This window comes from Balaenoptera ricei, chromosome 16 (assembly GCF_028023285.1).
Source record: "Balaenoptera ricei isolate mBalRic1 chromosome 16, mBalRic1.hap2, whole genome shotgun sequence".
Taxonomy (NCBI): Eukaryota; Metazoa; Chordata; class Mammalia; order Artiodactyla; family Balaenopteridae; genus Balaenoptera; species Balaenoptera ricei.
In genome coordinates, this window is record NC_082654.1 from 36333662 (window position 1) to 36477840 (window position 144179).

Sequence of the window (144179 nt, forward strand, 5' to 3'; positions counted from 1 at the left end):
GAAGAAGAGAATGGAGGGCTGGAGGAAGAGGAAAGAGGGAGTAGGGAGGGAGAGAGGTGGAAAGGATGGAGTTGGAAGAGGGGAGGAGGAATGGGAAGAGGGAAAAGGGACGATGGCATAGGGGAGAGGAGCAGGGAAAAGGGGTCAGAAGTTGGCCTGGGGAGGGTGGGCTCCTAGAGCAGAAAGGATCTGGAGTTAGAAGACCTTGGAAATTTCTGACTGGAAGATAATAGTACTGTATAATTACTCTACATACTTCCTATCTACTGTCTGATTTAATCCTCACAACCAACCAGTATTGTTATTGTTATTCCTGTTACATCAAATAGGAGTCCTGGGCTCAAAGAGGATGACTCTTCAGTTATTTCCTCTTCCTTAGGGAGCTCAGAAAGAGAAAATGGGCTTTAGCATCCAAAGCAATGTTCCAGCCCTTTTGGGTCTCCCTGAGGACCTCTCTTTCTTGGGCTGGCCCCTCAGTGTCAGTGCATGCTCGGTTGGTCTGTGCCCTTATCCTCTTCTGACTTGGCTCACCCTTCCTGAGTGAGCTGAGAAACACTCCTCTGGGCTCCCTGTCCTCTGTCAGCTTAAGGCTGAGGTGGGGCAAGGCAAGAAAGCAATATTATAACATGACTTGCACAGGTGTGTCAAAAACATCTGGCAGGGTCTTGTCTTCCAGATTGAGGGAGAAGTCTGGGAGATTTGGTGAGGATATGGGACAGTTTCCTGGAGAAGGTGATGCTTGAATCAAATTTTGACGCATGAAATCGAGGAGCAACAAGATGCAGAGGTCTGGCATGTATCCAGAACTGGCATAAATTAAGTGGTACTCAGTAAAAAGTTGCAGATTTAATAAATGAACCCATGACCTCTTGTTTACCTTCATACCCATGTCAACCCAGTTGTAGCACTGTTGGATGTATTCAATTACCTAAACACACGGCCAGAAATTCACTGAACTATGCATGTGGTAGAGTGACATGATACACCAGCAACCCAAATAGAACACCCCCTCTTGTTCCCAATGATGGAGCACTTACTGGAGCTCCTGTGCCGATCAGAAAAAGATGCCCTTCCTCCGACCAGACTCGCATTTGCCCCTATTCATCACATGGCTGGTAAGTCTGTACAGTGAATCACCTGCCCAGCTTTTCCCAGGGGCCCTGGTAAAGCATACTAGAGGAGTTAATTGCTAAGTCTAGAACTCAAATGGGACTCCACAGGACATCACCAATTCAAGGAGCCTCTCTCAATAATTCCTCCCTCAGAAACTCCCCTTACTGACCTGATAGCATAAGAATTTGTCCATCTTCTAGGCTGTGAGTATCCCTGCTTGCAATGGTAGGGTTTTTTTTTTAAAAGTGCGATTAAGATGAAAGTGAATTTTTTTTATATCTATGTTTCTATCAAAAGTTTGAAAACGAAACACAGGTGAAGAAGTCTGGTGTATTATAAAAATTATCATTGTAAAAATAAGGAGTATTCCTACCTTTTTAAGATGCAAAGTATGCCTGTGACAAAAAAATACAACTTCAGACGTTATTACGAAAGAAATCAAAAGAAGAACTATGATTGGTACCTGGAAAAGATGTGTGATGGAAACGAATGGAAAGAAAAGGGCTAAAATTTCAATACAGTTGTTTTTTTAATGCAAGTAAAATAAGTGATTGTATTAGTGTCAGGGTCCTCCAGAGAAACAGAACCAAGAGTGTATATGTGTGTATGTGTGTGCGTGTGTGTGTGTGTACATATATACATATAGTGAGAGAGAGAGAAAGAGAGAGAGGGATTTTTTTTTTTTTTTTTTTTTATGGCTGTGTTGGGTCTTCGTTTCTGTGAGAGGGCTTTCTCTAGTTGTGGCAAGCGGGGGCCACTCTTCATCGCAGTGCGTGGGCCTCTCACTCTCGCGGCCTCTGTTATTGCGGAGCACAGGCTCCAGACGCGCAGGCTCAGTAATTGTGGCTCACGGGCCCAGTTGCTCCGCGGCATGTGGGATCTTCCCAGACCAGGGCTCGAACCCGTGTCCCCTGCATCGGCAGGCAGATTCTCAACCACTGCGCCACCAGGGAAGCCCCAAGAGAGGGATTTTTAAAAAGAAGTTGACTTGTGTGATTTTGGAGGCTGACAAGTCCCAAGATCTGCAGTTGGCAGGCAGGAGACCCAGGAGAGCTGATGGTATAGTTCCAGTCTGAAGGCAGGCAGGCTCAAGATTCAGGAAGAGGTGATATTTCAGTTTGAGTCCAGTGAAAGGGGAACACCCCTGACTCAGCTTGAAGGCAGTCAGGCAGGAGGAATCCTCCCCTATTAGAAGGGTCAGTCCTCTTGTTCTATTCAGGTCTTCAACTGATTGGATGAAGCCCACCTACATTATGGAGGTTAATCTGCTTTACTCAATCTACTGGTTCAAATGCTAATCTCATTCAGAAAAAAACCTCAAACACACAGCCAGAATGTTTGACACTTATCTGGGCATCCAGTGGCCCAGTCAAGTTGATAGAACCACTGCATTGATGCTGCCTTGAATTGTTGTGTATTTTTTTGGTGGGGGGGGGAGGGTATAGCTGTTTCACAATGTTGTGTTAGTTTCTACTGTACAGCGAAGTGGAGTTCCCTGTGCTATACAGCAAGTTCTCATCGGTTATCTGTTTTATACATATTAGTGTGTATATGTTAATCCCAATCTCCCAGTTCATCTCACCTCCCCTTTCCCCACTTGGTGTTCGTACGTTTGTTCTCTACATCTGTGTCTCTATTTCTGCCTTCCAAACCGGTTCATCTGTACCATTTTTTAGATTCCATAAATATGCATTAATATTTGATATTTGTTTTTCTCTTTCTGACTTCACTCTGTATGACAGTCTCTAGGTCCATCCACGTCTCTACAAATGACCCAATTTTGTTCCTTTTTATGGCTGAGTAATATTCCATTATATATATGTACCACATCCTCTTCATTCATTTGTCTGTCGATGGACATTTAGGTTGCTTCCATGACCTGGCTATTGTAAATACTGCTGCAGTGAACATTGGGGTGCATGTGTCTTTTTGAGTTATGGTTTTCTCTGGGTATATGCCCCGTAGTGGGAAATTGTTGTGTATTAAGTGAAGAAAAGAACTGCTCAGGCAACTAAAACTTTCTTTTTTTACTGAAGACTAGTTTGCAAAGAATATTTATTGAAGGCAAAAGAAAGAACAGGTCCTAAACAGAAACTAGCATTTGCAAACTCTATTCTCAGTATGTTGGAAATATAGCTTAGGACTTGCAGGGTAAATTGCATGAAAAAACTAGGTTATTTCTGGCATTTTCTATTACAGCTGATAAGTAAGTAGATATATAAAAGTTATGTGTGTTGAGAATTTTGATATGACTAAATATCTTTTGGAAATGGTGCTCAAACAAGGCACATCATTAGGAAGTGGCTTATTTTTGTGTATGGAGAAAAATTTTGAGCATTTTAAAGTAGACGTGTTAGAATTGGTAACCATGACTACAGATGGGACTCCTGCAGCGGTCAGTGTTAACATCAGACTCATGAAACATAAGCACAATGCGACATTTTGTCAAGACACAGAATTTTAGCCTATTTATTATACTATAGGCCAGAACCACTTTGAGCTTTAAACTTAGATACTATACAAATAATAGCCATCATAATTGACCATGACCCACACAGTCGGTGCTCCAAATAGCTGTAGTACATATAGTGGATGCTGAGAAAATTTTGAAGTGCTGAAAGAAATTTACTTACTGATGCTATCAAGGAAAAAAATCTCCACCTCGGCTCACCACAGAGGCTGGACCAGATTTGCCTCTTTTGTCGATGCTATAACCCCTTTAAATACTCTCTCTCCCCACCTTTTGAAAAAGCATATAAACTGATTTGTTCATATATAGCAAAATTGTGTCTTTGGGAAACTGATCTGGCTAGGAATAATCTAGCTCATTTTTGGCATAGAAACTGGTTTCCAGATGTGAAAATGGTCTAACCTCATAGTGCAGCACCAATGTGGAGTTGAAGACTATGATCCAAAAAAAGATACTATGATTTAAACCTTGAAACTTTATGACAATCTGCTTAATTTGCCCTTTTCAATTAATATCACTGATGTGATTAAAAATTACAAAAGGAAGTTTTTCTATTTAAGCACCTACATAATAGCCTCAATTTTGCATCTTGGCCCACAAAACCTAAAATATCTACTATCTGTTGTAAATTACAGAAAACGTTTACTGAACCCTTCGTTATTTTTTAAAAAATTATTTTATTCAAGTATAGTTGATTTACAGCTGTAAAATTACAGCTGTGTTAATTTCTGCTGTACAGCAAAGTGATTCAGTTATACATATACATACATTCTTTTTCATATTCTTTTCCATTATGGTTTATCACAGGATATTGAATGTAGTTCCCTGTGCTGTACAGTAAGACCTTGTTTTTATCTGCTCAACCCTTTTTAAATCAGAGGTCCACAACAGTGTTCAGACCCTCTATTCTACCTCTCAGCTAACCCTAGGGGGGTATTTGAAAATTTGTGTGGGTATGTTTTTTTTTTTCACTTGTCATAGTAATTTGTTGTTTTAATCTTATCATTGTCACTATAATTGAGAAGTGAGGTGGTTGACACTAGCTTTTAGTAGGAAGGGGCCAGAAGTGTTAACTATGCTGCAGTGAATGAGAAAGTCTCATACAATGAACACTTGTCCCTCATCTTGTATGACTTTTGAATATCAAGCCAGACATTCACATGGGGTAGAGCTTGCTTATCACTACCTGAGCCTAGAACCTAAATAGGTTTTACATATAGAAGCACAGCAATTTTTTCACAATTTTTATAGGCACAGAACTTTCTAGGAGTATAACTATTGAGTAAATAGAGGGAAGATTGTACTTTGCTTTGCTTGGAACGATGAGAGTTGGTTGGAACTACATATATAAGAGAACTATAAGAGTTGTTCCCCATTTCAAAAAATTATGTCATTGCAGCAACACTACTTCTGTTATTCGAGCTGACAATGCAGCACACCTGTATCACTCTGCATTTACAGCAGTCACATTCATGGTGATTCATATATGTACATATTACCAGACATACCCACACATACATACATACGTCATCTTATATACTATCTGATATATGTTAAATAAGTAAATATATATACGTATTTAGCCCTTACTTCAAAATATTATGCGTAAGTTAGAACTATTGACAATATTCAGTTAGTTATCTTAAATCTATATTTAAACATATTAAAATTGTGGTGGCCCCCAAGCTGTAAGCTTATTCAGCTTTCTGCTTTGCGGAGAACTGCTTGTCTCTTTCTTGGTGTGCACTCCTGACGCTGCGGTATTGAGCGTAAAAAAGGAAAATGGCTTGCGGCCAGTTTTGTTCCAGGTGCCTGCTCTGGATCTAAGAGCCCCTGGTTGTTCCCCAGAAGAAGGACGTGCTGCCCTGAGGGGGAAGTCTGTATCTCCAAAGAACGGCCCATAAGGCATGCTGACGCATAGATAGTGGTGCATAGATAGTGGTGCATAGATAGTGGTGCATAGATAGTGATGCATAGATAGTGGCGCATAGATAATGGCGCATAGATAGTGGCGCATAGATAGTGGCGACAGAATTATGTGGAAATACAAGGTTTGCTGATTTGTTGTCTGGTATTCGTTCCGTACTAAACCTATATATACATTCATGCTCTTTGAATAAACTAGCCTTGCAACCATCAGTTGTCTTGGCCCTTCTGACCCCATACTGGTGCTTTTCAGTTCCTTACCCCTCACCGCCAGGAACTTCTAGCTTTCTGCAGCCGGTCTGCGGCATAAAATATAAACATATTTGTTATAAGTAGATATAGGCCTCTGCTATATTTTTGATACAGTGGTGCCCAAGCATTCATATACTTAAATACATATTTATTTATTCTCTCCTCTATTACTACAAAATATATTTTATTTAAAAAGCAGGTGCTATGGACTGAATGTTTGTGTACCCCCAAATTCATCTGCTGAAATTCTAACCCCAAATGTAATGGTATTTAGAGATGGGGCCTTTGGGAGATAGTTAGGTCATGAGGGTGGAACCCTCATGATGGGATCAGTGCCCTTATAAGAAGAGACATGAGAAAGCTTGCTTCTTCTCTCTTTGATCTCTGCCATATGAGCACATAGCAAGAAGATGGACATCTGCAAACCAGGAAGAGGGTCCTCACCAGAACCTGACTTCCCAGCTCCAGAACTGTGAGAAATAAATTTCTGTTGTTTAAGACACCCAGTCTTTGGTAATGTGTCATAGCAGTCTGAACTGACTAAAACAGGGTTCTGAATCTCATAAGTTGAGAATTATTGCCTCGAATATAAAATCCATTGTGCAAAGAATTTATCTATGTTCAGAAGTATTTTTATTTCTGTACAATAGTCTTTGGTTATAAAAATGAATACAACTAAATATTGCTTCCAGTTGGAGGAATCAAGGTTGGATTCTGTACTGTAGACAACGATGCAAAATAATAATAATACCTGAAACTAACTCTGTACTTTATTTTGGTTCAGGAAAAAAAAATTCATCAAGTTTCCAGTCTAAATCAAAGGAATAAGGACTTCCCTGGTGGCACAGTGGTTAAGAATCCACCTGCCAATGCAGGGGACACAGGTTCAATCCCTGGTCCAGGAAGATCCCACATGTCGTGGAGCAACTAAGCCCATGTGCCACAACTACTGAGCCTGCACTCTAGACCCCACAAGCCACAACTGCTGAGCCCATGCACCACAACTACTGAAGCCCGCGCACCTAGAGCCCCCGTGCTCCGCAGCAGGAGAGGCCACCGTGATGAGAAGCCTGAGCACTGCAAAGAGGAGTGGCCCCCACTCGCCGCAACTAGAGAAAGCCCGTGCACAGCAATGAAGACCCAACGCAGTGCAAAATAAATAAATAAAAGTATTTTTAAAAATTTATAAATCAAAGGAATACTGATTTTTAAAAATCAATTAAATATTTTTATTTCTCAAGTTGTGCATTTGCAGTTTAAAATGTAGTCAATAACATAGTTTCCCAACCTTAGCACTGTTGCCATTTTGGGCCAGACAATCCTTTGTTGTGGGAGGTTGTCCTGTGCCTCTAACTACTGATGCCAGTAGCATCTGTCCGGTTGTGATAACAGTAGGTGTCTCCACACATTGCCAAATGTACCCCGAAGGGCAAAATCCCAGGCCAGTAACATTTAAGCGTTCATGCCAGGTAATTGTAGGGTCAGTGTCTGTTTTTGTGGTAGGGTGGTTTTAGAAAGTGAAAGGAATACATTTCCTGACTATAGGGAAGATGCGGTTTGCTTTTCCTCACGTAGTAGGGACCCTCAGGGAGGCGGACAGACCTATTGCGGGATGGGTGCTCCGTTCACCGAGGGCCGTGGACCCTTAGACTCTGGGTGTACAGCCTCAGCCAAGGCTCCCATGCTCCTGAAGGACACAGGAGCAGCAGTGCTGCTTCGTGGGATTGTGTGGGCTTGGACAACAGGGAGAAACAGAGCAGCCTTGTGGAATGGTCTGCTTTGGGTACAAGACTCCAGGTCCATCAGTGGAACCTCAGGGTAGGGCAGGGGAAGAGGGAGCCACAATAATGACTAGAGCTGAATTGCCCATCAGATAAATAGGGTGGGGGCTCAGAGTCACATTTAATTTTAGAAAAATATGACCCTTCTTGCAGAGTAAAGTTCATATGTACCTTGCATGGCACACGTGATTCTTTATGATTGGCCCCCAAGAAGTCTACCCTCGCCATTCCCACTGCATTTTATACGATGCAGTTATGGCAAGTGTTCCACATATTAATGGACCCCTGTTGGCATTGCACTCCCCTTTCCTCCAGTCTACTGATGAAACTTCTGCCTGAGAGGAAGTGTTAGCTCTGTGAATTCTTTGGTCTCCCCAGGAAGAGCCAATGCTCCTTTCCTCTGGACTCCCACATCTTTGTTTCATACTTATATTATGAGGCTTTTCATATTGCACTGTATCTAGTCTGTCTCTTTCACCAGGTAATGAACACCTGCAGAGTGGAGAATTTTGCCTTATTTGTTCATCCCTAGCACTTAGCAGAGTGCCTATTCATATATAGCTGGTACATGTTTATTGAATGACTGGATCAGGGATAGTTTTGCCTGGAAATGCGGACATGAAAATAATGGCAATTTTCATATCACATATTATTTTGACAACTGTAGAAGGATTCCTAAAATTCTACAGGGGATTAGAAAATGTAGTATAAGATGCAGCCTATCAATTCTTCAATGAGACTTTCTTCTTTCTAGTCTACTTATCTTTAAATACCACATGTCCCTCTAGCTTCTGCCCAATTCTCTGCTACTCTTTTGAATAAAACTACTCCAAAAGTTGTCTGCCCTCCCAGTTGCCATTTTCTCTCTCCTCATGATCTCTTGAACCCATTCTAGTCTACTTTTATTCCTGCCACTTCACTGGAATAGTTCTTTCCTTACTTGGCATTTGGCCGAGTTCATCAATTTCTTCTCCTTGAAACATCTTCCTCCCTTGCCTTTGAGCATCCAATCTCTCTTGGTTTTCCTCCTAACTCAATGGTCTCTCCTCCGGCTTTGTTGGTCTCTCTTCCTCTCCCCAACCTCAGGATGTTGGAGCATCCTAGGGTTAATTCCTCAGGCTTCTTCTCTATCTGCTCTTCTTCCTGAGAGATCTCCTCCTGAACTTGTATCTGACTATATGACATCTCCACTTGGATGTCCAATAGGATCTCCAACTTAACGTATTGTTTTTAAAAAGAACTCCTAAGGAAAAAAAAAAAGGTCATGAAGAACCTAGTGGCAAGACGGGAATAAAGACACAGACCTACTAGAGAATGGACTTGAGGATATGGGGAGGGGGAGGGGTAAGATGTGACAAAGAGAGAGAGTGGCATGGACATATATACACTACCAAACGTAAAATAGATAGCTAGTGGGAAGCAACCGCATAGCACAGGGAGATCAGCTCTGTGCTTTGTGACCACCTACAGGTGTGGGATAGGGAGGGCGGGAGGGAGGGAGATGCAAGAGGGAAGAGATATGGGAACATATGTATATGTATAACTGATTCACTTTGTTATAAAGCAGAAACTAACACACCATTGTAAAGCAATTATACTCCAATAAAGATGTTAAAAAAATTAAATAATAAAAAAATAAAAAAGAAAAGCTGAAAGCCACAATTCAAGCAAATGTGTTTCATGGTTAAATAAGTGAATGATAAATTATAGAGATCCTCATTCATGGAATCACACATGGAAAATTATGTCTCAAATTTGGACACAATAAGTAATATTCTTTCGGATGTGTCATTACTGTATACAGAATATTTTATTTTACATACTGATTACCACAAATAAATGTTCAAATAGCTCAAAAATAAAAAACCTCCTAAAACAATACCTGATATGTATTAGACGCTCAATAAATGTTGACTCAATCAATGAGTGAATGCTCATATTATCTGTTTTTCTTTAAGGTGAGGGACTTAATTTTTCTTTCAATTAGTCCTTCAGGTTTGGACCATGGAAGCTTGACATTGTCCAATTTGTTCCCTGAAAAGAGCTTTCCATGGAAGTTCTCTCTGTGTGGAATTTGTATGAGGAATAGATTCACCACTAGAGGGTGATCATGTACCACTTATATTTCGAGATGGTCACGGTAAGAAAAAATGGAGTAATTAGAAAAATAAGTTAAGTGCTCTTGGATCTATCCATTCTCTGATTTTCTGTTCATATTTTCTTATTGTTGTTGAGAAAAAATTTTAAAGGATACATTTACTTTGTAAAGAGAAAGAACATTTTCTAAATGGAACCAAAGGGGAAAAAAAATACATTTTTTCTAGTTAGCATTAAGGGAAAATGCAAGTGAAAGTATCACAATTAAAGGACATATATATCTGAATCAAAACAAAACTCACCATTCACTTTTAAGCTGAGAAATTATTTTAAATCATGAACGACTCTTGGTTATAGGCATTTTTCTACACTTTGACAAACATTTATTGAGCACCTAGTATGTAGCGGGAATAAGAAAATATCCTTGCCTTTGGGGAGTTCACAGTCTACTGGAAAAGACAGTCATGTAAACATAAAGTGTAACGCACCAGTAAGTGCTATAATAAAGATGTGAAAAAAGTGCTTTAAGAGCCTTCAGAGCCTAGAAAGGATGAGACTAGCCATGGTGAGGGGGATTGTCACAGAGATGGGGACATTCTTGTGTCCCAGACTACCTTTTATCCCAACTGGGCCTCCCAATATCTGTGTTGACAGTTGCTAGGATGTGTGTTCTGGCTCTGTGCTACTGCTCTACAACCCGACTGGTACACAGGGTAGGATTTGGATATTTATATGCACTAATCTTAGCACTATACCTATCTAAGCATCGTTTTCCTAGTCTTTTCTCATCCAATTCTGGGGTCAACACCCAGACAATTAGTTTAGTTGAGTGAGCCAATGGGGTGTACAAGTAAGTAGCTGAAAAACTTTGGAGAAGTGCAAGAGTAGTCCTGTAGAAAGTCAGCCTCATTGGGCACTGGAAATTACTAGAGCCCCAGTCAGCATGACGTTAGTATGCTTAACTGACCAGTGTGTTGCCAATGAATCCTATGGCATAGAAAGCTTTATTTTACTTGTGTTTCTTAAAGTAAATCTAGACTGTCAGAGTATGCTGGTTTATGGGAAAATAAACCCTCCTAAGCTTATGTCATCCGGATGGGTATGTGTGGGCCTGCAGAGATATGATTAAGCACATGCATTTAGATGAGCCAGATGTGTACCTACAGGAAGAAGAGCTTATAAAAAGACGAGGGAGCTTCCCTAGTGGCGCAGTGGTTAGGAATCCGCCTGCCAATGCAGGGGACACGGGTTCGTGCCCCGGTCCGGGAGGATCCCACATGCCGCGGAGCAGCTAGGCCCGTGAGCCACAACTACTGAGCCTGCGCGTTTGGAGCCTGTGCTCCGCAACGGGAGAGGCTGCGACAGTGAGGCCCGCGCACCGCGATGAAGAGTGGCCCCCGCTCTCCGCAACTGGAGAAAGCCCTCGCACAGAAACGAAGACCCAACACAGCCAAAAGTAAATAAATAGATAAATAAATTTAAAACAGAAAAACAAAAATAAAACCCTGCCGTATATGCGCATGTCCTCTCTATAAAACTTAACTCCTTAGATGGCATTCAAGGCCTTCCACTTGTGTGGTTTCAGACCCGTGCCTCTTAAATATTCTGTTTAAAAAAAAAAAAAAAGACGATAATTCTTATTGTAGGATGCGGTTACTCTTCTGTACTCCCCCAGAGCAGTTTTGAGTGCAGGAGATTGCCAGTTGGAAACCTCAGAAAGCTGTCATTTCAGGTACCCTCATTGACAATTTTAGGAAAATGCTGTTATAGGAAATGAGAGTCTACACAAGGTTTGGTACTTTTTAAAGTAGCAGAGTTATTTTTTCAATGAAAGAAATCAAAGGGATTAAAAACTGAAGACGTGATTTGATTTAGATGCCAACCCCTCTCTTATTATCTCCAATATAAGAGCCAGAGTAGGCTGGCAGGGGGAGGAGAAAGGCAGCAACACCTTGATATGGATTTTAAAACCCCAGGAAACCAAGGGCAAAACAACACATTTAGGTGAATGTTTAGGTATTTTTATGAATATTTTGTGAAGCTGTATCTTTAGCTTTTTTTGTGTGAGAAAATTATGGAAAAGGATAAATGAGATTTTAATATTTTTATTAAGATATGATTATTTGTTATTCAAGGTTAGAGGGAGACAGAAAGAATTCCAAATTGTTCTGTCTGGATTTTGGAATGATACAATGATAGATGAAATTTAAACTCAACATAAGCAAGGTAATGCTGCAGAAGCTGAGATTTTCGATAACTGTGTTTATGCACTGTGATAACTTATAAATTAAAAACCTAGCAACTCTCAGGAAATACACTCAGCCATCACCAGGGATAATATAAGTGACTTCTGTATAAAAAGGGGAGTTTGGACCTGATGCTATATTGAAAATGGAAGAGGAAGTAAATTTGAAAGTAGTATTTTACTGATTATTTGGTGCATTTATATGTCTACAATGAAAAAACAAAAGCAGAAAACATCAGAAGCAGCTATGAAACATAAGTGGGCTGGGTAAGGGCTGACCAGAGTGTAGGTGGCAAATTATATTGACTGTAAACTCAAATAAAAAATATTGCTTTTCAAATTCTTTGTATAATTAATTAATGTGGAATATTATTTAAAAGAGCCAAGACATAAAGTAAGCTGACCCTGATTAGAGTACTCAAGGTAGATAAAAAAAATGAGAAAAGTCAAAGTGAGTTAAAATAAGTTAAAATGAGAAAAGTCCCAAGTAGCTTGTGAAATTTACTAACTTAAGGAATTTTTAAGAGTCCTTGAGACAATTCTAAACCTCAAAAACCAAAAACCTGAGACATTTCAATGTAGTCATGAGTGATCTTGGACAAGTCATTAAACTTGTCCCAGCCTCTATTTCCCTCTCTGTATTGCAGGGTGAACAAATGGTTTCTCAGATGCCTTCCAGCTACAAACTAGTTTTCTTTTGTCTGAAATTATGTTTAATACTAACTTAAGTAAGGTTGAAGAAATTTCCTCACCCATCCTCTTAACCATGAAGTAGTATTGTTTTGTGGTCTACATGTTACGCTCCACTCTTCCTCTGAATGTGTTGATCCGCTTACCCCAGACAGAAGAGAGCCTCTGACATGTTCACAGTAGTGAAAGAGCTGTCAGCATTGGCCCATGATTTAGGGATTTATTTTTTCTACTTAAAAAAATTTTTTTGAACGTGTAGAGGGAAGAATATGAATATAGTAATCAGATAAACCTGGGTTTGAAACCTCTTACTTACCAGCTGATTGCAATAGCAACTGTGTTTCCTGATCTGGAAAAACAGGGCTAATACCCACCCTGAAGAATGAAGAGTGTTACCCAGCACTCACATCAGTACATTTTGAGGTTTCTGTTCCTTTTCTTATTTATGATCCGCTAGGGTCTAACTAGAAAAGAAAACAGATTTGATTATTCTTAGTCTTTAAAGAAATCACTGCTGGCTTCCGATAAAATCTTTAAACAAAATGGAGTGAAATAAGTCTCACAAATAATAAAAATCAGCCACTCTGACAGGGTTTCCATACCAAGGCGATTTTAGGCAATAGGCATTAATTAAATCAACATACACATCCAGGATTCTGCAGAACATTTATAACCGGTCATTTCTTCTCTTATGTGCAAGATTTCCAGAATGCCATGGGAGAATTAACCCTCATTTTAATATATTAGGCACTGAAGTCTGAATGTAAAAGCAGCCAAGGTCTATTTTCAGAGCTGAGAGGCCTGTTTCTAGACGCCTGGAGGGTTGGTCACAATGGGTTTAAGCCCTCTGGAGGTCCCTTCCCCGGAGCCCCCGTCTCCTCCTAGGTGTCAGGACCCGGGAGTCCCTCCCTCTCCCTTTTCTCCTTCTTCTGAGCTCCCACCCCCACCCCCATTCAGCCGCTTCTCTTTTTCCATCTTCGCTTTCTCCCATCAGTGGTCAAAATAGGAAACGGAAGTATGTTTGTTGCTTGGTGGAGTGCTAAGAAAGGTTTATTTTAAATTAAGATTAAAAAAAAAAAATCCCTCCCCGGGTTCTTCATTTTGCAATGAGTCCGAGCGTCCGCGGGCTCCCTAGTCCTCCCCCCGACCAAACTGTCGTTCACTAGTGAGGAGGTTCGGGTCTGTCGGAGGGAGTGTGAGCCTCCTGCGGAAAGATCCCCGGGCAAAGCGGCTTGGGATCCCGGGAGGCACGTGGAGCACCGCTCCCCGCCCAGTGCCGGGGGGCGCCGGAGAGACGGCGGCCCCTGCGCAGCCGGGAAAACCCGTCCGGGAGCCCGGGGCGCGCGGGCAGCGGCCGGACGCAGCGGCGGCGCTGGCGGCGGGGACGCGGCGCGGTTGCCGCAGGGGAGCGGCGGCGGCGGCGGCGGCGGCGGGCGCGAGGGGCGGGGCGCTCTCTGCAACTTCTGCCGCTGCCTCCCGGGCGCTCTCGGCCGAGCCACTCGGCGGCTGAAGGCTGCGAGCGGTGCGGTGCGGCCAGCCGAGCCCGGCCCGCCGGCCCGCGATCCCGCGCGTCCCGGGGTTCCGTCGGGTGCTGGAGGCGCCTCCCGCAGGGAGTCCCCGGGTGGCCGCGCTCCCGCGTCGTCCGCTTCTGTTGGGGGACTGGGACGTGCGGGGCCGCAAGGCCGAGCCGGGGCGCCCCCCAGCGGACTGCGCGGGCCCCATGGCTGGGCCGAGCGGAGCGGAACCGACGAGGTGAAGCCCCCGGGCCGGCAGCCGGAGCGCGTGGCGGGGGCGCCGGCTCCATGGGCAGCGACGCACAGCGGCACGATGATGGACGTTAACAGCAGCGGCCGCCCGGACCTCTACGGGCACCTCCGCTCTTTCCTCCTGCCAGAGGTGGGACGCGGGCTGCCCGACCTGAGCCCCGACGGCGCCGGCCCGGTCGCGGGCTCCTGGGCGCCGCACCTGCTGCACGGGGTCCCTGAGGTGACGGCCACCCCCGTGCCCACCTGGGACACACTCCCGGACAATGCCTCCGGCTGCGGGGAGCAGATCAACTACGGCAGAGCCGAGAAAGTTGTGATCGGCTCCATCCTGACGCTCATCACGCTGCTGACAATCGCCGGCAACTGCCTGGTGGTGATCTCGGTGTGCTTCGTCAAGAAGCTTCGCCAGCCCTCCAACTACCTGATCGTGTCCCTGGCGCTGGCCGACCTCTCGGTGGCCGTGGCGGTCATGCCCTTCGTCAGCGTCACCGACCTTATCGGGGGCAAGTGGATCTTTGGCCACTTCTTCTGCAACGTCTTTATCGCCATGGACGTCATGTGCTGCACGGCCTCGATCATGACCCTGTGCGTGATCAGCATCGACAGGTAAGGGCCGGGCCGCCCCGTCCCGGGGTCCGCCTGGGGATGTGCTGGCAGCTCAGCCCCGCACACTTGCCTTTCCTGGTCGGATAAACCAGACTCCCCTGCGGGAGGAAGGGCTGCGCTTAAAACACCCCCCCACACACACACATCAACCCGACACCAACCAAACAACTTCAGTTACAGCGTAGCCTATATACACCTTTAAAAGAAGGGCTCGAAATGTTCTGGTTTACAGTAGTGAGAATTTTAAGACCAAAGTTAAGAGTATTTTAAGCGTTAGCAGTTCCACCAGGGGGTCCCTTGGCTTGGTTTTCAGAAGGGAGGGATTTGATCCTCTCTGAGCCTGACAAACCCTTGCTGTGAGCCTGAAAGAATCAGTTCTTACTTTAAGAAATCAGTAGGAGAAAAGCCACCTTGCTTTCCTGATTGTACGAGCTACTTCTCAGGCCAATAAAAAGACCTAGAGTGGTCCCAAAATTGGGGGGTCTACATGTTTTAACGTTGCACCTCTATGATTGCTGATTCTGAGTCACATTCTTTTGGAAGTCTGGTTTTACTGTCTGGCAAGGCTGTCTGTATCCTACAGGCTTACTGGAGCCTTATTCCCTGTCTGAATGGTTGGTTCTAGCATTTCATCATATCCCTTGGGAATCTTCTCTTGAGAACTCCCCCACTGGAGTAATTGAAACAGAGGCTGACCGTCTGTCAGGGATGCTGGGGGGAAAAAATTCCTGTCTTGGATGTCAGATTGGAATAGGAGACCTGCAAGGTTTCTTCAGATTCTAGGATTACAAGATTCTGCAGTGGAGCTAGTCGTTGGTCCTAGAAATATTGTGTAGTTGACAACTTGAAGTATGGTCCTAATGCTCTGGCAACAGAACAACTCTTTGCTTCTCTGGAGACTGAAATAGTAAACCTTAATATTCACAGTTGGAATTTTGCTACTGTTTTAAAACCAGCACAGGCTGGTATCCTGTTGTGTTTAATGATACAGAGAAACAGTTGCTTATTTTCTTAGTGGACCTACAGAACCTTTAAATGTGTAGACCTTCCAGCAAAGGAGAGATAATTGATGCCTCCACACTTAAAATGAGAGTGTCTCAAAGGATGGTGTAGCACAAAACTGAGGTTTTCCTCCTTTCCTTCCTGTAAACAGTGCTATATTGTGTGTGTGGGTTTTTTTGTTTTGTTTTTTTAATATTTAACATGTTGTGCTGTTTTACTGCTTGGCCAGGGTTTATAGTTACTGAAGGAAGGGGATATTTTCAGGGAAGAAAAATATATTGTATTTGCATTTAGTTAAAGATCTATATTATTTTAAAAAATTGATCCTGCCATTTTGTATATTATGTTAGGAGCTTCTAATAGCAAACAAGGAATTATTTTTAAGAGTAGAGCATGAACTGCATATGTGAGAATATTAGCTCCAAACTTGACAGCTGAAGTTCTGAATGACTGTAGTTAAGCATGACCACAGATATGCATTTACAGTCTGGCTGTGGCAACAGGAACTGGGAGAGTGCACTCAATATACATAGTAAGTATATGCTTGAATTATAAGCGTAAAAATCCGACTGTTCATCCAACAAAAACGGTGCTTCTTGCATGAATGGAGTCCTTTTAAACGGAACTTAGTGTAATAAAGCGAATAACAATTTCTGCTGCAAGTAATGCATTTATAAGCTTTTTTCATTTCATAATTGATAAATGATAAACAAACAGCACAGTGTGCTCATTTGTCTCCTAGGATGACCAGGTTTGGGTGGGACCGTGCTGAGATTCCTGTACATGAGCTAAAGGTTTTCTCTGCTCGTGATGCACGTGTGACTTAGCAGCAGCAGGAACGTCTCCAATACAGAGATGAGGTTAATCCTTTCTTTTTTTTAAACATCTTTATTGGAGTATAATTGCTTTACAATGGTGTGTTAGTTTCTGCTGTATCACAGAGTGAAACAGCTATACATATACATATGTCCCCATATCCCCTCCCTCTTGCATCTCCCTCCCACCCTCCCTATCCCACCCCTCTAGGTGGTCACAAAACACCGAGCTGATGTCCCTGTGCTATGCAGCTGCTTCCCACTAGCTATCTGTTTTACATTTGGTAGTGTATATATGTCAATGCCACTCTCTCACTTCATTCCAGTCCCAGCTTACCCTTCCCCTTCCCCGTGTCCTCAAGTCCATTCTCTACGTCTGCGTCTTTATTCCTATCCCGCTCCTAGGTTCTTCAGAACCTTTTTTTTTCTTTAGATTCCATATATGTGTGTTAGCATATGGTATTTATTTTTCTCTTTCTGACTTACTTCACTCTGTATGACAGACTCTAGGTCCATCCACCTTGACAAGAGCTTCTAATTTCTTTGCCAACTATATCCTTATGATTGTCACAAATTGTGTTAACATAAGGATAAAGATTCTGTCTCTTAGTTTTTTATGAGAATTGCCCCATTGGTGAATTCTGCTTAACAGTTATTTTAGAAGATGAACATGTCATTTATTTAGATAAAATGAAGAATTTATAGCATCGGAAGACACAGATTGCCTTTCTTCCAAGAACACACAGAACTAAAAATGAGAAAAAGGAAAATGCATTTGTTATTGGTTGATTGATAAGGTGCATTATTTCTATTTTTTCTTCAGTTCCATTGTGGAATATGGCCAACGATATAAAAATGTGCTAAGAAAATATGAAAAAGATTTAATCTTCATTCATTCATTTATCCATTCTCTCTCGGGTACCTAATATGTGTTATGCCATGCTTCGTGCAGCATAAGCAAAGATGAATAATAATGTTCTGAGCCCATGCTATGTTACAAGAAGTTGGTTACCTGTTGGGCATTTAACCTGTCTAAAATGGAACCTTTGATTTTTCTTAACCCCTCCCCACCATGCTGGGATGCTTTTCCAGCCTTTTCCAATGGAATTTCGTGCCCTTCTTCTTCACAGGCTTCAACACTCTGATCCCCACCCTTTATAGATAATGACCCATGATCACTGAAAAAGTAGCAGCCATTGGATGGAAACTACTTTGTCTTTCCACTACCAAACGAGTTTTCCTGCTTCTCTACCCTTTTTATTTCCTTCCAGTTAAAAAACAAGAAGACATGGTGTCCCAGCAAAGACCAAACCACCTGCACTTCACATCCTGTTCCCTCTCACATTCTGGAGGACTTGGTTTTTCCCTTGGGTCCTCATCTCTTCTTTGTCTTCAGTGTTGACTCTCAACAGGGTCAAGCTTGATGTTCCATTTTTAAGAACTCCTTCTTTGGCTTCACTCGTCCCTCCAGTTACTGCTCCACTTCACAGTTAAGCTGCTCAAAGAACTGTGACCACAGCCTGACTTTATTTCCTTACTCCTCAGATAGGTGAGTTTGACCCTCACCAGGTCTGCTGTAATACTTTAACTGGCCTTCCTGATTCCACTTCTGTCCAGTCCTCGTCCATTGCCTATGAAGAAGCTAGAATGATCTATTTTATTTTTTAAATGGTTTTAAGTGAGATAACATTTCCCTATAGTGAAATGCACAGATATTAAATGTACATTTTGATGAGTTTTGACAAATGTATGTACCCATGTAACCAACACTCCAATAAGATATAGAATATTCTGTCATCCCGGAAAGTTTCCTTGTGCCCTTTTCAGAGTGATCTTTAAAAAATAGAAATCAAATTATCTTTTATATACAGTTTAAAAACATGCAAAACAGTTGTATATATTGTTTAGGTGAACTTATATAAGGAGTCAAAGTATAAAATAGTGCAGAGGAATGGTGAGCACCAAATTCATGAGAGTAGTTATCTCTGGTGGGGTGGGTGGAGGTGTAATCAGGGAGTAACATACATATCAATGATATCGGTCATGCTTTGTTTCTTAATCTTGATGCTTGATACAGTCTTGTTATCCTGCATATAACTTTCTGTACTTATGAAATATATTTTTAGAACGTTTTTTGGAAATACATGTAGAAAAGTGAGCAATCCTAAATGTAGAGCTTGATGCATTTCCACGAAGTGAACCCATGGAGGTAATCTGCAGCTAGATCAAGAAATTGAACATCACCTACCTCCCAGAGGTCCCCTCTTGCTCTTCTCCAGTTTCTAATGCTCCCAAAGATAACCATTGTCCTGACTGTTAGCATCATAGATTAGTTTTTCTTGGACAAAACCTCATAAAATGGCATCATATAGTGTGTACTCTTAAATCTGGCATCTTTTGCTCAATGATAATGTCTGCTGTGCGATTCGTCCATAGTTTTTAGCCTGTCAGTGTTTTATTCATTTTTTTTGCTGAGTAATATTCCATTTAATTTGCTTATCAGTTCACCTGTAGATGGACATTTGCATTGTTTCCATTTTCTATATATCACTAACAGTGCTTCTATAAATATTTATTTATAAGTCATCCTGTGTACATATTGTCATTCCTTTTGGGTAAATATAACACTGGATAATAAGGTACCTTATTGTATTTTAATTCTATATACCCCTCTCACATCTTTTGTGTTACTGTCATGCATTTTAATCTACCTATTTTAAAAACCTATTAGATATTATCTTTATTGTTATTTTAAGCAGTCAGTATTCATTTTTATTTACCCACATGTTTACCTTTTCCATTGCTCTTTATTTTTTCCTATATTATCATGCCTTCATCTGGGATCATTTTCTTATGCCCGTTAGACTTTCATCAGCATTTTTTAAAGTGAGGGTTTGCTGGTGAACGATCCTCTCAGTTTTTACTTATCTAAAAATGTCTTAATTTTACTATCATTTTGAATGATATTTTCTCTAAGTATGGAATTCTATGTTTGAGTTTTTGTTCAGCACTTTAAAACATTATTCCATTGTCTTCAGGCTTCCATCATTTCTGTTAAAACATTAGTCATTTACCAACAGTGTTATTACTTCTTTGAAGATAATGTGTCTTTTTTCCTCTGGCTGCTTTCAGGATTTTCTTTTTGTCTTTAGTTTTTATGCATTTTTCTGTGATGTCCCTAGGTTTGGCATTATTGGTTATTTTCTGTTGTTTATTTGCTGTCAACCCTACTGAGGTTCTTAGTAACTTTTGTATTTGTGTATTGATATCTCTAATCAGTTTGCTAGTATCTCTTTAAATACTTTTACTGTCCTATTCTTCCTCTCTTCTATGTCTTCAAAGTTACAATAATAATGTCTTCAAAGTTATAATAATTTAGATTGTTTTACTTTATCACACATGTATCTTACACTCTTTTCTTTCTTTTCCATTTTATATTTTTCTCTGTTCTTCAGCTTTGAAGAATTTTGACCTACCTTCCAATTTATTAATCATCTCTTCCACTCTGCTTAATATGTTGTTTGGTCTTATCTACTGAGTTCTTAATTTTAGAGTACTAGAAATTATATTTGATCTTTATTTTTTATTTTTTTGCATTTGATCCTTTTTATTGATTCTAACTCTCTGGTGAAATTCTTTGCCTTTTCACTGAATTTCTCCAACTTGTTGTTATACTTCTGAGCATAATAATCATAGTTAGACTCTTTTTCTACCAACTCTAATATCTGAATCACTTGTGGTGTCTTTGTGTGTGGTCTCTCCCCCCCGACCCAACGCCCAGCTCTGGGTTTTGGCTTTGTGTCTTGGCATGCTTAATAAACATTAATTGTATACTCAACATTTTGTATGAAAAACTGTGGATGTTGTATATGATGTTATTCTACTCCAGAGAAAATAGCTTCTAGGCAGGCATATTGGAGAACTGATTATTGTAATGCAGTTAGGGACTTAGCTGACTGTAGGCTTTGTTTTAGTTTTGATAAAGCTGTGTCTGCCACTGGCCAATGCCTCTTTCTAGGGTGTAGCTTTCTTGGAACTTCAGCTAAGAGCATAGGGGGTTCTCAATGACTTCTCCCCCTGGCTAGTTCAGAACTCTGTTTTTTTTCTCTCCTTAGCAGTGTGAGACTATCACAACTCTCACTGAAAGTTTTTTTGGGAGCTTTCTCCTTGGCTTCTTAGCCTCCTGCCCTGCACAGCTTCAGAATTCAGCAAATGTCTTGAGAGGAATACCGGCCAAGTGTTGGGCATAGTTTTCTGTTCCTTCCTTCTTATTTGGATCTTGGCATCTCAGGTCTCTAATTTTTGTTTTTCTTTCCTCAAGAGACTACCAAAATTTCTTCTGGTATTTTTGCCTCTTAATAGCATTTCTGTTGAGGCTCTTTGCCTGGATCCTCAGCTCCTTACCCCTCACCTAGTTTAGGCAAATGTCCCAAGGGAAAGAGTGGCTGCAGAATTTTGGCTCATCTCTTTGTGGTTCTCTCATTTCTAGGATTTTGTCCCCTCAACTCCTGGTTTTCTCAAAAACTCTGTTATGCCTTTAAGCAGGTGTGTGTGTGTGTGTGTGTGTGTGTGTGTGTGTGTGTGTATGTGTATGTATTTGTGCTTTATCCAGCTTTTCTAGTTGTTTTCAGCAGAAGCATTAGTCTGAAGCATTAAGCAACCCCATCATAGGTAGAAGTGGATGTGTGCCTGAAAGATTTTAAATGTATGCAGATATAGAAATATAATGATGTAAATTTTGTGCTTAAAACCCTTCATTGGCTTTTCATTTCACTAGGAATACAATTCAAAGTCTTTGGCACACCTACAAGGTCCCTGATTTGTTCCTCCCTTACTTCCCAACAACATTTTGTACTGTGTTTCACCTTGCTCTCCATAGTATAGTCATACTGACCTTTTTCAGTTTCTCCAGCATGCCAAATTCTTCCTACATCAGGCCTATTCCATGCGAACCCACCAACTAATATATTTGCAATACTATGATTTCATGTCTGGAGTTCTGTTCCCTAATACATGTTTTTTGATCCCAACTTGGATAGCTTAAAAGTGTTTAACCCTCTAAGATGGCAACAGTTAAAATGTCTGAAAAATACCAAATATTGGCAAGGATGTAGAGCAGAGGGAACTTTCGTATGTTACTAGTGGGACTGTGAACTGGTGAACTACTTTGAAAATAATTTGCCGTTATCATGGAGTGTTGATGATACATACACCCTATGATTCTGGGATTCTGTTATGTTACCACTAGGTATATGTCAGAGAGACTCTTGTCACCAAAAGTCTTGTACAAGAATATTTATAATATCCACAAATTTGAAACTCCCAAACTTGAAATAATATATAAGTGTATCCTTAGTAGAATGGATAAATCAGTTGTGGAACATTCACAGAATAGAATACTGTTGAGTAGTGGTTATCAAACTTGAGCATGCATCAGAACTATCTGGAGGACTTATTAAAACACAGATTACTGGGCCCCATTCCAAGAGTTTCTGGTTCAGTAAGTCTGGGGTGGAGCCCAATTATTTGCATTTAAACAAATTCCCCAATCATTCTGATGCTCCTGGTTTTGGGACCTTACTTAGAAAACTGTTGCTATACAGCAGTGAAAATTGTTGTAGTAAAATGAATCTCACAAAGTAATTTAAACAATTTTTTATTATAAAAATTTTGAAACTTATTTAAGAGTCAAGAGTATAGTATAAAGAGCCTAATCCATCCATCGCCTAGCTTCAACAGTGATGAATTTATGACCACCGTATTCAAAGTATACTTTGCAACTCCTCCATCCTCACAGTATTTTAACTCAGATGTCAGACATCATGTAGTTTCACCCATAAATTCTTTGGGGCCACAAACATAATGCTGAGCAGAAGAAGTGGAGTCCAGAAGAACACATGATTCCATTCATATAAAAATGAAAGAAACAGCATTGTTTAGAGGCATACATAAGTGTAACTATCGTAAAGAAAAGGAAGGAAGTATACATCACGAGAACAAGGATAGTAGCTAGTTACTTCTAGGTGGGAAGGAGGGGTGTTGTGATCAGAGAGGTGTGCTTTTGAGGTGGTGTAATGTTTTATCTCTTGCCTGTAGAGGTAGTTACATGAGGGTTCACTTTAAAAATTACTATTAAAATATTCATGTATATTTTAGGCACTTTCCTACATATGTATTTTGTTTTACATTAAAGGGACAGAAGTACTTACTTGATGACATCTTGTGAGGTGTATATGGATTTACATCAAATGTATGGTTAATCTGAGCAGATACAGTTATTGTTTTAATGCTATTAGCATCCATTAGTTTTTAGCCTCATGTTTGCGGGCAGGGGTCGTTTTTGGGTTGTCCACAGTTACAGGAACTCCTCTGGCTAATTTGCAAGAGCCATAATCTTTAGTTCTGGCTGGTGTCTGGCTGAAGCCTTGCTTCCTCGCCAGGTACTATGACTCATTTGCTTCGATGATCTGAGTTCTGCTCTTGGCTTTAATTCTGCTGTGATCAGCAGTGCAGGGTGCATTCTGGTTTCCCTGGATCCCCTTTCTCTTTGAAGGAAGTCATTCTTGCTCATCTCTGAAATTAATTTTCAGCTTGTATATACACTTTAAGAGTTGATAGAATCCTCTTCTTTTTGTCTTTTTCTCCATCTTGTCACCTGGCCTTCATCTTGGTCAAGACAGACAACCAGAGCCACACTTGGGAAGGAGGAGCAGTGCCCTGGGAGGGTAGCCAGGATTCTGGAGGATTGCGGACTCCACAGGATTGCGGGACTCTGACTTCTTACTGACAGATGAACAGATGCCATCATGTTGTCTGTCATAACTGCTAAACCTAAGTGCCAGTTTCTTATCTTATGTGCTTATCCTTCACACCATTGTCCATATACACTTCCTAAAACATCATTGTGAGGTGTCACTGTGTCATTCTCCTTTAGGAATAACAACTACCATTTTTGAGGGTCTTTTGTGCTACATAAGTTTCTAGAGATTCACATAATATCTCATTTAATCTTCACAACACCTTTGTAAGGGTATTTATTGAGGCCTGTGCTGTCATTGAGGTCGGCTGGCCAAAGGTATAGGAGACAGAGTGTGAACATTTTAAATCCCATTCTGTAGATGAGGAAGCTGAGGAAGCACACACACTGCATGTGGCAGGAACACCATCTGAATCAAAAGCCCATATGTGTTCCTCTACATCATTGTAGCCATTGTCTGCTATATAAAGAGAACATTGTTAAGATAGCATTCAAGGCCTCTTGTGACTTGACCCCAGCCTCCTTTATAGCCTCAGTCTGACTAATCCCATCATAGGCGTCCTCCCTTTTAACAAGATGTCAGAACAGAACTCATGTTCTTACCCCCCCAAACTTGTTCCTCTTCCAAGGTTCCCATCCCAATAAATTGGCATCAGGCCGCACCCATTTGCTTTGCTAGACATTTAGGTATCGCTTTTGAAACTTTCCACCCAGCCCCCCACTGTCACCAGTGCCTCACCAAGCCCAGCTCACTGTCCCTTCACTTTTCTTCTCCCCGGTCCCAGCGCCAGAAACTCAAGCCAAGCCTCTGCCATCTTTCATTTGGGCCATGCGAAGTAGCCTCCCAGGGCTTTCCGTGTATCTACCCTTGCTGCACATTAATGCAGAGTGCGTAACCTGAGCTGCACATTAGAATCACCTGGGCAATGCTCGGAGCCCATCTCTAGAGATCCTGATGTAATTGGTCTGGGTGGGCCTTGGCATCAGTATCTTTGAAAATATCCCCCAGGTGATTCCAATGTGTATTCAGCCGGAGGGAGAAGCCCTGAGTGAGCGTGATCTTGTAAAAATGCAAATGCGATTTTATCCGTGGTTCCCAAAGTTACTTGCACATTAGCATCACCTAGGAATCTTCAAAAAATTCCAAAGCCCATACCCAGGCCGTACACAAACCCAACTGATGCACAGTCTCCAGGGGTGAGACTCATGCATTATATTCTGGAAGCTCCCTAGGTTAACCCAATGTGCAGACCGGTCTGGGCACTGCTGAATTATGCTGTTCTCCTCTTCAGACTCTTTAATGGGTTAATGAGTTCCCCTGCTCTTGGGATAAGGTCCTAAAATTTTAATATGATTTAAAAGATTTTATAATCTGACTTCTGCCTATCTCACTAGATCAGGGGTTGGCAATTTTTTTCCATAAAGAGCTAGATAGTAAATATTTTAGGCTTGTGTGCCATATAGTCTCTGTCGCAGCTACCCAACTCTGCCACTGTAGTGTGAAAGCAGCTATAGACAATATGTAAATGTACGGGCATGGCTGTGTTCCAGTAAAACTTTATTTATGGCTACTGTAATTTGAATTTCATAAGATTTTCACAATGTTATTAAATATTAGTCTTTTTTATTTTTTTCAACTATTTAAAAATATGAAAACATTCTTAGCTGGTGTGTGTGGGGAGGCTATACAAAACCAGGAAGGGACCAGATTTAACCCTGCTGGAGTTTGCCGACTTCTGCCAAAGATTCCGTTCAAGTCAATTCAGTTCTCTAACTATCGTGTAGATCATCTCTCTTCCTCCCCTGCCCCTCTTCCCACCCCCCCACCCCCATATTCTGGCAACTCTGAGCTTCTTTCCATTCCTTGACATTTTGCAATTCAGGGACTTTACAAGTCTTTTTATTGCCTACTCCCAACCCCACCCCCCTGACACACTTATGTGCCTCTTGGGCTGGTTAATTCTTATCACTCTTCAGACAGGTCCTTGACTAGATGTTACTGCCTCATGGAAGCATTCCGAGAATCCCCAGACTATCTTAGACAGTCGTATAACTCCCTGCATTTTTTCTTTCTTGCGCTCACCTCAATTTGTAATTACCGGTTTGTGAAATTAACTGTAATGGGTTCATGATTTGTGGGGTCATCCATACAGCAAGCATGGTAGGACCAGGGTCTCTCTTGTTCGAGACTGAATCCCCAGTCCCCAGCCTAGTACTTGGCACATAGTAGGTGTTCAGTTAATCCGTGTGGATTGACTGAGGAAGGAAGAGAGGGAAGGTGGGTGCCTGTGATTCCCAAATGTCTGGCCTTGCCTTCTTATTCTCCACTTTCTTATGAAATACTCTTCTTGGTGAAGTTTTTTTGGGAAGCCAAATTAGAGTCAGGAGATTGTATAATGAAACAGAAGCAGCGTGGAGGCAGTGGGACAGTCCCAAGGGGTCATCCCATCAAGGCATAGTAGGCTGGTGAGCCACTTTCTGCTCTCCACGTGTGTGCAGAACACTGACATAAACAAGGCCCTAGTGATGCAAAAGATTTAGCAGCTTAGAACCAGGAGTCAGCTCTTTATTATAATCATTGCTGTGCCATGAAGCAGGGTGAAAAGGCAGGCAAAATTAAGCAAAAATCCCAGATCCTTTTCGTTTCAATGAACAAAACATATTTCGACCAAGCTCATGCATCCCAGAAGGAAAGCCATAGGTGTCAGGCATGAAGGAGATACCCAAATAGGGAAGCACAGTAACTGACAGTCGCAATATCATTTATTGAGCACGTACTATGTGCCGGGCCCAGTGCCACGGGATTTATGTGATGCATCTCATTTCATCCCCATGACCACTCTGTGGTTACTCTCATCCCTGCTACCCCTGCAGGATGAGGAAAGGGAGGCTGAGAGAGGTTAAGTAATTTGCCTAAGAGCACACAGGAGGAAAGCAGTGAATCTTGCTTGGCTGAGGGAAGGTCTGACTCCAGCTCAGAGGGGTGTTGGCTTTGTGAACATCATCTTTGAACCATGTCAAGTGATAAGTGTTTTCTCCTGCTGTTCAGACAGGACAGTGATGATGTTAATAGCAATTATTATTATATTCGTATCAGTCCGAAGTCTCTTATCTAATATCCTTGGGGCCAGATGTGTTTTGGCACATTTTCCTCTAGTGTTGATCCACGGTATCTCCCACTCCAGTCCATCTGTTAGCTTTGGGGTTATGGTTAAGGTGAGGTCACTATGGACTATTAAGATCCACATCTTCATAGTTTTATGTTAGATGAGCAGGAGGCCCTAACAAAGAGGCCAAGTGTGTATACGTGTGTGTGTGTGTGTGTGTGTGTGTGTGTGTGAGAGAGAGAGAGAGAGAGAGAAGAGGGATGGAGAGAGGGTTAGGTAGGTTGTGGGGATATGGATGGAGAGAGAGAGAAAGAGAGGGAGGGGAGGTGAGAGGGAGAGAGAGGATACATGGGTGAGCAATCTAGAGGAGATGGTGGGGGTGAGATTTATTTACTAAGCAAACCCTTGTTGTTTGCCTACTGGGTATTGAAGTACTGTGGGGATACAAAGCTGAATAAAGACACAGCCTCGTCCTCAAGAGGTTATCTAGTTGAGCATAAATTAAGATTATTTTATTCACGTACCAGAAAATTTGGACCTTTAAAAAGTTAGGTTGTACATATTGCTTTGCAGTCAATCCCTGTGCGATATGACCTTTCTTGAAAGAGTTTATGAGTCATTTAGCTTCTGGTTGCAAACAATCGGCTAGTTTGAGCACTTCCATCAATAAAACCCCCAGTACTCTATGGCCTGTTTTTGAACAGCCTTTCTGTGCCTGGAGAATTCTTGTTAAGGATTGCTGCAAAATGAGGACTGCTAGGTCAGAACTAAGCACTCATGCTTCTGATGTTGCCTGTTGAAGTACAGGATGCCAGCCTCTGGGGGCTGAGCAGCTGTGGGCCTTTGGGGAAACATCTCCAGTGAACCTATTTGGGAGCTTTATTTTTGCCCATTTAGCCGGTTTGTATTCTCACTTTCATCCTGGCCTCTGTTCTGATTCAAATTCTGTATTTCTGGGCATCCTGATAATATTTCCGAATCTTTCAAAAAGAGGCAGCTGGATAGCTTTCTTCCTTCCAAATGGTTCTTTCATCTGGAACATCAGGCAGAACCGTCCACCTAAAGGGGGCTATCAATATTTATAGTCTATCATGGGGAGACTTAAATGACATGCTTCAATCCATCTATAATCAATCCAGCCCAGCTGCCTGAATATTTCAGAATTTTATTTTGGGAGATGTATGTTCTATACGTTTGGTTTGAAAAAGTCTCTGATATTCACAAGAGAAGTCTTTGCAGATTCTCCTGTTTAATAAATAGATTGCCTCACGGTTTTATACTTGATAGTTTTCTGAATACTGCCAGGCTCCTACCACTCTGGCTTCCTTTCTGGGTCACAAAGGTGATAGTCCTTTGTTAGCAATTTCTTCTTCTTTTTTTTTTTTTTTTGTATTTTATTGTATTTATTTTTTTATACAGCAGGTTCTTATTAGTTATCCATTTTACACATATTAGTGTATATATGTCAATCCCAATCTCCCAGTTCATCACAACACCCTTCCCCTGCTGCTTGCCCCGCTTGGTGTCCATACGTTTGTTCTCTACATCTGTGTCTCTATTTCTGCCCTGCAAACAAGTTCATCTGTACCATCTTTCTAAGTTCCACATATATGCGTTAATATATGATATTTGTTTTTCTCTTTCTGACTCACTTCACTCTGTATGACAGTCTGTAGATTCATCCACATCTCTACAAATAACCCAATTTCGTTCCTTTTTATGGCTGAGTAATATTCCATTGTATATATGTACCACTTCTTCTTTATCCATTCGTCTGTTGATGGGCATTTAGGTTGCTTCCATGACCTGGCTATTGTAAATAGTGCTGCAATGAACATTGGAGTGCATGTGTCTTTTTGAATTATGGTTTTCTTTGGGTATATGCCCAGTAGGGGGATTGCTGGGTCATAAGGTAATTCTCTTTTTAGTTTTTTAAGGAACCTCCATACTGTTCTCCATAGTGGCTGTATCAATTTACATTCCCACCAACAGTGCAAGAGGGTTCCCTTTTCTCCACACCCTCACCAACATTTGTTGTTTGTAGATTTTCTGATGATGCCCATTCTAACAGGTGTGAGGTGATACCTCATTGTAGTTTTGATTTGCATTTCTCTAATAATTAGTGATGTTGAGCAGCTTTTCATGTGCTTCTTGGCCATCTGTATGTCTTCTTTGGAGAAATGTCTATTTAGGTCTTCTGCCCAGTTTTGGATTGGGTTGTTTGTTTTTTTAATATTGAGCTGCATGAGCTGTTTATATATTTTGGAGATTAATCCTTTGTCCGTTGGTTCGTTTGCAAATATTTTCTCCCATTCTGAGGGTTGTCTTTTCGTCTTGTTTGTAGTTTCCTTTGCTTTGCAAAAGCTTTAGGTTTCATTAGATCCCATTTGTTTATTTTTGTTTTTATTTCCATTACTCTAGGAGGTGGATCAAAAAGATCTTGCTGTGATTTATGTCAAAGAGTGTTCTTCCTATATTTTCCTCTAAGAATTTATAGTGTCCGGTCTTACATTTAGGTCTCTAATCCATTTTGAGTTTATTTTTGTGTATGGTGTTAGGGAGTGTTCTAATTTCATTCTTTTACATGTAGCTGTCCAGTTTTCCCAGCACCACTTATTGAAGAGACTGTCTTTTCCCCATTGTATATCCTTGCCTCCTTTGTCATAGATTAGTTGACCATAAGTGCGTGGGTTTATCTCTGGGCTTTCTATCCTCTTCCATTGATCTATATTTCTGTTTTTGTGCCAGTACCATATTGTTTTGATTACTGTAGCTTTGTAGTATAGTCTGAAGTCAGGGAGTCTGATTACTCCAGCTCCATTTTTTTTCCTCAAGACTGCTTTCGCTATTCAGGGTCTTCTGTGTCTCCATACAAATTTTAAGATTTTTTTCTTCTAGTTCCATAAAAAATGCCATTGGTAATTTGATAGGGATTGCATTGAATCTGTAGATTGCTTTGGGTAGTATAGTCATTTTCACAATATTGATTCTTCCAATCCAAGAACATGGTATATCTCGCCATCTGTTTGTATCATCTTTAATTTCTTTCATTAGTGTCTTATAGTTTTCTGCATACAGGTCTTTTGTCTCCATAGGTAGGTTTATTCCTAGGTATTTTATTCTTTTTGTTGCAATGGTGAATGGGACTATTTCCTTCATTTCTCTTTCTGATCTTTCATTGTTAGTGTATAGGAATGCAAGATATTTCTGTGCATTAATTTTGTATCCTGCAACTTTACCAAATTCATTGATTCGCTCTAGTAGTTTTCTGGTGGCATCTTTAGGATTCTCTATGTATAGTATCATGTCATCTGCAAACAGTGACAGTTTTACTTCTTCTTTTCCAATCTGGATTCCTTTTATTTCTTTTTCTTCTCTGATTGCCATGGCTAGGACTTCCAAAACTATGTTGAATAACAGTGGTGAGAGTGGACATCCTTGTCTTGTTCCTGATCTTAGAGGAAATGCTTTAGGTTTTTCACTATTGAGTATGATGTTTGCTTTGGGTTTCTTGTATATGGCCTTTATTATGTTGAGATAAGTTCCCTCTATGCCCACTTTCTGGAGAGTTTTTATCATAAATTGGTGTTGAATTTTGTCAAAAGCTTTTTCTGCATCTATTGAGATGATCATATGGTTTTTATTCTTCAATCTGTTAATATGGTGTATCACATTGATTGATTTGCGTATATTGAAGAATCCTTGCATCCCTGGGATAAATCCCACCTGATCATGGTGTATGATCCTTTTAATGTGTTGTTGGATTCTGTTTGCTAGTATTTTGTTGAGGATTTTTGCATCTATATTCATCAGTGATATTGGTCTGTAATTTTCTTTTTTTGGAGTATCTTTATCTGGTTTTGGTATTAGGGTGATGGTGGCCTCATAGAATGAGTTTGGGAGTGTTCCTTCCTCTGCCTTTTTTTGGAAGAGTTTGAGAAGGATGGGTGTTAGCTCTTCTCTAACTGTTTGATAGAATTCACCTGTGAAGCCATCTGGTCCTGGACTTTTGTTTGTTGGAAGATTTTTAATCACAGTTTCAATTTCAGTGCTTGTGATTGGTCTGTTCATATTTTCTGTTTCTTCCTGGTTCAGTCTTGGAAGGTTATACCTTTCTAAAAATTTGTCCATTTTTTCCAGGTTGTCCATCTTATTGCCATAGAGTTGCTTGTAGTAGTCTCTTAGGATGCTTTGTATTTCTGTGGTATCTGTTGTAACTTCCCCTTTTTCATTTCTGATTTTATTGGTTTGAGTCTTCTCCCTCTTTTCTTGATGAGTCTGGCTAATGGTTTATCCATTTTGTTTATCTTCTCAAAGAACCAGCTTTTAGTTTTATTGATCTTTGCTATTGCTTTCTTTGTTTCTATTCATTTATTTCTGCTCTGATCTTTATGATTTCTTTCCTTCTGCTAACTTTGGGTTTTGTTTGTTCTTCTTTCTCTAGTTCCCTTAGGTATAAGTTTAGATTGTTTATTTGAGATTTTTCTTGTTTCTTGAGGTAGGCTTGTATTGCTGTAAAATTCCCTCTTAGAACTGCTTTTGCTGCATCCCATACGTTTTGGATCATTGTGTTTTCATTGTCATTTGTTTCTAGGTATTTTTTGATTTCCTCTTTGATTTCTACAGTGATCTCTTGGTTATTTAGTAACATATTGTTTAGCCTCCATGTGTTTGTGTTTTTTTTACATTTTTTTCCCTGTAATTGATTTCTAATCTCATAGCTTTGGGGTTAGAAAATATAGTTGATATGATTTCAATTTTCTTAAATTTACTGAGGCTTTATTTGTGACCCAAGATGTCATCTATCCTGGAGAACATTCTGTGCGCACTTGAGAAGAAAGTGTAATCTGTTGTTTTTGGATGGAATGCCCTATAAATATCAATTAAATCTGTCTGGTCTGTTGTGTCATTTAAAGCTTGTGTTTCCTCATTAATTTTCTGTTTGGATGATCTGTCCATTGGTGTAAGTGAGGTGTTAAAGTCCCCCACTATTATTGTGTTACTGTTGATTTCCTCTTTCATAGCTGTTAGCAGTTGCCTTATGTATTGAGGTGCTCCTATGTTGGGTGCATATATATTTATAATGTTTATGTCTTCTTCTTGGATCAATCCCTTGATCATTATGTAGTGTCCTTCCTTGTCTCTTGTAACATTCTTTATTTTAAAGTGTATTTTATCTGATATGAGTATAGCTACTCCAGCTTTCTTTTGATTTCCATTTGCATGGAATGTCTTTTTCCATCCCCTCACTTTCAGTCTGTATGTGTCCCTAGGTCTGAAGTGGGTCTCTTGTAGACAGCATATACATGGGTCTTGTTTTTGTATCCATTCAGCGAGCCTGTGTCTTTTGCTTGGAGCATTTAATCCAATCATGTTTAAGGTAATTATTGATATGTATGCTCCTATTACCATTTTCTTAATTGTTTTGGGTTTGTTTTTGTAGGTCCTTTTCTTCTCTTGTGTTTCCCACTTAGAGAAGTTCCTTTAGCATTTGTTGTAGAGCTGGTTTGGTGGTGCTGAATTCTCTTAGCTTCTACTTGTCTGTAAAGCTTTTGAGTTCTCCATCGAATCTGAATGAGATCTTTGCCAGGTAGAGTAATCTTGGTTGTAGGTTCTTCCCTTTCATCACTTTAAATATGTCATGCCACTCCCTGCTGGCTTGTAGAATTTCTGCTGAGAAATCAGCTGTTAACCTTATGGGAGTTCCCTTGTATGTTATTTGTCATTTTTCCTTTGCTGCTTTCAGTAATTTTTCTTTGTCTTTAATTTTTGCCAATGTGATTACTGTGTGTCTCTGCGTGTTTCTCCTTGGGTTTATCCTGTATGGGACTCTCTGCACTTCCTGGACTTGGGTGGCTGCTTCCTTTCCCATGTTAGGGAAGTTTTTGACTATAATCTCTTCAAATATTTTCTCGGGTCCTTTCTCTCTCTCTTCTCCTCCTGGGACCCCTATAATGCGAATGTTGGTGCATTTAATGTTGTCCCAGAGGTCTCTTAGGCTGTCTTCATTTCTTTTCATTCTTTTTTTCTTTATTCTGTTCCACAGCAGTGAATTCCACCATTCTGTCCTCCAGGTCACTTATGCATTCTTCTGCCTCAGTTATTCTGCTGTTGCTTCCTTCTAGTGTATTTTTCATTTAGGTTATTGTATTGTTCATCTCTGTTTGTTTGTTCTTTAATTCTTCTAGGTCTTTCATTTCTTGCATCTGCTCGATCTTTGCCTCCATTCTTTTTCCGAGGTCCTGGATCTTCTTTACTATCATTATTCTGAATTCTTTTTCTGGAAGGTTGCGTATCTCCACTTCATTTAGTTGTTTTTCTGGGGTTTTACCTTGCTCCTTCATCTGGTACATAGCCCTCTGCCTTTTCATCTAGTCTATCTTCCTGTGAATGTTAGCAATTTCTTGACATAGAAAATTTGCCTTTTCTTTTTATGGGAGTCCTAGGGGGTTCATCTATTCACATCTTCAGTATTTATTGATTACTTAATCTTCATTGGTTACTCTTTTATATCCTCAACAAAAGCAAATAAGGCCTCTGCTGTCTTGAATCTTACATTCTAGTAAGAATAAATAGGCAAGAAACAGATAAACTAAACACACACACACACACACACACACACACACACACACTGATTCATTAGTAATAAGTGCCACATGGAGAATTAAAACAGAGTGATATGTTAGAGTGGTTGGTCATGGAAGGCCTGTCTGAGGAGGTGACATATACATTGTGATGTAAATAACATGATGGAGCTGGCTATGTGAAGATCAGGAGGAAGAACATTCCAGGCAAAGGCAGCAGCTGGTGCAAAGGCCCTGGGCCAGTGTGATTGGGGTAGAGAGATCAAAGGGAAGCCCAGAAGGAGATGAGAGTAGAGCAGTGGTCACAACTCATATTGGAATTTGGGACAGGTAAAGAGATTGGATTTTATTCTAAATGCAGTGGAGGCCTTGGAGAGTTTGAAGTCTCGGGTGACATGATCTGATTTGTACTCTTAATAGTTCCTGTGGTTACTTTGTAGAGAATGAAATGGAGAGGAGTGTGAATGAAAGCTGGGAGACCAATGGGAAGGCTTCTGTCGTTGTTAAGATAAAAGATGATTGAGAGGAGTGAAGATGGAGAAAAGTGGAGGGGTTCAAGATACGTCTGGGAGGCACATTGGCAGGACTAACTGATGGATTGGATGTGGTGGGCGAGGGACAGAGAAGAAAAAAGGATGACTATGTGCTTTGGGCTCAAGCAACTCAGTTGATGGTTATGCTGTTGATCAAATAAGAGAGTAGCAGAACTGGTGGTGAAAATCAAGAGTTCTATCCTGGTTTTTTTTTTTTTTTTTTTTTTTTATCCTGGTTTTTAAAAAAATTTTATTTTATTGATATATAGTTGATTTACAATGTCATATTAATTTCTGCTGTACAGCAAAATAATTCACTTATACATATATAATACATACATACACACACACACACACACACACACACACACATTCTTTTCCATATTCTTTTCCATTATGGTTTATCACAGGATATTGAATATAGTTCCCTGTGCTATGCAGTGGAACTTTGTCATTTATCCATTCTATATATAATAGTTTGTATCTGCTAACCCCAAACTCTCAATCCTTCCCTCCCCCCACCCTTGGCAACCACAGGTCTGTTCTCTATGTCTGTTTTGTAGATAAGTTCATTTGTGTCATATTTTAGATTCCACCTATAAGTGATATCATTTGGTATTTGTCTTTCTCTTTCTGACTTCACTTAGTATGCTAATCTCTAGGTCCAACCATGTTGCTGCATATGGCATTATTTCATTCTTTTTTATGGCTGAGCACTGCATTCCATTGTATATATGTACCACATCTTCTTTATCCATTCATCTGTTGGTGGACATTTAGGTTGCTTCCATGTCTTGGCTATTGTGAATAGTGCTGCTGTGAACATAGGGGTGCATGTATCTTTTTGAATTATAATTTTGTCTGGATATATGCCCAGGAGTGGGATTGCTGGATCATGTGGCAACTCTATTTTTAGTTTTTTTTTGAGGAACCTCCATACTGTTCTCCATAATGGCTGCACCAATTTACATTCCTACCAACAGTGTAAGAGGGTTCCCTTTTCTCCACATCCTCTCCAGCATTTGTTATTTGTAGACTTTTTAATGATGGCCATTCTGCTTTCTGCCCGTGGACACCACCGAGTAAGCATCGTTGACGTCTCCCCCCCGCCTCTCCACTGCCGTCATGTCTAAGTCAGAGTCACCCAAAGAGCCCGAACAGCTGCGGAAGCTCTTCTTCAGAGGTTTGAGTTTTGAAACAACCAATGAGAGTCTGAGGATCCATTTTGAGCAGTGGGGAATGCTCACAGATTGTGTGGTAATGAGGGATCCAAACACCAGGCGCTCCAGAGGCTTCGCGTTTGTCACATATGCCACTGTGGAGGAGGTGGATGCGGCCATAAAGGGAAGGCCACACGAGGTGGATGGAAGAGTTGGGGAACCAAAGAGGGCCGTCTCAAGAGAAGATTCTCAAAGACCTGGTGCCCACTTAACTGTGAAAAAGAGTTTTGTTGGTGGCATTAAAGAAGACAGTGAAGAACATCACCTAAGAGATTATTTTGAGCAGTATGGGAAAATTGAAGTGATTGAAATCACGACTGATGGAGGCAGTGGCAAAAAGAGAGGCTTTGCTTTCGTAACCTTTGATAACCATGAATCTGTAGACAAGATTGTCATTCAAAAATACCACACTGTGAATGGCCACAACTGTGAAGTAAGGAAAGCCCTATATCAGCAAGAGATGGCTAGTGCTTCATCCAGCCAAAGAGGTCGAAGTGGTTCTGGAAACTTTGGTGGTGGTCGTGGAGGTGGTTTTGGTGGGAATGACAGCTTTGGTCATGGAGGAAACTTCAGTGGTCGAGCTGGCTTTGGTGGCAGCCGCGGTGGTGATGGCTATGGTGGCAGTGAGGATGGCTATAATGGATTTGGTAATGATGGTGGTTATGGAGGAGGCGGCCCTGGTTACTCTGGAGGAAGCAGAGGCTATGGAAGTGGTCGACATTATGGAAACCAGGGCAGTGGCTATGGCGGGAGTGACAGCTATAACAACGGAGGAGGCGGAGGCGACTTTGGCGGTGGTAGTGGAAGCAATTTTGGAGGTGGCGGAGGCTACAATGATTTTGGCAGTTACAACAATCAATCTTCAAATTTTGGACCCATGAAAGGAGGAAACTTTGGAGGCAGAAGTTCTGGCCCCTATGGTGGTGGAGGCCAATACTTTGCCAAACCCCGAAACCAAAGTGGCTATGGTGGTTCCAGCAGCAGCAGGAGCTATGGCAGTGGCAGAGGTTTTGATTACTGCCAGGAAACAAAGCTTAGTAGGAGAGGAGAGCCAGGGAAGTGATAGGGAAGCTACAGGGTCAAAAGATTTGTGAACTCAGCCAAACACAGTGGTGGCAGGGCCTAGCTGCTACAAAGAAGACATGTTTTAGACAATACTCATGTGTATGGGCAAAAAAACTCAAGGACTGTATTTGTGACTAATTGTATAACAGGTTATTTTAGTTTCTGTTCTGTGGAAAGTGTAAAGCATTCCAACAAAGGGTTTTAACATAGATTTTTTTTTTTTTGCACTCATGCTGTTGATTGCTAAATGTAATAGTCTGGTCATGACGCTGAATAAATGTGTCTTTAAAAAAAAAAAAATGATGGCCATTCTGACTGGTGTGAGGTGATACCTCATTGTTGTTTTGATTTGCATTTCCAAGAGTTCTATTTTGAATGCTAAGTTTGATATCATTAGACATTTGTATATAAGAGTCTAGGATTCCAGAGAGAAGTCAGGACTGGAGATACAAATTTGGGCGTCATTGGAAATGATATTTAAAGCCATAGGGTGGGTCCAGCTACCCATCCTTAGCAAGATAAAATATTTAGAGGTCAAGAGAACAGGAAGAGCCAGCAAAGTTTAAAAAGGGATGGGCAGTGAAATAGGAACACCTGGAGAGTGCTATCACGGAAATTAAGGGAAATGTTTTGACAAGCATAGAATATCAACTGTGTCAAACGCTGTTGTAAGATAAAGCTAGAAAAATGGCCAATCAGTTGGGTGACCTTGAAGTCACTGGTGATCTGGAGAAGAGGTTTCAGTGAAACAGTGGCATGGAAGCCCGGTGGAGCGAGGTGAGGAGAGATTGGGAGGAAGGAAGGAGAGGCATTGACTAGAAACAGCTCTTTCAAGAAGCTTAGCTACTCACCTGGGAGTCGGGAAACCTGCATTCCAACCCTGTATCTGCTGCGTGTACCTTCGTGATAATTATTTATATGCCTGTCTTAAATTCCATTAGAATGGGCAAGAACTTTGACTTCGATTTTCCTAGCATTTGCAGAGCTCCTGGCACCCAGTAGGCGCTGAATCATATTTGTTGAATGAATGGATCAATGGATTAAGGAATATCCTACTAGAATAGAAACACTTTAGGCTCAAGACTGTGTCTGATTCATCTTCTTCAGGCTCATGTACACTAGTGAGGATGCAAAAATATCCCTGAATGAATAAATGAGTCTGGTAAACTTGGGAGTAGAGTAGGGGAGCTTGGTGTGGAAAGGTCAGGGATCGGGGCTGTTTAGACCAGGATTCCCATAGGATTGGGGAAGGGCACAGAAAGCTCTGTTAAGACAGAAGCCAGGGGACAGCATACAGATTCTGTTTCTGTGACTCCTAACTGTGACCTTGTGTAAGTCACTGTACCTTATTTCTAAACCTCGTTCCTCATGCATGATAAAAATATCTCCATGAAGTTAATATGAGGAATAAATGAGATTATATACATGAGGAGTTTAGCCAAGGGCCTGACTCATATAAAACAACCACTGATTCAGAGCATTGTTATTATTACTAATATTAATATTAATAATAGCTGTGCCAGGGAATTGAGTTCTACCAGCTAGTCAGGGCAGCTCTCTGGGACTGGAGAGTTGTTTGAACGGGAAGGTTCACTGATGCCCTTTCTGAGTCTTTTCTTCTTTCATCCTAAAAGGAAAAAGTATCAATAAATCAAGTTTGCCTTTAGGAAAAGTCTATATGGGGTCTTGATGAGGCTTCAGGGAATGCCAGCCTGCCTGCACACCACCCTACCTGTCCAATGATGCCAGAAATAGGGGCCAAGGTCAGTTCCATGATTTACTTCAGATGCTGCTTGAGGCACGTCAGGGACTTGAGTTCATTCATGCTGAGGTGCGCTCAGTGGGTCAGTCGGGAAGGATAAATGATTGGTACCTCGTATAATGTTGTAGAGAATGGGGAGGGGAGGGTTTGTGGTACACCATCACTCCTCAGATAACATCCTGGCTGTCTCCTGCTCTTGCCCTTTCCTCTGTGTACTTCCTATGTGTCACAGGAAGTATAGGGGCTGCTTCTGTTTTCCTGCATATACCATGTCCTCCTTTGCTTCCATGTCCCAGTACATTCTGTTTTCTCTGCCTAGAATGCCCTCCTCTTTTCAGCCTATTTCCCAAGCATTCTTCATGACGCAGCAAAAGTGTCGTGGTCTCCAGGAGGCTGTCCCTGACACCTTGGTCTGGCTTAGGTGCTCCTCCCAGGCTCTCCCTGACCACTCTGAGCTTCCTTCTCTATTACCATCAGGCTGAAATGTAGTTGATTATATTTCTCTGTCCCCCACACACCAAGTGCTGAGGTTTGTGGGGACAGAGACATCTTATTCATCTCTGTTTGCTCCCAGCTTCTGTTGGTATGTGGAAAGTCTCAATAAATATTGGCTGGAGAAGTGAACGAGTGAATGAATGAATGAATGAAACCGGCAACAATTGACTATTTACTTGTGTCTTGAGTATGAAACAGGAAGGGAAAATGAAAGAGGGACATAGAAGCCACACCATTTATGACACAGTTCTGCTTCGGTGGGTCTTGTTTCCTTACTCCCTTGAGTGGGTACCTCATCATAGCTGCCAGAGCCTTTTTTCTGTATCTTTGAAGGCACAGTTCTGCTTCTCATGGCTTATGAAGATGCTGTGGATTTCATTTCCAGGATGTCCTGTCATCAAGGTCTCCCTGTAAGGATGGTCAGTATAATAGGGTTTTTACCTGCAGAGCATATTATATGAGCGTCCCCAGCAGCCTTATTGGGTTAGCTTCCAAGCCCCAGGGGCAAGACTAGACACTGGAGACTGTATGATGGGATGCACTACAGCCACGGATATTTCAAATATACTTGTACAAAAAGAAATCATGTGATGAAATCTAACCTTGCTTCCAGAACCTCTCATTGCTCCATCTTTGGTGAGTCCGAGGCATTTTTCCATTTACATGCTGGTTCCTGTCTTGATTCTTCTTCCAGGGAATAGCTCCTACCCTGGTAAATTCCTAGGAGACTGTTACATTCCCCTCAGATATCATTTGTGTGTAGCCTTGTGATAGATTATAGAAATGGCTCCCAATTCTTCCCATGTCTGTTATGCCTTTCAAGTGTGACTTTACAGCCCTTCCCATATTGACTCTTGGCGTGGCCTTCTAACTTGCTTTGGCTGATGGGACTTTAGCAAACATGATGTAGGCAGAGACTTGGAATTTGCCTTCTTTTGCTGCTTTTGGGAACCCTGTGACTGCTATCATGTGAGGAACCCCAGGCTGGACGACGAGAGACCCAGGGCTTAGTCCTCCAATTTCCCTGGCTGCCAGTTACCAGTCAGGTGAATGAAGCCATCCTAAACTACTCAGGCACCAGCAGGTCTACCACCTGACCACAGACATAAGAAAACCCACTCGAGATGGACTGAAGTTGCCTGGCCCAGAACGGCCCCCCTAACCCGCCAAATAGGGAGCTGAATAAATGGCTGGTGTTTAAACCACATGGTTTTAGATTAGTTTTTACACAGCACAGCAAAGGCTAACCGACAGCAAGCCTTTGGTGTTTTGACCCTCCTTTCCCCTGAATTTATGTTCCCATGTTGATTTGTTTGTGTTATAGCACAATGTCCGTAATGTTCTCTGGATGGCTGTTTATAAGTCTACCTTCCCAGTAGACCTTGGATACTCCAAAAGCAGCAGTGGTGTCTGGAGGACTAATAGGATTTGCTCACCTAAGGCCTATCCCAGTGCCTGGACCAAGAACACACTCTGGAAATGTGGACGGGCCAGATGAGAATGTGCAGCTCAGTTGTGAGGTCTTTGGATCTTGGCTTCTGTGTCACCAACAGTCTCTTCACTTATTTCTTCCCCTCTACCCAACTAGGTATCCAAAACCTGATGTTTGCTATACTCGTGACATTTTGTATTTTCACATTCTCTTTTATAGTTATGGTGGTCTTTTACCCATCCTTATCCTATCTTTGGGTATCTATAGATAATAAAGTCCCCCAAGTTTTTTAAAAATAGGATTATATAGTCATAAAAGACACTGCCGGAATAAATCCTTTTGGTGGAATCCAAGTTTCCTTTTTCTAAATTATAGTTTTCAAATGGCATTACGTGATGATTGATTTATATTTTCTTTGGATTTGATTTTATTTTCAATGTGGAAGATTTATATTTTAAAAATGAACAATTTTTCCACTGAAAGCTATTAATTTCATCTTGTCTAAGGTGATAACTCTTCAAACAAATTCGTTCAATGTGTAGCTTCGGTAAAAATCTGTGACTGATTGTTGGCATTTTGGGAACCCTAGAAAGTCAGTCATAGGAAGGAGTCCTTCAGAGTCAGAATGAAGGAAGAGGAAGGTAACTCAGGTAATAGTCATTAACAGCTCCCCAAGAAATTTTTGTTGGATAAATGCCCAGTGAAGGATTAAATGTTGCCTTGTATCAGTCAGACTCTGGGCTACATGCTGACCGTTTCTTTGAATCTTCCCAACAGCCCCACGCGGTAGGTTCTATTATCTCCATTTTACAAACAAGGAGAGGCTTAGAGAGTTTAATCAGGTTATCCAGAGTCAGAACCTGGAATCAAACTTGGGTGTGTCTGATTTCAGCGCTGGCATCTTAACTCTTATGCTTCACAGAAAAGTGGATAGAAAATATGGTCTATTCCTTTTAGGTCATGTATCCTCTTTTAAAGATGAAAATCAGATAACATATCTAGACCTTGGAGGTTCACCTAGGAGCATGATATCAGCACCTTGAAATATTCTGTACAGTGATCGCATAGGGGCCGACCTTGGTGTGTATGTTGCCCCATACGCATTCCTAACTGCCCAGAAGTTCCAGGTTTGGCATGTCAGTGGTCAAATTAACAGACAAACAGAATCAGTGAGTGTTAAAACTGGAAGGGACCTGTGCTAGTTCCCATCTCCAGGTCTTACCCTCTACCCTTCTCCACTGTGTTCTCTTCCCTGGGAAACTGATATGTTCTTTGGCTTCTGGTTGAGTTCAGCCAATGGCAAGTCCAGGGAAGGATATCAAAGGGAGATCGAGCCCTTCCTGCAAGGTGATCACCTTGCCCTGACTGGGCCCCTTGATGGGAAGTTGCTGCTCCTCTCAAGGTGGCCCTTGCTACATGACTCCTTCCTTTTGGATCCTGTAACTGCCTCCTTCCCTCCTCCCTTTGGACCTTGGATGGTGATTATTCTTCTGTGGCTGCCCTGTCCTTTGTAGTTTCCCTACCTCCTGCCCATACCTCCGTGAATAGTCTCCTTGAATTATCCTAATTTGAGTCTATTTCTTGCTGAGACCCTGATTGATAGAGAATTCTAGAGATTATGTAGTCCAACCTTTACATTCTATAAAGAGAAAACTGAAGCACAGAGAAAGTAAGTACCTGTTGAAGCAACTGACTAAGTGGCAGAACCAGAACTTGGAAGGCACACTGGACTGACTTGTCCAGTGACTCCAGTGACGAAAAACAGTGACTGGCACAACATAAGTTGAGGAAGTTGTTCATTTATTTCCCTTTTTTGTAGAGCAACTTTTCTGGGTCACATCTTCCTGTGATGACTTTGGCCCATGTCATTGCTCAACTGTACTTGGGCAACTTCTCAGCTATGACTTTTGCCTTACCTTGGGTGCTCTAGAATAAAAAAATTCATGAATAAGCTTCTGTGTTTATCTGGTTACAGATTTAAAAGCAATGTAGGCAGATGGTTTGTGTGTGAGTGTTATTAATGTCTTTCAGGGTAAATGCTTTTTGTTCTTTAGGAAAGGCAGGATTTTCATCAGCTTAATAACATCCACAAACCAATATGGCAGTGAATCAGGTTCTTACCATCAAGGGAAGAATATCATTACACTGTTTATTGATAACAATTATTGAACGGTATTCAATTGTAATGACTGAAACTTGGCTTTTGTCAATGCACTAGCACAAGATAAACAGTCAATAAATAAAAGTCTGTTGAATTATTGAATGAATGAATATTCATATTGTTGAGTGGGAAATGGTTTAAAGTCAGCAGTAGCACCTAATCTGTCTAGAGCAGTGCTTCATTCTTTGACCTCTCAGGTGTTCTCTGTTGGCTATTGAAATCTGATAAAATTAATTAAAATTGTATTGATGCCCTTTTTTTTCTTGTTCCTTTTCCATACCTGTGTTGATGTAGAAAGAGCACTGCTTTCAGAATGGAAAGGCCCTGCTTTTAGTTCTCATTCTGTGACTTCCTTATTAACTGTAAGGTATCATTTCACTCTCTTTGAGCCTCAGTTTCCCCATTGTGAAGTTGGGTTGGTAATACCTTTCTCCTAGGGTATTTTGGTGGTAAAAATAAAAATGTATATGCAAGAGTGCTTTTTTTGTAAGTTGTGGAGATTGTTGCTTTTACTGTAGTATTAGGGTGTTACAACTGTCCTTTGAAACAACAGACTTGGCAGGACTGTGGGGTCTGTGTTGATGTTTTAATCCTTGTATGTACTAGTTCAGATGCTTGGGATCTTCTCCCGGTATCTGTAAAAGTCACTTGTAGTTCTTATGATTCTAAAGAAATAACTCAAGAAAATGATCAGAAACCACATTTCCTATAGTGGATATCCCCCTTTTGTGGGTTGGGTCATTCTAAGAGCCTCCAGGTCCTTGCTCCAAATAATAATGGTCTGAATTCATGTTCAATTCCTCTTCTCATCAACTCTTTTCCCCCCAACATCTCTTTCAATGTGTTGGGGTCCTTCCTTCCCTCTTTGCCCACACCCTCCAACAACAAAAACAAAACCTAAAAGCCGTTACTCTCTTAAGCTGCCTGGGAACAACTTAAAAGATCTGTATTATTTTATTATGTAGAACAATTTGTTTCCCTTCAGCCCCTTTCTCTCTCATCAGATTAGCCTAGAACCTTCCCTTTCATGACCTAGGGGCCGTGTCATCCTAAGCAACAGAATGACTTTTTCCCCCAGAGGTGAACTCTTCACTTTCTCAGAACACAGAAGCAGCTTTAGTAAGTGTTTCCCCCTTTTTCAAAATAGGAGATTTTCCTTCCTGATAAATATAGATGTAGTTATGATTAATAAAATGCAAATTTACTTAACAGCATTTAAGCTATCATAGCTTTTCGTCATTCTGTATTTTTTCAGACAACCGATACTAAAAGTACAATTACTACTAAGTGTGGGCTTGAAAAATGTTTTGACATTTAAAAGGGGTCCTCATTCTTGAAGGAGGATAGGAATCCCTGGGATATACCTTTTAGATTGTGAGATACTGCCTGAACTCTATTCCTTCCCAGAACTAGTGGGAAGCTAGCTGGTGCCAGTCTAAATGAGGTTCTTTGCGCAGGATCTAGGATGGAATTGAGGGGTTTTGTTTCAGGTTTATACACTGAAGAATAAGGCTGAACCAAAGCTAGTGTCCAGGACAAAAGTGAGCTTGGGAACCACGAGGACAGTTCGAAAGCAGGTAGGCCAAAGAAGTAGAAACCATATATCAGGTTAAGCCTTCATGGGGCAATTTGGGGTTGTGACTCCAAATTATCCACAAATCATTGGCTGTTTGGGAGAAGTTATGGGGGAATGGGGTATGCTGTTCAAAGACAATGTCCCAAACCCAGCAGATCCCTCTTGACTTGGTTCCCAGCCCTAGACATGTCTGCTTGCCATGGTGGATAAAGAAGCAGTATTAGTGAAAAAGGAGTAGGAGAGATTTTCTGGGAGGGAGTGCAATGAACACGTGTTTCCATAGTGGTTTTTATTTCATCTTTTCATTGTTGTTTAACAGCTTTAGTGAGGGTAATTTACATACCATAAAATTTACGTGTAAAGTACACAGATCAGTGATTTTGAGTGAATTTATGGAGTTGTGTATATATCACCTTGATCCAGTTCTGGAAAATTTTCAATACATCCCCAAATTCCCTGTGCCCTTATTTCCCATTTACCATTCCTAGGCAACCAGTCTTCTGCTTTCAGTATCCATAGATTTGCCATTTTTTTTTGAAATTTCATGTAAATAGAATCATACAATATGTGGTCTTTTGTGTCTTGCTTCTTTCAGTTGGCATAATATTTTTAAGGTTCATCCATACTGTAGTATGTATCAGTAGATCATTCGTTTTATACACACACACACACACACACACATATATTTGCAGAATAGTATTCTACTGTATGGATATACTGTGTTTTGTTTATCCACTCAGCAACTGAAGGACATCTGGAATGTTTCTACTTTTTTGGCTATTATAAATAGTTCTAAGTCCTCGTGTGGACATTGTTTTTATTTTTCTTGGGCAGATAACTATGAGTGGAATTACTAGTAAGAATATGTTTAACTTTGTAATAAACTATCGAACTATTTTCCAAATTGGTTGTACATTCCCAAAAGCGATGTATGGGAGTCCAGTTTCTTTATGTTCACACATCTTTTTTGCTTATAGCCACTTTAGTGGGTGTATAGTGGAATTTCGTTGTCATTAAATTTGCATTTTCCTATCCATTCCTGATTTTGAGCAATTTATTAGCCAATCGTGTATTTTCTTTGGTGAGATGTCTATTCAAAACTCCACCCCCCCCTTTTTAGTTGAATTGTTTGTGGTTTTATTATTGAATTGTAGGAGTTCTTTATATATTCTGGACACAAGTCCTTTATCAGATATATGATTTGCAGATATTTTCTTTCATCCATATATTTTCTTGGTAGTATGTGAATTATTTTATTCATTTATTGCTGGCAAATATTGATTAGCACTTACTATGGAATGGATTCTGTTCAACACATTGGGAATAGAGAGCAAACAAACCAGACCAAATCCTCGTTCTCACAGAACCTTGGATCTAGTGGAGGGACTCAAATAACACATAAACTAAAAAGTGTAATAGTAAGTAATTTGTGCTTTGCAGCAAATTAAAACATGGTGAGGTGAGTAGAGAAGCACCTTTTTAGAGTGAGTGGTCTGGGACACATTTTCTCCAGAATTTGGACATTTGAACAAAGACCTGAATAAAATTAGGCTGTAAGCTGCATGGCTGTCTATGCAAAGGGTCCCACTCATAATCTTTACAAATCATGACTCACAGTGTTTTCACCCTCTAAATTTCATTGCTCTGGGGCAAAGTCCTAGGTCATGAACACCAGGGATGATATTCAAGATATTTAGCTATGACCACTGACCAATCACAGTGGATGTGGGTCTTAGGGCTGGATGATGGAGATAGTGGGGGCCACTCAGAGAGCGTGGGGCAGTAGCTGTTTGCCAGCTAGAATGGAAGTATTATATTAACAAGTGGTACAGTCATACCAGTGTATATACCTGGTATGAGATTAGACTTACACCAGACATTGTCATGGAATTTGAGGGAAAGAGGAGTTGAGTCAGGAGAGGGTCTCAAAGTATCAGTGTGGAAGCACCAAGAAGAAACCAACCCAGAGTCTGGCCAGTGGACAGGGGGCTTTTTAGGGGTTCTGATCCGACGCAGACAGGCATGGAGGCTCAGCACGACTCGAGGTCTTTCTCTGGAGTATTAACTCACAACCTGGGCTCCTATGAGAATCATCTGGAGACCCTTTAAAAAGTGTCTGCACCTGGATCCCAACCCAGGCCAGTCAAATCAGAATATCTGCAGGCGGGGCTTAGGCAGCAAGCATTTTAAAAGCGCCCAGATGATTCTAATGGTATCTACATTGAGAAGCCCTAGGGAGAACCCATTTTGCTTTGAGCAGGATTGCATCCAGTCCTGAAGGAGATAAGTAAAATGAAGATACTACAGAGCATCTGCAAACACGCCTTCTTGTGCTGCTTGAGGAAAAGCAGAGAGAAGCAGCAGCCGCAACTCCCGTTTTTTGAGCACTCATTAAAGCACATGACTTCATGTAATCCGTTAATTATTATCCCGGTAGACTTTGTTCCCTTTATACACGTGACCAAACCGAGGCTCAGAATTACATGATTACATGTGTGATTACTCAAGATCACACAGTTCATAAGGGGAAGAAGTCCTCCTTCTCAGAGGATGAGCATTCTTCATGTGACAGTCCTGGAAACCTTCAGTTTCTTATTGCAAACAGATTTGCAAAACCTGAAGTTTGGAAAAGAGGCTTCCATGTTCCCACAACGTATGGCCCAAGAGAACAACGTTAAAAGTCATACTTTGTATTCTTAGATTTTTTTTTTCCATTTCGATTATTGTTATTTTTGGTGTAGTTCTGACAAGATTGCTTATCTGGTTTCCCAGTTGTCAGATTAGAGGCAGAAAATCGGAAAATGGAGAGGAGTTCATCACGGCAGGAGCATTAAAATGGCATTAAGTTAGAGGCAGAACTTCAGAGTGAAGGAGGAAACGGCTTCCTCCTCTGAGATGAGTGGGTTGAATTGGTTAATCTCTGAGTTCCCTTCCAGCTCTAAAATTCAATGTATTTAAGATAAAGTTTATAAAAAGCTGCCAAAAACACATACAAGAATGAGAAAAACCTAGAAATCTGGACCCAGTCTGGGGGAAATAATCCTAGAGAAACCAATAGCTCTTGAGAGCATGTGAGAGCTGGGTCACAGGCAGCATAATACTTGATTCTTTGGGTGATGACACTGAGTCATCAGGAAAGCATTCGATTTTGTTCCGCTGATGCTGTTTCAGGATGCAAAGAAAGCACATTATTTTTGAAAGATTTCATTCAAAAATGCTTATCAAAATGTTTGCTGCCCAAACGTGCACTGTTTGAACAGTTTGCTCAGTGGGGCATCTTCCTTGATATATTTTCCATGGTTTTATGGGGGTTTTGTTCCTCAGTGGAATAATTCAGATAGTTATGACAATATCTTGCATCTACTGGTTTATACTAATTCAAAGTATTTTTCCATCTTAGATTCTAGTTGGTACTTTGACAAGATTTCTAGTTCTTCTTATAGTGTATGCTTAGTACGAAGCATTCTTGCAGTGCTTCTCACATGGCTTTATGGTGAGCTGACTATGAGTCTGTTAGACTTACGGCTACTTGAGGGCAAAGACTGGGTCTTCTTCATTTTAGTTTCCTTTGGATATTGATAAATGTGTGTTAGATCAGCGAATCAGCAAATGAATGAACTGCAAAAGGATAAAGTTCCTCAGTGGCCCTGCTCCTAAATCCTGTAGATTTGTCTTTCACAAGGCAGTGTCTCTTGTTTACCTTTCTTTCATGCCCATCACCCCTCCCCTGTTTTTTTTACTGCACTCCAAAACAACCATGGAAAAATAAATCCCCACATGCTGGTTGTAGAAAGTTTAGAAAATACATAAATGAATACATGTGAAAAGGAAAAAAAAATCACCAGGAATCCTGTTATCCAAAAATAACCATCACTGACAGTTAGGGGGTATCCTTCCAGTCTTTTTTCCTAGACATTTCTTATATAACCCAGGTGTCAGCTGCCACTCAGCCTCATCTCTGAGCTTCCCCAGAAGAATCCACTTGCACAAAAGTATTTATAAGCCATTTCTAACGTATTGTAAATTTTCTTTGGCAATGGAGTTTTTGTTTTCCTTTTAATCCTCCTCTCCCTTTTGTGGGCTCCCATCTTACTAGATCCTGCCTTCTTCCACCTACCTCTTTCCTAGACTTCTACTATCTTATGGAATATACTATTTTATTATTTATTATTCAGATAACTTTTAAGCTTTTGCGCTCATACCATCAGTCTCTTTAGAAAATTGTGGTAGTGGAGGTGATTGAGGGAGGTGATAATTTTTTTTCTCTTACATATCAATGTCTTTCAAAAGTGGATTCATGCTTAGTTTTCTCCCCCCATTTAAAAAACTGTGGTAGGATACACATAAAATTTGCGATCTTGACCATTATTAACTGTACACTTCTCTTCATCTTGCAAAACTGAAATTCTGTACCCATTAAATAACTCTCCATTCTTCTCTCTCCTCAGCCCCTGGCAACCACCATTCTATTTTCTATCTATGAATTTGACAGCTGCAGGTACCACATCTGTGTGGAAATCAGACAGCATTTGTCTTTTTGTGAATGTTTTATCTCTGTCAGCATTATGTCCTCAAGGTACATCCATGCTGTAACTTGTGTCGGAATAACCTTCCTCTTTAAGGCTGAATAATATTTCATTGTATGGGTATATCGCATCTTGATGATGCATTCATCTGTTGATGGACACTTGGGTTGCTTCCACTTTTTGGCTATTGTGAATAATACTGCTTTGAACATGGGTGTACACATGTCTCTTCAAGACCCTGCTTTCTGTTCTTTTGGGTGTATATCCAGAAATGAAATTGCTGGGTTATATTTTGCTGGCTAATTCTATTTTCAATTATTTGAGGAACCACCATACTGTTTTCACAGCAGCTGCACCATTTAAAATTCTCACTGTAGATAGAATTTTATGTCTTGCTGTTTTCATTTAAAATTATCTTGGGTGCAGTTACCCCACAATTAAGTCATTTTTCAAAAGTATGTCTTTTGGAGACTGCATAATTGTGTACCATAATTTATGTAGTTATTTCCCTATTTATTGATATATTCAGGTTATTTCTGGGTTTTGACTATTATTAAAGAGTATGCTGAAAATACTTGTTGGTGTCTGCCCGCCACCGCTGCCACCACTGTCACTGCCGCTGCTACCGCTGCTGCTGCTGAGGCTGAGGAGTTTGCTGAAGCCCTGGCCTCAGAATCGGCCCAGTCTTACCACCCGCACTACAGGGACCAGCACCGGGAGCACTGACCGCTCTGACCGGTGCAGAAGCAGGAGCTGCCTCAGCCTGTGGAGCAGCGGGGATGGCACCGGCTCCCCTTCCCCTCCCTAACCCCTTCCTTTCATCGTCTCAGTCGTGGGGAATGCGGCGACTGCCAAGAAAGGCAGCGAGGTGGAGAGCATTTGCTTTAGACAAGTGTTTTAATACCTCCAAGCTGTACTATAAAACTGAGAAGGATGAATTTGATAAAGAGGCTGTGGTCTTTTCCAGCTTTATATTTCAATGATTCCCATACACTTATTAAAAGAAAGAAGGTATATTTTAAAAGTAGCAAGACTTGGGAATAAATTATAGAAGGCTCTCAGAAAATTATGTGGGTAGGGGCTTCCCTGGTGGCGCAGTGGTTGAGAATCTGCCTGCCAATGCAGGGGACACGGGTTCGAGCCCTGGTCTGGGAAGATCCCACATGCCGCGGAGCGACTAGGCCCGTGAGCCACAATTGCTGAGCCTGCGCGTCTGGAGCCTGTGCTCCGCAACAAGAGAGGCCGCGATAGTGAGAGGCCCGCGCACCGCGATGAAGAGTGGCCCCCGCTTGCCGCAACTGGAGAAAGCCCTCGCACAGAAACGAAGACCCAACACAGCCAAAAATAGATAAATAAATAAAAAAAAAAAAAAGAAAAAAAAAAAGACTCATGCACCCCAATGTTCATTGCAGCACTATTTACAATAGCCAGGTCATGGAAGCAACCTAAATGCCTATCAACAGATGAATGGATAAAGAAGATGCGGTATGTATATATAATGGAATGTTACTCAGCCATAAAAAGGAACGAAATTGGGTCATTTGTAGAGTCGTGGATGGATCTAGAAACTGTCATACAGAGTGAAGTAAGTCAGAAAGAGAAAAACAAATATCGTATATTAACGCATGTATGTGGAATCTAGGAAAATGGTACAGATGAACCAGTTTGCAAGGCAAAAATAGAGACACAGATGTAGAGAACAAACGGATGGACACTAAGTGGGGAAAGCGGCGGTGGTGATGGTGGTGGTGGTGTGATGAATTGGGAGATTGGGATTGACATATGTGCACTAACATGTATAACATAGATAACTAATAAGAACCTGCTGTATAAAAAAGCAGAACCTGCTGTATAAAAAAATAAAATAAAATTCGAAAATACTTGTTTGCTGCTATGATTATTTTTTGAGGGTAATTTCCTGTAAGTAGAAATGATAAGAGTTTGTTATTTTTAATACTTACAGTATATATTGCCATGTTCTTCGGAAAGATTATACCAGTTTAGTTTCCACCACCAAGAGTATGTGAGAGTATCTGTTTCATTGAATTCTTGCCAACACTTGGTAGTATCATTTAAAAAAAATTGTTTTTTAAACTTTGACAATTTAAGAAACAAACATGGCATCCTTTTTTATTTTGTAGTTTTGATTAGAGATGTCCACCTTTTATCATATCTTAACTGGCCTTCTGTTTCTTCTTTTGTGAATTGTCTTTGCCTGTATGTTCATCTTCATTTTACTGATTTGGAAATAACTTTTATTTCTGATTATAAAAATACTGTGTTAATTGCAGAAAATTTGAGGTATACAAAAAAATATAAAGGAAGTAAAATTTTTACTTTTACGACTTAGAGATAAATACCATTAAAATGGTGAATATTCAAAGAATCTTTTTTCTTTGTATCTCAATATCTATACTAATTAAAAATTAAGTCATAGGGGCTCTCTATATTTGGAGGCTAATCCCTTTTTTGTCATATATTTTGCAGATATATTTTTCTGATTTATCGTTTGCTTTTTATTTTTGTGTAGTATTTTTAATACAGTCAAAACTATCTTTTATTTCTTAGATTGCATTTTTGCTTAGGATGTCTTTATCCTTTGATAATTTAAATATTTGTGAATTATTTTAGCTATTTTGTGGATTTTTTTTTTTTTTTTTTTTTTTACAGTCAGTTCTTTCATTATTTTTGTTGTTGTAGTAAGGTTTAATACATACTGAGGTCTGTTTCTGGGCTATTATTCTATCTGATTAATTATCAATTCTTATACCACTATCTTGCTGTTTTAATTTTTTATTATCTCATAAGAGCATTTATTTCCTGTCCAAAATTTCTTGGCTAATATCATCTAGGTATTCTTCTAGATGAGCTTTAGAATTACTTGACTCATTTTGAGAACACAAATATCCTATTATATTTTGAAGATACAATTTCTTTATAAACTTTTACTTTTTAATGACTAATATCTTGCCTGATCATTTTGGGATTATTAATTATGCTTTTAAAAATTATACTTATTTTAAAGTCTGTCCCTGTTTGTTACAATAGTTCTTCCTCTGGTGTTAGGTCTTGTTGAGTTTGATGATTTTGGTTGTCCCCAAATGTTTTGGAGTTCTTGGTTGTGGACTCATCTTGCCTGTCTGCTAATGGTGTCTCTTTCACTGAAGCAGCCCAGTAATGATAAGGGAGGGAGGATGCATTTCCAGGTGGGCTATTCTACTGGTCAGTGTTTGGGGCACAGGGGTGAGTGGGGAGTGACAGGTTTTGCCTGTCTGTTCCTACTGCGATAACTGTCTCCACTCAGATCACACTATTGGTTGCCCTGGATCCCTCTCCTATATCCATCCTACTTCTTAGCTTAGAACACCCCCAGAAGCCCCACCACATTGTTCAGCAGTCATTTTCTCTGAGTATTTTGGACTGTGGTTCCTCTTTTCATCTGATCCAGTCTACTTTCTATCTTTAAGGGATTCCATATGAGTTTTGGTTCACTGAATGTTCCCCTTCTTGCTTTCCAAAACTGTTATGGGTTTTTAAAAAATACTTTTTTATACATCAAGGAATTGGCATATAAGGGTTAAGGCCGCAGTTTACACTGGTCTGCAATTCTGAGCTGATCTTATTTTTTTTCTTGTTTTTTAAGAGTTTTAAAAAATTTGTTTTTAATATAATTAAACTTTTCACTAGCTATATATTAGCATGTGTGTATATATATATTAGATACGTTGATATACGACTATATTATATAAATAAATTTCTTTTTTTATTGATTCAGGTACCTGAATCCATGCCCCAGAACTTTATTTTATTTTATTTTTTAAAAATTTTATTGGAGTATAGTTGATTTACAATATTGTGTTATTTTCAGGTGTACAGCAAAGTGAATCAGTTATATATATACATATATCCACTTTGTTTTCTATGTCTGTAACTATATTCTGTTTTGTAGATAAGTTCATTTGTACCCGCTTTTTAGAGTCCACATATAAGCAATATCATATAATATTTGTCTTTCTCTGTCTGACTTATTTCACTCAGTATGACAATCTCTAGTTTCATCCATGTGGCTGCAAATGGCATTATATTGTTCTTTTTTATGGCTGAGTAATATTCCATTGTATATATGTACCACATCTTCTTTATCCGTTCCTCTGTTGATGGACATTTAGGTTGCTTCCATGTCCTGGCTATTGTAAATAGGGCTGCAATGAACATTGGAGTGCATGTATCTTTTCGAATTAATGTTTTCTCCAGATATATGCCCAGGAGTGGGATTGCTGGGTCATATGGTAGTTCTATTTTTAATTTTTTAAGGGCCCTCCATAACGTTCTCCGTAGTGGCTGTACCAATTTACATTCCCACCAACAGTGTAGGAGGGGTTCCCTTTTCTCCACACCCTCTCCAGCATTTATTGTTTGTAGATTTTTTGATGATGGCCATTCTGGCCTGTGTGAGGTGATATCTCATTGTAGTTTTGATTTGCATTTCTCTAATAATTAGTGACGTTGAGTATCTTTTCATGTGCTTTTTGGTCATCTGTATGTCTTCTCTGGAAAAATGTCTACTTAGATCTTCTGCCTATGTTTTGATTGGGTTGCTTGTTTTTTTTGATATTGAGCTGCATGAGCTGTTCGTATATTTTGGAGAGTAATCCTTTGTCGGTTGCTTTGTTTGCAAATATTTTCTCCCATTCTGAGGGTTGTCTTTTCATTTTGTTTATGGTTTCCTTTGCTGTGCAACAGCTTTTACGTTTAATTAGGTCCCATTTGTTTATTTTTGTTTTTATTTTCATTACTCTAGGAGGTGGATCAAAAAAGATCTTGCTGCGATTTATGTCAAGGCGTGTTCTTCTGCCTATGTTTTCCTCTAAGAGTTTTATAGTGTCTGTTCTTACATTTAGGTCTTTAATCCATTTTGAGTTTATTGTTGTGCATGGCCTTAGGGAGTGTTCTAATTTCATTCTTTTACATGTAGCTGTACAGCTTTACCAGCACCACTTATTGAAGAGGCTCTCTTTTCTCCACTGTATATTCTTGCCTCCTTTGTCATAGATTAGGTGGCTGTAGGTGCATTGGTTTATATCTGGTCTTTTTATTCTGTTCACTAATCTATATTTCTGTTTTTGTGCCAGTACCATACTGTTTTGATTACTGTAGCTTTGTAATATAGTCTGAAGTCAGGGACCCTGATTCCTCCAGCTCCATTTTTCTCTCTCAAGATTGATTTGGCTATTCAGGGTCTTTTGTGTTTCCATATAAATTGTAAATATTTTTGTTCTAATTCTATGAAAAATGCCATTGGTAATTTGGCAGGGACTGCATTGAATCTGTAGATTCCTTTGGTTAGTATAGTCATTTTCATAAATAAATTTCTTAACATTAAACTATACTTGCATTCCTGGGATTAACCTCCTCTGTGGTCATTATGAATGATTCTTTTAGTTTATTTTAAAAATGTTTGTCAATATTTTGTTGTGATTTTCACATATCTACCCCATCACACTAATAATTACTTGTTTAATGGCTAGACTGTAAGTACCAGGAAGACAGAGAACATATTTTTTCTTATGTTTTAGCATAGTGCCTAGTAGATAAGGGACCCTATGTAATATGTATTAAAATTAAAGACATGGGACTGGTCCATAGTTAATTTCAGCAATTTGTTTTTAATGGGAGCTAGTTTTCTCAGATATTAGAATTATATTAGATTTATAAAATGAATTGGTTGGTTTTACATCTTTTTGTCCATATTAGAACATCTGGTTCTGGAGCCTTTTTCTTCCCTTTAATTTTTCAGTTTCTTTCACTACTAATTAGTCTCTTTACATTGTGTACTTCTTTGGGGGGTTTATCTGTGAAATTTATATTTTCCTCTAGACATTTCAGGTCAGCTGAATTGTATACTCTACTTCATCTGAAATTAATATGGCCATCTGCTTTTTTAAAATTAGCGTTTGCCCAGTGACTCTGTTTATCCTTTAACTCTCTGTGATTTTAATAGATGTGTTTATTTTAAGCTATCTCTTGTTGAATATTTTTAAAGATAATCTGAGGGTTCTTGTTAATAGTTAGATTATTTACTTAAGTGATTTTATAAGTCTTACGTTTTTGTTTTTCATGACGGGTGGTTATTTTTGTGGAAAGCAGGGAGTGGCTGCTACTGGAATGTTGGCCAGTTGTCATTTTCTGTGACATTTTCTTGTACAACTCTGAACTTTCTGACTTTGGTTTCCTTCCCTTCGGACTGTTTTGGTTATATCCATCCTGCTGATTTTCCCCAAACACTACTTTGATCATTCATTTCCCTTTTGAGGATCTCCCCATTATCTTCAGAATAAACTTAAGACCCCTTAGGTGGTGTTCAGAGCCCTCTACCCATAAGGTGTATCTTCTATTGTTTCTCATTAAGCCTGTTCACAAATTATTATTCCGCTGAATCAGTCTTTGTATCCCTCCTACACCCTCCACAAACCTGCCTTGTAGTTTTTTGTGTTTGAACTTTGTTCAAGATTTTATTCACGTTTGGATATTATTTTCCATGTATCCAAATGCTAGTGATCATCCTTGGCTCAAGTTGGACCGACTCCGCTGAGCCTTCCCTTATTAACAGCAGGAAGTGGGCTTCCCCTCCTGTGTGAGGGAAGGCAGAGAAAGGGACAGGAAGGTGCCCATGGGTAGATATGATCGTCTGGATCGTGGTTCTTGGGATGGATGGGGCATTCATGGTGTTCACTGTATTTTTAAAGATAAATAAAATAAATGAAAAAGAGGGTCATACATGGAGCAATGTTGATAATGTGTTATAAATGAAGAATTATGATTATTTCCATCTGGTATGGCTGTAGCCAAAAAAAAGTCTTCTATTTATAGACTTTATCTGTTATTTCCCCAATTAGACATAGAAGTCTTGGAACCAGGGACTTGGTGTTGCCTTATTTTTAATCCCCCACTGGACCCTGCAAGAAGATAAGCTTGGCTCAGAAGTCAAGAAACTTAAAAATTGGAATCATACTATCATATTTATAGTCCTAACACTGAGAAGTTGTGTGATGAACTTGTTTGACACTTAAAAAAAATTTTTTTTAGTGGTTTTTGAGTTAAAAAATGGTTTCATGCTCCATTTCATTTCATCCTTTCAACAGAGTCATCTAACCTTTGTGGGTCATAGATGCCTTTGAAAATGAGGAATTTGAGTTACATGATTTTATGGTTCCTTCCCTCTTCAAAGTTCTTTAATTTCATGATGTATTTTTTTGTAGACTATACTGAAAGCAGACTTGGAGATTTCTCAGGTAAATACCAAAGAATTATAGGGAGCAGCTGTGACCAGATACTTCAAATTTGAAGAATTAAAACTCTTGTCAAATACTGGAATAATTTTCACATTTGTGAGAAATTGTTAGGAAAGATCAAGAAACAGGAGGATTATCAAGCTTCAGTTTACTGGAAATTATAATGATATCCTGACTGAAAGAAAAAACTGGAAAGGAGGGAATATCAACAGTTCACTTTAAACATTTTCTCTTTGGGCTCATTAGATATAGGATAAATACCAAATGTACATCTTTATTCTAGGTACAGTTTTAGGGGCTACAACATATTTTAATTTAAGCTAGCCTTATCTCAGGTTGTTCTCTCTCCTCCCCTCCCCCCTTCAGTGCATGTGAACAAAAAAGTATATACACACACTGGACCATGCATTTTTCTTGAACATTTCCTGAATCTTCTACCTTTGAATCTTTCCATTTAACCCTCCTATTGAATTCTATTCAGTATTCAATGTGCAACTTAAATACTAATTATCTGTATAACTTTTCCTTTAACTTCCCAGTTGAAATTGATCATCCCCCAATCTACCTCCTCATTCCTTCAGGTATTATATATAATTACACACACACACACACACACACACACACACACACACACACACACACACTTTGATGGCACTTCCCATGTACTGCCTTATTGTAAATGTGCATATGTCTGTCTTTTCTAGATATAAAGCTTGTGCACAGGTACTTGGTAATATTTTTCTTTGTGTCCCACCTAGGAATCCTAATAGTTACTGGCCTGTGGTAATTGCTCACTAAAGAGAATAGCTTGGAACAAAGTTTTCTGAACCCCCCCTTTTAAATGAAATATCATGTAAGATTCAAATATGAAGAAGAGATTAAAGGGACATTTTGTTAGTATAAGCTGTTAGTTAGAATTTGCGACGTTTGATTACTATAAAGTAATCCAAAAGATCAATGAGGCTGATTTAATAAATATCCAATGAAATTTGTGTTTATAGAAAACAGTTCTAGTCACATCAATCTAAGCATCCAATTTAATTTTCTCTCTCTTTTCGTTCTGTGACTCTCTGTATCTCTTTCTCTCTCTCATATACACACACACTCTCTCTTTACATGGTATCAAGAAAATCTGGGTTCACACAGATGAGTAGCTGCACATGGTAGTATTTTTTAATAGCTTGCTCTTCAATTTAACTGTTACAGTAGCTCAAAAGAGTAGGAAATGCTCATTTCAAATTAATATCACAGCAAGTAACAAGTGCATGCAATTATTAATTAAGTGTTCAGTTTAAAGAGTCAATTAATGTGTTCCTTGGCCATCTTAATTTGTCACCATTTAGCAGAAAATACCATATGAACGTATCTTGTCATTTAATTGAGTGGAGCACATGTATGTTGTGCTGTATTGGCTTGTATGATTTTATGTGAGTAGACATGGGTAGGTCTGAATTTTAGCAAAACAAAACAAGAAAAGACCTGCAGTCTTCTTAGTCAGCATCACATTCCCAAGAAGTTCAAATATATCCACAAGGAAACTTTATCATGAGGGCTCCAGAAAAAAGCAGAGGTAACCAGGCAGCACAAATTAAATCATTTGGAGTCTGATTTTTGTTAAAATTTGATAGAGAACACAAGTAAGTGTGGCTGATGCTTTATAGCACAGTTCCAAAAAAATTATTGATATATTTTAACAATGAAATTTGAATCAAATATTTGCAGAACCCTAGTAGCCATGTTTGACTACTCACACAACTAGGATAAAAGATGTTGGCATTGGAAAGTTTCATCGTGTCTAACCCTTTCATTTTTCCAGGTAGGAATCGCAATGGTGTGTGAAAGTCTCCAGCACAATGTTTAGTGTCTGCATTAAATGTTTATTTTCTTGAACTAATGAATAAATAAATGAGATAAGAGAAAGAATGGTAAGTGTTAATATTTATTGAATGTTTACCATATGCCAGACACTCTGCTAAGTGCTTATAACAAACCCGGGATTGTACTATTATTATTCCCATTTTACAGATAAGAAAACTGAGGCATAAAGAGATCAAGTAACATGTTCAATGTTGCCCAGCTTATACATGGCGGAGCATGGATTTAAATTCTACCTCTGTGATCTCCCTAAATCCAAACGTTTAACCATGGCACTATACCAGGAAGATGCATTTAGCAAGCACAGTGCTTTCTCTAGTGGCTTATTTTTGTTTAATTTTAGCTGATTTTATGCAACCCTGCAAGGCTGATCTTTCTGTTTTATTCATCATTTTCATGGAACTACAGTGATTCTTAATTGTCTGTTAACCTTCAGCCATACATTTGCCAAGAGCATTTAAAGAAAGAGATCATGTCTGGGCACTTGGATTTATAAAGTAGGTTTGATGTTCCCAGTGAGCCTTTCCGCATTCTTTTCAGTTCAGGCAGATGCACTGATGTGTGTGGGGTGTCCTTACTGACAGTTTTATCGTGGGCAGAACAGACAAAAATAGCATTGAAAACCAAAGTCCTTGGTTATTTCTTCTACTTTACATTTCAGTGATGGTTGATTTTGTAGCTCAGCAGGACTAGTTTTGAAGACCATACAGGAAAAAAAAAAAATCACAAAAGGAGAGTCAAAGTAAAGGCCTTGAGAATTGCTGGGTCTTTATGCTGCTTTGAAGAGCTTTTTGTTGTGCAATAATACAAATAACTTAGGAAGAAGGAAATAATATTTGTTTAAATGATCATTGTTTACTTCTCGTTTCAGCAGTTATTTAGCTGGTGGATGTACTGAGAAACTTCATAAGGAAGGCCTCATATTATCTGTGGGAGAAGGATGTCAGTGCATAGTTATGATATGATGTGATATGATATGATAGTGTTACTTCTCAGGTGCTATAGGATCTCAGTAATGAGAGTGAGCAGCTGGAGGTGGGGTACAGAAGGGAAGAGCTTCACAGTGGAGGTGACACTTGAGCAAGGTCTTGAAGGATGAATAGGAGTTTACTAGGTTAGGAAGTGGGGATTAGAAGTGTACAGACTCTTCCTGACGTTTGCATTTTGGCCTATGACAGTGTTTCCCAGCATTTTTCATTGACTTCTTCTCTTTCTTTATCTTCATTTTATGTCAGAGGGGAAAAGCAACCAAAAGTGACTAACTGAAATAAGATACTCTTATTTTTTTCTATTATTTTTGATAAGAGGTCTTAAAAAAGCAGTTAATTCAGTTTGTTTGGTTTAGATAGTGCCTTTATTCTTATCTCATACTAATACATTGATATCACAATGTATTAGTAAAAAAAAGTGTGCAAAGAGAATTGGGTTCCTGCAGAAGTAGACATCAGGAACAGTCATTTTCTTTTGGGCTTTATATCTGGACCCAATTGAATTCTTGGTCTCCAAATGATTGGTTTTATCTGCTTTTCACAGGATTAGTACAGTCTTTTGTTGCTACATATATATAGGTTTTTCCTGTAAGAATTTGAGATCTTCCTTGTTATGTTGTGTCCATGATCATGGATTTTTCAGAAGAGCTCTGTTTAAAATGTTCTGCTTTGTTGACCCCTTAAGAATACCACGGATTGATTGGTTTTGGGTTTGGAATGTTAACTTTATATACTAGGCAACTAACGTTGGTTATCAAATCAAGCGTGAGGTGTGTAGCATGATGGCAAGGCACCTACATGGAGACATTTTCCTGACATTTTCAGTTTCCTCATCTGTAAAATGCAAATAATAATGGTACCTCCCTCACAGGGCTGCAATGGGAATTGGGGGAGCTAATGTGTAAAACACTTAGCACTGCAGCTGACGGAAATGTTGGTTCTTCGTCCCCATCCCCAGCTGCCGGCGGAAGGCAGTGAGCTTGGTTTTCACTGTTTACTGAGGGACCCTAAGCATGCCAGGTAATTGCTATAACCTTTCGCTGCCTTTGACTATGCTGTCAACCACTCGGTAATATTAGTAGTCTTTCCTGTGCCAGGCCTCTTTCTACTCGATGGCACTAATACTTGCTGTTGTAGCTCCAGGGTAATTTAATAGTAATAGAAGGTGAATCATTTATTCAGTAAATATTTATTGAGTACCCACGACCCAAACTCTATAGGGGTTGTGAGTGGTGGTTTCCCAAATAACTAGGGTGTGGACCCTGCCCTTGGGAGGGTGCGCTCATTGTTGTAAACAAATAGTAAGGCAGCAAGTGGAGGAGGCCATAGCGAGAGGTAAACTAGTGAAGTGGTTAAAGCATGCTGATTCTGGAGCCAGGGTGCGTGGGTTCACACCCCAGCTCAACTGCTTACTAGTTCGCTAGCCAAATACACTCTCTGTGCCTCAGTTTTGTCATCTGTAAAATGGGAATAATAATAGTACCTCCCTCACAGGGCTGCAATGGGGATTGGGTAAGCTAATGTGTGAAACACTTATTACTGCAGCTGATGGAAGTGTTGGCTCTTCATGCCCATCCCCAGCTGCCCGCAGAAGACAGTGAGCTTGGTCTGCACTATTTACTGAGGGATCCTAAGCACGCCAGGTACATAGTAGGCACTCCTCCTGAATAAATATGTTGAATAATAAGGGAGGGTGTGAGGATGGGCTTTGTGAGTCTAGCTGAGTGAGTAAAGGATGGAGTTATGGGTCCAACAGGGAGTCAGAAACTTTCTAGTTTACTCAGTTTCTAGATTTCTGTCCTGCTCATTCTGAAGAGAGATCGTTATGATTAAAGAATGCCGTTTTTATGAGAAGGTCTTCCTGAGAAAATGCAACAGTGCAGGGCTTCCCTGGTGGCGCAGTGGTTGAGAATCTGCCTGCCAATGCAGGGGACACGGGTTCGAGCCCTGGTCTGGGAAGATCCCACATGCCACAGAGCAACTAAGCCCGTGTGCCACAACTACTGAGCCTGCGCGTCTGGAGCCTGTGCTCCGCAACAAGAGAGGCCGCGACAGTGAGAGGCCCGCGCACCGCAATGAAGAGTGGCCCCCGCTCGCCGCAACTAGAGAAAGCCCTCGCACAGAAACGGAGACCCAACACAGCCAAAAAAAAAAAAAAAAAAAAATGCAACAGCGCAGAAGATAGTTCTTCCCGTGTCCTCTGCTGGAGGGGAAGGAGGGCTCCCAGGGTAACCTTTCACCCCCTGAGGGCATCTTATGGGGGGCTGGCCTCCTGGGGGTTGTTGTGGCCACTCCTCTCATCTGCTTCTTCCCTGCTCTTTCTCTCTACATTGAACAAACATCTTGAAGGTAAATGTCAAGACTAGGAATAAGAAGAGCTTAATTTGTCACATTGAGTACAGCTGTGTGTGGAACTGCACTTTGCATTTTAATGTCCTGCTTATTCCAGAAAAGTGGCATTTTACAGATTTCCTGTATTATTCATGAATTTCAAGGCTTTGTGGTTTTAAAAATAAAAGTTCAGGTAATAACCGAGAGTAAGGGAAGTTAGACTCTGTCAGGGTTTCGCACTCTTTCCCCCTCTCATCGCTTTTCCATTTTTTAAGCATTTCTTATCTTGTTCCTATGTCATGTACCCTGATGTCAGGAACAGACACACATGGGAGTGTTAACCCAGGCATCACAGCTGGCCTCTTTATTAGCTTCAAAGTTCCCAAGAGAATGTGTGTGGGAAGAAAAAAATCACTGACCTGCGTAGAGAAATATGAACAGGTCTCTAGCAGCAGGCAAGTATACCCAGCCTTTTCCTGCAGCTGAAGCGGATGAACCTTTCTTAGCTGAGGCCTACCCTTGGCCACTTGGCACTGACAGCGTGTGAAGGCCCCCAAGGCGGTTATCCTGCTTGTTGGGTGTGTGGGCAAACGCTGAGCTGGTGGTTTTACAGCTGGTTTTCTAAATTATGTGTTTTTAATGAAAACACAGGTTGGTTCAGGTTGGAGATAAACCTGGGCAGAATGTGCTGAGGAAGTTCCTCCCCAGAAAGGCCTGGAAGGAGCAGTATTTTAGCTGGAAGCCAGGTGGTGTGAAAGCTCCTCACAGAAAGGCCACATCCCCATGGTCACATGAATCTAGGTTGGGAAGCACACTCCAGGGGCAGGTACCTTCTCATGTTGGGTTGCTTAGCAGGCCACACAGTGACTATTTCCTAGCTCTCCTGAGAAGTGCTGCTGAGGGCTGGAGGACTTTGTGGATCTCTGTATTCAGGGCTCAGTCCTTATCATCAGGCGTTACAGTGCACTTTGAAGAGCGGTAAGAAATATTGGGGAAAAGAACCCACGATTTTAAGGCTGTGTAAAGAATAAGGATCAACTATAAAAAAAAGTCACAAACAATAAATGCCGGAGAGGGTGTGGAGAAAAGGGAGCCCTCCTACACTGTTGGTGGGAATGTAAATTGGTGCAGCCACTATGGACAGTTATCTGTTCTATGTATAATAGTTTGCATCTGCTAATCCTAAACTCACAATCCATCCCTCCCCCCTCCCCTTGGCAACCACAAGTCTGTTCTTTATATCTGTGAGTCTGTTTCTGTTTAATAGATAAGTTCATTTGTGAAAACACTATGGGGGTTCCCCAAAAAAACTAAAAGTAAAGTTGCCATATGATCCAGCAATCCCACTCCTGGGCATATATCCAGAAAAACAACTATAACTCAAAAAGATACATGTACCCCTATATTCATATAGCAACACTATTTATAATAGCCAAGACATGGGAACAACCTAAATGTCCATCAACAGATGAGTGGATAAAGAAGATGTGGTCTATATGTACAATGGAATATTACTCAGCCATAAAAAAGAATGAAATAATGTCATTTGCAGCAACATGGATGGACCTAGAGATTATGATACCAAGTGAAGTAAGTCAGAGAAAGACAAATATCATATGATATCACCTATATGTGGAATCTAAAATATGACAAAAATGAACTTATCTATGGAACAGAAACAGACTCACAGACATAGAAAACAAACTTACAGTTACCAAAGGGGAAAGTTGGTGGGGAGGGATAAATTAGGAGTTTGGGGTTAGCAGATACAAACTACTATATATAAAATAGATGAACAACAAGGTCCTACTGTATAACATAGGGAACTATATTCAATATCTTGTAATAACCTATAATTTAAAAAAATATGTAACTGAATCACTTTGCTGTACCCCAGAAACTAACACAACATTGTAAGTCAACTATATTTCAATAAAAACAATAAATTTAAAAAATGCCCAAATCCCAAAATTAATGAAAGGAAAAAACACCTGGCCATATACTAGTGAAATATTAGTGGTTACCTGATATAACATGTTTTATTTTTAAAAGTTCTTAAATGATATTAATAAAATACTGTGTATGTTCATTGAAAACCAAAAGGGTCAACTATAGTAAATATTACTTAAAATACATCACAAAAACGGAGGCTGGAGGTGGATTGCTGGAAGTTAACACTTTAACCACAGGCAAAGTGTTAGGATTGATGGGGGGAAAATATAGGGGTGCCATTCAGTTATTCAGATAATATTTCTTTAGTGGCTATGTACCAGGTACCGAGTCATGTACTATATGGAGGTGTGTGTGTGTATCAGAGAGAGACAGAAAGAAACAGACAGACAGATGGGGGAACCTTATATAGGTGAAAAGGGATTTGCATCTAGGATTTAAAAATCCCTTAGACTCTTCTTGGCTTTCACCAAGAAGACAGCATTCAATGTGTATGTCTCTGCCACTTCTTCAGTTCGATTACCTCAATTAGATATTTAGGTCTGTCTGAGTGATCAAACACCTTTGATATCGCTAATACCTCTAAGTGATGTCTATGGGACAAATAAGTCTTTTGCTACAGTTGTTTGTATGTTTCATTCATTCATTCATCCAACCAATATTTAATGCCTGTCAGCCGTTGTACTAGGGTTTGGATTTCGTGCCGATCAAGGAGGAACGTGGCTGCTATCCTAATGCATCTTACCTTACTGAGGATCCAAGCAAATAAGTGTGTAGTCATAGGCCAGGGTGGTTGAGGCTGTGATGAGGAGATGCTCTAGGAACTCAGAGCAGGGCTCTCAGTGACACTGGAGAGTCTGGAGGAAGCTGCATCCAAGCTGGCATGTAGAGAATGAGTAGGACTTAGCCTAAGGGAGACTATGGAGTATTCCAGGCAGAGTAGCATCCAGGCAGAATGGCTGGGAGCTTGAGTCTTCCCCAGAGTGGTCACGAGCACGAACAGCTGATGAATGAGCTGGGCAGTGGAATAGAACTATATGTACTTGTGCTAATGATGCTGAGTCACACAACCAGCTATTACAGATTCCGAATTGAGGCTTTATCCTGACTGATCACCTTGGAGAGTGGGTTAGTTCCACAGAGGACCAAGTAGAAGAGTGGTCAGGTCAGCACACATTCATTCCCAGTCCTTAAACAAACCTCTTGGCTTCCTTACACTTTACTGATATTGGCCCCGTTGTGCTCACTACTCCATTTATGAGAATTCTGGGTATTTTTTTTTAAACTATGTGTTAATAGGATTCGTTCTTTTAGCTGCTGTTTATTGAAGACAACCTATGTACCAGGAACTGTACTACCAAGGATTTTACAGCTGTTCTTATTTAAACCCTGATGTGGTCCTATAAGGGAGGAGCTATTATCCCTGTTGTGCAGATGAGGACCAGAGGCTCATAGAGATGAAGTGACCGGCTCCAGGCTCTCACCTATGAGGATTAGAGCAGGGATTCAAACCCAGATTGCTTATCTCAGAGGCTGGGCTTGGAATCCCAATGCTTGAGTGTCAAAGAGAGAACAACATGGAGGTATTTAGTATGTTTTGCGGGGGGGCTATTAATGGATCTTTTCAGAGTCCTTTGTGATTAATTTTAAGACAATGAAAGCGTTATAGGATGTGGATGGTTATATCCCCTGAGGTGGCTGGCAAAACTATCTATAGTTAGATAGTTTTGTGTGTGGTGTATTTTATGACAGATAATGTATAAAATGCCATACTATTCCACATCATCTCTTCAATAGGACTTGTCTTAGTGAGAATGTAATTAATCCCCATCTTTCTGTGTGTAATTTTATTGTACCTGTCAAGAACTACATTTTCTAGAACTCTTGCTTGAAGTCACATAATAAAAATAATAATTATACAGTAACCTGTCTCCTCTGGGCAGACCTGGTTGGAAAAAATCCATGGTGAAGAGCCAGAGCTTGATGGAAAATGAGAGGAGATAATAAGAGACAACTCAGGCAGAGGTGAGTTTGAGGGGGCGCCACAGTGTAGCAGGAACATCCTGATTATTGAAGCACATGACAAGGAGAGGCAAACAAACCATTCACATGATGGGGTGAACAAAATACTGAGTAAACTTCAGCATCAGATTAAAATCCAGGCTATTTCTGGTAGTATTATGGATGGACTAGTTATTCTGTAAAGCCTACCTAATGCAAAACCCTAGCATGCCGGATAAAATTAAAAAGAATATATGTCATTTACACTGCATGCTTGATCTGGCAAGAAAGTGAGAGGAATCCTTATAAGCCTGAAATGGAGAAAAAGCAAGCAGTCTGAGGGGAAAACCAGCCTGGAAGCTGGTGGCCTCCCTTGGGAGAGCTGCTGATTTTTGGCGACCTAGAACCTTGACTGCAAAGACTGCAATCTGTAGGCAAGAGATAAACCCGGGGTTTTTACAAAACGGGGAATGAGATTGAAGCTGCCACTCGAATTCAGGACCCTTGAAAGGATGCCCTGTGGGTGTGGGGACTTGCAGGCAGTTAGCAGGGAAATTTGCTTTTCTTAGCCCTGGCACTGCACAGTGCAATATCTCTCTTAAGGATTTGTAACCAGAAGCAGGCACTGAGGGGGTTTAGGTTCAAGTTCATACTACTCCTGAGGTGTAAGGAAAACAAACGGAAAACCCCAAACTAGAATTTGGTACAAAGGGATTATGGATTGACTGTGCTGCCCGGCCTGGCAGAAATGGATGCAAACGGTCTCTGGAGAAACACACGTTCATTACAGGCCTCAGAGAATCCCTGCAGCTAAAGTCCCAGTAAGCCCAGGCTCACAATCACCACATCATAAAACTCCTCAGGAAACCAGGCCCTACTAGCAGACACTACACACAGCCCAACTGGGTCTGTAGACTTTAGATGTAATTATAAAATACTGAACCTCAGATACCCATGTTTACTGTTTTTAAAGAAGTAAAAGATGGAATCGAAAGTATGAGCAAGGAACAAAAACAATCAAAAATGACCAGGCAGATTTGTGGGAAGAGGAAATAAAAGGCTCCAGGATGAGTATTAGAAAATTGTCCGAGCCTCAGATGAGCTTTTGGAAGCCTCAGGAACATGGAAAGGGGCAAGGGTTTGCCTTGTTTTGGAGGATCCTGGTTGAGTCTACTTGGCCATTTCAGGGCACTGTCATAGCTTTGTCTGAGTGCCTTTCCTCTGGAAGGATCCAGGCATCTCATTCCTTGATATCTAGGAAAGGTAATGGGGCATGATTCTAGGGAGTTAATTACTTAGGAAGTCCGTAATTCTAAAGACTTCTGGAGAGGTCTAGCATCATTATCATCACTATCAGCATCACATCTCCACTAACACTTATTAAGCACATACTGAGCTTCATGCATTGTGCTAAGCACAGTAATACTATTATGACTTAACTTTAACTGAGCACAATAAATAATAGGGATTATTTAATCTTGTTAAGTAAGATTTTACCTTACTTAACCATATTGTATAAATGCTGTCATTAACCCAATGTTACCAGTGAGATAATGAAGTCTTAGGTTAAATGGCTCACTCAAGCTTATGAATTAGAAGTTGGGTGTGACCCCAAGTCAGACTGACTTCTGAACTCACATTCCTGACTTGACTGCTTCTAGAAGCTGCTCAGTGTCTTCTTGGAGAAGTAGAGTAGCCACTGTGGTATCCCGAGGAGGCTGGGGCATTGGGTGCATTGTCTCTTGCACAATGACTAAGACAATGACTGTGGAATTGGAGGTGCCGTGGATCAGCTAGTACCAGTATCCAGGAGCCTCTCCAGGATACGGGGGGATCAGTCCTTGCTGTGTTTGTGATGTCCCATGAATGACAGGAATCAGCCTCCCATGGGGGAACCAGAGCAGAGCCAGAGGTCAATGCTCGGTCCTGGAGTGCAGTCTGATCCAACTCAGGCAGAGGAGTGAGAGAGCCAAGGTCTGGCACCAAAGGAGAGTGTGCCCAGAGCAAGGAGCCTGGCTGGGGGAGTAATTCTTGAGTAAGGTGCAGATGGCGGCTTGATTGCTGTGTGTACTCAAATGTGGCCGCAGGCAAGGTTATGCCAGGAACATTATAGTGGTCAAAGAACAGCAGAGAGAGGGCCTTTCCAAGCGAAATGCTGATTTTCATAGAGAAAATTTGACGCATGAATATTGCTTTTAAGTTGATGGGGAGAGACTTTAATTCTGATTCTCTGCTTATGAGAAAACAAAAGAAGAGGCTTTGTTATATAACAAGACAGAATGTTTGAAATAAGGACATTTGAAATCAGATTTTTCTTCCTGGTAGAATCACACACGCTTTCTAGGAAAGTAAAATACTTATTTTCTCAGATTCTTATTTTCAGTTAAAAGATGAATAGTTGCATTGTATTGACCATATAGTACTCTTCTGATGTCTTCTGGCTTTTCTGTGGAATATGAGCTCAGTTTTCTCATTGTTTCTATAGGAGAATGTCTTAAACTCTTCTTCTCTTTGAAAGATACATTTAAAAGTAAAACTCCAAAAAATTGTGGCTCATTGGTTTGGCTTAAATTCCTTATTCTCACTATTCAGCTTTAAAATAAAGGAGACATAATAGAGACATGTCGGATATATGCAGTGAAGAGAAAAAAGCAGGTTGTAGAATTTGTAGGGTATGATCTCATTTATGTGAAAAGATTACATATCAACACGTCTGAATGCAGTATGTGCAGAGACTTTCTAGAAGAATATGCTGTTATAGCGATTTCTTCTGAGAGTAGTATTGGGAATCTAGGGTAGAAATGGGCAAGGAGACTTCCACTTTTGAATTCATACGTTTTCATATTATTCAAAATTTTTGCTATGGGTCTCATATTACTTTCTAATATAAAAACTGAAAAAGGTTTCAGAATTTAAAATTTCAAGTCCTATATGCCATAGATGTAAATATTTATTCCTTGTAAGGGAGTTTTGATTGTCCTTGTTTTCTTCTTCAAGAGTACCAGTGGTACTCTTAGGAGAGAGGGAGAAACTTAAGACATACAGAATCCTACAATGTTCTAGGCACTGGGCTATGTCTGTCTCTTGCTGGGACAAACTACAGCACCACCTAAAAAACTAACAAAAACTCAGATAACTTCCCATAATTCCATTGGATTTTACTTCTTAGATTTACAAATGTAGGGAGCTTGATTTTGTCAGTCTTAGTGATGATTGACCTTCACACTGAACGTGAGTCTGTTCCATTTCCCTGCGTCATTGTGCCTGTCACTATTCCTTCGTACCCCCTGAGCTGCTCTGTGTTTATTCACTTAACCCTTTATCGCACACTGATGAATCCCCTACTGTGTGCCCCTTCTGTACCATGTACTGAATTCCATACTTGAATTTTTAAAAGACAAGTAAAATACCTTTGGAAGCATGCAATTTTGTGAGTAAGACAAATAATGACATGCTGTGACAAGTATAATGATTATCAGCACCATTCTCACTTAGCCTGGGTACAGGGCTGGAGGGTGAGGAATAAGTGATGGGAACGGAAGTTAGCCAAGGTCCACTCTGAGGACCTAGCGTGTGGAGGTGGAAGAGAACACGGACCGTGTGGCAGGGATTAGCCTTGCTCACCAGTGTTTCCATCGTCCTCCTTTTGGACACGTGGCGGATTGACTTCCTGTCCCACTGTGGTTAGTTAAGGCTACGTAATATGCCATAGCCAATGGAATGTGGGTGGAAGTGACAAGCGTTCCTTCTGGGTGGGAGCACTCATCTGTGGGTGTGGGGCTCCAGAGCGCACTTCCCCTGCCACGGGGATGGTGGAAGCAATGCCGTGACCCAGAGAGGCACCGCTTAGCTGCCACTAAGGAGGAGAGCTGGCCTACCGTGTTGCCTGGACTCATAGAAGACGTGACAGGAGTGAAAAATAAACAACTGTTGTGATCTTAGAGTTGCTTTTGCTCAGAACGTAACCCAGCTTCTTTCAACCAACACAGTATGTGAGAAAGAAAAAGCAGGTAGAGGGCAGGAGTAGCCTGCGGTGAGGTTGGAGCGGAAGGCAGGGGTCAGATCACAGAGGGCCTTGGCCGTCTCTTGCTATTTCCTAGCTGGTATGTAACACTGACCGCTTTCCAGAGTCACATGAGATTTTATTTCTTAGCCGACTCAGAAACGTAGGGCGTTTCGTTTTGTCATTTCTGATGATGTTAGTCCCTCTACCCCTGTCATTTGTAACCCTCTTCTGTTCCAGCATTCTCTGCTCCAAAGGGAAAGAAAGAGGAAGAGAGCTTGCTGGAATTCTGTTTATTATTATTATTATTATTATTTACTGTTTTGGCTGCGTTGGGTCGCCGTTGCTGCGCGCGGGCTTTCTCTAGTTGCGGCGAGCGGGGGCTGCTTTTCGTTGCGGTGCGCGGGCTTCTTATTGCGGTGGCTTCTCTTGTTGCGGGGGACAGGCTCTAGGCACGCAATCTTCAGTAGTTGAAGTACGTGGAATCAGTAGTTGCGGCACGCAGGCCCTAGAGCATGCGGGCTTTAGTAGTTGCGGTTCGTGGGCCCTGGAGCGCAGGCTCAGTAGTTGCGGTGAACGGGCTTAGTTGCTCCACAGGATCTTTCCGGATCAGGGGTCGAACCCGTGTCCCCTGCATTAGCAGGTGGATTCTTAACCACTGCACCGCCAGGGAAGTCCCTGGAATTCTTTTTATGAATCTTCAGGGGGGGGCACACACATTTCCCCAGGGACCATGCTTGGGGGCTGTGCAAGACAACAGCGCCATCAAGTGGCCGGTGTAAAATCCTCCCTCCCACTGGCACTTCACCAGTGTTCCCAGCCAGGATCGGGGTGGCAGCTCTCCCACTTCCAAGTAGAAATTTAGGGGTGCCTGATCTCCTCTCTGACAGGTGGGACAACGCCAGGTGGGGGTCACCCAGGAACAAGGCAAAGGTCAGGTTGCCTGGGGCTAGAGGAAGAGTGCTCTGAAGTCTGGAGGGATGTTGCAGTCAAAGCTGAAAAATCAGGTTCAGAGTTGAGCCATATTTGGACGGTGGAAGAAACAGGAAAGCCCTGTGTGAGAGGCAGTGGGTGCGGGCAAGTGGGAAGTGGCCTGGATTAATTATAGAGGTAGAAGACGAATATCTAGCATATGTTTCTGTGGGGGACCCCAGCTTGTTTAAAGGGGTCATGTTTGAGCAGCCAGAGCCGTGAGATTTGTCTTTCATTTTAATATTAGTCTCTGTTTTTAGGTTAGTCAGGAGCCTCAGCGTGTCCAGTGGTCTAGCCTGCTGGCTGACACGGCTGGCGTAGAAAGAGTCATGCCATTGTCCACATCCTTTGGGATCCATGGTTCAGCTAGTTAGAATCAACTTCAGGGGAATCAGAGGAGGAAAGAACAAGTAGGAATTGTACACTTGGGAGTGTCTGTCCACGGAGGAATTTCCAACATCAAGTGAGGAGGAATTGATGAAGAGGCATGTGTGGATGTCAGGTGGCATTGTTACTTGTCGATACAAATTGTGCCCTCTCATTACTGATCCTATTTGCTTCTCACTTCCTGTTCAGCTGCCACAAAACGTAGGGGATTCAGGAGCCAACTCCCTGTTTCCCACAGTGGGAATTCCTTGTGTGCAACTGCCGGTTGTCTTTTCCAATACGTTCTACCATTTTTCTTTATTAACAAGACGCTGGTTGCTTTGGATGGCAATGCTTCCACTTGAACTACTAGCCTCCCAGCCTCTCTTGGCACCAGAGCGGTCATTTTACACAGTCCTGGCCAAGGAGACTGAGATGAAAGTTTTTGGGGGCAGCTCCTGGGGAGGGCTTACAACTGGACAGACTTGGTTGGCTTAATCTTTTGCCTTTTGGCCTTTCTTCTGTGTTTTTGCCTGGAATGTGGAAGTTATGCCTCTCTTTGTAGGAGCTATCTTAAGGTCACAAAATAAGTCTGTTAAGAATGGGAATTTAGAAGGATAGGTCCCTGATGGCATTGCAGAGTCACCATACCTGTTTGGGACCCCTGACCTCCATGGGAAAACAAACCCCACTTTGGAGAGGCTATTATGTTCAGCCAAAAGCATTCCTAACTGGTACACTCTCACTTACTCTATAAAATAATAGTTATTCTCAGTTGCCATGCAGTAGGGAATTCTGGCCAGACCTCAGCTAAACTAAGACCTTAAATAATTGGATTTTCTTTGTATCTCTGTACAAGAATGGCTGTTATTCAGAATAATAACACCGAAGCTGCACAACTTCTGGAATCATCAAACAAAATTATGTTATAGTGAGTAGACTATACTTATTTAAGTGGAAGTCTGCCTAATATATTTTAGAAAGATTTTTCACAATAAGGAACAAACATTAACCTTAGAATTCAATTAACAAAACCATCTTATTCCCTAAGTATTCTGGTTAATCAGCATTTTTATACCTGATAATTTTATTTTACTCTGCTTAAATGCTGCTTTTAAAATTAGAAAACGATGTTATGTTCTTTCAACCTCTGAGAAGTGTGAGGTGTGAAGTTTATGAAATTACTTACTTGACTAAATCAAATTTAGGTCATGAACTTAAAAGAAAGAAAAAATAATTCAGCTTCACATCTTTTCTAAGGTTAATAAAATTTATCCAGTTAATTACAGGATATAAAGATTGCCAGTATTCTACTTTTTTCAAGTAAATATCCTGAACTAGAGCTAGCCAGCCTACAACTATATGAGTGTGTTTTTTAATTAAAAGTATTTGAAAATAAAAAGTTAATCTAAAGAGATAATAGAATGAGACAAGTTCCACCCAACAGATCTGAGTGATACTGGATATTAAAGTTAGCCAGACCTTTTAAAATTAAAATATTTATGAAGTTAAGTCCTCAAATATTAAAGGTATGATATAGCATAAGGGACACATTAGAAGGAATACAGAACAAGTGGAAACTATTGTCCCAAACTTCCAGGTCCAGTATGGTAAGCAGTAACTACATGTGGTTAGTGAGAATTGTGATGTGCTGTATGTATAAAATATACATTAGATTTCAAAGGCTTTTATACAAGGAAAAGACTGTACAATATCTCATTAAAAATTTTTATATTGGTTATATGTGGAAATTATATTTAGGAAATATGGGTTAAATAAAATATTAAATTCAAGCTCACCTATTTCTTTTTACTTCTTTTTTTTACTAGAAACTTTAAATCTGTGGCTCTCATTATATATTTCTCTTGGCCAGTACCTTTCTACAGTAAGGAATTGAAACAGACTCTCAGAGACATAGGAGAAAGCTAGTGACTAGACAGCATTGTTCTTATAAATGAGGAAAAAATGACATTAAAAAGCTGTCAGAAATTCTTGAAAGAGGTCTGCTTACTAGAATTTTGTGTCCACAGAGTCTCTCCTGCATAGAGCAGCCCGAGTGAACGTCGCAAAATGTAAGTCAGGCCCCGTCTCCCCTGCTCAGCCCTCCAAGGGCTTCTCATCTCATTGAGAATAAAACCGAAGGCCTCATAAGGGCCTGCCAGGCCCCACAAGGTCCGGCTCCTGACCAGATGTGTCACTTACATCTCCCTTTCTTGCTCACCCGATGATGCTGGCCACTCTGGCCCTTCAGCTGGCTTTTGGACATGGCCGTGTGCTGCTCTCAGGGCCTCTGCATATAGGAGTCACTTTCTCTGGATCCTCCTGTGACTCACTCTCACCTGTCTCAGGACTCTGCTCAGATAAGCCTGCCCTCACCTCACCACCTCTCCGCGCCCACTGCACTGTCCTCGCTCTCAATCCCATTTTAATTCATCTACCTGGCACCTAACGCTGCCTGGAAAAGCCATATCCGATTGTTTCCTTGCCTTTATCACCACCATATCTCCATTGCCTAGAACAGTAGTGGGAAGCAGTTAGGTTCTCAATAAATATTTGTCAAGCAAATGAATGAATGAAGACAATTTAAGAGAAGCAACCAAAAAAGACGGGAAAAAAGTTTGGAAGGAAATACACCACAGTGTTAATCAGATCTATTTCTGGGGTGATGAGAGTATGATTGATTTTAACGTTTTTCTGCTACCCCCCCAAGTATGTCCCCTCTTCTTCCTTGTTAAAAGAACCTTATTTTGTTCAGGCACCCCCTCTTCTACACGTGGTCATGTTTCACTCAACCACTCATGGTTGTCTTGTGTTTCTATCTGTGATTGGTTTAGGGATAGATATGTGATGTCATTCACAGCTGGCGAGCTTTGAGCAGAAGTCTGTGGAGAAGGCCATCTGGGAGGGTTTTATTGCTTAAAAAGAGATGCTCGTGAATAAACGGTATGTCAGAGTCCTACTGGGTTTGGTTTGTGTGTGATGCTTGGAATGGCAGTTGCCCTATCCTGTCCATGGAGCTGCCGGTCCCAACACTGAGGATGTCAGAGTGAAAAGATGGAAGGAAACCCAGTCCCGCATGATGTTCTTGGGCTGGCAAATTAAGTATCTCAGAGCCAGCCAACTTTGTGACTTCATGTTTGGGGACATAATAAATCATTCTCAGTGTTTAGGCCATCTTGAGCTGGTTTTCCTGAAAAAAATTTTTTTCCAAGCCAAATGTATCTAACTGATCCTCTGTTATAACAAAATTCAAGTGAAGCAGCCTCCAAATTATAAACCTGTCAGACAAAAGTGCAGAAGTCATAATAAGAGATATGGTTGTAGAATCTCCCTAAGGAATAGGCTAGGGACACAATTAGCACAAAATGAGCGCTCGGTACTTGAGAGAAGAACAACTCCAACAAAGAAGAAACACCTTGAATTACCAATATAATTATATAAGCTTGAATTATAAATCTAACACACAAATGTGAAAAAATGATTCTGCTTTTCACGTAACCTATGCTGGTTCAGGCACATTTGGAGTCCTGAGTTCAAGTCTGTAGTCATGTTATAAGATCACTGACAAATTCTACTGAAAAGAAGGACGATTTGTTTTCAGTAGAAAACAACTATTATTTTTATCTGGGAAACTGTCCCTACCCCTATTCTTACTCCATGTGTTTTGGTGAAGTGGATGCCCCAGTCTGGGGTGTTGGGTGTTTTTCCTGGCCTGCATGATTTGTTCAGGGATGGATGTGTGAACTGATCAGAGCCAACAAAACACAATAAGACATTTTCTGGCTGTGCTGGGGGAAAGCATACACTTCTGAATCAGATTGAACCTTGCAAAATATAACTCTGGAGCTGCTGGACACCATATTGCCATTCACTGAGGTTGAGAATTAAGCCACGTTGATGGGAATAGAGGTGAGAATTGGAGAGAACCCAGATTCTGGTGACATCATTTTGAGCCCCTGGATGGAGATGTGCCTGAAGTGTGACCTCAGCTTGTTTTATTTGTGAGCCCTTACACTTGCCTTCTTGCTTAATCTTGTCTGGGCGTGGAGTTCTGTCATTGCCAATGGAAAGGACCTAACTGAACAGAAGATGTGAAAAGATCACAAATGGCTGCAGTCATTTGAATAGTTGTCATATGGAAAAGATTAAGAATTAGTCTTAGTTGCTCTAAAAGAATAACACCCATGGAAGGGAATCCATTAAAAGGTACAGTTGTCCTGGACTTAGCATAGAACTTTTTAAACATTTGTGACCATCCAACAGTGTAGCTGTTTGCTTCAAGCAGCTGTGACTTCTCTGTCAGTGTATGAATTTAACTAAAAGCTAGTCATGCTCTAAGTGGGAATTTCCATATTGAGTTAGAGTCAGGGCTTCTAAGCTCTTTCTGGCTAGATAGTCAATGATTCTGCAATATAAATGGGAAACAGGGATTATACTAGACCAGGTATATGGATGTGCTTTGTAACTGATTCAGTAGAAAAGTGTGTATTGGTTAAGGGGAGGCTCTGGAGAAAAACCCATGTTTGAAACCCAATTTTGAGCTTTATTAACTATGTGACATTGGGAGAGTAAGTTAACCTCTCTGAGCCTCAAATTCCCCATTTGTAAAATGGGGATAATACCTACCATTTAGGGTTGTAAGGACTGAATCCAATGCTGTGTATAAGCATTTATCACAAAGCCTGGCATGCTGTATGCTCAGTAGATATCTGCCGGTATTATTCAAATGCTATGAAAACATGAGGCAGAATTATTTTTGCTCTTCTTGTTCTTTTAGCATAATCATTCTGGGGATAAAAGGAAAAAATAAGCCATATTTCATTAAACTTACACAGTGGAGGGTGGGTTTATGGGTAGACAAATATATAAAAAGAACACAATTTTTTTCCCCCATACATGTAGAAAGTTAAGTTTATCAGCTATGATTTTTAATTCTGGAAGGTTTTTGCTTTAGTGTAAAGACACATGTCGTGAAACGGGACTAAGGGAAAGAAGAGAAGAATAGAAATAGCCTCTGCACTAAAGTTGTAGTGTTTTGTTTTTTTTTTTTTTTGATCATTGAATTTTTAATTCTGTTTCTTTTTCAATAAACTCGTCCCATTTGATGACTTTCCTAGAAAGGGTGAGTATTACATGGACAAAGCACTTGCATAGGCCAACATGAAAATTACAAAAGGAAAAAGGATAAAGAGATTGCAACATTTGATTGAAAAATATTAATAAAAGTTTTATTCCTTTTAAGTAGTTCCCCTCTCTCCTTGGGGGATAAATGTCCCTTTCATATGCCAGGTAACCTTTAAATTAAAGTTGTAGTGGTTTTTTAGTGATTCGTGTGCCAAAGGAGGAAGGAAGAGGAGGGGAACGTCTCTCTCTTACTGATGTACTTCATTATCCTAGGAGAGGAAGACAGCTAAGCTATTAGACTCTGCAATGGCTCATATAGACTACTAATACTGAATATTATTTCAAACTGATAAATAATGCCATTTTATGGGGAAATAGTTTTAAAAATGTGAGAATAAAGGACTAAAATGAAAGACAAGAATAAGTAACCAAATACCTGATGCCTATTTGCTGTTTTAAAGTATTATGTAGATAAGAATAAAATTGTGCTGCTATGATGTGGAGGTTTTGTTTTTAGGAATTTGTCTTAATATCCTCTGAACTTAGGAGGTTATTGAATTATTTGATGGTAATTTTGTCATCAGTTTTCAATTGAGATGCCTTCCTAAATACTATTTTTAAAGATATACTGATTTATGGTTCTTACCAAGAGGTTTTTCTTAATTCTTTGTTGTATGTTTTAATTTACTTTGAAAATTATTGGTCTTTCTACCTGATATTTTCTTTCTCTTTTTGTTTCTTTCCTCTTTTAATTTCTTTCTCATCTCACAGTCCACAAAAGGGATTTTCGATTTTACTCATTTTTTTAAAAAATTTATTTATTTATTTTTGGCTGTGTTGGGTCTTCGATTCTCTGCAAGGGCTTTCTATGGTTGTGGCAAGCGGGGGCCACTCTTCATTGCGGTGCGCGGGCCTCTCACTGTCGCGGCCTCTATTGTTGCGGAGCACAGGCTCCAGACGCGCAGGCTCAGTAATTGTGGCTCACGGGCCCAGTTGCTCTGCGGCATGTGGGATCTTCCCAGACCAGGGCTCGAACCCGTGTCCCCTGCATTGGCAGGCAGATTCTCAACCACTGCGCCACCAGGGAAGCCCCCAGTTTTACTTATTTTGTTCAAAGCACTGACTCTTGGCATTTGGTGTTTTGCCAACTGGTTCTGATGTTACTGTTGTATTTTTGCTTTGGTTTTTAGAACTTAATTTTTAAAATTCCTTTTGTAGGTTGGAATATATTATATCATTGATTTTCTAATTGTAAAACATCTTTTGTTCATTGTTCTCATAATTATTTAAAGTATGTGTTTGGTTATAGTTAGTCGTGAGGTATAAAACTGAGTATGTTTAAAACTTTAAGCGAGAAAATGCATTTTGGTAAGTACATGCTGATTTATATTCTACTCTATTTCAGTGGAAATATGTGAACATTTGTGATGGGCCTAGGTCAGATAAGCAATTCAGTTCAGAAAGAAAATACGTTGGAATTATCTATTCATATGCATACATAATATGCTTTTGAAGATTAAATATACTTGCTAGTTGATTGCTTTGGGGGAAGATTAATGGAAATGGGCAAATTAATTATCAACAATAATGAATAGAAAAGAGAGTATAGAGTAAATTTCATGTGTAACTTTCTATACAATTCATTTAAGGGGAAGTGGTGTTTTCAAAGTATTAAATAGAGAGACATGTGTCTTTCCCAAAGCTATATATGCCATATTTTTCTATGCTTTTTAATAACTTGAATATCGATGAATTTAGACTGCTATGCATGATATTCTTATCGTAGGAGTAAAATGATGTTCATATTCATATGGTGCAGCAACTTGGGGTACATTGAGGAAACTTGCCTTCTTGTCTTTTCTGCAAGGATGGCTCAAGGACACACACCTTCAGCCGTTGCAGGATTTTTGTGAACTAGGCCCTGGGCTCCAGATAATGGGAGTGTTCTCGGCTAATGGGAAGAAACATCAGTTCTGTGCTGTGTGTCAGTGGGACCCTGAGTGGCTGAACGCCAGCCTTTGCCAGCCACATCCTGCCTTTTCTTCAAAGGCCAACTGAAGGACAGGTGGCCCCTAAGTTTTAGGGTTCATATTACCAAGATGTTGGAATTGTTTCATCCTTTATATGTCTGGGTGTTCGCATCTGAAGTGTGGATGTCCTTGATTAGTGGATGGCGTAGGTAAAAATGTTGTTGATACCATTTGAATTTATTTATCCTATTATTTATGGATTACTGGATAAATAAACGATGGCAAAGCCCTGCAATGGAATGCTATGCAGCTCTGAAAAAGCATGAGGGAGATCTCAATGCACTAGTGTAAAAGTATCTCCAGGATATATTGTTAGGTGAAAAATGCAAAATAGTGTGTCCAGTATGCTGTCTCACGTGTAAGAAAGTGGACGTGAACACGTATTTCTATTTGCTTGCCTTTGTACAAAGAAAAGCTGGAGGAGTGCACAGGATTCTAATAAAAGCGATACATACATGAGGCGGGGGTGAGGAGGATGGAAATAGGATTTGAAGTAAGACTTCTCAATATACACCTAATTATATGTAAAATGTTGAAGTATGTGAAGATGTTACTTATCCAATGAAATAAGTTAACATTAAAAAATTTAAAAAGAAAATATCACCCTGGATGCATGAAGAGAATGGATTAGGAAGGAGAAGAAGAGATATGGAGGGCCGATTTAGAGGCTGTTGTGGTGATCCATGGGGAGAGAATGATTCTAGAGTGGTAGCAGTGGAGACAGATAGAAGCGGGTAGGTTTTAGAGGCACTGAGGGGGTAAAATAGGCAGGGCTGTGTCGATAACTGGGAGGGGAATGATGAAAGAGGAGGAGGAGTCAAGGATGACTCCCAGGTTTCTGGACCACACCCTTAGATGGATTCACGAATCAGGGAAATAGAAGAAGGCTCAGTTGGTGGAGATGATGATATATTTGCACATGTCGAGATGGGGCCAGACCCAAACAAGGTGTTTAATAAAAGTCTGTTGAACAAAGGAGTGAATAAAATGTTTTAGAGATAGCAAAGTAGAGACATGAAGGAGGCAGTTGGATTTGTCAGTCCGGGTCTCCAAGGGGAGGTCCGGGCTAGGGATTCGAATTTTGGGATCATCAGCCAATAGAGGTTTTTGAAGCACTGGTAATTGTGGAGGACAACTAGGAAATTAGAAATAGAAGAAAAGTGGGGTTGGGACCCAGCCTTGAGGAATTCCAAAACATCAAGGCCCGCTAGTAGAGGACGAGGCAGCAAAGAAGACTGGGCAAGAGTGGGCAGAGGGGTGGGAAAACTGAGAGAGTGTGGCAATATTGGACCAAGGAAGGAGTTTCAAGAATGAGGCAGTGAGTGCGTACTGTGAGCTGCAGAGCTATCGGGTATGATGAGGAGGGAGAAATGTCCTCGGGATCTAGAGACAGCATCAGTCATCCCAGCGAGATCTGTCTCAGAGGTCTCTTGGGTGAAAGGTGGATTACAGTGGATTGAGAACTGCTTCCTTCAGATACTGGCCCACCATCTTCCCTGTCATCCTGGCTTAAAAACAGGTGAGCTTCTTCAATTCCTCCTTTATCTTTATCCCTATCCCTCATCCTTACTAAACCATTTTCAATTTCTGTTTACTCTGTTTCAACATTATGTCTTGCTTCTGTCTTCTTTTCACCATTCGTACTGCCACTTCACCAATTCAGATCCAGCCAGCAATCTCACCAGTGAATTCTACAAACACCTACTGTGTGCTGCTATACTCTGTTGTATGTAGAGATAACTCCCCTCTAGTCTTACTTCCTTTCTCAGATGCTTTGTATTACAGCCCTCTTACTCTTACTGGATCGACTCAGATTACAGTTTTATTTGCCCATTCCTTTCTTTAAAAGGGGGTTCGGAGGAAAGGAAGTCAGCTATATATTTTGAGTGGCTGTTAGGTAGAGAGTGGGGCAAAAGCTTTAATTACATACATGTTCTCATGTAATCATCATAGTGAATCACAAGATAGATATTCTTTTGCTGTTGCTTTATGTGTGAGGCAGAGAAAGCTCAGGAAGGTTGAGGAGCTTTTTCAGAATACTTTAGCCAGTTAAAAGGACAGAGCTAGAATTCAAACCAGATCTGCCCAGTGCAAGGTTTAGATTGTTTTCATTTTCTCTTGAGGTTAAATATCATCTAGCCACTCCAGAGATGGTACCTCTCCATGCAGCCTAAGATAAGGAAGTGGGGAAGGCAGTGCCACAGAAGTTGAGGGTGGAGAGCATTTTGAGAAAGACTGGGCAGTCTGCAATCACACTTCAGGGAGGAGAGAAGTCGAGAGTTATCAGAAATGAGAAAATAACAATTAGAATTGACTAAAAGGGAGGTAACCTTTTAGAGTAAACTGCTTTTGAGTGATGGGGGTGGAAACCAGATTATTGGGAGAATCAGAAGGAAGTGGGTGGGTAGGAAATAAAAGCAGCTGAGATAGACAAGGTGTTCCATAAAATTGGGGTGAAAAGGAATGAGAACTATGGAGGATTGAATGGAATATAATATAGACATACAGTAGAAACACATGCACCCACCCATACATTTCTCCCTGTAGGTGGAACAGAATAAACCTGTAGACTTGGAAAGTTAGAGAGAGAGGAAGAGAAATAATTTAGAAGCTGGGCCTTAGAGGAGGGAAGAAAGCACAGGCCCCACAGTCAGTGTTCTTTAAATACGTCCTTGCACGGGGAAGGTTTAGATTCTGTTGAATAAAACTTGTGTAGGAAACTTCTGCTTGAGATAATGGGGATCTTCAACCCAAAGGGACATGCCAATCTCAAATTTCAAGGAAAAGCTGAGGTCCAGACACCTAGCCTGGCAGGTAGAGGTGAAAGGGCTTCGAGGTTGTGATCACAATGCAAATCTGTGTTGCAGCTTGCCCCCAACCCCACCCTGAACTCCCTAGTCCCCTCCCCTGCCTTATTTGCCTCCATTGCACTCATAATTATCTGACCCTATTATATGCTTTTACTTATTTATTTATGAGTTGTCTCTCTGCCCCACACCAGTTTGTCAGCTTCATAGATTTTTGTCTGTTTCATTCACTACTGTATATCCCCAGTCCATAAAGCAGTACCTGGTGTACTGCAGATACTTAAGATATAGTCTTTGAATGAATAAATTAATCAGTCAAGATGGAGTCAAAGTCCCAGTGTAGGCATGGAATGGATTTTAGAGTTGCTTCAAACACTAGTGTTTGTGGCTCACTTTTTAGAGGATGCAGGTGTCAAGTTAAAACAGTAGGGTTGGACAGACTCATTCCTAGTGATGCGGTGAAGTACTTGCCAGCGAATCCAGTTTCTAAGGTCACGTGCTAGGAGAATAAGGCATTGTTATGCTGTCTCAATTATCTACTGTTGCCTCATAGACCACCCTGTAACTTTATTTATTATTGTTCCTAATTTCCTGGGTCAGGAACTTGGGCAGAGTTCATGTGGGTAGTTTGTTGACTCCAAAAGGCATCATGTGGGATTACTCACTTGGCTGCACTCAGCTGGTATCTAGGCTGGACTGAAAGGTCCAAGAAGGCTTCATTTATATGTCTGACTCCCCCGTGCTCCCCTATGTGGCACTGTCTTTCTTAACAGGGTTAGCTTGGGCTTCCTCGCAGCATGGTGGACTCCTAAGAGGGATTTTTCCAAGCAGTGAAGGTGGAAGCTGCAGATCTCTTAAGGCTCAGCCTCAGAAGTTACACAGTATCACTTGCCCCACTCTCTGTTGGTAAAGATAAGTCACAAGGTGAGTTTACAATAAAGGAGAGGGGAAGAGTTTACCTCTCAAAGAGAGAGGGGACAAAGAATACATAGCCATCTTTGGTCCACCGCATCTCATTAGGAGATTACATTGTTAGGATGCTTAGAACTGGCTTTCTCTCCCAATTTACTTTGCAATCCAAGAAGTTAGTGAGAATTCAAAGAGCACAGATAATTTGCAAAAATTTCTGAGGAATTGAATATGGTTAAATTAACAGTTAATTCCAAACTTGCCAAGTTCATGGAGAGATTTGTAAGGAACCAGCTGGCAGGTGAGTTAAATGACTGGTTGAAATCATTATTTTTAAAAAGGCCTTGCTATATTTTAGAGAAATAATTTAATTTTTGTGAAAATTAAATGTGCTCATTATAAAAATTTCAAGCAATTGTAAAAAATACAAATAAAATAACAAATCATCTAAACTCTCCCTGTGCAGAGAAAAAAACCCATGATAACATTTGGTGAGCATCATTTTAGATGTCTCTTTGTGCTTATGTCCACTTAGAAGGATTGCTGGCTGTCTGGTTGGCTGACTCAACAGGCAGGTAGATAGAAAGTTGATAGATAAAAACTTATAAGAATGAGATCACACTATATATGTTATTTTCATGAAATATTGAAACTGAGTTTACTTGAATTTAAAAGAAGAAAAATGAAAAAGAAGGAAGAACTTCAAGTAAGAGCTATTAATTTTAGAGCTAGTAGTTCCTAAAAGATTGTATGAAGGTCATGGGGAAAATATGAAAACCAGCGAGAAATTGGATTTACATAAAGTATATATTAAAATTTTAGACAGTATCAATTGTTCCCCACTGTGAAAGTTGACATGGTTAGAATTCTAACACTGTATCCTACGCTGTTTCCCTCAGCTCCTGATTCTTGTGGTTTATATTATTTTTACTTTGTGAAATTTACATTCTGTTTTTCTAATATCATTCCCACAGGTGTTAGTTTCTACATTTAAGCAGGTTCAGTGATAACCTTGGTTTAGAATCATGGTTCTAAATTCTTCAATTTGATTCATCTTTTGGTTGGATGAATTTTGGTTTTCCCCCCAAAAAGGGATAAACCCATAAAGGGCACTATATCCTCCCAAATTCTTTCATGTTTGAGAAAGTCTCCTTGTTGATTTCATAGCCTTAACTAGCAGGTATAATGTTATTGTACACTCACATCTTTCTAGACTTTTTTTAAGTTTGTCCTGTTACGGATTGATGCTTTTGAGAACCAGCTCGCTTTTTTCCCCCTTGCATATTCCTCGATTTCTTTTTTGATTTCAGATGTCTGCGTACATCTTTCTGCGCTTTGAAGTTCAGTGACTTTACCTGGATAGATCTCGTTGATAATAATTCTGTCATTTTTTCCCCCACTATGTTATGTGTCCCTTGGATCATAACATTCAGCTCGTTCATTAAGGAAAATATCCTATATTATACTTTTTATGTGTTGTGCCTCTGCTTACCTCTGCACCTCTGTTTTCAATTTTGTTGTTTATGTTTGTTGGGTTCTTTCTTTTCTTTGGGAACACCAGTGATGTTTCGGTTGCATTCTCTTTGTATGACTATTATCTTCTTTTTAATTGCTTGAATGCATTTTTCCCTCTGTGTTTTATTTATTGTTATTACCTCAAGCCTTTACTTCATGCCATTGATTTGCTTTTCAGGTATGTCTGTTCTATTCCAAGCTGCTTCTAATTTATCTGTTAAATCTGCACTGGTGGTGTTTTGGCCTCAATTTATTTCCTTAACTCTACAGTCCCTTTTTTTAAAAATTTTATTTATTTATTTATTTATTTATGCTGTGTTGGGTCTTCATTTCTGTGCGAGGGCTTTCTCTAGTTGTGGCAAGCGGGGGCCACTCTTCATCGCGGTGCGCGGGCCTCTCACTATCGCGGCCTCTCTTGTTGAGGAGCACAGGCTCCAGATGCGCAGGCTCAGTAGTTGTGGCTCACGGGCCTAGCTGCTCCGTGGCATGTGGGATCTTCCCAGACCAGGGCTCGAACCCATGTCCCCTGCATTGGCAGGCAGATTCTCAACCACTGTGCCACCAGGGAAGCCCCCTTTTTTTTTTTAAATTTATTTTATTTATTTATGTTTGGCTGCATTGGGTCTTTGTCACCGCAAGCAGGTTTTCTGTAGTTGCAGAGAGCGGAGGCTACTCTTCGTTGTGGTGCGCGGGCCTCTCACTGTGGTGGCTTCTCTTGCTGCAGAGCACGGGTTCTAGGCGCGTGGGCTTCAGTAGTTGTGGCTCGCAGGCTTAGTTGCTCCGCGGCCTGTGGGATCTTCCCGGACCAGGACCAGGGCTCGAACCTGTGACTCCTGCATTAGCAGGCAGATTTTTAACCACTGCGCCACCAGGGAAGTCCCTACAGTCCCATTTTGTGTCTTGTTCTGTTGTTTTAACATCTCATCTTTGAGCCTCTACTGTAGTGATAACATATACTTGTTAAGGTCCTTCACAGTGAAAAGTGTTTGTAGGAAAACTGCTTCTCTTCTGAGGGTTGTGTTTTCTTTTTGAACTTTGTTCTTCAATAGTCTTATGCATATTCAGTTGCTTCTTTCACCGGGGTTATTTTTATAGCATGTTGGTATAGTTACTATATCATTTTTTTCCCATCTTGCTCATTCATGGGTTATTTAAAGCTTAATGTTTGTTCTGACATAGTGTGGTTGAATTCTTCTTGATATTCAGCCCTATTTGATATCAGTTAATTTTATTCTTTAGACTACTGTTTTATTGTATCTACTTCTCCGTAGCCTGAAGGTGCAGGGCTGGAGGAAGGGAAGGGAGTAGACTTCACTGCAGCTGAGTGTAGCCTTTAATGGAGGACTGTTCTTTTTTCTGAGTTCTCATTCAATATCCTGTACTTGAGTACTTTCCACTAACCTGAGGGTTACCCCTTGTGGACCTTGGTGTATCCCGGTTCAGCCCAGTGTCCTAAAAGAGAGCAAATTCTGGTGGCCCTTCCTACCTTTGCTGAAATGGTATGTTGGGGCTTCTGTTCACGATGGTTTTTCATTACTTTTTTTCAGGCTGGCTTCTTACCACCTCAGTTTGCTTCTCTCCAAATAAGAGGGTAGTTGTCCGAATTTTAAGGATTTTATTCACTTACCCTCTTTCTTCAGTACTGCTTCTGGGGGTGAGGTGGGATTAGAAGCCCCTTAGTACAATCATACAACAGAAAAAATATATATATATATTTTTTTCACTTCTTGTAATCTTCGAACTTTTTAGCTAAGCTTTTATGCCATTCCTTTGTTTTATTGTTGTTGGTAAATTTGGGGCTCACTCTTTGCCTTGCCATTTCTCTGTTTCTCTGAGTGGAAAAATTCTGTGGTGGGAAAATTCAGAGTCTGTTGTAAGTTCAGATACAACTGCAGTGATTAACACCAGGCATAATGTAGGGGTCACTAGTGATCTCCTATATTGTTCATTTTCATGACTTTCTGTAATTACCTAAAAACACTGCTTTGATAGTTTTTAATAGACATAAAGAGTTTTACGTAATAGGTGACTAAAAAACCAAGTGGACAGTAAGAGGACCCTTATGTTTTTGCATTAAATGACAGAAAAATTCAGCAGAAAAACCATTGCCTTATGATAGAGTGCAGACAACATTAGTCTCACTGGAAGGCTTGTCTCAACTTGAGTAGGTAGCAAATAGGCCTTTGCTGAGCTCCCTTGGTGGGATACTTTCTGTCTCCTTAGCTTCTGTTATGACCAAGTGTCTGTGGTAGGCAGAGTTCTAAGATGGCCCTGAGATTCCCCTTCCCGAGTGTGCATGCTCTGTATACTTCCTTCGCCTTGAATGTCAATGGGCCTGATCTAATCAGGTGAGCGCTTTTCAAAGAGGGTCTAAAGATCAGAGAGGTTGAGAACTGCAGCCGATGCTTGAAGGCGGTAACCTCTGTGAGTTCTGTAGCTACAGGAAAATGAATTCTGCCAACAAACACATGTGCTTGGAAGAGTACTCTGAGCCTCACGTGACACCTCAGCCCTGGCCAACACCTTGATTTCAGCCTGGTGAGACCCTGAGTAGAGAACTCAGTTGTGCTGTGTCCAGACTTTTGACCTTCGGAACTGTGAGGACACCTACAGGATTGGTGTCAAGTCACTAAATTGTGGTCATTAATTAGGTAGCAACAATATATGAATATTTTTAAAGTACTTTTAAGGGATTTACTTTATTTTAATTAATTCTGATTCTCTCCCTAAAGGGAAAAGCTCATTTCTTGTTTCATAATTTACTTTTTCAAAGAGGAAGCTTTTGTTATGCTTTCCAAATTTTGTTGAATTTTGTTATTTTTGTCCCTGCTCCTCTGCCCACTTCTCTTCCTCAACACTGAGGTCAGAATAGGGATTTTAGATTGTTAACTGGTTTTATCTATAATTACAGCTTGGACACACTGATGAAAATGGTTTAAAAGTATAGTGGAACCCCATTTTGAAAATAGTTTTATCCCACTTGATCATGGTGTATGATCCTTTTAATGTGTTGTTGGGTTCCATTTGCTAGCACTTTGTTGAGGATTTTTGCTTCAATGTTCATAGTGATATTGACCTGTAATTTTCTTTTTTTGTGGTATCTTTGTCTGGTTTTGGTATCCAGGTGATGAAATAGATAACTTATAAGGACCTACTGTATAGCACAGGGAACTCTACTCAATACTCTGTAATGACCTATATGGAAAAATAATCTAAAAAAGAGTGGATATATGTATATGTATAACTGATTCACTTTACTGTGCAACTGAAACTAACACAACATTGTAAATCAACTATACTCCAATAAAAATTAAAAAAAATAGTTTGAGAGAACAGGTCAACATCCAGTTCAATGGCATATGTTAAGTCCATGGTGTTTTTTAAAATTTTATTTTAAAAATTAACTTTATTTATATATATTCTGAACATTACACAAGTCCTAACTGCACAGCTCACTTAATTTCTACAAAGTGAACATACCTATGTACACACCCAGATAAAGAAATAGAACATTTCCAGAACATGCCCTCTGCCCTCAAGGCAACGACTCTTCTGGCTTCTGTCACCATAGGTTAGTTTTGCCTGTTTTGGGACATTGTGTTCTCTTTTGGTTTTGGCTTCTTTAGCTCAGTGTTATGTTTGTGAGAGTCATCCCTGTTGATGCAGTAGTTGGTTCATTCTTGTTATTTTATAGAATTTGCTGTGTAAACGTACCACAATTTATGTACCCATTCTACTGTTGCAGAATTGTACTTATTTTATTCTTGTAGAATGGGTTGGTTTTATTTGGGGTTATTACCATTAGCACTGCTTTGAACATTCTTATACATGTATTCTGATGAATGTTCATTGTATACGTAGAAGAATTGCTGGGTCACAGAAAGAAAAATATATGTATTGTTTTGGTTTTTTTTTTCAGCTTCAGTAGGTGTTAAGAAATGGTTTCCCAAAGTTACATCAGGTTACACTCCCACCAGCAGTGCATGACAATTAAAGTTGCTCCGTATCTTCACAAAACACTTGGCATTATAATTTATTATTCTTACTATTGTTGTCACCGTCATCATTATTTTAAATTTTAACCAGTCTGATGTATGTTGGTATTATCTCAGTGTGTTTTTAATTTGCGTTTCCCTCATGACTCCTGATGTTTAATACCTTTCCATGTGTTTATTGAAGTCCAGTAATTTTCAAACTTTGGATCATGCTCCATTATTGGGTCATGAAATCAAATTAGTGCATTAAGACCAGCATTTAAAAAATCTGAAGTAGAGTAGCATGCAGTAGAAGAGAGTGAATTGCAAGTTGTAATGGTAAGTATGGTATATATTTATACATATGAAACTTTGTTTCAGTTTCATATGTATAAATATATGCATCTGTATCTATATACCTTCATAGATGTACACCCATATGTATGTATCAATTCCTTATTTGTATACATAAATATATATATTTGCACTGAGCGACTGTGGGAAATGTATTTCTTGTTGTAAAAATATTCTTATTTCTTACTGTCAGAAAGGTTTATGAAACCCTACTGTGTATTACGCATTTAAACAAATCTACAACTTGATGAAGACATAAAAACCATGCTTACCTCATTTGCATTTAGCACAGTTCTGAAAGATAGAACTCATAACTGAGATATTGGAAATATGATTCGTGACGATTTTGTTAGGCCAAACTGGAAGCACACCATTAAGATGAAATATGAAAAGTAAAAGTAAAGTCCTTCATACAATAAGTGTATTGTATGTAAAGTCTTTGTATTTGAATTTTGTATTTTGTATTGAAGTGTAAAGTCTTTGTAATTGAATGAAGGAAAGTTACCCTAAAAGTGCATGGGGTAAAGAACCAGAATCATCAGTCCTAAATACAGAACTCTGAGTCTCCAGACCTCGAAAGAGAATCTGTGGATGGTGGCCCCAGAGTCTGTATGTTTCAAAAGATTCTTGGTGAGTCTGATAATCTGATAATTTTGGGAACCACTGATGTAGGGTGGAGATTGCAGTGAATTTCACCTACTGTAAGGGAGGAGGTCTCATGGAAGAGAGATTCTAAGTGTGCAAACCTTTTTTAAGCCTAACATTCCCCAAAACACTATATTTCAGAGTAATTCTCCCCAGTTTCCTTTATCCCGTAAAGTATTATTCTATAGCAACAAAACTCAGGAGAAGCCATTTAATTAAAGAACCATTATCTATAATTTCTATACAGTTAGGATAGAAGACAGGCAGCGAGTTAATTTGCTTTCCAATCCCTCTCCATGTGTGTTTTAACTCCCTAATCCTCTTTTTCTCTAAACCCCCACTATAATGGAACCCCTAATGTGAGCTGCATACATTTTTCAATTATATAATACTTTGGTGCCTTTGTCTCTGAGATTTACTGTACTTACACATTTGTATGCATTTTAAAGTAAAATTCTGAAGGCTTTATAAGCACCCGCTTTCTAATTAACAGTGAGCATAAAATGCTAGTGTGACAAATGTTAACCATGCATATTAGGGAATATTTAGAATCAATCTAGGTTGCTTCCCCCTGCCCCTCCCCGCCCCGAAAGGTAAGATTTATACTATACAAGATTGGGGAGAATGAATTTGTAATTTGGACAAACACTTCCCTGAATACCAATATTACTTTATATAGTAATTACGGGATTTTAAATGCCAATGAGTTCTGTTTTCTTTGTGTGAACTTATGAATGTAATAAAACACTTTTGAAAAGCTAATTGAATAAAACTATCTAAGATTTAATTATCAGCTTCTTAAAGATTTTATGCACCAGATCATCTCTGTTGCCAAAATCACTTACGTGACTTAGGAATCACAGAATCATCTTAAATCTTTCATTTTGTTCTCAGAATTAAAATGGTTTTTTAAAAATTATATACAGTTAAAAAGTTGTGCATAAAAAAACAAAGAGAAAAAATTTAAAACTAATCGAATCTCTACAACTCAGATAAAATTGCTATTAATATTTTGGTGGATATTTTTCGAGACATCTCAGTATATACACATGCACACACACTCATATAACCACCTAGTTTTACATAAACAGATTAATAGAATATATGATATTCTGTTACTTGTCCTTTAGGGCTAGTCATTGTTTTCTATCTACTTTTGGTTGGGTTGTTTTCATATCAGTAAATAGATATATACTTCATAATTTTTAATGGTTACATGATATACACACACACACACACACACACACACACACACTATACTTTAATCTGTTGATAGATATTTAGATTGCATCTCTTTTCTCCTCTATTATATGTTTAGTTAACATCCTTCCTTGCACGTTAATCATTTTGCACCTGTACAATTATATTCCCAAGACAAATTCCTAGAAACCTGACTGAGCCAAAAGGCAAATGTTAATGTATATTAATTACCAAACTGCTCTCCAAAACTGTTATCTCAGTTGAAACTCCCGTTAGCAAAATGATAGAGCACTTGTCCTTATTTTAAAATTTGTATATCTTTAATTATTAATGAAGTTGTACATATTTCCGAGTGCTTATTGGATATTCTTATTTCTTTTTTGTTTAATTGCTTCACTATTTTTGTTGAGATGGTTGTCTTTTTCTTACTGACTTGTAAGAGATCTGTAAATGTTGAGATATTGTTATTTGGACTGCAAGTTTGTCATTTGACTTAATTCTGTACGTAGTGATTTTTAAATTAAACTAAATGCCATTTATTTATTTATTTTTTAATAAAATTTTTGTCAAAAATTTATCAATGCATCATTTGATAGTTTCAAGCTTCTGTATCATGGTTAACAATGGCCTTTGGCCAGATTGCAGATATACCCATATTTCCTCATAGTAGTCTTAGGGTTTAATTTGTTTACATGATAATCTTTGATCCGTCTGGGATTTATTTTTGAATAAGGAGAAAGATAATTCAGATTTATTTTTACCCCAATTGCTAGCCAGTTGTCATGAATATCTAATCTTTTACTCTGATTTAAAATGACTGACTTTCTGATATTAAATTCCCTTATATATTTGAATATACTTCTGGGATCTATTTTGTTCTATCGATCTGTCTATTTCTGAATATTTATTATTGAATTTTTATCTCTGTGGCTTTATACTTTTTTTAATAAGTATCCCTTCATTTTTCATCTTTTTCAGATTTTGTCTATTTTTGCTTATTTACTTGATGAACTTAAAAATCATTTGGTTGAACTAACAAAAGAAATGCTAAGATTTTCAGCTAGAGTTATATATTTTTATATTAATTAAGGGAAAACTGGCACTTTTATAATACTAGATTTTCTTATTAAAAATTTTTTTTCTCATAGATTCAGGCATTCTCTTAGGTCTATCGGTATCATTTTATGTTTTCTTTGTATAGGCCCTGGTCATTTCAAAAGATTTTTCTAGATATTTTAATTTTTTGATTGTTGCTGTGAATGAAATTATTTTCTTCCATGATATTTTCTGATTGTTAATCCTGTTTTAGAAAGTTGTTGACTTTTGTTTATTTATTTTATTTCCAGACACTTTAATGAGCACTCATATTTTTTTCTGATCATCTTTTGGTTGATTTTAGCTTTCAAAAGTCCCAGGTGGTACCCAGGAGACTAAAGAAGAAAATATAATTCCCTTACTGTAAGACATTACTTGAGGCCGTTAGAGAATGGAGCCTAAAATAGGGGAGTTTATGGAATATAATTTGTATATCCAGGAAGGACTGAGTCCTCATCACTGAAATGTAATGTAAGTCAGACTAAATATATTAGTATGAATAAGTATGTTGTTCTTATGAGATTATTTAATACTCTGAGGTGTCCTTTGATACTCAATTAATTAATCTCTCAGGATTAACCTTTGTAGATTTGATATTACTTATGTGAGCAGGAGAGAGGCTAGATTTAATTAAGCCTGAAGATATAAGTCCCTATTTAAGTAATGAAAATGTGAAGGATGGAAGGGAAAATGGAACTGACTTCCTCAAGAATTGGAGTTTACCAGGTTGTGAGTTCCAGGCTTGCTAATTTTTTGTATGACCCCACCCAAATACAATATAATTTCTTTTCTTGTCATGAGTAATCCTCCTTCCAACAAACACCTACAGTATTGCTCTACCTACCATCCTAACCCCCCAGTAAGTAGGTGTAAGATGGTCTGACAATGCCATCTGGTGGCAACCTAGGAAACTATATGAACTAATCTCTGTCATTGGACCTCCAACCTGGGTTGGTACAATATCCTGGAAGCTAGGTCCAGACTTGGGAACAAGCAGTTTATGCCTGTGGCTACAGGCAAAGGGAGAAAATAATCAAAGTCCAATCCCTGGCAAAGGCTGCCTGGGGAATCTGGGAAGAAGCCCAAAGGCTCCATTCACAGGAGTTGATAGAGAGCAAGGACTAGGTCCAAAAAGAGAGGTTTGCAAAGGAGTTCCAGCAGGAAAAACTTGGAGAGAGCTCCTGAACCAAAGCAAAGAAGGGGAGTTTGTTTTTTTTTTTTGGGTTGGGGGAAGCTCTGCATTCAGCCTCAGGGCAGGGAGGAGCTTAATTGTGAGCACACAGTCAGTTCTAACACCTTTCTTCAGGGCTTTCCTCATCTATCTTTTTTTTTTTTTTTCCTTAAATTTTTTTTTTTTCCCATAGCTTAAAACTCAGATAATTTGACAATTCCACATAAGGTCGAGGCTACTTCACACTTCTCTTCTCTCTATCTTTCCCCTCTTCTTCCCTTGCTCCCTCCTTCCCACTTCCTTTTCTCTTTTCCCTTCCTTTTCAGCTCTTATTCTTGATTTCTCAGGAGAACCTCCCTCTTTCTCATCCTTCATTCTATCCAGGAACCAAAACATAATCCTATTTACAGCTGAAAAACCTAGAGATAGTGCTTGTGGGTCAGCTTTATCAAGGACAAGGGAAGGCAGAGGTGAAATGAAGAACTGGTACCACTAGCGCCTGCATCCTTGGGAGGAGGGATCAGAAGTCCCTTCAACATTACCACGAGGCTCAGTCCTCCCATTCACCCCCTGCATGATTTCCCCATGTGCCTGCATTCATGATTTTTGTTTCTTTTGTTCACTGCCATATTCCCAACATTTAAAATGGCATCTGGCATATAGAAGGAACTCTATTGATATTTGTTGAAGGATAGAATGAATATTCACACTGAATAAGCAAATCTGGCTTATTCTTTTTTTACTGTATTTCAATTTTGCCTTATTGTAAGTGTTGCAGTGATGCTAATTTTCATTGTGAAAGCATGATTTGTGACTTCTGTGAAATAATTCAAACGTAACATGTGAGGCTATTTCTATCACAAAAATAATTATTTTTTAAATTCCAAACCACCAAGTGACCTACTTTCAGAAAATAACTTTTCATGTTTCACGAGTGTATCTTTTATGTACATAAATGAAGTAGAAAACCAACAAAATGGCCGGCTTTTACCTATCTTAGCTTCTCAAGTGCTCTTTGAATCCTCCCTCAAATAGAAGCTAAGACTATTAAATACAGAGGAGAAAACAAATTTGGAAAGCTGAAAACTACCAAGCATTTGACAGAACATCTTGCTAACTATGTTTTCTCTGTTTGCTGAGTCTCTTTTGCATTATAAATCCTTGATAACAGAGACAGAGAAATATTTATTCTCTATATAGAACTAAGCACAGAATTTGCCTAATATTTTTCAGAATTATGCCCTTCCTTGTGATCCTCCTTAGAACTGGAGAGACGAGGCAGGCTGTTTTTATTTTACAGATTGTTCCTCGGACATTACTCTTGCGTGAGAATTTTCTGGGGATAAAAAAATGATCACTTGGTACTTTCCATTCCAAAACCCTAGGATTTCCTAAATATCTCACAGCTCTCTGTGATCTTAAAGAAGTGCTTTCATTTCAGTGCAAAGGGGAAGTGAAAATGAATTCAGAGCTGGCCTGAATTAAGACCACAGAGGAGATCAGTGGGTATGTAATATCCGAGTGTGGTAGAGCTTGGCTAGCTCGTGAGGATGCATCACAACATCCCATCAGGTTTGACATTTTGTTCCTGGCTGATTTCAGTGGCAGTGGTCATGGGGAGGGAAGGCATATGTTGAATCTATAGTTCATTGACTACACAGACTGTGAGAAACTACAAGGTATGAAAAGAGCATAGACTAGCATTACAGGCCAGAGGGCTCTTCGGCTGAATGCTGGCAGTGCCTTTGGCTGACTGTGTGACCTGGAAAAAAATAGGTAACCTCTCAGAGTCTTAGTTTACCTTTCTATGAAATGGGAATAATGATGCCTACCTAGAAGGGCTGTGTGAAGAAGGGAGCTACTAGGTACACAGCCTAGTCCCTGGCTGGTGGTACTCCCCAGTTGATCTGCTGTGATCACGGCAGTCACGTTGTCTCTTTCCATTTCTCTCCCAGGTACCTTGGGATCACGAGGCCGCTGACGTACCCTGTGAGACAGAATGGGAAGTGCATGGCCAAGATGATCCTCTCTGTCTGGCTTCTGTCCGCCTCCATCACTTTACCACCACTCTTCGGCTGGGCTCAGAACGTAAATGATGACAAGGTGTGCTTGATCAGCCAGGATTTTGGCTACACGATCTACTCCACCGCAGTGGCATTTTATATCCCCATGTCCGTCATGCTTTTCATGTACTACCAGATTTACAAGGCCGCCAGGAAGAGCGCCGCCAAACACAAGTTCCCCGGCTTCCCGCGTCCCGAGGAGCCCGACAGCGTCGTCTCCCTGAACGGCATGGTGAAGCTCCAGAAGGAGGTGGAGGAGTGTGCAAACCTTTCGAGATTCCTCAAACATGAACGGAAAAACATCTCCATCTTTAAGAGGGAACAGAAAGCAGCCACCACCTTGGGGATCATCGTCGGGGCCTTCACTGTGTGCTGGCTGCCATTTTTCCTCCTCTCGACGGCCAGACCCTTCATCTGCGGCACCGCGTGCAGTTGCATCCCGCTGTGGGTGGAGAGGACATTTCTGTGGCTGGGCTATGCAAACTCTCTCATTAACCCCTTTATATATGCCTTCTTCAACCGGGACCTGAGGACCACCTACCGCAGCCTGCTCCAGTGCCAGTACCGGAATATCAACCGGAAGCTCTCGGCTGCAGGCATGCACGAGGCCCTGAAGCTTGCCGAGAGGCCTGAGAGACCTGAGCTTGTGCTGTAAGGTCATTTATCACTGTTTTCCTTCTATCCCCCCAACCCTTATATGGGACTCCTTTTTGAAGCACATCGTAGAAAGCTTCCAGAATCAGTAGCGAGCTTATTTTCTACTAAGCGTATCAGATTTGAATTTAGAATACTGTAGACTCTAGTCTTCCACCCAATAGAATTCCAAAAGCCGAAGATAGGTTTTTAGTTGGATTGGAATAAGAGACTGATTCGCTGATGAATTGCAATTGATGTCAGTGCTGACAAGGACAGTGATGTTTTTCATCCTTTCTCCATAAATAACATCCACATTAGGTCCTTGTAGCTCTGATTCTTGTAACATTATCATTTTAGTTGCTCTTACTCTTAGATCCAGTAAAACTGTTTTGATGACCTCATCCTTCACTGGTGGAAATCATGAAGGAGGTGATATTTGGGGTGGGTCTTGAATAAAGAGTAGGATTAAGGGATGGCAGGGGTGGAGGTGGGTTTGGGACTACTCAAAGCAGAGGGGACAGGATGGACAGAGGGACACAGAAATGGATGGAGGTACATAAAGAATCTGGGGCGTGTCTTCAGCAGGACCTAGAAGCTGGGTAGATTGGGGTCAGCTCGGAGGGCAGGTAGGCAAAGTGGGTGGGGGGAGAGCTGAAGGTTTTTGAGCTGGAGTGAGACAAGGTATGCAGTGTAAATAGGGGTTTACAACAGGAGAAGGGAAATGGGTAGGAGACCAATGTAAAAGAGAGGTCTCCTGTCAGGAGGGCCTGCACGAGGAGGGTGGGGGAAGGGCCTGTATAGTCTGGGGCAGTATGGAGTGGTTCGTGTGGGGAGATGACAGGATGGAGCAAAGTCTTGAAAACTACAGAGCTTTTAGAAAGTACTACCCATCTTTAGGAGTTGAGAATTGATAGAGAGTTGTTGAGTTTGTCTGGGAAGCACTAGTAGCCTTCCAAGAAGCAATTACAGTAGGGCACTGGGATCCAAAAAAGGACCACAAAGGGCCAGTGGTGATAAGGAAATGGGTTTTACATGTAACACACATATGACTGAATTTGGCATTGTAAAGAAGGAAGGAGACAATATAGCAAAGTTGGCAGGTCCAGTGAAGATTTTGTTTTAAATTTGAGGTAGAGGAGACATCTGCATGTTTGAAAGCTGAGGGGAAGAAACTGGATTGAGGAAATAGAAGGTGCTGGTGAGAGAGAGAGCAGATCAGTGTTGGATGTGAGAGAAGAGGTATCCCTCTTCACTGAACATGGTTCTCTGGAATAGACCAGAGAACCATGGATGGTGGTAGCTTAGAGGGACCTCCTCAGTCATCTTGTCCAACCCCTTCATTTGACAGAAAAGGTAACTGAGTCCTGGCAAGTGAGATATCCCACAGTGATTAGCGTTACCACTGGGTCTAGATTCCCACATCATGTGAGTCTTGCCTCTATATACTCTCCATATACTAGCCTGCCTTTATTTGTGATTAAGATGGCCAAGGAGACCTCTGTGCTCTCAGCTGTCTCAGAGGAACAAAGTGCCCGCATGGATTACAGTAGACTCTCGGGGCTCCCAACCTAGGATACACCCCAAATGACTCTGAAAACCTCAAGGAACTCAGCTTGTTCTCTAACTCATCACCAGGATGAAGGAGGCAGAAACATCTCCTTAATATGGATAAGGGAAACCAGAGATCATCATTTCCTGTCCTAGGAACTCAAAGTTGTAAGACTACAGATATGCTAATTCTTGAGCTGTGAAATAGCTTCACAGGTATTTATTTTTACTTCTATTATATACACTCTTTGGTACATATGAAATTGTTCGCAGTAAAAAGTTAGTTTCTTTTTTAAGAAAGAATACAATCTTAGGTTTCTGAATATATGCAATGAGCAACCTATATCCCCAGGGATCTTTCCAGGCCTATAAGATTCTTACTGAATTGACCACTAGTGTTTGTTCACCAGGACCAGATTCTAAATTCCTTCAGGGAAGGAGCTATGTCTTAGTCAAATTTCTGTTTGCAGAATCTAGTACAGTGCCTGACACTGTACTAGATAATAAAAGTAATAATTTCTAACAATTATTGAACACCTACTACATGCTCTCATGGTGTACATCATTCTACCTGTAAAGTGGGTGCTTCTGCCATCCCCAGTTTTCAGAAGAATAACTGAGGCTCAGGGACGTAAAGTAACTTACCTCAGATCACATAGCCCCTAAGTGGTAGGTATGGTATGAATCACTCCACTGCATGTGCTCTTAGCTATTATGCAACACTACTTGTCAAATGACTTGAGTCTGTAGGAGTGAAGAGCTATTGAATGTTTTGAGCTGGGGATTTTAGCCATCAGCTCTCTAAGAAGACATTTAGAAAAAACTTGTTAATAGAAGTAAGTTAAGTTTATTAGACTTACTGCAGCTTAGGAGGACACCTCCTTGACAGAGACTTGATAGTTTCTCAGATGGAGGGAATAAGCAAAGGATATTGATAGAGTTTTAGAGCTTGGGCTGGGTCATGTTAAGGTAAGGAACTGGTAAGGACTGGGCAGAGATTATCACATGATAGCTTTGGATTGGTGGGTATAACTAAGTGAGGGCCTTTTTTTTTTAACTTTTTATTTTATATTGGAATATAGCCAGTTAACAATGTTGTGATAGTTTTGGGTGCACAGCAAAGGGACTCAGCCATACGTATACATGTATCCATTCTCCCCCCAAACTCCCCTTCCATCCAGGCGCCTTGATGCCAGTATTAATAAGCAAACTATCAGTAAGTCTAATAGTCTTACTATTGATGAGTAAGCTTGTTTAGTTGGTGCTCAGTCTTATCTTTTGGAAACAACTATTTTCTGGAACAAGCACTGGGTGATTTTGCCTGGCCCCAGAGTTGTTTAGCACAGGAGCTGAAAAGCATGCTGGTTCCAGTTCCCAGGAGTAACATGCTGAAAGGTGCGTTTGAAGAGAGTCTCCCTGGCAGCAGTGGGAAAGGGTGGATAAAATAGAAAGACTGGTGGCAGGGGGTCCAGTTAAGTAGCCAGTATAGAAACCAAGAAAGAACCATTGAAATCCTGAACTAGGAAACACCACTCTGTTAGTTTTCCTCCTATACAGTCAAAGAACTTGAGAATAATTTTATTGATTATTTTAGCTGATAATTCACACATAATTCAGATAGTTTACAAAATGCTAATTTTCAAATGTCACACAAACAGGCTTTCCAGTTTGAAATAATAGTCACCCACATATATTGATGATTCACTCTCACACATTATGCTGAGCACTCCATGTGAATTATGTCACTTAATCCTTATGACTTTATGAGAGGTTGGGTTCCTTCATCTCCGTTCTGTTGGGGAGGTCAAATAATTTTTTCAGTCATCCATGTGGAGCTGAATTTGAGCACAGGACATCTGTGTTTAAATGTACTTTTAACTTCCGTACTACTATGACTTTTATAAAAGTAAATCAGCCAACATAACATCCAAGGATATTTGCCTCTGTGCCTTTAGCTAATGCGGAGTCTTGGGTATTATTTTCCTGTTAATCTAAGACAGGGGTCAGCCAACTTTTACTGTGAAGGGCCAGATGGTAAATATTTTAGGCTTTGCTAGCCATACGGTCTCCACTGAAACTACTTATTTCTGGCTTTGTAGTGAGCAAGCAGTCCCAGACACAAGTAGCCAAATGAGTATGGTGGTGTACCAATAAAACTTTATTTACAAAAACAAGTAGCCAGCTGGATTTGGTCCACGGGTCATAGTTTGCTCTCCCCTGGCCTCAGAAAATGACTGTGTCCTCATTACATCTCTCTCTGTTTGAATTTATAATTATTGATCTTATTTATAATTATGGAATGTTAAAATCATTTGGGATGAATGGCCTACATATTTATTAACTCTAGGAAGTTTCTAATTAGAGAGTTGGGATAGCTGCTATTTAAAAAATTCTATACCAGGCAGCTTTCTTTTCAGTTCCAATGTGGGAGGACTCCTTTTTAAATTCTTGTTTATTACTGTGTCAGGCATTGAGGAGGATACAGAAAACACATGATGTCTTTCCTGCCTTAGTGCATGTATTTCTATTGCACAGACTGTACATAAACATGCACATGCTCATTCACTCTTTTTGTGTTGAGAACACAGGAAAAGTGGAGACAGGAAGAGCTATAGGATTCAAAGGAGAGGAAAATAACTCAGTGATTTCCCTAACTCTGATCAGGGAAGACTTCCGGAAGGATATGGGCTCGAGTATATCTATGAAAGTTAAAGCATTTATAACTAAAGGAGACTAGAGATGGCATTCCACATGAAGGAGACATTTGCTATAGAGGCGTCAGTGTGGGACCTTATGCAAAGGACAGGCTGCCCAAAGCTAAGCATTGTTGTAGGGGAGATTTAGGGATCATAATGGAAAGGTCGAATAAATTAAATTATGAAGGATCTTCCATTCCAGCTCCAGAAATTTGGGATTTTTAGTGTAGATAAGTGGTTCTCAACCTGGGGTGATTTTGCCCCCAGGGGACATTTGACAATGTCTGGAGACATTTTGGTTGTCACAGCTGGGGGAGGGGAAGACCTCCTGGCATCTGGTGGGTAGAGGCTGAGGATGCTGCTTACACAGGCGGCCCCCAGAGCAAAGAATCACCCAGCCCCAAATGTCCATAATGCTAAGGTTGAGAAACCCTAGTGTGGGCAGAAGGAAGCCATTAACTGAATCTCTGCAAGTAGGAAAATGGAATCACCAAAGCCATGAAGACTGATTTAGTGGCATCATGTGGAATGAATTAGAAGCTAGAGGCTGGAAGTGAGGCATCTCCTCATTGGCTTGTTTTCTCCAGAAACATTTGAGGGCTTGTTGTGTACAAGGCATGGTGCCAGGCATGTCTGGGATATAAGGATGAATAGGTGACAATCCTTGCCTCTGGAAGCTTACAGTCCAGGGGGCTGGGGTGGCTGTAGATGTGGTGGTGGCTAGTAAAAGACTAGTAACCAGAACTCCCACCATGGTCCACGCTCTGCACAGCTGCATTCAAGTAAACGCCAGTTGGATAACCCCAAGCCATCCTAACTCTACTGGAGTCTCTGGAAGAATTATGTGGTGTCCAGTCCATAGCTCACAGCAAACCTTAGAACCCTTTGTTCCCCCTCCCTATCTCTCTAGCGCTCACACTTCTTGGCCAACCTAGAGACTCCGGGCTGCTCCCTGCAATCTCTCTAGCTCTTTTCTTCCCCTCTGGCTGCTTGGGTTCTAGTCTCTTTTACTTTTGTCCCTAATTCCACCTTCTTGGCTCTATTTTTTCTCCTATATAATAGTTTTCCTCCTTTCCTGTAAAAACAATCTACTGGATTGTGTATTGCTACTTCCAAATATTTCCCCATTTTCTTGATCAACATAATGAGAGGCTCACGAGTCTGGCAGGCACTCAGGAGTCTTCCTTGGGTAGGGAGTGAATAGAGGGAAAAGGCTATAAATACTTCACTGGTAATTGTAATTCACTAGTCTAAATTACAGTCTCTGTCACCTTTTCACCAGTATTCAAATACTGGTAATATAAAACCAAATGTGATAATGTGATAGAAGCAGGGATTTTTTTTTTTTTAATTTGATGGCTTTACTCATGGATTTGCTTTGAATCACTGTAAATGGCTTTTAAGTGTCACATTTAGATGACTTTTGTTCTTTGACACCATTACTGTGAACAATATTGAACAGCGGTTTCTAAAATAATTCCATCTAAAAGAATTTCATGAAATTGTTTTGAAGTAGCTCTGCCTTCCCTTCTCCCTTCTTTTCATCAATGAGCCTCTTATAATCCCTGTCAGTTGCAGTTCTAGTGGAATAACCTTGAGTTCCTGCCATGAATTCTGTCAATATGCTGCTCCCTGGTTTGTAGTGAAGCTTTGCAGTTCAGGGTGATTCTACCTTTTCTTTACAGAAACCAGTGATTAAAAAAAGAAAGATGAAATGGGTCCCGGTGGAAATTAGGAAGAAGCATCAAGCACCTGGATATCTGTGGTGGGATGTTGTCTTAAAGACAGAAACAAACAAAAATTTGGCTGTTTCATGGATTTTCTTTCCCCAGAGTAGTAGTTTCCTCATCATTAACTAGCTGGAATTCAGCTCTTTATTTTTATTAAATCATCAATTAGTACTAATAATAGCTTGTTCGCTTCATGCTTTGTAGTTGCCTACATTTTAACTTTGCAGTGTCTCTTTAAAGTAGGAAATGCAGGCAATTGACCTCTCTTGCTTTTTCTAATATTTTTGTCTGTTTGTTTTCTTAGTAGACAGTAAATACACATAGCACAAAATAAAATGAAGCAATACAAACATACCTACGAGAAAAATAAGCCTCGGGGGGATGTCTTAGAAAGAAAATATTCATGGTGGAAATCATGAAGGAGGTGATATTTGGGGTGGGTCTTAAATAAAGAGTAGGATTAAGGGATGGCAGGGGTGGAGGTGGGTTTGGGACTACTCAAAGCAGAGGGGACAGGATGGACAGAGGGACACAGAAATGGATGGAGGTACATAAAGAATCTGGGGCGTGTCTTCAGCAGGACCTAGAAGCTGGGTAGATTGGGGTCAGCTCGGAGGGCAGGTAGGCAAAGTGGGTGTGGGGAGAGAGGAAGGTTTTTGAGCTGGAGTGAGACAAGGTATGCAGTGTAAATAGGGGTTCACAGTAGGAGAAAGGAAATGGGTTGGAGACCAATGTAAAAGTGAGGTCTCCTGTCAGGAGGCCCTGCACGAGGAGGGTGGCATTGAGACTAGGAAAGAGGCCAAGGATGTCTGGACATTTGGAAGTTGACTAGCAGGTGGGTGGTGAGGAAAGGGAGACTTCAGAGATGGTGCTGGAGCCTGGAGAGATTCAGTAAAGTTCATGAGCCGTTGTGAGCTACAGAGGAAGTGCAGTCTCCTCTATGGGAGAAGAGGCAGAGGCCCCAGGCTAAGAGTTAAGTGTGGAGCCCCATTGGGGACACAGCCTTTTTCCAGTGTCTGCTCCTACATACCCAGCAGCCTGGAGCCACGGGTCCGAGCTGAAGCGCGGTCCTTCTCCTCAGGCACCATCATGTGGGGTAAGGCACAAAGCGAGAGATGGTGTCTTATGGAGAAACTGATCCTGTCACCAGGGAAACCCATCCGACAAGTCTTGACAGCCAAGTGAGAGGGGCACTTTCAATGGGATGGGAAGGCAGAGGCCCTGGACCCTCTTAGACCTGGCTCTCATGCACATGGATGTAGTTCGGTAAGTTGAGTCCTGTAATGGTACAGAGGTAGGAGAGTGTGTATCTAGAGGGACTGTGGCTCTACACTAAGGAGGAAGAGACTTCCTCAGCTGTTGGCCAAAACTTCTCCATGACTCATGGCACTTCTGTGAATCTAGGAGGAAGGAAGTCAGGGAGGTGGGGTTTCCCAGTCTCTGCACACAGGGTTTACTATAGTGCACCCTCCTAGGTTTGACGGGGAGAACGCTCGCGTTGTAGTCAACATTATTATTTTCAAGTATGGCAAGTGCAGTAGTATTTTGCAAGGATTATTGAGAGTAGAGCCATTTTGGGCTAAAGCTATATTATAAAAGTGGGTTATCTGGAGCTGATTTGCAAATATATTAAGGCCCTGGAAACTTGTAGAAGCTATGAAATGTATGAAAAGAGCCATAGCACTTTTTCTTTCCCCTTAGATGCTCATAACCCCTTGGAAACCACAAATAATTCAAATTACTGAATGCAGTAAAAATTAAATCCACCCACCACAGAATGAAAACTCACATTTACAGTTCTGCTAAATCATTTTCTTGCCTCCTTTCTCTCTCTCTCTCTCTCTCTTTCTCTTTATAGACAAAACTCTGACTACTGTAGAAAAAAAAGTCATGATTCATGATCAAAAGCAGAATAATGGAGATGAAATAAACAAGGCAAGACAGAGGTGGAAACAGAACGAAATCATTTGCTGAGACTTCGGAATGGAATGAGGCTTCTGTCCTTTCTTGGGATGGCCAAAATGTGACCAGCAAAGTATACCTGCTGTTCAAAGTATATTATGAGGGGGATGGTGACCTCTCCTTTTTATCCTGTGGATCACTGCTATTGTGTGCAGATGAAAACAACCCAATCAGCTCAGCAGTAAGCACGTGCACAGAACAGAGTTCCAGAAAGGAAACAGTTTCTGGTGCTTTGCTTCTGTCCAAGTCCGTGCAAGTGAAGAAAGTTCCCATGCACGCTTCCCATGCTTCTGAGTCTAGGCCTTGTGGTGAATATTCAGGAATCATTTATGAGACAGATGTATTTTGCTGTGGGACAGAAGGGTGTTTTCCCCAGCAAACTGCGGTAAGCATAGAGATGAATACCTTGCATGTCCACGTTAGAAAACAGAACCCCGTCATCAGCTACTACAAATGATCTTCCAGAGCAGTGTCTGTTCAGCTCCTGTCAAACAGTTTGGCTTTTTTGCAGGGTCCCTGTGATGTCCCCACCAGTGTACTTTCTTTGTTAACTCGCTTCTCTCGTTATGGTTATGGTGTAACTCAGGAACATCTCAGGATGGAGAGAATCGTAAAACCTGAATAAAGCTTTTACTCGCACTCGCTCTTCTTCTGGGAGATCCTGAGAGGTGAGGGCAGTTCCTCCTGTGAGGAGTTTTCCCTGGATGAAGAGCGGGGGCTACCTCACCACACCATATAGTGACATGATTGTTGGCACAGAACTTGTGACTGTTGTTTACACCTGGGCGCAGTGGGCCCACAGGCTGGTCCCTAACTGTGAGGTTTGGGAGAGGAAGTATGGGAATAATGGGGTTTCCATGGAAGACTGTGACGCTTCTGGAGATGCAACATCCACATGGTAATTCTCATTGAGCAGCGTTGTATTAAACTGTGTGCATCGGAGGTCACCTGGGCCGGTGTTAGGAACCCTCCAGAATACCATTCTGTTCCTTCTGGAGGATTGGTTTTTGTGTTCTCTGTATCTTAAATCAAATGTGTGCCTGGCCAATTCTGTTCTTCTCCTCTCCCTCTCCCCAAAGTGGTAGACGTTCAGGGCAGGTCAGGAAACAAGAGATCCCTTTGTAGATAGTATTTTTTTTTAAAATGGTTCTGTGTAATATGTATGAGCTAGGGGGACAGAAAGACAGTAGATCAGAGAAGAGTACCTCTAAGGATACAAAATGAATACCAACCTTCATTTGACAAAAGAGAACTGAAAGAGAATATTATTTTCCTATAATATATATAGCTGTTCTCTCGCAGGATAATGTGGAATTCCAACGTGGATGGTGGATTTCTTCCAACTTTCACTGACATCGCTTCTTACAACACACGGGGAAGGGTCTGCCTTTCTGAAAGGGGAGGTGGGCACTGTCTTTTCCAACAAAGCTTGTACAAATTCCTGAACCGCAGATTCGCTAAAGTAACTGTAAATACTTATATTCATAATTTAAATGATTATTTCTGGTCAGATAAATGTTGTTAAATTTGAAAATGTTTTATTACATTACATCAAATAAAGTTTATTTGTAGCTGTAATAAAGCAACTTAAATGACTTTTAATTGAAGGTCTGATGTTATAAATGTCACTCTACATAGAATAACAGAAGGACAAACTTTATATATCTGCTACAATCCTAACAGGTAGTTAAGACAGTTCTGTAATTAATTGCATCCATTTTGTAACTTTTTAAAAAAAATAGTGACTCCTTGATTTGATTAATGAGCATTTATTGGGTTCCTGCTACATTCAGCACTGTGGACATCGCGGGAACCAGAATGGGTAAAGTAAGTCCTTCCTTTTGAGGAATTTGCCATCAGAAGGCAGACATTTCTCAGCTTGTCACCACATAGTATAGTAAGTGCTGTAGCGGTTTGTAGGGAACGACATGTTTCTTTCCTGTAGTTTAAGACAGGGCATTATGGTTAATTGGGTTGATGCAGGTTTTCATATGTGTTTAATTTTTTTTATTAGGACCTTAGTTTTTCATATTGGCTCTTTATCCTGCCTGACTTGAACGCCTGATCCTTGAACTCTCTGCTTCATTCTGGCTACAGAGGCTGGACATTGGACACTGTGCTTTCCATGTGTGGCAGCCAAAGGAAAGGAAAAGGTAGAAATTGAGAGAGAATGCGAAAAAATGTCAAACAATTTATACTATTTCACCTATGATATAATTTGTGCCAAAGGTACAGCTTTTGCTTTAACTAAGAATTGGGAAGATCACTGAGATAAACATTTTACATATATTTTTGGACTATTCAGCAAGAATGACTATTCTAAGCTCTCTTCTCACTCTAGGATATCAGCTATCATCTTTTGGTAAGACTGAATGTTGGGAAAGGATTACTGAGCAGTAATGTACTTGTAAGAGATAAAATAGTGACTGTTGCCTTAGTGTTTAGTTTGATTCTGTAAATATTAAACAGGAGGCACTCATAGAGCCTAGGTTTTCTGGAAATTGTTTCATAAATTCTTAAAGTGTTTACCATGGTGTCATGTGCTTGAGATGCCTGTATGTGGTTTTATTTTTTTCTGTGTTTCTTTTTTGGTTTTTTTTTTTGAATTTTTGAATTTTATTTATTTTTTTATACAGCAGGTTCTTATTAGTTATCCATTTTATACATATTAGTGTATATATGTCAATCCCAATCTCCCAATTCATCACACCACCATCCCTACCCCCCACCGCTTTCCCCCCTTGGTATCCATATGTTTGTTCTCTACATTTCTGTCTCAATTGCTGCCCTGCAAACCGATTCATCTGTACCATTTTTCTAGGTTCCACATATATGCGTTAATACACGATATTTGTTTTTCTCTTTCTGACTTACTTCACTCTGTATGACAGTCTCTAGATTCATCCATGTCTCTACAAATGACCCAATTTCGTTCCCTTTTATAGCTGAGTAATATTCCACTGTATATATGTACCACATCTTCTTTATCCATTCGTCTGTCGATGGGCATTTAGGTTGCTTCCATGACCTGGCTATTGTAAATAGTGCTGCAGTGAACATTGGGATGCATGTGTCTTTTTGAATGATGGTTTTCTCTGGGTATATGCCCAGTAGTGGGATTGCTGGGTCATATGGTAATTCTATTTTTAGTTTGTTAAGGAACCTCCATACTGTTCTGCATAGTGGCTGTATCAATTTACATTCCCACCAACAGTGCAAGAGGGTTCCCTTTCTCCACACCCTCTCCAGCATTTGTTGTTTGTAGATTTCCTGATGATGCCCATTCTAACTGGTGTGAGGTGATACCTCATTGTAGCTTTGATTTACATTTCTCTAATAATTAGTGATGTTGAGCAGCTTTTCATGTGCTTCTTGGCCATCTGTATGTCTTCTTTGGAGAAATGTCTGTTTAGATCTTCCAACCATTTTTGGATTAGGTTGTTTGTTTTTTAAATATTGAGCTGCATGAGCTGTTTATATATTTTGGAGATTAATCCTTTGTCCATTGATTCATTTGAAAATATTTTCTCCCATTCTGAGGGTTGTCTTTTTTTTTTTTTTTTTTTAAACATCTTTATTGAAGTATAATTGCCTTACAATGGTGTGTTAGCTTCTGCTTTATAACAAAGTGAATCAGTTATACATATACAATATGTTCCCATATCTCTTCCCTCTTGCATCTCCCTCCCTCCCACCCTCCCCATCCCACCCCTCTAGGTGGTCACAAAGCACCGAGCTGATCTCCCTGTGCTATGCGGCTGCTTCCCACTAGCTACCTATTTTACATTTGGTAGTGTATATATGTCCATGACACTCTCTCACCCTGTCACATCTCACCCCACCCCCTCCCCATATCCTCAAGTCCATTCTCTAGTAGGTCTGTGTCTTTATTCCCGTCTTGCCACTAGGTTCTTCATGGCTTTTTTTCCCCTTAGATTCCGTATATATGTGTTAGCATACTGTATTTGTTTTTCTCTTTCTGACTTACTTCACTCTGTATGACAGACTCTAACTCCATCCACCTCATTACAAATACCTCCATTTCATTTCTTTTTATGGCTGAGTAATATTCCATTGTATATATGTGCCACATCTTCTTTATCCATTCATCTGTCGATGGACATTTAGGTTGCTTCCATGTCCTGGCTATTGTAAATAGAGCTGCAATGAACATTTTGGTACAAGACTCTTTTTGACCTATGGTTTTCTCAGGGTATATGCCCAGTAGTGGGATTGCTGGATCGTATGGTAGTTCTATTTGTAGTTTTTTAAGGAACCTCCATACTGTTCTCCATAGTGGCTGTATCAATTTACATTCCCACCAACAGTGCAAGAGAGTTCCCTTTCCTCCACACCCTCTCCAGCATTTATTGTTTCTAGATTTTTTGATGATGGCCATTCTGACCGGTGTGAGATGATATCTCATTGTAGTTTTGATTTGCATTTCTCTAATGATTAATGATGTTGAGCATTCTTTCATGTGTCTGTTGGCCATCTGTATATCTTCTTTGGAGAAATGTCTATTTAGGTCTTCTGCCCATTTTTGGATTGGGTTGTTCGTTTTTTTGTTATTGAGCTGCATGAGCTGCTTGTAAATCTTGGAGATTAATCCTTTGTCAGTTGCTTCATTTGCAAATATTTTCTCCCATTCTGATGGTTGTCTTTTGGTCTTGTTTATGGTTTCCTTTGCTGTGCAAAAGCTTTTAAGTTTCATTAGGTCCCATTTGTTTATTTGTGTTCTTATTTCCATTTCTCTGGGAGCTGGGTCAAAAAGAATCTTGCTGTGATGTATGTCATAGAATGTTCTGCCTATGTTTTCCTCTAAGAGTTTGATAGTGTCTGGTCTTACACTTAGGTCTTTAATCCATTTTGAGTTTATTTTTGTGCATGGTGTCAGGGAGTGTTCTAATTTCATACTTTTACATGTATCTGTCCAATTTTCCCAGCACCACTTATTGAAGAGGCTGTCTTTTCTCCACTGTATATGCTTGCCTCCTTTATCAAAGATAAGGTGACCATATGTGCGTGGGTTTATCTCTGGGCTTTCTATCCTGTTCCATTGATCTATATGTCTGTTTTTGTGCCAGTACCAAACTGTCTTGATTACTGTAGCTTTGTAATATAGTCTGAAGTCAGGGAGCCTGATTCCCCCAGCTCCATTTTTCGTTCTCAAGATTGCTTTGGCTATTCGGGGTCTTTTGTGTTTCCATACAAATTGTGAAATTTTTTGTTCTAGTTCTGTGAAAAATGCCAGTGGTAGTTTGATAGGGATTGCATTGAATCTGTAGATTGCTTTGGGTAGTAGAGTCATTTTCACAATGTTGATTCTTCCAATCCAGGAACATGGTATATCTCTCCATCTATTTGTATCATCTTTAATTTCTTTCATCAGTGTCTTATAATTTTCTGCATACAGGTCTTTTGTCTCCTTAGGTAGGTTTATTCCTAGATATTTTATTCTTTTTGTTGCAATGGTAAACGGGAGTGTTTTCTTAATTTCACTTTCAGATTTTTCATCATTAGTGTATAGAAATGCAAGAGATTTCTGTGCATTAATTTTGTATCCTGCTACTTTACCAAATTCATTGATTAGCTCTAGGAGTTTTCTGGTAGCATCTTTAGGATTCTCTATGTATAGTATCATGTCATCTGCAAACAGTGACAGCTTTACTTCTTCTTTTCCGATTTGGATTCCTTTTATTTCTTTGTCTTCTCTGATTGCTGTGGCTAACACTTCCAAAACTATGTTGAATAATAGTGGTGAGAGTGGGCAACCTTGTCTTGTTCCTGATCTTAGTGGAAATGGTTTCAGTTTTTCACCATTGAGGACAATGTTGGCTGTGGGTTTGTCATATATGGCCTTTATTATGTTGAGGAAAGTTCCCTCTATGCCTACTTTCTGCAGGACTTTTATCATAAATGGGTGTTGAATTTTGTCGAAAGCTTTCTCTGCATCTATTGAGATGATCATATGGTTTTTCTCCTTCAATTTGTTAATATGGTGTATCACATTGATTGATTTACGTATATTGAAGAATCCTTGCATTCCTGGGATAAACCCCACTTGATCATGGTGTATGATCCTTTTAATGTGCTGTTGGATTCTGTTTGCGAGTATTTTGTTGAGGATTTTTGCATCTATGTTCATCAGTGATATTGGCCTGTAGTTTTCTTTCTTTGTGACATCTTTGTCTGGTTTTGGTATCAGGGTGATGGTGGCCTCGTAGAATGAGTTTGGGAGTGTTCCTCCCTCTGCAATATTTTGGAAGAGTTTGAGAAGGATAGGTGTTAGCTCTTCTCTAAATGTTTGATAGAATTCACCTGTGAAGCCATCTGGTCCTGGGCTTTTGTTTGTTGGAAGGTTTTTAATCACAGTTTCAATTTCAGTGCTTGTGATTGGTCTGTTCATATTTTCTATTTCTTCCTGGTTCAGTCTCGGCAGTTTGTGCATTTCTAAGAATCTGTCCATTTCTTCCAGGTTGTCCATTTTATTGGCGTAGAGTTGCTTGTAGTAATCTCTCATGATCTTTTGTATTTCTGCAGTGTCAGTGGTTACTTCTCCTTTTTCATTTCTAATTCTATTGATTTGAGTCTTCTCCCTTTTTCTCTTGATGAGTCTGGCTAATGGTTTATCAATTTTGTTTATCTTCTCAAAGAACCAGCTTTTAGTTTTATTGATTTTTGCTATTGTTTCCTTCATTTCTTTTTCATTTATTTCTGACCTGATCTTTATGATTTCTTTCCTTCTGCTAGCTTTGGGGTTTTTTTGTTCTTCTTTCTCTAATTGCTTTAGGTGCAAGGTTAGGTTGTTTATTCGAGATGTTTCCTGTTTCTTGAGGTAGGCTTGTATTGCTATAAACTTCCCTCTTAGCACTGCTTTTGCTGCGTCCCATAGGTTTTGGGTCGTCGTATCTCCATTGTCATTTGTTTCTAGGTATTTTTTGATTTCCCCTTTGATTTCTTCAGTGATCACTTCATTATTAAGTAGTGTATTGTGTAGCCTCCATGTGTTTGTATTTTTTACAGATCTTTTCCTGTAATTGATATCTAGTCTCATAGTGTTGTGGTCGGAAAAGATACTTGATACAATTTCAATTTTCTTAAATTTACCAAGGCTTGATTTGTGACCCAAGATATGATCTATCCTGGAGAATGTTCCATGTGCACTTGAGAAAAATGTGTATTCTGTTGTTTTTGGGTGGAATGTCCTATAAATATCAATTAAGTCCATCTTGTTTAATGTATCATTTAAAGCTTGTGTTTCCTTATTTATTTTCATTTTGGATGATCTGTCCATTGATGAAAGTGGGGTGTTAAAGTCCCCTACTATGATTGTGTTGCTGTCAATTTCCCCTTTTATGGCTGTTAGTATTTGCCTTATGTATTGAGGTGCTCCTATGTTGGGTGCATAAATATTTACAATTGTTATACCTTCCTCTTGGATCAATCCCTTGATCATTATATAGTGTCCTTCTTTGTCTCTTATAATATTCTTTATTTTAAAGTCTATTTTGTCTGATATGAGAATTGCTACCCCAGCTTTCTTTTGATTTCCATTTGCATGGAATATCTTTTTCCATCCCCTCACTTTCAGTCTGTATGTGTCTCTAGGTCTGAAGTGGGTCTCTTGTAGACAGCATATATATGGGTCTTGTTTTTGTATCCATTCAGCCAGTCTGTGTCTTTTGGTGGGAGCATTTAATCCATTTACATTCAAGGTAATTATCGATATGTATGTTCCCATTCCCATTTTCTTAAATGTTTTGGGTTTGTTATTGTAGGTGTTTTCCTTCTCTTGTGTTTCTTGCCTAGAGAAGTTCCTTTAGCATTTGTTGTAAAGCTGGTTTGGTGGTGCTGAACTCTCTCAGCTTTTGCTTGTCTGTAAAGGTTTTAATTTCTCCATCAAATCTGAATGAGATCCTTGCTGGGTAGAGTAACCTTGGTTGTAGGTTTTTCTCCTTCATCACTTTAAGTATATCCTGCCACTCCCTTCTGGCTTGCAGAGTTTCTGCTGAAAGATCAGATGTTAACCTTATGGGGATTCCCTTGTGTGTTATTTGTTGTTTTTCCCTTGCTGCTTTTAATATGTTTTCTTTATATTTAATTTTTGACAGTTTGATTAATATGTGTCTTGGCGTGTTTCTCCTTGGGTTTATCCTGTATGGGACTCTCTGTGCTTCCTGGACTTGATTAACTATTTCCTTTCCCATATTAGGGAAGTTTTCAACTATAATCTCTTCAAATATTTTCTCAGTCCCTTTCTTTTTCTCTTCTTCTTCTGGGACCCCTATAATTCGAATGTTGGTGCGTTTAATGTTGTCCCAGAGGTCTCTGAGACTGTCCTCAGTTCTTTTCATTCTTTTTTCTTTATCCTGCTCTGCAGTAGTTATTTCCACCATTTTATCTTCCAGGTCACTTATCCTTTCTTCTGCCTCAGTTATTCTGCTATTGATCCCATCTAGAGTATTTTTAATTTCATTTATTGTGTTTTTCATCGTTGCTTGGTTCCTCTTTAGTTCTTCTACGTCCTTGTTAAATGTTTCTTGCATTTTGTCTATTCTATTTCCAAAATTTTGGATCATCCTTACTATCATTATTCTGAATTCTTTTTCAGGTAGACTACCTATTTCCTCTTCATTTGTTAGGCCTGGTGTGTTTTGACCCTGCTCCTTCATCTGCTGTGTGTTTTTCTGTCGTCTCATTTTGCTTATCTTACTGTGTTTGGGGTCTCCTTTTCACAGGCTGCAAGTTCGTAGTTCCCGTTGTTTTTGGTATCTGTCCCCAGTGGGTAAGGTTGGTTCAGTGGGTTGTGTAGGCTTCCTGGTGGAGGGGACTATTGCCTGTGTTCTGGTGGATGAGGTTGAATCTTGTCTTTCTGGTGGGCATGTCCACGTCTGGTGGTGTGTTTTGGGGTGTCTGTGACCTTTTGATTTTAGGCAGCCTCCCTGCTAATGGATGGGGCTGTGTTCCTGTCTTGCTAGTTGTTTGGCATAGGGTGTCCAGCCCTGTAGCTTGCTGGTCGTTGAGTGAAGCTGGGTCTTGATGTTGAGATGGAGATCTCTGAGAAATTTTTGCCGTTTGGTGTTACGTGGAGCTGGTAGGTCTCATGTGGACCAGTGTCCTGAGGTTGGCTCTCCCACCTCAGACCCACAGCCCTGATGCCTGGCTGGAGCACCAAGAGCCTTTCATCCACACAGCTCAGAATATAAGGGAGAAAAAAATAGAAAGATAAAAAGAGGATAAAATAAAATAAAATAAAGCTATTATAATAAAAAATAAGAAAAAAAAATTATTAAGAGTAAATGTATTCAGAAAAAAAATTTTTTTTAATTTTTAAAAATAGATTTATTAATTTTTTTATAGTAAAAAATAAGAAAAAGATTTTTAAGAAAAAAATTTATTAAAAAAATTTTTTAATTTTTTAAAATAAAAAATATGAAAAAACTTATTAAAAATTTTTTTAATTTCTAAAAATAGAAAATACGGAAAAAATTATTAAGAAAGCATATATTAGGGAAAAAAAAAAAATGGACGGACCTAACCCTAGGACTGATGGTGAAAGCAAAGCTATACAGACAAAAATCTCACCCAGAAGCATACACATATACACTCACAAAAAAAGGAAAAGGGGAAATTAATATATCCTGCTCCTAAAGTCCACCTTTTGAATTTGGGATGATTCGTTGTCTATTCAGGTAGTCAACAGATGCAGGCACATCAAGTTGTTTGTGGAGCTTTAGTCCGCTGCTTCTGAGGCTGCTGGGGGAGATTTCCCTTTCTCTTCTTTGTTCGTACAGCTCCCAGCGTTCAGCTTTGGATGTGGACCCGCCTCTGCGTGTAGGTCGCCTGAGGGCGTCTGTTCCCCGCCCAGACAGAACGGGGTTAAAGGAGCAGCTGCTTCGGGGGCTCTGGCTCACTCAGGCCGGGGAAGGGAGTGGTACGGAGGAGGCGGGGTGAGCCTGCGGCGTCAGAGGCGTCGTGACGTTGCAGCAGCCTGAGGCGCGCCCTGTGTTCTCCCGGGGAAGTTGTCCCTGGATCACGGGAGCCTGGCAGTGGCGAGCTGCACCGGCTCCCGGGAGGGGCGGTGTGGAGAGTGACCTGGGCTCGCACACAGGCTTCTTGGTGGCGGCAGCAGCAGCCTTAGCGTTTCCTACCAATCTCTGGGGTCCGCGCTGTTAGCCGCGGCTCGCGCCCGCCTCTGGAGTTCGTCTAGGCGGCGCTCTGAATCCCCTCTCCTTGCACGCCGCGAAACAAAGAGGCAAGAAAAAGTTTCTTGCCTCTTCGGCGGCTGCAGACCTCCTCTCCGGCTCCCTCCCGGCTCGCCGCGGCACGCCAACCCCTTCAGGCTGTGTTCACGCCGCCAACCCCAGTCCTCTCCCTGCGATCCGACCGAAGCCCGCACCTCAGCTCCCAGCCCCGCCTGCCCCAGCGGGTGAGCAGACAAGCCTCTCGGGCTGGTGAGCGCTGCTCGGCACTGAGCCTCTGTGCGGGAATCTCTCCGTTTTTCCCTCTGCGCCCCTGTTGCTGTGGGATCCGCGCTGATAGCCGCGCGGCTCGCACCCGTCTCTGGATTTCGTTTAGGCAGTGCTCTGAATCCCCTCTCCTTGTGTGCCGCGAAACAAAGAGGCAAGAAAAAGTCTCTTGCCTCTTCGGCAGCTGCAGACTTTTTCCCGGACTCCCTCCCGGCTAGCACCAAAGCCCGAGCCTCAGCTCCCAGCCCCCGCCCGCCCCGGCGAGTGAGCAGACAAGCCTCTCGGGCTGGTGAGTGCTGGTTGGCGCCGAGCCTCTGTGCGGGAGTCTCTCCACTTTGCCCTCCGCACCCCTGTGGCTGCGCTCTCCTCCGCGGCTCCGAAGCTTCCCCCCTCTGCCACCTGCAGTCTCTGCCCGCAAAGGGGCTTCCTAGTGCCTGGAAACCTTTCCTCCTTCACGGCTCCCTCCCACTGGCGCAGGTCCCGTCCCTATTCTTTTGTCTCTGTTATTTCTTTTTTCTTTTACCCTACCCAAGTACGTGGGGATTTTCTTGCCTTTTGGGTGGTCTGACGTCTTCTGCCAGCGTTCAGGGGGGGTTCTGTAGGAGCAGTTCCACGTGTAGATGTATTTCTGCTGTATCTGTGGGAAGGAAGGTGATCTCCGCGTCTTACTCTTCTGCCATCTTGCCCCCTCCTGAGGGTTGTCTTTTTGTCTTGTTTGTAGTTTCCTTTGCTTTGCAAAGGCTTTTAAGTTTCATTAGGTCCCATGTGTTTATTTTTGTTTTTATTTCCATTACTCTGGGAGGTGGATCAAAAAGATCTTGCTGTGATTTATGTCAAAGAGTGTTCTTCCTATGTTTTCCTCTAAGAATTTATAGTGTCCGGTCTTACATTTAGGTCTCTAATCCATTTTGAGTTTATTCTTGTGTATGGTGTTAGGGAGTGTTCTAATTTCATTCTTTTACATGTAGCTGTCCAGTTTTCCCAGCACCACTTATTGAAGAGACTGTCTTTTCTCCATTGTATATCCTTGCCTCCTTTGTCATAGATTAGTTGACCATAGGTGCATGGGTTTATCTCTTGGCTTTCTATGCTGTTCCATTAATCTATATTTCTGTTTTTGTGTCAGTACCATATTGTTTTGATGACTGTAGCTTTGTAGTATAGTCTGAAGTCCGGGAGCCTGATTCCTCCATCTCCGTTTTTCTTTCTCAAGATTGCTTTGGCTATTCAGGGTCTTTTGTGTTTCCATACAAATTGTGAAATTTTTTGTTCTAGTTCTGTGAAAAATGCCAGTGGTAGTTTGAGAGGGATTGCATTGAATCTGTAGATTGCTTTGGGTAGTATAGTCATTTTCACAATATTGATTCTTCCAATCCAAGAACATGGTATATCTCGCCATCTGTTTGTATCATCTTTAATTTCTTTCATCAGTGTCTTATAGTTTTCTGCATACAGGTCTTTTGTCTTCTTAGGTAGGTTTATTCCTAGGTATTTTATTCTTTTTGTTGCAATGGTAAATGGGAGTGTTTCCTCTCTTTCAGATTTTTCATCATTAGTGTATAGGAATGCAAGAGATTTCTGTGCATTAATTTTGTATCCTGCAACTTTACCAAATTCATTGATTAGCTCTAGTAGTTTTCTGGTGGCATCTTTAGGATTCTCTATGTATAGTATCATGTCATCTGCAAATAGTGACAGTTTTACTTCTTCTTTTCCAATTTGTGTTCCTTTTATTTCTTTTTCTTCTCTGATTGCCATGGCTAGGACTTCCAAAACTATGTTGAATAATAGTGGTGAGAGTGGACATCCTTGTCTTGTTCCTGATCTTAGAGGAAATGCTTTCAGTTTTTCACCATTGAGAATGATGTTTGCTGTGGGTTTGTCATATATGGCCTTTATTATGTTGAGGTAGGTTCCCTCTATGCCCACTTTCTGGAGAGTTTTTATCATAAATGGGTGTTGAATTTTGTCAAAAGCTTTTTCTGCATCTGTTGAGATGATCATATGGTTTTTCTTCTTCAATTTGTTAATATGGTGTATCACATTGATTGATTTGCATATATTGAAGAATCCTTGCATCCCTGGGATAAATCCCACTTGATTATGGTATATGATGCTTTTAATGTGTTGTTGGATTCTGTTTGCTACTATTTTGTTGAGGATTTTTGCATCTATATTCATCAGTGATATTGGTCTGTAATTTTCTTTTTTTGTAGTATCTTTCTCTGATTTTGGTATCAGGGTGATGGTGGCCTCATAGAATGAGTTTGGTAGTGTTCCTTCCTCTGCAGTTTTTTGAAGAGTTTGAGAAGGATGGGTGTTAGCTTTTCTCTAAATGATTGATAGAATTCACCTGTGAAACCATCTGGTCCTGGACTTTTGTTTGTGGGAAGATTTTTAATCACAGTTGCAATTTCATTACTTGTGATTGGTCTGTTTATATTTTCTATTTCTTCCTGGCTCTGTCTTGGAAGGTTGTGCTTTTCTAAGAATTTGTCCATTTCTTCCAGGTTGTCCATTTTATTGGCATAGAGTTGCTTGTAGTAGTCTCTTAGGATGCTTTGTATTTCTGTGGTGTCTGTTGTAACTTCTCCTTTTTCATTTCTAATTTTATTGATTTGAGTCCTCTCCCTTTTTTTCTTGATGAGTCTGGTTAATGGTTTATCCATTTTGTTTATCTTCTCAAAGAACTAGCTTTTAGTTTTATTGATCTTTGCTATTGTTTTCTTTGTTTCTATTTCATTTATTTCTGCTCTGATCTTTATGATTTCTTTCCTTCTGCTAACTTTGGGTTTTGTTTATTCTTCTTTCTCTAGTTCCTTTAGGTGTAAGGTTAGATTGTTTATTTGAGATTTTTCTTGTTTCTTGAGGTAGGCTTGTATTGCTATAAACTTCCCTCTTAGATCTGCTTTTGCTGCGTCCCATAGGTTTTGGATTGTCATGTTTTCATTGTCATTTGTCTGTAGGTATCTTTTGATTTCCTCTTTGATTTCTTCAGTGATCCCTTGGTTATTTAGTAACGTATTGCTTAGCCTCCATGTGTTTGTGTTTTTTACGTTTTTTTCCCTGTAATTGATTTCTAATCTCATAGCATTGTGGTCAGAAAAGATACTTGATATGATTTCGATTTTCTTAAATTTACTGAGGCTTGATTTGTGACCCAAGATGTGATGTATCCTGGAGAATGTTCCGTGCACACTTGAGAAGAAAGTGTAATCTGCTGTTTTTGGATGGAATGTCCTATAAATATCCATTAAATCTATCAGGTCTATTGTGTCATTTAAACCTTGTGTTTCCTTATTAATTTTCTTTTTAGATAATCTGTCTATTGGTGTAAGTGAGGTGTTCAAGTCCCGCAATATTATTGTGTTACTGTCGATTTCCTCTTTTATAGCTGTTAGCAGTTGCCTTATGTATTGAGGTGCTCCTATGTTGGGTGCATATATAGTTTTAATTGTTATATCTTCTTCTTGGATTGATCCCTTGATCATTATGTAGTGTCCTTCCTTGTCTCTTGTAACATTCTTTATTTTAAAGTCTATTTTATCTGATATGAGTATTGCTACTCTAGCTTTCTTTTGATTTCCATTTGCATGGAATATCTTTTTCCATCCCCTCACTTTCAGTCTGTATGTGTCCCTAGGTCTGAAATGGGTCTCTTGTAGACAGCATATATATGGGTCTTGTTTTTGTATCCATTCAGCAAGCCTGTGTCTTTTGGTTGGAGCATTTAATCCATTCACATTTAAGGTAATTATTGATATGTATGTTACTATGACCATTTTCTTAATTGTTTTGCATTTGTTTTTGTAGGTCCTTTTCTTCTCTTGTGTTTCCCACTTAGAGAAGTTCCTTTAGCATTTGTTGTAGAGCTGGTTTGGTGGTGCTGAATTGTCTTAGCTTTTGCGTGTCTCTAAAGCTTTTGATTCCTACATTGAATCTTAATGAGATCCTTGCTGGTTGGAGTAATCTTGGTTGTAGGTTCTTCCCTTTCATCATTTTAAATATGTCATGCCACTCCCTTCTGGCTTGTAGAGTTTTTGCTGAGAAATTAGCTGTTAACCTTATGGGAGTTCCCTTCTATGTTATTTGTCGTTTTTCCCTTGCTGCTTTCAATAATTTTTCTTGGTCTTTAATTTTTGCCAGTTTGCTTACTACATGTCTCAGCGCGTTTCTCTTTGTGTTTATCCTTCCTGGGACTCTGTGTGCTTCCTGGACTTGGGTGGCTATTTCCTTTCCCATGTTAGGGAAGTTTTCAACTATAATCTCTTCAAATATTTTCTTGGGTCCTTTCTCTCTCTCTTCTCCTTCTGGGTCCCCTATAATGCGAATGTTGTTGTGTTTAGTGTTGTCCCAGATGTCTCTTAGGCTGTCTTCATTTCTTTTCATTCTTTTTTCTTTATTCTTTTCCATGGCAGTGAATTCCACCATTCTGTCTTCGAAGTCACTTATCCGTTCTTCTGCCTCAGTTATTCTGCTATTGATCCCTTCTAGTGTATTTTTCACTTCAGTTATTGTATTGTTCATCTCTGTTTGTTCTTTAATTCTTCTAGGTCCTTGTTAAACGTTTCTTGCATCTTCTCGATCTTTGCCTCCATTCTTTTTCCGAGGTCCTAGATCATCTTCACTATCATTATTCTGAATTCTTTTTCTGGAAGGTTGCCTATCTCCACTTCATTTAGTTGTTTTTCTGGGGTTTTATCTTGTTCCTTCATCTGGTACATAGCCCTCTGCCTTTTCATCTTGTCTGTGTTTCTGTGAATGTGGCTGTTGTTCCACAGGCTGCAGGACTGTAGTTCTTCTTGCTTCTGCTGTCTGCCCTCTGGTGGATTAGGCTATCTAAGAGGCTTGTGCAGGTTTCCTGATGGGAGGGACTTATGGTGGGTAGAGCTGGCTCTTGCTCTCGTAGCCAGAGCTCAGGAAAACTTTAATCCTCTTGCCTGATGATGGGTTTGGCTGGGTTCCCTCCCTTTTGGTGCTTTGGCCTGAGGCGACCCAACACTGGAGCCTACCTGGGCTCTTTGGTGGGACTCATGGCGGACTCTGGGAGGGCTCACACCAAGGAGTACTTCCCTGAACTTCTCCTGCCAGTGTCCATGTCCTCACGATGAGACACAGCCACCCCCCGCCTCTGCAGGAGACCCTCCAACACTAGTAGGTAGGTCTGGTTCAGTCTCCTATGTGGTCACTGCTCCTTCCCCTGGGTCCCGATGCACACACTACTTTGTTTGTGCCCTCCAAGAGTGGAGACTCTGTTTCCCCCAGTCCTGTCAAAGTCCTGCAATCAAATCCCGCTAGCCTTCAAAGTCTGATTCTCTAGGAATTCCTCTTCCCGTTTCCGGACCCCCAGGTTGGGAAGCCTGACTTGTGGCTCAGAACCTTCACTCCAGTGGGTGGACTTCTGTGGTATAAGTGTTCTCCAGTTTGTGAGTCACCCACCCAGCAGTTTTGATTTTATTGTGATTGTGCCCCTCCTACTATCTCATTGTGGATTCTCCTTTGTCTTTGGGCGTGGGATATCTTTTTTGGTGAGTTCCAGTGTCTTCCTGTCAATGATTGTTCAGCAGTTATCTGTGATTCTGGTGCTCTCGCAAGAGGGAGTGAGAGCACGTCCTTCTACTCCGCCATCTTGAAGCAGTCTCTGCAAATGGCGTTATCTCATTCTTTTTTATGGCTGAGTAATATTCTAGTGTGTGTGGGTGTGTACCACATCTTTATGCATTCATCTGTTGGTGCACACTTAGGTTGCTTCCATGTCTTGGCTATTGCAAATAGTGCTGCTGTGAACTTTGGGGTGGATGTATCTTTTCAAATTAGAGTTTTTGTCTTTTCCAGTTATGTGCTCAGGAGTAGGATTGGTGGATCATATGGTAGCTCTACTTTTAGTTTGGTAGCTATATTTTTACTTTCCTAAGGAATCTCCATACTGTTTTCCATAGTGGTTATATCAATTTACATTCCCACCAGAAGTGTAGGAGAGTTTCCTTTTCTCCACACCCTCTCCAGCATTTATTCTTTGTACACTTTTTTTTTAAATTAATGTATTTTATTTATTTGTTTTTGGCTGCATTGTGTCTTCGTTGCTGTACGCGGGCTTTCTCTAGTTGCGGCGAGTGGGGGCTACTCTTCGTTGTGCGCAGGCTTCTCATTGCGGTGGCTTCTCTTGTTGCAGAACACGGGCTCTAGGCATCTGGCCTTCAGCAGTTGTGGCACACAGGCTCAGTAGCTGTGGCTCGCAGGCTCTAGAGCGCAGGCTCAGTAGTTGTGGCTCACGGGCTTAGTTACTCCGTGGCATGTGGGATCTTCCTGGACCAGGGCTCGAACTCATGTCCCCTGCATTGGCAGGTGGATTCTTAACCACTGCGCCACCAGGGAAGTCCCTCTTTGTAGACTTTTTGATGATGGCCATTTTGACCGGTGTGAGATGATACCTCATTGTGGTTTTGATTTGCATTTCTCTAATAATTAGCAATGTTGAGCATCTTTACATGTGCTTGCTGGCCATCTGTATGTCTTCCTTGGAGAAATGTCTATTTAGGTCTTCTGCCCATTTTTTGATTGGGTTGTTGGGGTTTGATTTTTCTTTACATTGAGTTGTTTAAGTTGTTAGTATATTTTGGAAATTAACCCATTGTCATTTGCATTGTTTGCAAATACTTTCTCCAATTCTGTAGGTTGTTTTTTCTTTTTGTTGATAGTTTGCTTTGCTGTGCAAAAGCTTTTAAGTTTGAATAGGTACCATGTATTTATTTTTGTTTTTATTCCTTTTCCTTGGGAGACTGATCTGAGAAAATATTGCTATGATATATGTCCAAGAAAGTTTTGCCTATATTCTCTTCTAGGAGTTTTATGGTATCATGTATTATATTTAGGTCTTTAAACCATTTTGAGTTTATTTTTGTGTATGGTGTGAGGGTATGCACTAACTTCATTGAGTTACATGTGGCTGTCCAGCTTTCCCAATACCACTTGCTGAAGAGACAGTCTTTTCTCCATTGTATATTCTTGCCTCCATTGTCTAAGATTGATTGACCATAGGTTTATAGGTTTCTTTCTGGGCTCTCTATTCTGTTCGGTTGAATCTATATGTCTGTTTTTTGTGCCAATACCACACTGTTTTTTTGTTTGTTTTTTTTTAAATTGGGGTATAGTTGTTTTACAGTGCTGTGTTAGTTTCTGGTGTACAGCGAAATGAAGTAGAGTTCCCTGTGCTATACAGCAGGTTCTCATTAGTTATCTGTTTTATACATATTAGTGCATATATGTCAATCCCAATCTCCCAATTCATCCCACCCCACCTTTCCCCCCCCGGGTGTCCATACATTTGTTCTCTACATCTGTGTCTCTATTTCTGCCTTGCAAACTGGTTCATCTGTACCATTTTTCTAGATTCCACATATATGTGTTAATATATCATATTTGTTTTTCTCTTTCTGATTTACTTCACTCTGTATGACAGTTTCTATGTCCATCCACGTCTTTACAAATGACCCAATTTTGTTCCTTTTTATAGCCGAGTAATATTCCATTATATATATGTGCCACATCTTCTTTATCCATTTGTCTGTCGATGGGCATTTAGGTTGCTTCCATGACCTGGCTATTGTAAATAATGCTGCAATGAACATTGGGGTGCATGTGTCTTTTTGAATTACTGTTTTCTCTGAGTATATGCCCAGTAGTACCACACTGCTTTGATTACTGTAGCTTTGTAGTATTGTCTGAAGCCTGGGAGGGTTATGGCTCTAGCTTTGTTTTTTCCCCCCCAACCCCTCAGGATTGCTTTGGCAATTCTGGGTCTTTTGTGGTTCCATATAAATTTTAGCATTATTTGTTCTAGTTTTGTGAAAAATGTCATGGATGATTTGATAGGGATTGCATTAAATCCATAGATTGCTTTTGGTAGTATGACCATTTAAACAATATGAATTTTCAATCCAAGAGAATGGGATATCTTTCCATTTCTTTGAATCATCTTCAACTTCCTTTATCAGTGTTTCCTTTTTCAATGGAAGAACTTGTACTTATCCTTCTCAAACTATTCCAAAAGATTGAAGTGGAGGAAACACTTCCAAAGTCATTTTATGAAGCCACCATCACCCTGATACAAAAACCAGACAGACACTACAAAAAAGGAAAATTACAGGCCAATGTGTTTGATGAATATAGATGTAAATATCCTCAACAAAATTTTAGCAAACCGAATCCAACAATACATAAAAAGGATCATACACCATGATCAAGTTGGATTCATTCCAGGGCAGCAAGGATGGTTCAAGATATACAGATCAATCAGTATGATACATCACATTAACAAAAAAAGACAAAACCACATGATCATCTCAATAGATGCAGAAAAAGCATTTGATAAAATTCAACATCTATTCATAACAAAAAGTCTCACCAAAGTAGGTATACAGGGAACATATCTCAACATAATAAAAGCTATTTATGACAAACTCACAGGCAACATAATACTCAACAGTGAAAAGCTGAAAGCCTTCCTGCTATAATCTGAAACAAGACAAGGTTGTCCACTCTTACCACTTCTATTCAACATAGTATTGGAAGTGCTAGTGACAGCAATAAGGCGAGAAAAAGAAATGAAAGGTATCCAAATTGGAAGGGAAGAGGTAAGTTGTCATTATCTGCAGATGACATGATACTGTATAGAGAAAACCCTAAAGACTCCAGACAAAAACTATTAGAAATAATAAATGAATTCAGCAAGGTAGCAGAATACAAAATTAATATACAGAAATCTGTTGCATTTCTTTACACTAACAATGAAATATCAGAAAGAGAAAGTAAAAAACAATCTTGTTTAAAATCACTTCAAAAACAATAAAATACCTAGGAATAAACCTAAAAAAGGAGGTAAAAGACCCATGTGCTGAGAACTATAAAACATTGATAAATATTTCTTAATAGGAAGGAAGGTAAAAAAGGAGAGAGGGAAAGAAGGAGGGAAAGAGGAGGAGGAAAGCCAATGTTGACTTGGCATTCTTTTTAATTTTCAGATGAGGAAATCCAGGAGACTTGGTGTAATCAAGTGACACGTGCAGTGAGTGGGCAGGAAGGAGCTGGAATTAAGCTTTCCTATGTGCAACTTAGGGCAGGCCCTCCGCTACATGGTGCTGCATCTTTAGCATGAGTTTCTCGTGTCAGGAGAGCAACCTTTTCTTAATTTTCTGCAGTAGTGAAGCAGTGCCATGTATGTGTTATGGTCCATATGTTGAAACTTGTTTATCTACAGCTAGCCATATGGTCCCTAACAGCTTACAAAGAAGCCATTTGGAAACTTTCAGCAAGTCAGCACATTTTGAAAGCACTGGGAGTAATGCATATTGTGATGTCATTCCTTACTCTAAGCAGAGTAAATCCAAAAAGGAAGGCCTTGTTAGTATTACGTGTGAAGCATGCAGACCTTGGGAATCTCATGCCCAGAGACAGAAGTTTATTTAATTGGGTCTCTCTTTCAACTTGCTTTGTCTACACTTTCTCTGGAGAAAAAAAGTAATTTCTTAAATTAAAACACTTTGCTTTTTAAGCTCCTGCTGGCTAAATACATTAAAAAAGAAGACAAAACCAAAACCCTGCTTATGCAATGCAAGCAAGAGAGATGTGATGTGATCATCAATAAAAATCTAAAAGCAAAATTTATGATGTCTAATCCAAAACAGAAAGGGAGAGAGGTTGATAACTTATCAGAAGTAGACTTAACAGATAACAGTTATTCTGGGCATTTGGCACTTTACAAAAACCTGAGAAGGAATTAAGACACCTTGTAACTATGGCTCCCTGAACAGACACATGAAATCTTAGATTCTATTCAAACTATATAATTTGTGCTCAGAGATTATGGAACAAAAGGAAGGTAATAGACAAGAAATACTCAGGAGACAATAAAGAAATGAAAGACTAATCCATGTTTCTTCCTCTAAGAAATTCATTTATTCATCCATTCACTCATTCAATCACATAAATATTTATTAATATGTCAGAGGCTATCTAAACGGTAGAACTAAGTGGTGAGTAAGACAGAAATGCATTCCATTCTTGTGAAGCTAAATGTTTAGCAAAGAAGCTGAAATGTTACACAAATGATTATAATAAAATGTGATCTCTACTATGATAAGGCACATGCAGGGAGTTCAAAAAGAAATGCATACTTCAGTACATTGATATAAATATTTAAATCTCAGTGGAGAAGAGAAGTGGTAATTCAAAATAGCAGATGGCAAGAACTATGTAGAATTTATTTTTGATATGTATTATATGATATTTTTGGTGCCAAATTACCTTTCTTAATTACATTTTGATTGGGCTATTATTAAAATGTTCTTTATTCTTTAGACCTACACGGTCTCACAGTGGGAGAGATGGTGCAGAGCTATGAGGAGAGGCAGCAAAACATCAGTGTAGATATAAAAGTTTATCATGGATAATTCACAAGTGAATAATCCACCCATAGGAAAATGAGATATACTGTATACACAGAGAATTACAGACCTAGAGAATCTCATGGCTGATCTAGTACAAACCCCTCCTGGTTAGCAAGTGAGAATATGGTAAATTAGAGCTGTTTTGTCTGAAGTTGTTTACAAAATGGGCTATAGAGCAGTGCTTTGCAAACTATTTTTGGTGAAGGAATGTTTTATAAATCTGTGACACAGCTATGCATTTAAAAATATAATAAAAATGATTATTACAAGACAAGTAAAGTGAAAAAAACCTACAAAATATAAGTTCAATTTTTTTCCTTATTAAGTTCAATAGATGTAAAACTGCATTGCAATAAATATGGTCAGAGCAAACATCACGTGGAGGAAAAGAAATGAATCACAAAAACTGACCGTCATCCACTGAGAGTGTGCAGTTACTCAATTAGGGAAAGCCTAGCACTTCCCCAGCTGAGAAATGACTGTAGCATAACCATGACATGTGCAGAACACCAAGTGTGCAAGGCACGTGTGCAAGGCAGGACACAGCACGTGTGATGAGCGTGCTATAGGGAGAGTGTACTGATGGGACAGGTGAGGAATAGCTCACCTCTGAGAACTACCCCTGGGGTAGTAGAAGTGCAGAGAAGTTACCCACGGTCACAGATCAGAGCCTTTAAACAACTGAACTTTCCCCGCTCTGTGTTTCTGCTCTTTAATTATCTACAATTAAATTGAATCCAGAATGCTGACCCAAAGGCATAGAAAAGTGTTTCATTTTTTGAATGATTCTATTAACTGAATTGTTCTTAAATAAGGCAAAGAAAGAGACTGAATTTTGATAGAATGTCAGCCACAGAGTTTGAAGGCGAAGGGCTCTGATATTAGAAATGTTAATTCTAACATTAGCCATACCACCTTACATCTTAAACCCAGTGTCTTCTGAACTTCGCTCTGAATAAGAATGATCCAGGGAGCCTGTTAAACATAAAGATTCCTGGGCCCCATTTACAGAAATTCTGATTCATTATGCCCTGGGGTGCAGTGGAGGGCGCCTAACAGGTGATTCTGGTACAGCTCACCCAGGTTCCAAATGCTGAGAATCACTCTTCCCACAGATGCTGGAAAGCTGAATCATCTAGCTGATTCTGTGTGCAATTAGTATAGAAAGCATGATTAATGTGAAATAATATTTAAATCATTTGTATATGGTTACAGAATCTTGTCAGAGGAATACACAAGATTCTCACAAACTCTCTCATAAGTACCCTTTAGGATTCCATGCTACTGTTGGTACCAAAAATCCAGCAAGCTTGTGGAAGGAAATAACCCACAGGTCATCTTAGGTAGTTTTCAGTTATATTTAAAGACATACGGGTTTTAAGTTTAAGTGCAGACCTGGCTAATTCCTACATTATTGAGGAATTCCTGGCATAAACTAATTAATATTGGTGCTAGTACAGGGTCGGCTAAGAATCAGTGCATCATATTTCTGTCCCCATGGCCAAGCAGCTGATCAGAATGTTGTCAACAAAACAAAGAGTTGATCTTTGTCAAATATGTGTTGAATATTAGCCATTGAGAATGAGATGTTGACCTTGGCCAAGGTCCAGGCTTTCACCATCGTATGTGTGTGTGTGTGTGTGTGTGTGTGTGTGTGTGTGTGTTATGGCAGCGATTGATACAGCTTACATTCATTGAGTGTTTTTTACTCACCAGTCATTTTGCTAATCCTCAAAACAACCCTAAAAGGTCTTATCTCCATTTTTTGGGTAAGGGGACTGAGGTTTACGGAGCTCAAGGACATTAACTTGTAAGTAATAAATGTGAGCTTTCCAGCTGATGTGTACTTTTCCTGACATTCTCCCTTCCACAAAATGCATCTCACTGGTTACTGACTGTTTTTGTGGGCCTGGAAATATGCATCTGAACTCAGAGGGGACTCACTCTTGCTTCTCCAAATACCTAGTCTTACACTGAATACCCAAAAGCAGTTGTTCAAGGTTAAATCCCAGATCATGGTGAAGGGAACAAATGTTGTGATTCCTGCTTCCAAACCCTTTTCTTGGATTCCTGCATTTCTAGGTACCTAGTATCTCAGTGCTTTCTCCTGGTTATCCCTTTCTATTGCAACCTGCCTGTGATGGTTAATTTTGTGTATTAATTTGACTGGATCACGGGGTGTCCATATATTTGGCTGAACGTTTTTTCTGGGTGTTTCTGTAAGGGTGTTTCTGGATGAGATTTGAAGCCATAGATTGAGTAAAGCAGATTGCCCTCCCCAATGTGGGTGGGCTTCATCCAATCCATTGAGGGCCTAAATAGAACAAAAAGATGGCAGGTGGGAAAATTCACTCTCTGCCTGACTATTTGAGCTGAGACATCAGTCTTCTCCTGCATTTGAAGTGGGACCATCAGCCCTCTGGTTTTCAGGCCTTTGGACTCAGACTGAACTGCATCACCAGCTTTTCTGGGTTTCCAGCTTGCAGATGGTAGATCGAGGGACTTCTCCACCTCCATAATCACGTGAGCAATTCCTTATAATAACTCTCTTTATATATGTATGTGTATAAAACTCTCTGTCTCTATATATGTATAGATATTGACATAGATATCTATATATATGCACATATATATCTCAATAGAGTATTGGTTGATATGTAAATATAGATATATATGATGTATGTATATTAAGAACCTATATATTATATATATAAAATAACACTGGTTCTGTTTCTCTGGAGAACCCTAATACACTGCCCTAACTGCTATTGCCCTTTAATGTGTGCCTTTCTATAGTCCCCTCATTAAAACTTAACTCACCTGTGTCCCATTCTCTCATCTTTTGCTGTCTCTTTGTGGTCAGCCAGTTGATCAAATACACTAATCCATTATTCAGAGGCAATGTCCCCTTCTTACAAGATACATTCCTTGGATCAATGTCTGAACCTGAGAGAGTGTTTATAGAAATTTCAGACAGTGTTGGCAATAGTAGCTCAAATCAGACCTTGTTCGGTTACTTACAGACCCCCCCCCCCCCAGGTTCCCTTGCAGCTGAAAGCAAGCTGTTAACCAAATCCATCTATGCCATGGGCCAGGTCTCTCTCCTGCTCCATTGGAGCTGAGAACTGAGGGAATTCCCTAGCTTTTTAAAGCAAAGACAAATGAGGGTAATTAGGTAATAGCTGAGGTTTGTCAGGAAGATTTGGCCAGTTGCCCCCAGTCCTGGTCTTTGGGAGATCTGCTCCTGTGAGACAGCTTTGACTGCTTTTTCTGGCTCAAGAGAGCAATTGTAGTGAGGAATGTTGCCTCTCATCCCCGTTACTCCATCGACTTTCTCATCAATGGCTCTGAATGGAATGTTAGAATATATTTTAGACGTGGAGATAAAATTAACACCTGAAACTATTTCTGGGTGCATAGTCAAAGATTACTCTTTATACTTGTTTGCTTGGCTCTTAGAAATTTAATTGTAGCAAGCTTTTAAATACTGGCTTTTAACTTATCTGCAAAAGTAAAAAATTTAGTAAATTAAATCAATTAAGGGAAAATTTGGCCTAATTCCCAATCATCCATTTGGATCATGCAAAGCACAGATCTTTTGGATGTAAACCATCTCTTCAACATTATAACATGAACTGTAGTGGAGCGTGAGCTTTTATAGCAACACTACCTAATACAGGCTGAGGTAAAATGTTTTCATTTCCATTTCACCACAGCAAAGATAAAAAAGGGCACTAATTTATTTATCTACCATTGGTGAGGACAGCTGAGAAAAAGACATGTTTTCTTGAAAAAAAATCTTAACCAGAGTTTTAGAACGATCTTATTAGACAAGTTTGAGTTTCTGAAAGAAGTTAGTTTGAATTGGGTTTCTGACATGCGCAACTAGGAGAATCCTGCCTTATAGAGAACCTCTGATGAAAGAATATTGCAGAGGCTCTCCCAGTCTATTTCTAGGGTCTCAAAGTTCAGATTTTTAAAAAAAATTTATTTATTTATTTATTTATGGCTGTGTTGGGTCTTCGTTTCTGTGCGAGGCCTTTCTCTAGTTGCGGCAAGCGGGGGCCACTCTTCATCGCGGTGCGCGGGCCTCTCACTATCGCGGTCTCTTTTGTTGCGGAGCACAGACTCCAGACGCGCAGGCTCAGTAGTTGTGGCTCACGGGCCCAGTTGCTCCACGGCATGTGGGATCTTCCCAGACCAGGACTCGAACCCATGTCCCTGCATTGGCAGGCAGATTCTCAACCACTGCGCCACCAGGGAAGCCCTCAAAGTTCAGATTTTTGAAAGCGAACATTTTACCTCACCAGCCACATTGTATAATATTTTATATTTCTCTACCTACTAATTATGACATAAAATGTATGTATCAAACATGGCATATGTGGACAATTGGAATTCCTGGGACTATTTGCCCAGGGTTACTGTTGCAGGTAGGTTTTCTAGACCTGAATGATCTTAAGTTGGGGGCCAAATGATATAAAGATAAACCTATGTTTTAATCTTCCATAGCCATGTTTATTAATCCATTCACAAATGAAAGTTGACAGCCCTCAGAATGGGATTGTCTTACAGATTAATTCTCATTTTCAGTACATTTTCTTTTTAACTCTGGAACGTTAAAGAATTATCTTGCTGGAGGAGGTCTTGTTCAAGGGAGGTGGGCACCTTTGGCAAAATGGAACATCACAGCTAATCTTTAGGAGACACTATAAATACCCTGAGGGAAGAAAGTTAAGTAACAACTGCTGCAGTTGTGGAAACATAGATCTTTGCACATAGAGGATTCTTATAATATGGGAAAGAGACAAGTTAGTGGAGAAACAGGGAGTTGCAAGAGCTCTTTCAGTATAAACAGTACGCGGTGCGCCAAAGCTCTGGCTCTCCTAATGATCCTTTTTAATCCCTTTTTTGGGAATATAATCTATTTTTCCTTGACATTTCAATAATTAGAATTATTGAAAAAACAGGATTCATAATTGTTGACATCAACTTGACAGTCACCTTTGAAATAATTTTTTACTCAAGAAAGTGTTAACTGAATTTTTATAAGGTAGTTTCCACAACCAATTAGAGTCTGCATGCTCTATTTTGGTAAGTTTCAGAAGAATCAGTAATGTGTCAAATGAAAGCAAGAACAGGTCCCTTTACCCATTTCTACTTGCAAAGAATATACCTAGTTTTCAGTGCAGTGTACCACTGGTGTATCTGGCAGAATTGAAATGCCTAAAATTTTTAAGCAGATTTCAAGGTGATTTAGGAGGTTCTGGCTTGCCTCCCACCAGTAAGACACAGAGATATGGCTAAGAGTGGGCTCATGCCTAAAAGTGTTCAACAAATAGTCTCACCTAAATAGGTTTAAAACTATGAAACCTAGGTGTCCCCAGACTTCAGGGAGCTCCCCTCTCCTTTGAGACCCCGAGTCACATACGACAGCAGAGGTTCCCCAGGTATCTGAGACTCCACGAAGAAATCATCCATGTCCTATCCATTCTGATTCTTACTTATCCCTTCAGTCAGCTGTTTCTATGTGAGCATTCTCCATCCTTCTTAGGTCATTTCTTGCTTTGGCAACAGTCTCTCCTTCCTGCTGCTCTTGTATTTCTGCTACACAGCAAGGGTGGGTTTGGGCCTTGCCTATGCCACAGATGAGATCAGGCTGTAACACCAAGCAAACATAACTGAAAGTGTGTTTGTAGCACAAGGGCATTACAACAGAAAATATCACAGTGGATCACGCCCATAGAGCCCAGTGGCCATGCCTCTCTACAGGAGGGAATTTTCCTGATGTCTCTCCGCTTAGCTTCCAGCTTCACCAGCCTACCTCCCCACAGTGGGAAGGCCTTGGACAGGCCAGTCTCTGTTCATCCTGTTAACATGTAAAGTGAAGTCACTTCTAAAGCTGTGTTTAATCTATTCTAAGATGCCATTAGTTGTAAAATGCAGCATTATTCTATACACCTCTTGACCAGTCAGGGACTTATTTACAAAGGCACTAATTACAAAGGTGTAGGGGAACCAGAAAGGAAAGTGTAGAAACCTAGGGCCAACATCTGAGGAACTGTCACTACCTTAGTATAAAAGAAAGAGGGATGGGGGATGTTACATAAACCTGGAAGGGGAGCGAATTGTAGAGCGACAACCTGAGTCAGGAGCTCACAGGCAGAGAACAGGTAAGTGAATGCTCCCTCCGCCTGCCCTCCCTCCCTCCTTCCCACCCTCCCATCTCCTGCCGGGCCTCTCCACTGGGTCCAACCCAACCTGAAGCCGGTGGGCACAGGAGCACGTCCATCAGCCTCGCAAGGAGAAGTGTGGGAAGTGGACCCGAACAGGTGAATGGAAGACATCTCTGCAACAGACACCAAGACAGAATAAATTCTGCCAATTAAACTATGAGACACTGCTCCCTTATCACTTGAAAGTTTTATTTTACACCTATTGAAAGAGTTCTGTTAGAAATAAAGAAAGGGATTTGTTTTTATCATGTAGTACTTTTCTGGATTTAAGATAACTTTACATTTAATGCTAAACGCAAGTATAATCTTTTTGAGAAATTTTGTGGCAGATATTTTTTTCCCCAAAGGTGATCACGATAATAGCTCTTGTCCCACATGTGCTTCTAGAAGCTTACTACTGCCGCATTAAGAGGGGAAGTCTAGTTTCTCATTCCTTGAATCTAGGCTAGTTTGTGGCTTGCGTGTAAGCAGTGGAAAGCATCCGATGTGGCACTGCATGACTTCTGAAGCCAGGTCTGAAAAAGATGATACAAATTCCACCTTGTTTGTTGGAATATTTGCTCTAGAGCCCAGAGCTTCCATGTTAGCAGTCTGGCTGGTCTGTGGCCGCCATGCTGCAAGGAAGCCCAAACTATTCTAACTCAGAAGGATCACATGGAGAAGCCCTGAGACTAGCGAAGAGAGAAAGATGCTTTGCCAGTTTCCAGGTGCTCCTGCTCCCACCGCCTCTGCTGTTCTGATTCCAGCCGCTATGGGACTGCAGTCTCATGAGAGATTTCTTAACCAGAAGCATCCGGTCAAGCTCTTCCTGAATTCCTGGCCCACAGAAGCTATGAGAGATAATAAAATGATTGTTGTTGGGCTTCCCTGGTGGCGCAGTGGTTGAGAATCTGCCTGCCAATGCAGGGGACACGGGTTCGAGCCCTGGTCTGGGAAGATCCCACATGCCACGGAGCAGCTGGGCCCGTGAGCCACAACTACTGAGCCTGCGCGTCTGGAGCCTGTGCTCCGCAACAAGAGAGGCCGCGATAATGAGAGGCCTGCGCACCGCGATGAAGAGTGGCCCCCGCTTGCCGCAACTAGAGAAAGCCCTCGCACAGAAACAAAGACCCAACACAGCCATAAATAAATAAATAAATAAATTTAAAAAATGATTGTTGTTTTAAGCCATTAAGTCTTGAGGTGATTAGTTATGTAGCAACAGTAACCAAAGCAATTTTAAATGCCAGTTATACTCAACAGATGTAGTACCAGTGATGTCTGCAATTAACTGAAGTGATGACAATATGAATAACTATAACCAAGTTTGCACATACACAGGCACTGACAGCTTTGTCATGTCAGCCTCCTGGCCAGCAGCAATTGTGAGATGCCATATATTTTAAGATGGCTCCTAGTGAGAAAAAAATGTGCAATTTAGTATTGAAGAAATGTGGTACTGTTGGTGTAGAGGGAGGGACAGAACCAAAAGGGTTGGGGAACTGGTTGGCAAGGTGACTTATTTTGGAAAAGCTTAATATTTTATAGTTAAGAGGGTACATGCTCATTTAGCAAGTAAATAAATAAATAAAAATCAAATGAGAAAAAAACCATTAAGACCATAAAATCACCAGATCTCACCATCCAGAAATAAACTTCCAGATTTCTAAATGTACATGGACACATGTATAGATATGTGGACATATGTTTTATAAATGAATTCATCCTTTACTGCAGCCTATTTTTTTCCCACTCAAAAATGTGCTGATTTCGTGTTTCCACCTCAAAAGATAAAAAACTACAGCCTTAAATTTTAATGGTAGCCAAGTGTCTCATTTACTTGACCAATCACCTAGTGATGGACATTTTGTCGTGTTTTGTTTTTTCAGTCTTGCTTTTATCATTATTAAAACAACGGGCATGTTTACACATTTTCCCCGCTATGATGTAACTATGTCTTTGTGGAGAATTTCTACATATGAGACCTTGGATTGAATGAGATGTGCCATTATAATTGCGATATGGATTGATAAAAACGCCTTCCAGAAAGGTATCCATTCATACCCCTATCAAAAGTTTTGAAAAAATGCCAGTTTTTTTCCTCCTTTGCCAGTGAAGGAGTTCAGAGCATGTCACCCCAAAATACGCAGATTTGGCATATTGATTATTTTGTGTTAAAGGCACTTGAGACACAGCAGAGGCAAGATGGGCATTCAGACTCTCCTTTTTATTCCTGAAAGCAGGAGATAAAACTCCCATGTGAAAGGTGTGATCTCTGTGCCACGAAAAAGGAAGACGTTCTTATCACCAGAGACATGGAACTGAGGCAGAAAGAACTCTGTACAAACAGACCTTGTTCAAATAATTCTTACCTTCCTTTAGCCTCTCTACATTGTTTAGTTACTTTTCCACAATTGCTTCTTTTTTTCAACCTAATATAAAAGCATGTAGGTTCTTCCATTTCTTTGGGTCTTCATTCCTTATGAGGGCTCCTGTGTCATGTAAAACTTAATTTAAATGTGTATACTTTTCTCCTGTTAATCTGTCTATGTCAGTTTAATTCTCAGGCCCAGCCAAAAATAGTAAGAGGGTGGAGGTAAAAATTTGCCTCCTCTATACCAACATTTGATTCACCTGATGCCAATCTTATGGTTTAAAAACATTTGGTTTTTGTTGTTTTGTTTGTGTTTTAGAAAATAATGAAACTGAACATCTTTTCATACTTTTCATCCATTTTAATTTGTTCTTTCATGAATTAATTATTCATAGTCTTTGACCATTTTTCTTTTTACAGTTGATTTGTAAGAGCTCTTCATCCTGTAGTAGTAATTCTTTGTCCATCCTGTGTGTTACTAGTTTTTTCTAAGTTTTTTACACTTCTATAATTGTGTTATTTTGTTTTTGTTTTTGCTGCCAGGAAGTACTTAATTTCTATGTAAGTGCATTTTCTTTTGTGGTTTCTGGCTTTGGTGTCAAGTTAGGAAAGACTTGTTCCACTTTATTGTTATTAAAAGTGTGTACTCAGACTTTTGTTTCACTTTTGACATTTATTAAAAATTTTAATCTACCTGGAATTGAATTCATGACATGTAATTTTTCCCTTAAGGTGCCAGTTGCCCCAAATTATTTAGTGAATAGCAAATCTTTCCCCTGTGATTTGAAATGCCACATTTATCATACACTTGTTGGAGGAGGTCACGGTGAGGACGTGACTACTAGTTGACCTGCAAGCTGGACCCTGGGCAATCAGAGACTTCTCGCCCCCTCCTCTATCCTCGGAATGCATGTACCACCTACTCTGCCTACCTAGAAGCCCTTCAAGGACACAGCTTTGAGAGAGTATTGTGTTGTTGAGACCATCTGGACTGTGTGCATGACTGAACCCAGTTAAGGCCTCTGTATAAACTTTTAAGATTCTGGGGGGCAGGTGCAGAGAGCTACTCATCTTGCAGCCACCCATGGCAAGCATCGTTAAGTTCCCTTCCTTATTAAACCTGCCACCCACCAATAGGGAGTGGCTTGCCTCCCCATGGAGGGGCGGGGGGGACAGTTTCAGATGTCACCCAGGAAGCTCCTGAGTTTGCAAACCAACAACACTAAGCTTTCATAATACTTGAGTCTGTTTCTGTGATTATCTACCCCCTCACCCCCCCCCGCTTCACAGTCTGTCTTTTCCTATGCCAATACCATCCATGTTGTTGTTGTTATCTGCCAAATACAAGATGTTACTATCTAATAGGGAAAGTGCGTACCCCCTCCCTACCACTCCTTTGTTATGGTCTTTGCAGATGAACTTGAAAGTGATTTTTGTCATGTTGTAAAATAATCTTGTTGGATTTTTATTGAAATTTCATATAATTTGTAGTCTACTTTAAAGAGAATTGACATCTTTACAACACCAAATCTTTCTGTCCAGAAGCAAGGTATGTCTTTAAATTCATTTTTATTGAGGTATAATTGATAAAGCATTATATTAGTTTCAGGTGTACAACATAATGATTTGATATTTGTATACATTGTGAAATGATCACCACAGTTATATGAGTTCTTTATATATTTTGGATATTAAACCCTTATCAGATGTGTGATTTGCAAATATTTTCTCCTGTGCAGTATGTTGCCTTTTTATTTTGTTGATTGCTGCATTTGTTGTGCGGAAGCTTTGTAATTTGATGTAGTCCCAGTTTATTTTTGCTTTTGTTACTCTTGCTTTTAGTATCAGATTTAAAAATCATTGCCAAGACCTATGTATTTCAAGAAGCTTACTGACTATGTTTTATTCTAGAAGCTTTATGGTTTCAGGTCTTATGTTCAAGTCTTTAATCCATTTTCAGTTAATTTTTGTGCATGGATAGAGTTTTATAACTTGTATTACTGTATATTTCTTTTTAGTAATTTTTCTATTTGATTTTCTTTATTTTTAGTTGTTGTAAATGTGGTAGTTTTCTCACTAGCTATCATTGGTAAATGAAAAGACTGACTGCATTTTTGTATATTTATTTTAAAACTAGCTACCTTACTGATACTCTTAATAGTTCCAAAAGTTTTACAGTTTGTTTTCCTGGCATTTATGAGTATAAAATTATATTAGCTGGAAATTATGATAATTTTGCATCCTCCCTTCAAGGATGTATACCTCTTATTTCATTTTCTTGATTAGTTGCATTGTCTCAAATGTTCAGAATAGTACTAAATAATTGTGACGATCTAAGAAATCCTTATTTCTGACTTTAATGGAAACATTTCCGTTATTTATCCACTAAATACTGGCCTTAAATTTTCAATATGTATTTATCTTATATATTCAGGCAATATCCATTCCATCCTACTTCAGAAATTTTTTTAAAAATCAGTAATAGATTTGGAATTAAACAAATGTTTTTGGCAGCTAAAAGAGTATGTTAACTTATTTACTTATATCAAATTATCCTTGCAATCTAGAATGAATTACACTTATTCATGATCTACTATCCTTTCAGTGTCTTATCCAATTCTATTTACTAACATTTTGTTTAGGATATTTTTTGGTTGATATTCATAAGTGAGATTGGTCAGTAGCTTTCTTTTAGTTTAGTAAGATTTGGCAATAGTGTAATGTTGTTTATACCATGTATTTGGAATATTTCCTTTTTCTTTAAATTGTTCCAGGGCTCAGTAACAAAATTTATTCCATATAGATGTTTAAAATTTGCTCACAAAATTATTCTACCAGGTCTTTTTGATAAGTGGCTTTTAAAAGCTTTTTCATTTTCTTCTGGCTTTGGTTTCAAGTTAAGAAAGACTTGTTTCAGTCTAATTTTATTAAAGTGTTTACTCATACTTTTGTATTGCTTTGTTAAAATTTTCTATTGTTAGTTAATTTTGTGCCCGTTTTTCTTTAAATATATATTATATTTTGGGTTAAATACTAATTAAACATTTTATGCTAACATTTTGATAAAGAATGTATTTCAAGCAGCACAAGTTGGACAACAATAACAAAATACTTGGCTGAGTTGGCCACACCTGAGGTAAATTTTACCCAGTGACAGTTATTCCAATTTCACAGTTGGATATTATTGTATACGAATTGCCCAAGGAAGGGAAAAACAACAAATAACACACAAGGGAATCCCCATAAGGTTAACAGCTGACCTTTCAGCAGAAACTCTGCAAGCCAGAAGGGAGTGGCAGGACATATTTAAAGTGATAAAGGAGAAAAACCTACAACCAAGATTACTCTACCCAGCAATGATCTCATTCAGATTCGACAGAGAAATTAAAACCTTTACAGACAAGCAAAGATAAGAGAATTCAGCACCACCAAACCAGCTTTAAAACAAATGCTAAAGGAACTTCTCTAGGCAGGAAACACAAGAGAAGGAAAAGACCTACAATAACAAACCCAAAACAATTAAGAAAATGGGAATAGGAACATACATATAGATAATTACCTTAAATGTAAATGGATTAAATGCTCCAACCAAAAGATAGAGACTGGCTGAATGGATGCAAAAACAAGACCCGTATATATGCTGTCTACAAGAAACCCACTTCAGACCTAGGGACACATACAGACTGAAAGTGAGGGGATGGAAAAAGGCATTCCATGCAAATGGAAATCAAAAGAAAGCTGGAGTAGCAATACTCATATCAGACAAAATAGACTTTAAAGTAAAGATTATTACAAGAGACAAAGAAGGACACTACATAATGATCAAGGGATCGATCCAAGAAGAAGATATAACAATTGTAAATATTAATGCACCCAACATAGGAGCACCTCAATACATAAGGCAAATACTAACAGCCATAAAAGGGGAAATTGACAGTAACACAATTATAGTAGGGGACATTAACACCCCACTTTCACCAATGGACAGATCATCCAAAATGAAAATAAATAAGGAAACACAAGCTTTAAATGATACATTAAACAAGATGGACTTAATTGATATTTATAGGACATTCCATCCAAAAACAACAGAATACACATTCTTCTCAAGTGCTCATGGAACATTCTCCAGGATAGATCATATCTTGGGTCACAAATCAAGCCTCAGTAAATTTAAGAAAATTGAAATCGTATCAAGTATCTTTTCCAAGCACAACGCTATGAGACGAGGTTCCTTAAAAAACTGAAAATAGAACTACCATACGACCCAGCAATCCCGCTACTGGGCATATACCCTGAGAAAACCATAATTCAAAAAGAGTCATGTACCAAAATGTTCATTGCAGCTCTATTTACAATAGCCAGGACATGGAAGCAACCTAAGTGTCCACCAACAGATGAATGGATAAAGAAGATGTGGCACATATATACAATGGAATATTAGCCATAAAAAGAAACGAAATTGAGTTATTGGTAGTGAGGTGGATGGACCTAGAGTCTGTCATACGGAGTGAAGTAAGTCAGAAAGAGAAAAACAAATACTGTATGCTAACACATATATATGGAATCTAAGAAAAAAAAAAAAAAAAAGGTCATGAAGAACCTAGGGGCAAGACGGGAATAAAGACACAGACCTACTAGAGAATGGACTTGAGGACCTGGGGAGGGGGAAGGGTAAGCTGCGACAAAGTGACAGAGTGGGATGGACATATATACACTACCAAGTGTAAAACAGATAGCTAGTGGCAAGCAGCTGCATAGCACAGGGAGATCAGCTCGGTGCTTTGTGACCACCTAGAGGGGTGGGATAGGGAGGGTGGGAGGGAGGGAGACGCAAGAGGGAAGAGATATGGGGACATGTGTATATGTATAACTGATTCACTTTGTTATAAAGCAGAAACTAACACACCATTGTAAAGTAATTATACTCCAATAAAGATATTAAAAAAGAAAAGTAAGGGTGAGATCTTTACAATGATAAAGTGTTATTAAAAGTTGGTTATTATATGTCAATAAAGTGTAATGCTGTAGATTAAAAAAAAAAAAAAAAAAAAAAAAAAAAAAGAATTGCCCAAGGTATGCAGGGCTCAAACAAGCTTTTCCTCTTTTTGGAAATTAAAAAGAAAAATTGTCTTTATCTTTCTTTTTGAGATACATGAATATCTGTATGCCAGATTTTCCCATTTTCTTTCTTAAACCAAGAAGACAAACCAACCCTCTATGAAAGAATTTGTCTTCATGCAACAGCAAAACCTCATGGGCAATTTCATAAAGACCTGACTGACTTATGTGGGCAGAACTTAGTGGCCTGGTGCTTCATGGAGGTTAAGAGACGTCCCAGTGTGGAGGAAAAGAGACAAGAATAAAAGAGAGGGGACCAAGAATGGCTTCCACTGAAACTGAGATCTGAATTGACCATGACCAAAAGCAAATAAGCGACTGAAGGCTCACTAATGATACGGCACAACTTTTCTTGCCATCCTATTGCAACTGAGGACACAGCTTTCTAGAAAACTCACACTGTATCTAAAGTTTCTGGAAGGATTTCCTCACTTATGATTAGATTCATCAACCTAACTTTAACGCTAGGCTGTGTGATGCGTGCTTTCTTGTGTTTGCTATTACTTGTAATGATGAAAACACAATTTCTGAAGCTGAAATGGAATGTTTATGATATGAAAAGATTTTGTATAGGTCTTTAAATGAAATACATAATTAGGGTTAAAATGCTTTTTAAAAATATATTTGGTCTAGGCATTTGGTTTAGGGAAATAATTGGAAATAAGGTAAAGATTTATGTACAAATCAGTTTATCTCAACATTATTTCTGTAACATTTATAAAGCCATCATCCAAAAGTGGTACTATGAGTGAAGAAACACAGATTAGTAATAATAACAAAGGAACATAATTCAAAGAGAGTTCAAGTTCTGTATTAGTTAGGGTCCTTTGATTATAAGCAACAACAAATAGCTGTAGCTAACTTAGGCAGCAAAGGAATTTGTTTTAAGGATGTGGGTAGATTATGGATATGAAGGAAAAGTAGAATATCTAGTTCTTGTAAAAGACAGTTCCCAGGCTACGGTGGTCCCCCTTGCAGGAACAAAGGAATGGTTATTACATTGCACTGTCATCAGAATGAACCAGTCCCAAATGTTTTCCATCTTTTTGTCACTTTACTCAAGATTCAAATAATTGGGAAGGAAGGAGATTCCGAATAGCCTTACTTGGGCCCTGTCTACCATTTGGCCAAGAGGACACAGATACCTTGAGTAAGAGTTTTATCAAGACTTTGGAGAATAGGAAGTGATAACAGAGACTAGCCATCTTGGGGACACAATAAACTACATTCTCGATTTCCCTTGCAGCTAGATGGGGGCTACCTGACTGAATTCTGGAAAACAGAACGGAGCAAAAGCGATGTACTCCACCTCCAATTCTGGCCCATTAAACCTCCTGCAGAGTCCCTGGTGCTCTCTCTGCTTCTTTACCTCCAGGCAGGATGTAGAAGGACCAGTGCAAGACTCGGGAGACCCTATGGGATGTCAGATCCACCGCCTGGAAGGAGTTGAGTTCCTGTGTCACCACCTGAAGTTCACCCACTGAACACCCCAATGGACAGTGACATGAGCAAATCCTAACCTTTAATGATGTTAAACCACTGAGATTTGGGGGCTGTTTGTTTCAGAAGTTAGGACTCCCTAATCCTAAAGGATGAATGTTGGGCAGGCAAAGAAACCCACCTGATTCACTTCAATTTCTGTACTTACATTTTAAGAACACAGTGAAGAGGCTACACGGACCACTGCAATACTTTTTGCCTCCCATCTAATTGTCTCACATAGCTACTCCCACATCTTGTGCTCCAAAATTCTCAGAAAATCCCTCTTCCACTGCTAGCGCCCACACACCTCTTGTTCTTCAACTTCAGCTTCACCTCTTTCCTTCTAAATCTGCATCACAAAAGCTCAGAGACTCAACAGGCAAAATAGAGCTCCCCTCTGAGGGTGAGAGAGAGATAGAAACAAAACAGCTGTCAAGTAAAGGGGAAAGACTGGGAAAAGTCATACATTAAGAATACTGTAATATTTATGAGAGTGAAAATTTGGAAACCACCTAAATGTCAAACAATAGGAAAATGGTTAAATAAATTATGGCATACTTTTTACTGGTTATACGAACAAGATAGTCCCTATGCTTATGGAGCTTATAGTCTAACAGCCATTAACAATAAACACGTTTTGGAAATATAGTTAATAATATGTTGGTCTGCACCCCGCAGGCCTATGAGGCCTGTGCTTGCCCAGCTTCAAGACCAAAGAAAGAGCCCGGAGTCAGCAACAGAGACATCAGTGGTTTAATGGAGGGGGGAGCTTACACGTCTGGAGCAAGGTCCTGGAGCGACACCCCACTGTGTGTATCAGACTGCAGTGGAGGGCAGGACATGGCAGCAGTCTTCGCTGGGGGTTGGCGGGGGAGAGGTTACCAGTTATAGGGGAATTGATGTCAGGTGGGCTCATTAGTTACCAAAGAAACCAGCAGAGGGGCACGCCCCTCACGGCCCCTTTGATAAGAACAATCACCAGCTGGGGCCTGGGGCAAGTACATAGGAAGGTCAGTCGGGTGAGTAAGATATAGGAGAAGCAGGCACTGGTCGGGCAGGGGATGTTCTGAGAGCAAGAGAACAACCATCTTGAGTGGCCTGACCGTACATAATACAAAAAGAAAATTAATGGCACAATTTCAAGTGAAAACTTCCAGGTAAGAAGCTGCATTTGCATATATAGTAGTAAAATCCCAATTGAAGAAAAGCTTATATGTGTAAGTCCTTGTGTATGTATGTATACGTGTGTATATCAAACTGTTAAAGTGGTTATCACTGAATATTGACATTATAGACGATTTTTATTTCCTTTTTTATACTATTCTATATTTTCAAAATGTTAATGATAAGTATATTTTTAAGAGTAAATGTGATTTACAGCCTATTCTTTTCCCTTATAATTTTCTGCATAGAATGTATAACTGGAAAAAAGCATCAATCAATTCACAGTATTGATATCACTGTGTACTGAGAGACTGTCTGCAGAAGTGGCTTCCTAATTCAGTAGACTTTTGCCTCCAATAGCTCTGTAGACCTGAATATATGTGTATGTGTGTATGTGTGTGTGTGTGTGTGTGTGTGTATGTATTTATATTATAAATGGATTTTTACAACAAAGTGGATTATTCCCAAAGTGCAGTTTGAATATGCTTTCCTAGACTGTGTCACCACGGACTCTAATGAGATTGAGCTTACCTGCCCTTCAAAATACAGGCACTAGAATTTCATCAGATGGCTTTTAAGCAAGCAAAGTCGTGTCCTTAAAATATGGAGATATAATAACACTAGACCATCCCGTTCAAATTTATTTAGTAAATTTGCTTTGCTTTCTTCTTGTCAATATGGAAATCTGTAGAGATATTAAAATGTAATTTATGTTGTGCTTAAAGAAAATAACTGTTGCTCAATACAGTACAAAGCCATTGAATGCTAACACCATGCCCCTCCTTGAACTACCAAATACCATTGAGAGGAGTGCGTGAATTATCGGAGGTGATTTTAATTTAGATTACTAAAACATTTCCATAGACATAGAAGTCTGAGTTGATTAAACTTTAAACTTATCTGATTATAGCACTTATTATATTATGGTTGAAATTACAGGAAAGTACTTCAATTGATTGGGTAATTATGAATGAATAGGGAAGGATATGACTTAGAAAATTTGTTTCAATTATTTAAGTGATTACTATATGAAGGAAATTAAGAAACTGAAGTTGTCTCAACATTGTATCAAATTGCCAGGCAGAAGCTTTGAAGATGAATGGCTTCATGGTGCCTCTGATGCCTAATTATCTTCTGAGACGTTGTTTCCTTAGTTTAAGAGATAAAAAGATAAAGATAAAAACATGCAAGTTCCACTAATAGAAAGGCTGACCTATTGAATATTGTGTTTCTCTAGCTTATTTCCTTAGCTGTTTTTAGAGAAGTCCCCCAGCAAAAGTGTCATTAGGTGTCCTAAACAGATCTTCCTCACTGAGAGCTTTTCTTTGTTTGCAGCTATTCTGTAGTTAGCCTTCCTGATTAATGAGCATGATTAGTGGGCAGTTACACATTTAAAGCGCTGACCTCCACAGAGGATGTTTAATAGTGATCCCTGTTTTCAACTTAAACTCAATCTGGGAGTTATGTTTCTTTCCCCAAAGCTAAGAAATGAAACTTCCTTTATGCTGTAAAATGAATCAGAAGAGGGACGTGGACTAACATGGGTAGAAGAACTAGGGAGAGAGCATCTTTTGGGGGAAAACCCATTTAAATATTCTCTGCCTGTCCATGTGCTTAAGTTAACTGTATTGTAAAACTGTACATGGATCTTGTTGCAAATTGGGATTAGTCATTCTCATAAAATTGTTGGCATCTCCATAAAGGCATGTCTTAAAGAACTGTTCCATCTATTGTAACAGACAAATATCTGCTCTGGATGCTCACCCACTGTCTATAGACAGAGGAGAAGACAGTTATAAAGCTCTTTCTTTAATCCACAATCACTGCTTCCCTAGCCAGTCTCCCATCAGTGAAACAATGCTCAGCTCCCAATGATAGCCCGATACTGAGCAATTTGTATGCTTACATTCCTAATATCTCTTGCTGTCATCTCTTCAGGCTTCATCCTTTTTTCAGATACCGGGGGAAGTTAAGTTTGAAATCAATTGATAATGTCAAGCATGAATATAAGTTGCTTTCACAGAGATTGTAGGAATAATACATCTTAATATCTTAAATAATACAGGTCTGTGAGAGTATAAGATTGGCAACTTATATTCTTAGGGCAGAAGTAGCCTTCCTTCCTTCCTTCCTTCCTTCCTTTTCTTCCTTCTATACCTTGCCTTATTCTATACAGGACTTGGGAAAATTTCTATTCATTCATTTTAAGCTTTCCTAAACTGCATGGCTATAAAGAGGAGAGGTGCGCCACCTCTGTCTGTTTTGGTATTTTATTTTCTCCAATACCTGCGGGAGGCAGAGGATGACTCATGTTCCTTGTGCACCTGTCTGATGAGGGTCCATGGGTCAAAGTGAGGGCAAAAAGAGAGAAGTTCCAAGTTGAGACCCTTACTGAGAGATCTCAGACAAGTCACTTCTATTCCTTATCTACATAGTGGTAATTATAATGTCTGACTCAGAGTGTTACTGCACCATCAAAGATAATAATGACTACACACTTGCCTTGTGAAGTGCCATGCATGCTTCCATCACGGGTTGGTACTCTATCCCACTGATACATTTGTGGGATAGAACTACAAGAAAGTGTCGCATATTGATCCTTCAGGGAAAAGAATGCTGTATTTTCTTACTTGGATGTACAATAGGTATAAACACTTGAGCATTAGTAGGGTCTATCCAGATTTAGGTTTGGCAAATCAACCAATACTTCATTGTTTCTTTAAGCTGGCACTTTTAAGGCAAATTTATAATAACAGTTAAGTAGTATCTTTTTGGTTCCCCTCCTATTTGCTCAATGTTTAAAATGAGTTATTTTAGTTAAGCCCCCAAACAAGCTTATCATTAAGATTTTATTATCTCCATTTTTTTCCTATGGAGAAACTGAGGCATAGAGAGATTAAATCACTGGTCCAAGATCTCATGAGTGATGGGGCAGTGTTTAAACTGACTTGAAACTCAATGCTCTAAACCCCCAAACTCCCTCTGCACATACACTGTGAATTGTAATCAAAATGTGCTAAATATTTAAGCCAAACTTAGGGAGTTTCTGGTTAAATACTTGTAAAAGCATTTTTACTCCTCTTTCCTCCCTTAAAACTCACCTAAAGTAGCAAAAAGAATGAAAAACAGGGGGGGAAAATCCCCCTTATATTCAATGAAACAGTAAAATGGCCCCAACTGCAACCTGCCCCAAACTGCCCCAGATTTCTCTCAAATGTCCCAAACCTAAAGACTCATCCTATAATTCTTTAGATTCCCAGGATATCTTCTATGCTATGACAGGACACAGGTCACTAAGTGAGGAATGCCCTATGGAGACCCAGGTTAATAGTTCTCACGGGCAATGATGGCATCTCTAAAAGAAAAGCCTCACTGACATTCCTTTTTTTTTTTTTTTTTGCGAGTTTAATTCTTTTTTTTATTGAGATACATTTGCTTTACAATATTATATAAATTTCAGGTGTACAAGATAGTGATTCACAATTTTTAGAGATTATACTCCATTTATAGTTATTATAAAATATTGGCCATATTCCCTGTACAGTATATCCTTGTAGCCTATTTATTTTATACACAGTAGACTGTACCTCTCACATATGAGGAAACTGAGGTCCAGAGAGGTTAGAGTGTCGAAGCTTACCCTGGGAGTAAGGAAGTAAAAGGTAGAGCTGAGATCAGAGTCTAGGATATTCCTCTTGTCTAAATCCATCCAAACAGCAGCAGGATAAAGGAGAGCAGGGAAGCTGTTTTTCACCTACTCATAACCTAGAAAGGACTTGATGGACAGTGGCACTAACCCTCAGAGTCAAAGGGGGGACATCCTCCCAGGGCAAAGCATTAGGTCTCCCACCTCTGGACTTGCCCCCTGGCAGATTTCAGCCACATCCTCCGCCCTCTCCACCTTGATGTCCCCGTCCGCACTCCCCCATCCCCCCCACCCATCCCCCGGCTTCTCAGCTCCTGGTCTGAATCAGTTGGGGCTTCTGAATTCCTAGGAATGGCAAGAGGAAGCACTTGGGAAGGAGCAGAGCAGTCAGGGCTGTGATTTGAATCCTTCCTCAGCTTTTGGCTTTTCCATGTAGGTACTAGAAATATGAGTCAGGAGGATAAATGTGCGTAATCAGAGCTTAATTGATTGTCTAACCAGTGGCACAGATCAGTTCTGAAATTCTGCAGTACTCAAGCTCTAAATCCCAGTACTAGAATTTCTTATACACTTAACTCTGCCTCCTGCATAATTCTGAGTATGAGTCATCCCCTTTCTCCCTCTCCCAAGCATCCTTTTCAGTTACACATCTTTTGGTTCTAACTCATTTTGCCCCTGCCTATCCCTGGGTTTATTATTCACCAGCAGTCTTCATTACCATTTCAGTATTTCACTGGGGAGGAGAAAATATTCCACTGCGATGCTGAACAACACTGAGGTGAAGTGTTACCTCCATGAATTTTCACTCCTAAGGAAGGCTGGAGAAAGATAGAGAGGGGTCTGTCTATAGCTGAAAGTGACGGGTCCACAGCAGGGGCTGTATATATTCCAGTCTCTTTGGTAATCTATATGTTTCATCAGCCAGGAATGTTGGCGATGAGCACCCTTTCAAAGTGGATGAAGGTGTCCAGAGGGCTGTTTCCTTTCATTCTGATTAGAACTGTTAGCTTAACATATGCACCAAAGCTCCTAGCCCACCATATAAATTGAGATAGACTCAGTGAGACTGTGTCCACAGCCATGAACCTGAATTGACTTTGTGGATTGCTCTAGATCGCTCTCCCCTGTCCACATTATTCCTTGGCTAATAGTTGGCTCCATTTAAAGAAGACTCACTATTTTCATTTTAAAGGGTAGAAAAAAATACATCACAAAAAGAATCACCCCCAAAAAATTACCCACAAAAAGGAAGAGTTCAGACAAATAAGTGTATATATTTTTAAAGAAATTACATTATGTTTTCCAAAAGAGAGCTCAAAGGGTTCTGTGAAGAGACTATAATACATCAAGCAGGAAATGAATAGTGTGCCAGTAGAATTTAGGGAAGAACTGCAAGAAAACAAAATCATTACAGAGATGAAGCACACTTCAGAAGCAATAAGAATAAAGGGCACAATGCTGAAAACACAGCCAGAGGTAAAAGTGATGAATAGGCTTGAGGAATCACAAAGACAAAAAGGAAAAGACAGAGATATTAAAAAGCGTATATGGGAATTCCCTGGTGGTCCAGTGGTTAAGACTCAGTGCTTTTACTGCTGAGGGCCCAGGTTCAGTTCCTGGTAGAAGAACTGAGATCCTACAGTGTGGCCAAAAAAAAAAAAAAGAAAAGAAAAGAAACGAAAGGTATAAAAAAAGTGGTCAGATTGGAAGACAGAGAAAGCATAATCAACAAAACTATAATTGATTTTCTGAAGAAGAGAACAATAAATGGAACAGAAAAAGTATTCTAACATATCATTTATGCATTCAAGGAATATTGATTGCATGCTTACGTAACTCTAGACATAAGGGAAAAATTATTGAGTAAAAATATAATAGAAGACAACTTTTTTGAACTAAATAAAAACATGAAGTTGCAGATAAAAAAAGCACAGTTTATCCTAGGAAGAAAAAAATAACAACCTTGATATAGAATAACTGAAGTTAAGGCACATCTAGGAGAAATTACTATATTTTAGGAATAAAGGAAAATTCAGTGGTC

General features: G+C 40.0%; 2 protein-coding genes across 4 annotated transcripts; both read left to right on the top strand.

Moving 5' to 3' along the window:
- The first annotated feature begins 14121 nt into the window (after window positions 1-14121).
- On the top strand, window positions 14122-103408 carry HTR7 (5-hydroxytryptamine receptor 7). 3 transcript variants are annotated; one of them, XM_059899488.1, is made up of 3 exons: window positions 14122-14946; window positions 92540-93298; window positions 103234-103408. In XM_059899488.1, exons 1-3 carry the CDS (start codon window positions 14402-14404, stop codon window positions 103274-103276), a joined length of 1347 nt encoding a protein of 448 aa, XP_059755471.1. In that variant the 5' UTR covers window positions 14122-14401; the 3' UTR covers window positions 103277-103408. The 3 variants fall into 3 exon arrangements, with proteins under 3 accessions (XP_059755471.1, XP_059755470.1, XP_059755472.1); XM_059899487.1 differs by lacking the exon at window positions 103234-103408 and adding an exon at window positions 101116-102721; XM_059899489.1 differs by lacking the exon at window positions 103234-103408 and adding an exon at window positions 101116-101178 and having other exon boundaries at window positions 92540-93303.
- Window positions 34870-48707, top strand: LOC132351010 (heterogeneous nuclear ribonucleoprotein A1-like). Its single transcript, XM_059900723.1, has 2 exons — window positions 34870-36001; window positions 48511-48707. Exons 1-2 carry the CDS (start codon window positions 34870-34872, stop codon window positions 48705-48707), a joined length of 1329 nt encoding a protein of 442 aa, XP_059756706.1.
- Window positions 103409-144179: the final 40771 nt, after the last annotated feature.

What these genes read in the sequence shown, in the direction of transcription:
- HTR7 (XM_059899488.1), top strand. Translation starts at nt 14,402, where the DNA reads ATGATGGACGTTAACAGCAGCGGCCGCCCGGACCTCTACGGGCACCTC. An exon ending in TGCGTGATCAGCATCGACAG is followed by an intron (nt 14,947 to 92,539) that starts GTAAGGGCCGGG and finishes TTTCTCTCCCAG; the next exon opens with GTACCTTGGGATCACGAGGC. An exon ending in GAGAGACCTGAGCTTGTGCT is followed by an intron (nt 93,299 to 103,233) that starts GTAAGGTCATTT and finishes TTTTTTTATTAG; the next exon opens with GACCTTAGTTTTTCATATTG.
- LOC132351010 (XM_059900723.1), top strand. Translation starts at nt 34,870, where the DNA reads ATGTCTAAGTCAGAGTCACCCAAAGAGCCCGAACAGCTGCGGAAGCTC. An exon ending in CTGCCAGGAAACAAAGCTTA is followed by an intron (nt 36,002 to 48,510) that starts GTAGGAGAGGAG and finishes TGATATATTCAG; the next exon opens with GTTATTTCTGGGTTTTGACT.